Below are 135,123 nucleotides of genomic sequence, written 5' to 3'. Positions count from 1 at the left end.
AATATTCCAAAAGGAAGCGGCCTCTTCTTTCGTTTATTTTTTAATCCTAATTCTTTCTCACAGCATTGTATTTTAGTGTCCAGTTATGCAATGATCAGCGACCAAGTTCAGAGAACTGGTGTGGGAAGCTACGTGATTAGATTTCATGGTTCTGTTAAGATGAGTAACGTTGTGTAGATCGTAATGTTGAGTGTCGGCGGTGAATTCGTACCTAGCCTTGAGAAGGAAGGCCGTGAAATGTTGAGATGTCTGGAAACGGAAGAGGCATGGTGATATATGTTGGTTTTGGTGCTTGAGACCGCTTATTTGGAAAAAATAGTTTATTAAACGTTCATTGGGACTGCGTTCTAATTGACCGTGTCGAATCGATACCATAGGCGGAGTTTTCTTCAGATTAAGCCTATGTTTGGCAATGAATTGCTGCGATGAGATCCCTGCGGAAAATTGCAGAAAAGTTACCTTAGTATTTTGGTCCAACCTGCACTCTTTAGTTCAAATCTCAAGTGCTAGTCCGAAAATCGTTTGTGCGGAACTGCCTCTCAACGTTACGTGTTTTTTTTCTATAGCATTCTTGTACATCTTTCCCGGCGTAGTACTCACTGTTGTTTTTCATTCGCCATGGTCTCTTATGTACTTTGTAAAAGCCTTCGAGAACCGGTGACCTTCCATTATTAGTACATTGCGATCTTCGCCCTCAGTTTGGCTTGCGAACTAACGCATTCTATGGTAATTTCTTGTTGTAAAGTCGGTGAAACCCCTGATGAATGTAGAAACCAACCAGATAGTCTTGTGTCAATCTCTCCTCACAGTGTTTCTTCTTCATGTTCGATCGAGGTAAAGTTTTATGGTTTTGTTCTGGATGTAGTTCTCTCCGAACATCTTGTGGTTTCGATCCTTTGGTTAATGCACGATGTAAATTCATAGAAGTGAGTACTTATAAAGTTGCAGTTCTGCAACGGCTCGTATGAATCGAGTTCTTCCAATGTCCAGGGTGCCTGTTGTTGAATTACCTGATGTATCTATCATCTCTATGACCAAGAGCAGCTGCATCAGGTAATTTTTTTGGATCCTTGTAAACCTTCTCATGTGCTATTGCTGGTTTTGTGTTTTGGCTGCTGCAGTCCATTCCGACGCGAACGTTGTTGTGATGCTTGTTGGAAATAAGAGCGACCTTGCACACATACGGGAGGTGACCGCAGAGGAAGCGACAGCTCTTGCGGAGAAAAATACTATGTACTTCATGGAGACATCGGCTCTGGAGGCCGTGAATGTAGTTGAAGCTTTCCAGACTGTTCTGAAAGAGATTCACAAGATTGTTAGCAAGAAAGCTCTAACTGCAGATCCTAATAAGGGTAATACTGTTGTTGCAAGTGGTCAAAGGCTAGCGGGTTCTGATGACACGACTCCAAGGACGACTGCCTGCTGCTCGTATTAGTGCGGTGCCTGTTCTTTTTTAGTGTACAACCTTTCTTCCTTTTTCTTTTTCTTTCTCTGATTTCCATTCTCTCAGGAAGAGAGTAATGCTGAGTATATGATTTTATAGATGCCAATCTTATGCTGTAGTTGTATACGATTCCTAACAGGAGCAGGAATGAAGAAGTTCCCCTCGCACGCATTTTGTTAGATTTTCTGATTATGGACTTCGTCAGGTTCTCCATCTCGAGTATGCAGACTCAGGATGATGGTAGGAAAATGCAGGAATTGCAATCATAACACAGATAGTGGCGTGTGATTTCAGCATGTTTGTGATTCTCATAATGCGAATGGAGTCCTGGCTTACTTATGTTATCATTAAGACTACCTTCCATTTGGAGAGATAGTCGAGGACATTGGGAGTTTGTAGGCATTCTGGGAGCAAGGATACAAGTCTTGGCACTAGGCAGAAGGCAATATTTCTTTGTTTTCTATTACATTGGACTTCACCTGCCAATCGAATTCGGATTTTGGAGGACATTCCCTCATTGGTAATTATATACTTTCATTATCCTTTCAGCTCTAGATGACTACCTGTGTCGCCAGAAAAGTTCATATGAGTTTTCGACGGAAGTGAAGCTATAGTGAGGTATTTGAGAGCCGTGCCTACTGTAGGTTCAGGCTTGGCAGGCTGAAATATCTCGCCCCGGCAGCAATCCCTGGACTCTTTCTAGAAAATGAGATGTTCAACTTGTACCACGCTGTAGTGAGATATTGAGCGGAGGGTTGAATCTGTAAGTCCCATGATGGAAATTGTACAGAAACCATAAAAGAGGGCAAGGTTGTGACCAATTTGGCAGGGCATCTCCGAGCTCGTATCGGTTGAAGATGTACGAGGAAAATCCGCCTCGTATATTTACGTACACGTGCACATGTGTAAGCATTTAGAGCCACCTCTGACGTGAGTTTGATGATCAGGGATATGAAAATTGGAATTATCCCATTTCAAACAGATAGCATGAAAACTCCATAGGCTACTAATGTTTGCACGAGCGAGACGGTGTTTTCCAGGCTAGATGCGGCCAGCCCGTCTTCAGCCGTTGAGGACGCCGAGGTTTCCTCTCATGGCTGTGATTGATGGTACGACTGCTCGATGCTTTCATGTCTCGGTTCACGCAATTTGAAAAAACTTGGCAAGGCTTTTCATTGGTGAGGTTGGTGTCAGGGTTTGTGCGTTCTCAGGAAGCGTGCACAAATTCGATGAAGAATCTGATTTGTGTGCAATTGTCTGAAATAACAATTTATGTAATGCAATCTTGAAGTTACTGAAGCTAATTAGTTAGTGCGTGTTGCTTTTGTTATGTAGATAATTTTAGCCATGACTCATCTAAATTGGAATGGTGCACTCAAGTTTTTCCTCAGCTTAGAATCCTCTTTCAAAAGGTATGTTTCTAGTTTTAGAAGAAATGGGTGTTGCCCAAATCATGCTGGAGAGGAGAATTGTAATTCAATCATCCTTCATAGTTGTTTGTGTGTTTCTATGGGCATGTTGATTAGCAACATTGGTAAAGCCAGTTGGGCTGAAAGAGATCCATCCACCAAAGACACCATCCCAGCATTCAGATATTTGTCCACCTTTTCCTGGATCAGCGCCCAGCCTGCCTAAGCACGTCTTGTATGACCCACACTTTGCCCGGACGGCGGCCGGGATTTGGGCTCCTGTCCTAACTTAAGCCAACAAGGCCCGCCAATTGCAGAATAGAACACGAACCTGAATCCTCTTTTCTTTAACATTTTCTCTATATTTATACTATTACTAAGAAATTTCCATTGTCATATTTTTATAATTTGAAAACATGAATATTTATGCTTTGTACATCATTTTATTGGTTGGAAATACATAGCTTCAAAATAGTCATGACAATTGAAACATATACTATATATATAATTATTAACACATAAAATAAATTTAATTCAATCATTCATTGCAATATTACCTTTCTATTTTGAAACATATCTTATCACTTTGAAATATATCTTTTATCACGTTCTGTACTTATCACGAAGTTGACTGCTCAATGCACATTCTATATGCATCATAATATATTTATTTTAATTTATGTCACAATATTTGTGTATGTATTTGTATACACACACATACATATGTGTATACATATATATATATATATATATATAGAGAGAGAGAGAGAGAGAGACTTATTGAGACTTATTTAAAGCTGTTTTATAATTGAGAAAAAATTGGTTTAAATTATAATCGTGAAATTTAGAAATTTGTTTGATTTCTTGCGATTCTACTTAATTAATATTTACAAAAAAATATAAAATAAATAGCACTGTATACAGAATGATCACAATTTTTCAGATTCTTGACCCTGTAAAAAACCTGGTATGTGTGTGTGTGTGTTTTCTACTTACATGATGATCATTTTAATTATTGTTTTTGTAGAATTCAAATAAAACACTACCTATTGTAAGATGATTCATACTGAGATTTAACTCGCACAACATAAAAAAATCCCAATAATTCTGAATTGCAAGGATGAACATTATTAAAATTTTGAAGCTATTATCTTATTATTTTTGTTCAAAATAAAAAAAAAATGATGAATAATATTTTAAAAATTAAAATACAAACATCAATCCACCTTGAACTATAACACCATTAGTTCCAGTCTTGTTTTCTTTGTCCCCACATCTTTTTCATCCTACTACTTCCAATTCCATCATCAAGTACACAAAAACAAAGAACATTGCACACAGATTAAACAACAACAAAATGCATGAATAGGGAGCTCAGATTTGAAGGCCATCTGTTGAGAATGCTTTAGAGAAAGACACAAGAGAGCTAGAAGTAATGTGCACACATACAAAACACACAAGAGAGGAGTATATTGATATAGTTACCTCACATATACAAAGAGAATGAGAGAAGATAAATAGTTTCTCTCCACTACATTCTAAACACTCTAGCTACAATATTTACTATAAACTACAGAAAATATTATGGAGAGGGCTGGCTACATTTAATGCTCTCAATGCTCCTCCTTGCTTGTTATAATATTTATATAATATAAAATATGCATAGAATTATGATCTATACTTTTCTATAATCTTACAAGATCAATAACTACTACTTCATTAAAACCTTATCTAAGAAAACCTTATTGATTTTTAAGGGCAAAACCATAGATGAAGGAAAAAGAGCACAACATTATTTTAAAAGTTCATTAACTTTCTTGTTCAAGAAAAGTAAGTTGCCGCATGCCAATGCCATAAGTAAGTTGGCAATGGTTGCTCAAAAGAAGAGCTTTGGTATGGAAATCAGCAAGGTTATTTGCAGATTTAATTTTCTTGATCTTAAGCACTTCATTAATAACCAAATCATGAATATAATTAAAATACTTTGGATCAATATGCATTGTCTTGTTGCCTTTAATGAAACCAACTTGCATCTATACAACACAAGTGCTATTGTCTTCATACAAGACAGTTGGAGAATCATCACATGAAAGTCTATAGATTATCTGAATGAGTTTATCAATTGATCGCAACCAAATACATTCTTGAGAAGCTTCATGTAAAGCAATAATTTCATCATGGTTGAATGAAGTTACAGTTATAGTTTGTTTCATTGATTTCTATGATATTACAACTCTATGTTTTAAGAATATATAGTATGTTTGAGATTTAGTTATTGCAATATTAGATTTATTTCTCGCATCAAAATATCCAACCAATTTTGGATTTGTAGATTATAAGTAAGATAATTCTAAATCTTCAATGTCTTTTAAATAATACAATAAATGTTTGATGCTATTCCAATGTTATAATGTTGGACATACATTGTGTCTTGCAAGAACACTAATTGCAAATGTAATATCTAGTCTTGTAGATGTAGATAAATATAAAAGTGCTTCAATTGCTACAAGGTATAGATATTGATCTTCCAATATTTCCTCCTCCTCCTTGCATGGACGGATTGGATCATGACCATCATCACCACTCCCAATCATTGGTGTTGACAATAGATAATTATCAATTATATTGAATCTCCATAAGATTTGTCTAATATATGTTAGTTGGTAGAAAAAAATGCCACCATTTGTGAGATGCATAATCTGAAGACCAATGTAGAAAGTTTTTTTTCCTAACATTTTTATCTGAAGCTCATAGATAAATAGGTTAGTAGCTACAACACATGCAGATCTAGTATCTACTAGGTTAAGATCATCAACATATACAATGATGATTACAAAACTAATTTTATCTTGTTTGATAAACAAAGAAGGAATTAGTAGATTACTTATAAACTTATTTATAATTAAATAATCTCAAAGACATTGAAATCACATGTGTCTAGATTGATCTAGACTATATAAGACCTTGTGTAATTTAATACCATAATATTGTCTTAGAGTAGATGCTTTTGGAATTCTTATTTTTAAATTAAGTAAAATTTTTATATAAATATTCTGAAAATATTTAGAAAATTGCCATTGAGAAAGAATATGCTTCTTTGCATAAGAGAAAAATCTTTGGTCTAATTGTAGACATTCTTACTTCTTGACCTATGGTATATAAAATGATATTAGTACAGAAGTGAGATGCTAAAGATCAAATAATCTGCTATAATGTTCATCTCATCATCAGAGCAATGCATTGCTTCGTAGATGGTTTGATATTTATGATCCTCTTTTTAATAAGAAAGAGCTTCTACAATCTTGAATGCAAATGATTCATCTATTATAATAGATGGTCTATTCCAAATGTTATTTGTAATATAATATAGAATAAATAATTATATATTTTATTTTATTTTATTCCTTATAATTTTAAGATTTTATATTATATGAAGTGAAGGTATAATTTTTTTGGACACATTATCATTAATTGATAGTCCCATAAATTTATTAAGAACTTCCACAGAAATAATATTAGAACCACCACATGTTATAGCCTTCTTCTTTCGTGGTTGCTTATTTGGTCCACTAGTCATTTTAATTTTTGATGTTTTAACCTAAAATATATTAGTTGGTAGTATTGCAATCTGAGCATGTTCATTCTAAGCCTCATTAATTAAACTCTTGTAATATGAGGTGCATCATTGAGGCCATTAGATATTTCATCTGTGATCTATTTTATATACAAAATCTTGACAACTTCAATTTCAGCCAAAGATGTTGTAAGATCAGGATTCATTGTAAATATTTCTTATACTCCAAATATAGATATTATATTTTTTTGTTGATTAAATACTCTTCTTTGAAGAGATGGAAATATATTTTCTTCAAAATGGCAATTTCAAAAATGTGCATGTAATAATGTGTGAATTGATAGATCAACAATATGAATAATACTTGATGAATCAAAACAACATATATCCCTTCTTGTTGATGAGCTCTAATGGTACATTATTGTCACGGCCATAATCATGTAAGCTAATAATTACATATAGAAATAGGTAGAAGTAAGTAAAAGTAGATAAAAATAAGTTAATTCTATAATATTTAATATAGAAGCTTCCTAGAAACTTCCTAGACGCTGCTTTGACTTCATAGGTGTCTTTAATTGAATTTTTGGATTAGAAACGTGGTCAACAAGTTGGCCATGTGCCACACATGTTGTTAGCTTGAAGATCAAGCTAACTATGTGGCCCACACGTAGAAAAACTTGCCTTGTAAGTCAAGGCATGTGTCCTACAAAGTCAACACATATTGGAGGTCTTATAGAACGTCGCCACGTAGCCCCTAATTAGATAGTATATATAGAGACAAGAGTGAAGGCTTCTTCACTCTTGTCAACTCCTTTCTTGCTTCTAGTCCAGGTTCAAGAGTCTTTAGTTTCTTGTCTTGTGGCAATAGCCATTCCAGTTTCCTTTTAATATATCTACTTGTTTATATTTTGACTTATTATATCGAGATAGCCTTTTGATGTATATTTTTCCTCATCGAGTCTTTGTCCTTGACAGATTGACAAGAGTACACTTACAATATCAGAGCTTTGTTTTTTCTTGAGTAAGAGTGGATTACTCCTTTCTCTTGACAAGACATAAGCGTATTAGAAGTTTGCAGATTACCCACTTCTAAACTGATATTGTTCTTAGTATCTTCTTTGTTATCAAGTCTTTCTTTTCTTTTGTCTTGAGCAATATCAAACAAATTTTTCTTCTTAATGTCATTATGGCAGAGCTTGTTGAAATGAAGAGTGCAATGGCACAAATGCAAGGGCAAATGAGGGAGTTAATGCTTGCGATGCATTAACTCAATTCACCAACACATGAAAGAACAAGAATAGCAGAAAGTAGAGATATAGAGATGATCGGAGCTGCTTCAACATCTACAACAAATCACGTTCCTTCTCCAATTGTACAACACCCTATAAGCACTAGAGAACCAAGAATTGCCTTACATGAGAAATTTGATGGTACGAGATCAAAGTTTCGAGGGTTCATCAATCAAGTACAATTGGCAATTGAACTTCAACCGCAAAGCTATCCAACTCCAGGATCACAAGTCAGGTTTATTGACACTCTACTTTCTGGTTCTGCATTATCGTGGTTTTCGTCTTTTCTTGAACAACGAAATCCAATATTGGATAATTTGGAAGCTTTTTTGGCAGAGTTTCGATCTATGTATGGTGAACACGATGCAACTCGTGTTGCAACAAATAAGATCCGAATTTTGCGACAAGGAAATCGCTCAGTAACAGTATATGCTTCACAATTTTGACAACTTACAATTGACATCAAGTGGGATGATGCTGCACTCATCAGTCAATTTCTTTATGGATTGCAATACGAAGTAAAGAAATTGATGCTCAACTTACCTGATCCTCAAACTTTGAGTCAAGCAATCGATTTTGCGGTAAAATATGATAATCGACTTTTCGAATTTCGATCCGAGAATCATTCATGGGAACCTCAACGTTATTACTCAATGGCAACATCAACATCTTTGTCAAACGTACATTCGGAAGTAGAAGACATGCAAATTGACGCGGTACGTTTTAAACCCCTAACTGAGCAAGAAAAGATTCGTCGTCGTCAAGAATGATTATGTTTATATTGCGGAGAACCTAAGCACACTGCTCAACATTGTCCAAAGAAACGACGTAACTATAAAATGAGGGGTACGACGGTCAAAGAAGACAACATGTCGAAAAACGGATTCGTCCAGCTACAATAGGGACCGTGCAGCTGGAACCTTGTACAATTCCTAATGAAGGTCCTATCCTCTCCTCAGAACCCTCTTCTTGTTTTATAATAGACTTATATTTAGGACCTAAGAATTACAAAGCCTCTGCTTTATTAGATTCGGGAGCCTCAACATGTTTTTTAGATGAACAATTTGTTAAAAGTCGTAAAATACCCTTTGTACAGAAACCTAAACCAGTACATGTAGAAGTCATAGATGGTCGTCCCTTGTCTTCTGGAGATGTCACTCATGAAACTCATCCTATAAAAGTAACAATAGACGGTCATGATAGCTACATAGCTTTTAACATAATTAAATCCCCATCCAATCCAATTATTTTAGGTTTATCCTGGCTAGAAAAATATAACCCTCGAATAGATTGGAATTCGCGTAAACTTGACTTTTCCCAGAGCGTTATTAATAGTTCTACTAACCAAGTAAAAAATTATAAGTCTACTATAGTAAAACCCGTACTGATAGGTGCAAAAGCATTTATACACGCAGCAAAAAAAGGATCAACTTTTGCTATTTATGCTGCACCTATTTCTGAAAACGTAAAGACTTCAAGTGGCATTCCAAGTCAATATCAGGAGTATCAAGACGTTTTTGAGAAAAAGAATGCAGATATTCTTCCTGAGCATCGCCCATATGATTGTTCAATCGACCTCAAGGAAGGAACTCAGCCACCATTTGGACCAATTTATAGTTTATCGCAAGATGAGATGGCTGAACTCAAGACATATATTGACGAGAATTTAGCGAAGAATTTCATACGCCATTCAAAATCTCCAGCAGGAGCTCCAATTCTATTCGTAAAGAAAAAAGATGGATCTTTACGAATGTGTGTTGATTATCGAGGACTCAACAAGATCACAATCAAGAATAGGTATCCATTACCTTTGATATCAGGACTCCTTGACCAGTTGAATCAAGCTAAGATCTATACAAAAATAGATCTAAGAGGAGCATATAATCTAGTACGGATCAAAGAAGGAGATGAATGGAAGACTGCGTTTCGAACCAGGTATGGACATTTCGAATATAATGTCATGCCCTTTGGACTCACGAATGCACCAACTGCTTTTCAACATCTCATGAATGATGTATTTCGTGAATTCTTAGATAATTTTGTCGTCTGCTATCTAGACGATATCCTGATCTATTCTAAGAATGTCGAAGAACATGAAATATATGTTCGTCAAGTATTACAAAAACTTAGAGATGCAGGATTGTACGCCAAGATGGAAAAGTGTGTATTTCACACTACTCAAGTTGACTTTTTAGGATACATCATTTCAAATGATGGTCTTATGATGGATTCTAAGAAAGTCCAAACAATCATGGATTGGAAGATTCCAAGGACAATAAGAGATGTCCAATGTTTCTTGGGATTTGCCAATTACTATCGGATCTTCATCAAAGATTTCTCACGAGTTGCAGCTCCACTTACACGCTTGACTAGTAAAGATAAATTCCAATGGAATCAAGAAGCGGAAGCAGCATTTGAAGCCTTGAAGACATCGTTTGTCTCTGCACCAGTCTTATATCATGTTGACTTTTCCAAGGCATTTTTTATGGAAACAGATGCATCAGATTTTGCCTTGGGTGCAGTTTTATCACAAATGGGAACAGATGACAAACTTCATCTGATAGCTTTTCATTCAAAAAAATTCTCAGCAGCCGAGATCAATTATGAGATCCACGATAAAGAACTTCTTGCGATCGTGGATTCCTTTCAAGAATGGCATCATTATCAAGAAGGCGCTTCTAGTCCAGTCACTGTGTATACAGATCACAAGAACCTCGAGTATTTCATGTCAGCACGCGTGTTGAATTATCGTCAAGCTCGTTGGAGTATGTCTTTGTCAAGATTCGAGTTCATTATCACTTATCGGCCAGGAAAACAACAAGGTTTGTCTGATGCCCTATCTAGACGTTCTTATTTTGCACCAAAAGAAGGAGATGCAGCTTTTGAGCAACAAAGAATGGTCCTCTAGAAACCGGAGCAATTTCATCTCCGAGCAATGAAATCAACATTGACTGTTGATTCAACTTTTTTCAAGCAAATCCAGTCCAATATGTCCTCAGACCCTCTTGTTTATGATATCGAGAATAATTCTTCCAAGTCTCATGATCCTTCTAAGTTCGAGTTCAAGAATAATCTATTATATTTTGAAGGACGCCTATATGTTCCAGAAGGAGAAGCACGTTTACGTGTTCTTCAAGCACGTCATGACTTTCCAGCAGCAGGGCACTTTGGATATAATAAGACTTTGGAACTCATATCAAGAGATTTTTGGTGGCCACAAATGTGGAAGTCAGTCAAAGACTTTGTACAATCATGTGATATTTGTTCAAGATCAAAAATTCCTCGTCATCGACCTTACGGACTTCTTCAGCCATTACCTATACCAGAACAACCATGGTCTTCTGTTTCTATGGATTTCATCACAGATCTTCCAAGCTCAAGATCTTATGATTCTATATTTGTGATAGTAGATCGTTTCACCAAGATGGCACATTTTGTGCCATGTACAAAATCTATCACAGGTGAAGAAACAGCTAAGCTTTTCATTGATAATATCTATCGCTATCATGGATTACCTAAAGATATCATATCAGATAGGGGAACTCAATTTATGTCAAGATTTTGGAGGACCCTTTTCAAGATTTTAAAAGTGGACATAAAGCTATCTTCGGCTTTCCATCCTCAAACTGATGGACAAACAGAGCTCGTAAACCAAGTCTTGGAGCAATATTTAAGGTGTACTATCAACTACCAACAAGATGATTGGACAACCCTTCTGCCATTGGCAGAGTTTGCTTATAATAATACGGTACATTCTTCCACGCAACAAACACCTTTCTTTGCCAATTATGGCTATCATCCATGACTTGATACTTTTGATTTTTCAAAAGTTGATAATCCTGCAGCAGAAGATATGGCAAATCGGTTGTCGGAGTTACATGCAATAATGAAGACGCAATTGAAGGAAGCTCAAGAACGAAAAAAGATAAACGCAGATCTATATCGTAAAGAGCAACCACAAATCAACGTGGGTGATAAGGTATGGCTACTTCGTCGCAATATCAAGACTACTCGACCTTGTGACAAGTTGGACTATCGTAGGCTTGGCCCCTTTTCTGTTTCTGAACAGATCAACCCAGTTGCATATCGGTTACATCTACCGGAGTCAATGAAGATCCATCCTGTATTCCACGTGTCTCTTCTTGAACCATATAAGACAGTGGATATACAAGGAAGAAGACAAATGCCATCGCCTCCTATACAAGTAGATAATAATGAAGAATTTGAGGTGGAAGAGATATTAGACTCAAGGCGGCGCCGAAATAAGCTAGAATATCTTGTTCATTAGCGCGGATATGATATTAGTGAACGCACATGGGAGCCATCCAAGAATCTAGGAAATGCATCAGCTAAAGTCAAAGTTTTTCATCAACGACATCCATCAAAACCAAGATGAAAATCTCTCTTATAAAAGAGACAAGATTGAGGCAAGATAACATTCAATTTCCTATCCTTGTTTGTAACTTCTTTTCATTTGTGACGCTAATTAGATGGAGAGCCAACAACCAGCGGATTCAACTCAAGAACCTTCGTTTGCTGACCTGCCGGACGAGACATTACGATTGTCACAACTTTCAAGACGACGCAATCGAGATGAAGATCTTCAAGAACGACATGTTCTTCCTCGAACAGATGGTGAGATACAACGCGTTTGGTATCACGATTTGGGAAGGAACTCTCGATGTTTGGTGATTTTGCTAGAGGTAGGAACAACTCCTGATGGTGTTCCGAATATTCTATTCGAAGGAAGTTACGAAGGCCTCAACAATGATCAAATAACTGGGTGGTCTTCCCGCCCTGGTATGGGACACTACCGATGGTTGAGAGGCCCTATCAATCATCTTTGAAGAGAACAGAGATCAGAATATGTAGCGAATACAATTCGTCGCATCATAGATTTCCTCAACATATGATGACCGCTCCTCGTGGAACTCGTCTCTAGAAGGGGGGGTAATGTCACGGCCATAATCATGTAAGCTAATAATTACATATAGAAATAGGTAGAAGTAAGTAAAAGTAGATAAAAATAAGTTAATTCTATAATATTTAATATAGAAGCTTCCTAGAAACTTCCTAGACGCTGCTTTGACTTCATAGGTGTCTTTAATTGAATTTTTGGATTAGAAACGTGGTCAACAAGTTGGCCATGTGCCACACATGTTGTTAGCTTGAAGATCAAGCTAACTATGTGGCCCACACGTAGAAAAACTTGCCTTGTAAGTCAAGGCATGTGTCCTACAAAGTCAACACATATTGGAGGTCCTATAGAACGTCGCCACGTAGCCCCTAATTAGATAGTATATATAGAGACAAGAGTGAAGGCTTCTTCACTCTTGTCAACTCCTTTCTTGCTTCTAGTCCAGGTTCAAGAGTCTTTAGTTTCTTGTCTTGTGGCAATAGCCATTCCAGTTTCCTTTTAATATACCTACTTGTTTATATTTTGACTTATTATATCGAGATAGCCTTTTGATGTATATTTTTCCTCATCGAGTCTTTGTCCTTGACAACTATTGAGATTTTGGTACTGAAATCCAAATACCACAATCAAACACCCATAGGTGAGTTACATTTGAAATACGACTTAAAATGAGCTCTTGTGGTATAATAATTTCAAGAGAAGAAGGATAAAGGTATATTAATGCTGCAACATTCAAAACTAAATGACCTCACATATATGCAGGTAAATTTGCTTGAAGAAGGAGTGGTCACATAATGAATATATACGCTTTATAAATGACTTTGAAAGTCCATTTTGAGCATGTTCATATGGAATACAATATGGAAATTCAATTTATGTTGTAGTATAATAGTCTTCAAAAGTCTTTGATGCAAATTCTTTTGTATTATCCATACACAATATTTTCATAGGATAATCAAAAAAATATGCTTGAAAATAATTAAGCATAGATATAAGATTAAGAAACATCATGTTTTGGATTGATAATAATAAAACATGTGATTGTTTGCCTAATGCATCAAAAAGGTCCAAAAAATAATGAAATGGTCTAGATATTGGATGAATAGGATCACAAATATCACCACACAACCTTTTAAGCATTGGTGGTAACTTTCATAGGAGTTTCCAAATTAAAGCCAAGCAATCATCTTGCCTTACTTACATGCATGACATAATTCCATAGAATCTACATCTACATGTTTTAAATTATGCTCAACTATACATGGAATTATCTTTTGAAATAATGTAGATCATGGATGTTCTAATTATCTATGCCAAAAAGAAACGTGACTCTTTGTTATATATGATCTAAAATTAAATATAATAGGAGGTTGGATTACAACCATATATAAACCATTTGTCACAACTAAGGCTTTTTCTACAAATTTATGGTTCTATATAAAAACCAAAATCTCTTACATATTTAGAATTGCAATTGAGAGGTGATAACCATTGGTACACACATATTAGTAGTTGTTCAGACTCCAAGGTGCTAAGGGTGTAAACATTACATATTTACATTTTATCATAGAGCCTGCACACAATTTTATCATTGTTCTTTCTTTTTGGAAACAAAATACATTCGCTCCAGCCATAGTTATAAAATTCTAGTTTGCCAAGTTGAAGATTTTTTAATAAAAAAATTGTCTATTTCATAGGATAGTATGTGTTGTTACAAAATCAATGAGCTTATTATTTGTCTCATCATTAGAGTTTTGTCATTCATATAAGCCTCTAAATCATCAACACCAATTGAGTCCATGGACATATCTATGGTATGAACTTCATGAGCCTCAGTTCAAAGTTTCTTATTTTTTTGGAATATTTTAATAAAGTATTTTAAAATATAGCATGTATATGCCAATTGTCCAATCATTCCACATTTATTGCAAGAATGCATCTCTAATTTTTGTTTTCAATTGTAATTAGTTGTAGAGTGTTTATTCTTTCTATATGGATGAAAATGGTCATGACTATGACTAACTTGGTACTTAAGAGCTTTTTTTTCATGTTTGTATAATTTTATCTTACACTTTGAAATATTAAGTGCATTAGATTTTGGAACCATGGTTCCAATAGGACAAAATTTCACATTATACAAGAGTAGCTCTTTTTGTTTCTCCACAAGTAATAGATATGACATGAAATCAAGATGACTTTGAAATTTCATATTTCATATTGTTGTACAAGCATAGCAGATGCAGGAAGAAATATAGAGAGAGTTTTCTCAATCATTTCTTTTTTCAGAGATGCTTTGTTGATATAATCGTAGTTGTGAGACAATACGATACATTTCACTGTTGAAAGAATTTAAATTTAAAAAATCTAAGACATGTAAATATGTCCAATCATGATGTACACATAGAAAGAAAATGGTCTTTTGATGATCAAACCTAGATTTAAGATTCTTTTAGAACTTGGGTAGATTTTCCATTTTCAAATATTGATATTGCAATGTAGGTACAAGATGACAATAAAAGAAAAGAAGTGCTTTCAATAGATAGCAAGAGAAATTGAAGTACTTATAAGAAGAGATTCTTCAAACAAAATTACATTAGAGAGTTGTTTGCAAATAAATTTATTTTTGTCATTTTTGCCTATAATAGATAATTATTTCCATCAGCAACCAACCCTGGAAATAGAAGAGCTTGAAAATGTTGGGATGTAATGGTGATAGTTGAAAACATAGTAGAAGCAATTGAGAATGTTGAAGCAAGATGTAACATATGGCAGTATGGTGCAATAATCAGTGGTAGGATGGAATAGGCGGCAACATGGTATAGCAGACAATGGCAAGGTGCAATAGACGTTAGCAAAGTGTGGCAGACAATGTCAAGGTGCAAAAAATGATGGTAGGGTATAACACACCACAACAATAGTACAACATTAGGATATGGTGCAACGTAACAATAATACATTATAATAGCAATATAGTAGGATAGAATGAAACACAACATAGCAGCAATACAACAATACAGCAACAACACAATAGCAGCAATTAGTAATACAACATAGCACAACAACAACACAGTAGCAATACAACACAATAGCAACATCATAGTATATTTGCAACAAGTTAGGAAAAGAAAAAAAAAGATGAGAAAGTGAAGGATAAAAGTGCATATAAGTTTTTAAGAACCAAGACTAGTGCATAAGAGCAATTGTATTGATAAATTGTTGAGAATGCTTTAGAGAAAGATACAAGAAAATTAGAAGTAATGTCCAAACACATACAAAACACACAAGAGAGGAGTATATTGATATGGTTATTTCACATATACAAAGAGAAGGGGAAAATATAAACAATTTTTTCCTACTACATTCCAAACACTATAGCTACAATATTTACTGTAAACTAGAGCAAATATTATGCAGAGCACCGGCTACATTTAATGGTCTCAACTCCATCAAAGTCAATGAATAGCTAAAAAGCATTTGCAGTTATAAAAATAACTATAAATAGGGACGTATCTCTAGGTGAACCAAATGGAGGAAAAAAATGAACACGGAAAAAAATTTACTTGCCACTTTTTATTATCATATTTACCCACTGTATAAAAACGGTAGGCTGTGAAAAGAGAGGTCGGCGGTTCAAATCCCACTTCAAAAAAAATTGGTAAACAGTAACACAGTGATTTCAACTCTTTGGTATATCAGAAAAAGAAACGAATAAAAAAGGGGAAAAAACATTTATTATGAAACTGAATCAAAGATAACTTTTGGTGTCTACAGATACTTTCCATCTCTATATCTATCGATAGCAGGAGGGGCAACTTGCTGCACACACGAGGAGTAAAGCAACATGGGCTGGCTCACCGTGATTTCGACAGAATTCTGCTGCAGGTACCATTTCCCGAGGCAAATGCGGGTGGGTGCGATCACAAGGATGACGCTTGAGCAGAGATTTAGACCTTCAGGGCAGCGCCTGCTTGCCTGCGTGCCTGCCTGTGTGCGTGTGAGGCTATTGGTGCTACATCCCGGGTGTGGCTTCACTGTGGACTCAATCTGTGTCGTCGCATTGCAGTTCACAACACACGCTGCTGCGGAGCTCAGTAGAAGCACTTGTGCGGTGAGCTGCGTGGTGAGGGTGGGTGAATGGCTTCTTGGAAGCCGCGCTCGCATGAGAAAGTTCCGATCTGAGCTCCGAGATGCGGTGTGTGCGTGCTCTCAGCTGAACGGCTCCTCTCGACAGCTCATGGCGTCTAGTGGGTGTTGACCCGGTGGACCCTACCGTTTTTCTTAAGTTGCGTGGCCCCAGAATCTTCTGCAGTGTGGCTTCACCTACCCAAGTGAATCATGAAAGCGCGGCCGATGCCGACTGACACTTGTGCGAACGCGGTGGAATGTGGGGCGCAGGACTGTGGGTTGCTCTGGTGCCGCGTCTTCCCAGTAATATCTACCGGTCCCTAGGTGAAACTTCGGTTCTCTAGCCGCTACGCACTGAGTCGCCATCGCGGAACTGGGAAACGCAGAGAGATTAGGTCCATCTTGTTTCGGCATTGAGTGAGAAGCAGACCGACCAGAAGATGTTGCTGTACGCGAGTGAAGGTCTAGGATTCTAAATTTGCGCTTGTGATGTGAAGGTAAAAGTGCCTTCAGAGACACATGTACAGTTGTGAGTTGTATCCATTAGTTAACTGCTATTTGAAATAGTGGCTGAAAGTGATGGAGTAGCTGCTGCGAGGTGAATCGATCCAGGTGATACTTAAATTACCGATCCTGTCAGAGAGAACGTGAGGCGAGTAACTTCCATGGCAAATCCAATCTCATATTACGAGCTCGGGGTAGTTGCTGGCGCAAGCAGGAGTTGAGGCTGGGACACGAATGCACTGCGCCAACCCTGACACAATTCATTGTCAACTAGTTTAAGGCGGTTTCCGGAATTCGGTGAATTTTACTGGATTTGTACTGTAGAGTATGAGGAATATGCAGGACATATGGTTCCCGAGCAAAGTTTGAACCTATACGACGAGTTTCAGACATTCCTAACCCACTTATAACCCACTTCGATTGTCGCATTCTTGCTGATTTCGGTTCCGAATTGGTCAAGGTCATCCTCAAACCGCGTGCGGAGGTCACACATGCATTTGTGTCTATCCTAGGATCCAGCGGTTGACTTGTAACAAAATTACGGGCAGGTGAGCCCCGGAGATTCAAACCTACCAGGTGGTAATACGCGAAGCAGCTCAAGGCTATTCGTTGCGTTCCTGCAGGCTTGTGTAATACGATTAGTTCTTACATGAGGTCCTCAGATTTCTAAGCAGTTTACCAAGTCTAGCTGTAGATTCGCTTGATGTAACTTTTGACGCTGAAGAAAGGCTCATCAGATGAGTTACACGTACGTTCGGCTCTGAACAGTTATTTGCCGCTCAGAAAAGATAAGTGGGCAGTCGGGTAGCTTCTTCTGCATTACCATTTTGTCTAAGCGGTTCAGGGTCAACCTATTTCGGCCAGTTTTTTTGCTTTTAGATCGAAGTTGTAGTTTTCGTAGTTTCTGCTGTTCGAAAAACATTGAGTACTGTGTGTTTAGTGGCTGAATCTGTAACCTTTGGAAGAAATCTGGTGTTGCATTCTGGATCAGGAAAAACAAACCAGGACTTGTGAGTTTTACGGCGTTTTCAGAATCGGTAGTTTGTTTTGCGCCTTCTCGCTGCGGCGTGTGTTGAAGTTTCTTTTTCGGCGTGTAGTATATAGTATTCACAGCTACGGATGACGGGATCACAACAGTCTGCTTGCATTTGGCATAACATTTCCACCGTCAATCGCACTTGAAGGTAGTGAGCAACAAATATTAGAACTCCATTGCATGAGTGACAGCTAAGGGAGACTTTTGTCAATAACTCACTGCACCGACCATTGCCGACAAGTTCGTAGCTAGTACCTGGGGTTGGATTCTGTCCGAATTATACATCGTCAATCTGTAGTTAGGTTCCAGGAAGAGCAGCAATGGCGAGGGTGGCATTGCTGTCGTTGCTGGTTCTTTCGATGACGGCAAGTGCTGCAATTTGTGTTGGCGGATTAGGAGTGAACTGGGGTAATCAAGCCTTCAACCCGCTACCTCCCAAGGATGTAGTGAAGCTGCTGCAAATGAACAGTGTAACGAAGGTAAAGATTTTCGATGCGAATTACGATATACTCAAATCCTTGGTTGGCTCTGGGATCGAGGTTATGGTCGCCGCTCCAAACTACGCGCTCTACGATCTAGCCAATAACCCTAATGCTGCTACAGAGTGGGTGAAGCAGAACGTGACGCGTTTCAACTTCAAAGGCGGTGTTGATATCAAGTGAGTTTTCGTCCCTCAATATCCTCCAACGAATTCCTTGCAAGCGTTGCTATTAGATCTTTCTGCCAATTCTCGATAGAACTTTAAGTTAAAAATCACCTGACAACTCCGTGTTTTGGTTTCAGATGGGTGGCAGTGGGCAATGAACCCTTCTTGACGGCCTACAACGGTTCATACCTCAACACGACACTTCCAGCGTTCCAAAACATGCAAGCTGCTTTGGATGCAGCAGGGCACACCGGAGTGAGGGCTATCATCCCGTTCAACGCCGATGTGCTCACAAATGTGAAGCCTTCCGCAACTACGTTCAAGCCAGAGTACATAGCTCAAATAGGGCCCATGTTGGAGATTATGAATCGCACAGGAGCACCGTTCTGCATGAATTTGTACCCCTACATTAGTTTATACATGGATTCAGGATACCCAGTCGATTACGCATTCTTCAGTGGAACCACAAGCCCCAATGTCGATGGCGCAATTACTTACCAAAATGCACTTGACGCCAGCTTGGATGGGTTGGCTTCGGCGCTTTCCAAGGCAGGGTATCCATCAATGCCAATCATGCTTGGGGAGATAGGATGGCCCACTGATGGTGCTCGCTCTGCCACTGTGGATCTTGCGGGAAGATATATGCAAGACATGATCACGCATTTGCAGAGTGGTATAGGGACGCCTTTAAGGCCTAACGTTTTCGTCGAGTTTTATCTCTTCGGTCTCCTGGACGAGAACAGCAAGAGCATTGCTCCAGGACCGTTTGAGCGACATTGGGGGGTGTTTTACTACGATGGAGTTGCAAAGTATCCTCTCAATCTTGCAAGTAGGTCTCCTTTCACCAAACGAGACATCGTCTTTCTTTTCGACCATGACATTAAACACAATGATCGAATTTTGGAATGACAGTCGTGTACTAGCTTGTTTTACAAGATGCAACAACCACTCTGCTGATGTTTTCTTCTTCCCCCTTATTGCAGGCGGCACCACCAACGCAGCGACAGCGATTAAGAGCCTTGTCAACCCACCCTACATGGCGGAGCAGTTCTGCGTACTGAACACATCTGTCATCGACAGAACAAATTTAACCCAAAACGTCGATTACGCGTGCGGGATTGCGGACTGCACCGCCTTGAACAATGGATCGACGTGCGCGACTCTGGCGGAGCCCGCATCATACGCATTCAACAGTTACTTCCAAGCCATGAGCCAGGATCCCGGGGCTTGCAACTTCCAAGGCTACGCGATGATTGTCACCGAAAATCCTTCCCAAGGCGCCTGCCGGTTCCCAATCTCGTTAGTACCGACGACGGGATCCAGTTCTGGTGCACCAAGTTGGAGACTCTCATCAGCAGCATTAACCTTGGCTCTCGTTTTATCGTCACTAGGTGTGCTTTGGCCCATAACTTGATGTTAGCCTCTATCGCCAAGTTTGTTTGTTTGTTTGTATGTATGTATGATAGCAAAACCGAGAAGGAGGCTCTGCTTCTTCATCTTCCCAGCTGAATCATGCTCGGAACACTTGTTCTAAAGAGGGCAGTGCTCTCATGGGGGTGCTAGAAAAAAAGCCTAGTTTTCCTCCAAATTTGCACCCAGTGTGGGTGTGGGTGTGGGTGGGTGTGTTTTCTGTTCTGCGAGGATGGCGATTTGCGTGTTCGTGGACACGATACATATTCATCGTAACGCTGATTCTTCCTCTTTCTTTAGAGTCAGGCTCCCTTCATATCACAGTGCCTGCCTGCCTGCCTGCCTGCCTGCCTGCCTGCTCCACACGGCTTTGCATACCCCGGTCATGGATCCCCCCTAGAGGTCCCCATCCCCGGGTGTGGCCTTCTTTCGGGGGTTCTCCGTTTAGAACACCAGTGAGTGATTGTGTGTGTGTGGTGGGTATTGTTACTATTTTGAGATGCCATCTTTGGGAAGGAGAATCCTTGGGGCTCTGTTAAACTGCTCAAATAAATAAAATGACATGGAGAAATAGCTACAAGTGTATTTATACTATTTGTATGTATGTATGTATGTAGTGTGGTGCATGCTGTGGCCTGTATGTATGTTGAATGCGGACTATATTTTCTTTTGAAAGTGTCATGGTTTTATTTCTGTAACTTAAGAGTTCCAAATGGTTCTGTTGAGATAATAATGTACTCCTCTCATGAAATGCAAGGAATAACAAAAAGAAATCAATTTTTTTTTATACTTGTTGTGGGGAACATTTTCTGTGAGCATGTGACAATGTTAAAAGTTGCAATTAGAATTTTTTTTTTTGTTTAAATTGTCAAGGCACTTTTTCTATTTTATAAATTAAAAAAATAGAAAGATTTAAATTTTTTGTGGATGCTTAAGTTATAGGAAAAATAAATACAACACATTTGGATCTCTACCACCCTATTCAGGCAGTTTTACCTTTAAATTTTTCATTGTGGAGTACTTTTCAAACATGATCATTTTAAGACCTGATAGTTAGCTATGACTACTTTACTTTTTAAGAAATATTTTAGTTTTCTTTAATCCGAAACCCTAAATCATGTTCACTGTTCCAAATGAAATCTAAAAAACGTAATTTATTAAAGCATCAAGTAAATTCAAATAACTTGTATAGAAGTAAAGCTTTTCCACAATAAATCGTTTTGTATAATAGTGCACATCAAAGTGTATCTTCTCTACCTGGAATACTTTGATTATCATATTTATGTTATTGCGTAGCGGCATGGTAATTGAAAAGAAAACAAAGCGAAAGACTTCTGCTATGTTCGCCCCTCTTAATGGATCATTCGTCTTTGCAATCATATCGTACATACTTATAGGATTTAACCTACTTGAGTCGTCACAACCAGGAGTTAAATGCGCACGGATTTGGAGTCGACAAATGAAATTCTTCGATATTCCCTTCAGGTGGGAACGAGGTAGTTTGAAGGTGAAGTCACAGTCTTCGCAAGGGCCATGGCCAACGGAAGCGTGACCACTAGACATAAAGTGCCACCCAAGACGATTTCCCCGTACCAGCAGAACTTCCTCCATGTTTTGGCCAGCGACGCCCGCGGGATCACATATTGCCCAAGGTCTAAGCTGTCGAATATACTTCGTGGGTTTCTCCCTGATGATTCTAGTCTGTAACACTCTCTGCCATGAGACTCCACCGCTGTGGTACCTTCACCAACAGCTAAGAAATTGCTGTAAGGTCCAATCCTCTCGACCTTGTCATCGTGTTGTACATCCACAAGTTCGCTTGAAATATACCCAAAAGAGTCTACGTTCGAGTACTTGAAAACTGGACTACAAGATGCAAGTGTTTCGCTTGACATAATTCTCTGAGAGTCTGAATTGCATGTAAACCAATCCTCGTAAAAATTTCTGCAATAGCCTGCTTCAGTGGATGTTGACGAGGGAAAATTGCTGATGCATTGAAATGTGGAATCAGTAGTTTTCTCCTGGTGAAACCCCCCCTCTGTACAGTTGGTTGACCGGGCCTCGCGATAGACAGGAGAGAGCATGTGAATGTCTCGAGAGCCATTGCAGTCACTAGACAGGAAATTTTGGGGTTGCCGAATAACCTCGGCAGGTTGCTTTTGTCTGTCTTCATCCTCGTCTTCATCAGAAATGCCAGCTTGAAACGACTCATCAGATGCTATTGGATTGTCACGAACACTCCAACCCGCTTCACTTGAGGTTTCAACATCCATATCAACCACATCTGGAACTCCATCCTCACATTGCACTACCTCTTGATCCAAGGAGACCCTTCTAGAATCAGTATTTGAGGAATTCAAGTATAGTAATTTACGCATGAGTTGTTTCGGTGTAGCACTAGGGAGGAAGTCATTTGTGGTGATGAGCGGCTTTGACTTCTGTAGATTTCAGCAGAGAGTAGTCAGTAATGCTCGGGACAATATTCAATATTTGTTTCGATCAATAACTACAGTGGCTTTTTTCTCCAGAAGAGTCTCTCTTATGCGATCATTTGGAACCTCATATATAAAACCATCAGTTTGGAGATTCGAAATATTTCTCGTCTAACCAATTAGTCTCAGTTCAACCCTCTCAAGAAATTCCTTCGTGATTCTTTCAGCACATGCACGGTAGAAATATAAATTAAACTGAAATGAGAAAAGAAAATGTTAAATAAGGATTCCGCTATATTTCTCTTACCTCTTCGGGACTGAGGCCAAGGTGTGCTACTGCATTGTGATGCTTCGGAACACTTTCTTCGCCTAAGCCACATCCTTGAAGGAATTTCTCGTCTCTTCCTTCTAATGAAGCTGAAAAATCCTGAGTAGTGCCTGCAGCAGCTAAAACCATGTTCCTTCCTTTCACTCCATCATGCTTCACCATGCATCCGTTAGCATCTCGGATACAACCACCGGGACCTTGTTCGTGAGTCTGCATTACTGTGCTTGGAAAGTTTTTACTCGAGTTATCAGCACCGACAGCGTAGCCACTTCGTGAGTGCGCTTCAGGACAATTAAAGCATCCCAACCGCAATCTAGGGAGATTCTTCAACTCTGGTTTCAGAATACAAGACTCAATTTGGCTATCAAGTAACGCAAGCCCAGCATCATCCTCAGCTAATATGCTTGATGCAGTCTCAGCGAGTTCATCCAATATTGCTGAAACAATGGGGCTCATCATATGCCCAGAGGGCAAACAATTTGACGTCATTGCTATCTCTTTTTCATCATGTGAAGCAGATCGATCCTCAAACTTCTCGGTAGGAGTTCTTTCCTTCATTTCCGGTGTATGAATGTCAACTTCGAATTCATCTAGTTGGCTCGAGGCTAGAGAATTGTAAGAATCAGTAAAAGGGGATGACGCCCGCGTTGACTTGGCCTGAACTTGAGCATGCTCAAATCCTTCACCTTCCAGAGACGCATTCACACTCGAATTCCTCGTCAGCACATTTTCCTTCGAGTCCACTGTACAGCCCAGCACCACACCAAACCATACCATTCAATTCTGCATCCAGGAAAATCAATGGACTTCCCCCACCCTCTATGTTTATAATGAAGAGACGCAGGAGTTTTAGATAAGTCTGAGTTTTGTGATGAATGAAAAACACAAATCAAGGGTGATTGACACATTCAATTTGGCAGAATAATATGCAAATATAGAGTACCAATTTTCGTCAAACGATGATGATTCCTACAATCACATGCAGTTATGTCTAGCAGCAAACGACCTCATTGGCGCAAACAATTGATTATGCCGTGCATCATGACTCACTGCTCAGAAAAATTGTTGAAAACATCCTCTAAAGTGAGAAAATTTCAAAACATGTTGGTCTGAAATAAAATAGTGCTAAGGCGATGAGTTGTAAGAAGAAAGGGAGGAAATTGGAGGTCCCAAAGCAACAGTGAAAAGAAGGATTGTAATACCCACACTTCTGTGAGCTTTGCTCGCACTTATCAGCAGAACAAGCCGAAGGAGAAACCGCGCCTGGAGAGCAGCACCCAGGTGACCTTGAGAAGCCCATTCCTCTTGTGGGATCTAGAGGTGTCCGTTTCGACCTTCCACTGGAGTTCCGCACAGGGGTCGAAACTTGTCTAATATGCATAGAATCCATCGTTGACGTTGAAGCTGCTGGCGAAAAGGACAATTGATTTGACTCTTGAGAAGTTGGACTAATAACACACTTCAGTATCGGAGAGCTCAAAACGTCTTCCTTGGACCAAAAATTGTGGGTCTGCTCCGTGATCCCTTTAGTCCACGAGCTCCGGTTTTGCTCTTTTAGCGTGCAAATATGGCCACTTAACACACTACAGGATTGAGTAGAATCACCAGGAGCTAACATTCTAGCTGCATACAAGGCTTCACTCACAGCTGCCCTTACATGCGGCATTTTATCAAGGCGGCAGATCTCCAAGGCCTAAAGATGTAGGCAATATTCTCATTAGTGTATGGCAGATGCACGTCACCATGAAACGAGCACATTACAAACCACTCGTTCAGAGGTACTCTTGAGCGGAAGCTCCCTGCTGCAAAATAACTCAAAAGCACATACGCATCTCTAACGAGGATATATGAAATAGGAAATAAATTCGGTCATGAGGACTCACACATAGTCAGGACATCGAATTGAACTGATGGAATTAGTAGCGCAGCTAACTTTGGATTTTAAAGCCATAATTGAAAAACTTACACGAATTACTGAATCGAGCTCGATTTCTAATGTCTCCTTATCAAGTATTGTGAGTACCCCCTGCAGTAGCTTAGCAGCTGCCTTACGATGCTGCCAAGAGTCGACTGCACTTTTCAGAGTTTCCTCGCCTACCCTTAACAAGGGTGCACCATATACGCCGACTGTGTCGGGATTCATCGACGCTAATGCAGAAGCGAGGTGCAAGTGAAAGACCGTACGTGTTGATTTTTCACTTAATGCTACAGTTAAGCGCTGGTACACTTCCTGCACTGTTCCATTGCAAGCACATCTCCAATATTCTGTTTCAATGAGGGCATGGATGCAGGCAGCAGCCCCCGCTGCCACAGGCTCCAACTTTCCTGTAGAAATCATGAAGAAATCGAACCTTAATTATTGCACTGTCCAAGAGAGGTTCACATTCTTACTGCAACGCACAGCCAAGCATAAACCGATACCGATTCCATCCTACGCTGTATCGGATAGGTTTCCTGCGTATCTCTTAGTTATGTGTCTCAGGGGTTTGGTAATATGTTTGTTACTTAAGAAAAGCAATGCCAAGCCAGCGGATCACAAAATCCATTCGACAATCCTGAATGTATACTACCTGCAAGAGCTTCAGCTAGAGGATCACAAATTCCTCGGATAATCTCCTCAGCATCTTCAATGGACATTGAGGGGTCAATAGTGTAACGCGCCATGGCTACTGTAACCTTTGCACATGCTTGTTGCAGCTGGGGAGAACTCCCACTTGCCGCCAACGCTCGAATGAGGGAAGACATCACCCTAGGAAGGTATGGCTTAATAAGTCTTCCGTGTACCCGTGCAACTTCCTCGTACAGGGAGATAGCATAAGACTTTGATCCGCCAAATTCACGAGAGTCGGCAATCTACAGCAAGTAATCCAATGGGTTCACACTAGAGTCACAAAGATGTGTAGAAATCCTGTTATTAAACAGCCTTCAGGATCAATTAAAAGAATTGTACGGGCATTGGACTGTTCAACACATATATTGGTGAAACAGGTGCGTTAACTAATTATACGACAATTCTGACATCGGTAACAGTGCGCATTCAGACACACAAAGGTTCCGCATGATTGTGTTGCAACACAGAAAGTTGCAATGAATTTCCTAAATTTGACAGTTGTATATTCCAGGAAAAGGAACAAATGCGAATATCGCTCTGAGGTTTCGATTGGACCCAGAGATTTTTCGCAGTGGCTACAACACTTGGAATCAGCCTCAACTTCGGAGAAAAAAGTTTCCTGAGTTCGAACAGCGCGCAAGGGACAGAATCTAGAATACGGAGGAATTGGACGTAGAAGTGACTCACTTTCCAGATCAAAATCAACATTCCGTACCTGGCCAAGAAATTTGGGCATCGAAGTAGCATCCAGCTGCTCAATGATATGCTGGAGGGATTTCAGAGCGAATCGACGGCTATCCCCATCTAAGTACAGCTTCGCTAAATCTTGTTTCACCAGCGGACTCAGGTAACGCGCACCCGCCTCCTCTTCTCTCATTGTCGCCTTTCGACCTCGTCCTCCAGCTTTTCGTGTAAATCCAACTAGAGGGAGCCCAGGAGGAAATGTCCCGTTAACAACCGGCAGAATAGTTCAGGGTTATCAAGGCGAGGGTGGTGGCCATCTGAAGTTCAAACATTACTTAGATTTAGTTAGAGTGGAACTTGGAAAATTCTTCAGGATGCTTACATGCAAGTATTGATGTCTGGAAATTATTAAGAAGTAGAGGCTTTGGCTTGACCCGTTTCACAAGCACATCAATAATAAGAAAAACAATATTGAAGATACACGTCGGCTTTGCATTGAGTGGACATGGCAGCATTTCTTTAAAATAAGGTACATGAAAATCCCATTGGGCAGATCGCTTCGGAGCTAAGAATCATCATGTGTTATAAAACTTGTCAGAATCAGAAACATTTGGCCAAAAGATATTTCACTCAAACAAGAGACGTTGGAAAAATAATCTAACCATAACGGAAATACCAAAAGCTCTACTGATACTCTGTATCAGCTATCGCTGCAATGGGTATGTGTGGATCATTCTGCTTTCCCGAGATCTTCATGAGGGATCGTTATCTCCATGAACACGTTACAGAAAAACGCAAGATACCATAGAGAAGCCCAATATAGATAAACGGGAGTTCACATGGTAAGAACCGTCGTTTTGCGAGCCTTCAAATTCGCAAGGAAGAATAGAATAAGTATGGGTGCATAATTGAAGGATTTTTTTATAAAAAAAAAAAATTGGAGATGACACGAACAAAATCGGTCCAAAGATTCCTACGGACGTACATTGCCTTTAATGAGCTACTGTCAAGGGGCGGCTCTCCAAACAGATACCCAAAGATTTCGCTCCGTTAAATGCTCTACGTTTTGAAATCGTCGTCACCGGTTAACATGAATCACCATATGAAGCGTTGGGAAAGCAACAGACCTTGCGGTCAAAGGTCAGTCCCCCCCCACCGATAAAATCTCACTGCAACTACAGCGCCTCATGTAACTTCAACTCTCCACTCTCCAACCCTGACACTAACCTGCACTCAAGCTCCATGAAAACAACCTCGCAGTACATATCAGGATACCAGAGTTACGAAAAACATTAACAAGCCAACATGGACATGGCAAGCAGCAGCAGCAGCAGCAAAATTACCTCATGAGATCAGCAACATCGTCGTTAAGCGCTTAAGTACTCACAAAGGACCCCTTCTCGAGCTCTAAATCCATCCGCGGCCCTGCAGTTCGCATGTCGCCCAGAAGAAAATGTTACAACAATCAACGTCACACTTGTGCCTGCTGAACCAACAACTAAACAAATTGAAAAGCTCTGGACCAATTTCAAACTCATGCAATGTGCGCCATTCTTTGCAGAGCCAATTTGAAATTTGGAGGGCGGGACAAGAAACGAAAGCGCGCGCGCATGGAAGGAAGGGAGCCACCGGATTAAGATGAAGTGGAAAACAGTGAAGAGCAGTTGGCACGAGGGGGAAGAAGAAGACGAAGCAGGAGGTGTGGTTCGGCAGCACGGTTGTTGAGGAGGGAGGGTCACCGGGGCTGACGCAGGCTGTGTCATAGCCCAACGTCACCAGCCGCGTGAAACAGCGTGCGCTCTCAAGCGCGGTAACTCCGCGCCGCACCATATTATTGCATCCAATATTTGAACTGCGGATGAGTTCTGTTCCAGTTGGGGTAACGTCCTTGTCCATGATCGTCACTCTGGACCAAGTAATTATCTGTGGGCTTGATTGTTATTGGAGTTAACTCTTCCCCGACACCCATAACAAGTCATAAACTAGTTCAATTTGGCCTGTTTTTATTCTTTTTAGAAACCTATGTTTCTATCTTTGAATGAGCACATTTTCCACCGTTCGGGAAATATGTACATATATGTACATTCATACATAAATATATATATATATATATATATATATAGAGAGAGAGAGAGAGATATATCTCTTTTTAGAACTTACAATATCATTATTTTTCAATAATTCAAGCAAAAAAAAATTAATTAATTTTGTGCTTGAAATTGGTGACAGTTTCCTAATATATACATATATATATATATATATATATATATATATATACAGCCACCTTAATAATGACAGTAATACTTCACTTTTAATTTTTCCATTGTTTATGAAGTATTCTGATTAATTAGGAGAGCATTTAAGTTGACATTGAAAAGCACAAATGTTTTATTTTTAATTTAAACAGGATTTTTTTAAGTCTCTATTTCTTAAAAAAAAATTATCGGTTTTTCAAATTATGAAATGTTTTTTAAAGAATGTCATTTTAACAAAAATATCTAATTAGAAGCTGCAAAATCAAAAAAAAAAAAAAAAAAAAAAAAAAAAACCAAAGTATATCAGCAAATTTTCAAATAATACTAAAATATTACTATTCAAGTCTTGTTAACTATTAAAATAGATGATCATCAAGTATATAATACATTTTAGAACAGTACTTACACAAAATACTCATGATGATAATAAAATATTCTTTTTTATTTGATTTTTATATCATAAATTATAACATGAATAAGAATTCAAAAAGATGTATATTTTGATAGATAAATTCTGTGACATTGGTTGCATGGAGTAATGACATTATAAACTTGATACAAAACTTGATAAAGAGTTTATGTAAGAAGAGAAAAAAAACAATATACTTTGTTGTGTAGTAATACAACTATATGGTGAAAAATAAAAATATGGATGTTATTATAGAAGAGCCTAGTAGAGAGATGTAATAGAAAAACAAGGATAAATGATAGAAAGGTAGTAAAAAATTTAGTCTTAATACTATTTTTTATAGAAGGGACTTCTATTTACTTTGTAAGAACACAAAAGCCTCAAATCAAAGTAAATAAGATAAGTAAATAATATAGGCATTTTTAGGAGAGAATTAATAATAGGTTTAAGCAAAAATTACCTCAAATTACTAAAAATTGAAACTTAGAGAGGATTAGTTGTGAACCTAGGTCAAAATCAAATCCTAAGGCACAAAATTCCATATATTTAAGATTCTTTATTATGTCTCTTAAAGTTTCTATTTATAATATTTCTTTAAGGTTTATTTTTATATTTCATTCTAATTTCTTTATTATATTTCTTTGAAATCAATTTATGACTTATTTATATTTCTTTTGTAACATCTTTTAAATTTACTTGGATTGATTAAAATTTGATTAAGATTAATAAGAATTATTTAAGGTTTAGTTAAGACTCCATTAAACTGTCACGGACATACTCATGTAAGCTAGTAATTACATACATAAATAGCTGGAAGTAAGTAAAAGTAGGTAAAAATAAGTTAATTCTATAGTATTTAATATGAAAGCTTCCTAAAAGCTTCATAGACGCTGCTTTGATTCCATAGGTGTCTTTAATTGACTTTTTGGATTAGAAACGTGGTCAACAAATTGGCCATGTGCCACACATGTTGTTAGCTTGAAGATCAAGCTAACTATGTGGCCCACATATAGAAAAACTTGCCTTGTAAGTCAAGGCATGTATCTTACAAAGTCAACACATATTGGAGGTCCTGTAGAACGTCGCCACGTAGCCCTTAGTTAGATAGTATATATAGAGACAAGAGTGAAACCCTCTTCACTCTTGTCAACTCCTTTCTTGCTTCCAGTCTAGTTTCAAGGATCTCTAGTTTTCTTGTCTTTTGGCAATAGCCATTCCAGTTTGTCTTTCAATATACATACTTGTTTATTTATATTTTGTTACCTTTCTTTGAGTGAAGGCTCACTTGTCTGAATTGCTTTTTCATCCAGTTCTTGTCCTTGACAGATTGATAAGAGTACACCTACAATATAAGAGCTTTGTCTAATCTTAACTAAGAGTGGATTACCCTTTTTTCTTAATAAGATATAAGCATATTAGAAGTTATGGATTACCCTCTTCTAAACTGATATTGTCCTTAGTATTTTCTTTGTTCTCAAGTCCTCTCTTCTATTTGTCTTCAGCGATATTAGACATCTTCTCTTTTCTAAGTGTTATCATGGCAGAACTTGTTGAAATGAAGAATGCAATGGCACAAATGCAAGAGGAATTGAGGGAGTTAATGCTTGCGATGCATAAACTCAATTTACCATCATAAGAAGCAACAAGATTGACAGGAAGTGAAGATATAGAAATGGTTGGAGCTACTTCAACATCTACACCAAACCATGTCCTTTCTTCTATGGTGGAACACTCTCCTAGTATTAGAGAACCAAGAATTATCCTAGTCGAGAAGTTTGATGGCACCAGATCCAAGTTTCGAGGATTTATCAATCAAGTGCAACTTGTGATTGAACTTCAACCCCAAAGCTATCCAACTCCAAGATCGCAAGTTAGATTCATTAGTACGCTTCTTTCAGGTTTAGCACTATCATGGTTTTCATCTTTTCTTGAATGACGAGATCCAATATTGGATAATTTAGAGGCTTTTCTGATAGAGTTTCGATCCATGTATGGAGAACATGATGTAATTCATGTTGCAACCAATAAGATCCGTATTTTATGACAAGGCAATTGATCAGTAACGTTGTACGCTTCACAATTTTGACAACCTGCAACTGATATCAAGTGGGATGATGTTGCACTTATTAGCCAATTTCTCTACGAATTACAATATGAGATAAAAAAATTAATACTCAACTTACTTGATCCTCAAATATTGAGTCAAGCAATTGACTTTGTTGTAAAGTGCGATAATCGCCTTTTTGAATTTCGATCTGAGAACCGTACAAGTGGACCTCAATGTTACTATAATTCAATGGCAACACCAACACCTCTTCAATACATACATTCGGAAGTAGAGGATATGCAAATTGATGCAGTACGTTTCAAACCTCTTATTGAGCAAGAAAAGACTCATCGTCGTCAAAAAGGATTATGTTTATATTGTGGAGAATCAAAGCACACTGCTCAACATTGTCCAAAGAAATGACACAATCACAAAATGAGGAGTACGGCTGTGAAAGAAGACAATATGTTGGAAAATGAGTTTGTCCAGCTACAATAGGGACCGTGCGGTTGGAATCTTATACAACATCTAGTAAAGGTCTTATTCTCTCCTCAGAGCCCTCTCCTTGTTTTACATTAAATATTATTTTAGGACCTAAATATTACAAAGCCTTTGCCTTGTTAGATTCAAGAGCCTCGGCGTGTTTTTTAGATGAAGAATTTACTAAAAGACATAGCAAATCTTTAGTAAAGAAAACTAAACCTGTTCATGTAGAAGTCGTAGATGGTCGTCCATTATCTTCTGGAGATATTACTCATAAAATCCTTCCTATAAAAGTAATAATCAATAGTCATAATAACTTTATAGTATTTAATATCATTAGATTTCCCTCTAATCCAGTCATTTTAGGTTTATCGTGGTTAAAAAAATATAACCCTCAAATAGATTGGATTTCCCAAACTATTACTTTCTCTAAAAGTATAACTAACAGTGTAGTTATTCAAGTAGAGAGTCATAAGTCCAGTTCAATTAAACCCGTATTTATAGGTGCAAAAGCTTTCTTGCATGCTGCTATGAAAGAATCACCATATATTATTTATGCCACACCTGTTTCTACTGGTGGAAAGACTTCAAGCGACATTCCAAGCCAATATCAAGAATTTCAAGATGTATTTGAAAAAAAGAATGCGGATACACTCTTGGAACATCGTTCCTATGATTGCTCAATTGACCTTCAAGAAGGAGCACAATCGCCATTCGGACCAATCTACAGTTTATCACAAAATGAGTTGACTGAATTCAAGGAGTATATTGAAGAAAATCTAGACAAGAATTTCATACGCCATTCTAAATCTCCGGCAGGAGCTCCAATTCTATTTGTGAAGAAAAAAGATGGATCATTACGGATATATAAAATACTTTAGGTTCTTGATATTAGAAAACTCTTTTGCCATTGTGTCACGGACATACATATAATTACCTATATGAATAGATAAAAGTATGTAAAAGTAGATAAAAGTAGGTTAATTGTGTAATATCTTCTAGAGAAGCTTCTTAGAAGCTTCATAGACGCTGCTTTGACTTTATAGGAGTCTATAGTTGACTTTTAGGTTAGAAACTTGGTCAACAAGTTAGCCATGTGCCACGCATGTTGGAAGCTTAAAGAACAAGCTAACTACGTGGTCCATCCATAGAAAACTTGCCTTGCAAGCAAAGGCATGTGGCCTAGAAAGTCAACATATATTGGAGGTCTTATAGAACATCGCCACGTGGCTTCTAGTTAGATAGTATATATAGAGGCAAGAGTGAAGCCCTCTTCACTCTTGTCAACTCCTTTCTTGCTTCTAGTCTAGTTTCAAGGGTCTCTAGTTTTCTTGTATTTTGGCAATAGCCATTCCAGTTTCTTTCTTAATATACATATTTCTATTTTGTCCTATTTCTTTTTGAGAAAAGTCTCACTTACTCTTTAGCTTTCATCGAGTTCTTGTCCTTGACAGATTGACAAGAGTACACTTACAATATCAGAGCTTTGTCTTTTCTTGATTAAGAGTGGATTACCCCTTTTTCTTGATAAGACATAAGCGCATTAGAAGTTGCGGATTACCCTCTTTTAAACTGATATTGTTCTTAGTATTTTCTTTGTTATCAATTCCTCTCTTCTATTTATTTTGAGCATTATTAGACATCTTCTCTTTTCTAAGTGCTACTATGGCAGAGCTTGTTGAAATGAAGAGTGCAATGGCACAGATGCAAGAACAATTGAGGGAGTTAATGCTTGCGATGCATCAACTCAATTTACCACCACAAGGAGCAACAAGAATGGTAGGAAGTGAAGATATAGAGATGATTGGAGCTGCTTCAACATCTGCACCAAACCATGTCCCTTCTCCCAGAATGGAACACCCTTCGAGTGTTAGAGAACCGAGAGTTGCCTTGCCCGAGAAGTTTGATGGTACCAGATCCAAGTTTCGAGGATTCATCAATCAGGTCCAACTAGTGATTGAACTTCAACCCCAGAGCTATCCAACTCCAGGGTCACAAGTTAGATTCATTGGTACACTTCTTTCAGGTTCAGCATTGTCATGGTTTTCATCTTTTCTTGAACGACGAGATCCAATATTGGATAATCTGGAGGCTTTTTTGGCGGAGTTTCGATCCATGTTTGGAGAACATGATGCAATTCGTGTTGCAACCAACAAGATCCATATTTTGCGACAAGGCAATCGATCAGTAACATTATATGCTTCGCAATTTCGACAACTTGCAACTGATATCAAGTGGGATGATGCCGCACTTGTGAGTCAATTTCTCTACGGATTACAATATGAGGTAAAGAAATTGATGCTTAATTTACCTGATCCTCAAACATTGAGTCAAGCAATTGACTTTGCTGTGAAGTGCGACAATCGACTTTTTGAATTTCGATCCGAGAGTCGCACAAGTGGGCCTCAACGTTACTACAATTCAATGGCAACACCGACGTCTCCTCAACACATACCTTCGGAAGTAGAGGATATGCAAATTGATGCGGTACGTTTCAAACCTCTTACTAAGCAAGAAAAGTCTCGTCGTCGACAAGAAGGATTGTGCTTATATTGTGGAGAACCTAAACACACTGCTCAACATTGTCCAAAGAAGCAACGTAACTACAAAATGAGGAGTACGACTGTGAAAGAAGACAGTATGTCGGAAAACGAGTACGTCCAGCTACAATAGGGACCGTGCGGCTGGAATCTTGTACAACTTCTAATGAAGGTCCTATCCTCTCCTCAGAACCATCTCCTTGTTTTATAATAGATGTGCGTTTAGGACCTAATAATTACAAAGCCTCTGCCTTGATAGATTCAGGAGCCTCAGCTTGTTTTTTAGATGAAGAATTTGCTAGATGTCATAGAATATCATTAATACAAAAAACTAAACCTGTACACGTAGAAGTCATAGATGGTCGTCCGTTGTCTTCTGGAGATGTAACTCACGAAACACTTCCTGTAGATGTAATAATAAATGGTCATAGTAGTTGCGTAATTTTTAATATAATTAGATCTCCCTCTAATCCAATAATTTTAGGCTTATCATGGTTAGAAAAGTATAATCCTCGAATAGATTGGATTTCTCGTAAACTTGATTTTTCTCAGAGCATTAGTAACAGTTCTATTAATCAAGTAAAAAACCATGAGTCTAGTATAGTAAAACCCGCACTTATAGGTGCAAAAGCATTTATACACGCAGCAAAAGAAGGATCAACTTTTGCTATTTATGCTGCACCTATTTCTGAAAGCGTAAAGACTTCAAGTGGCATTCCAAGTCAATATCAGGATTATCAAGACGTTTTTGAGAAAAAGAATGCAGATATTCTTCCTGAGCATCGCCCATACGATTGTTCAATCGATCTCAAGGAAGGAACTCAGCCACCATTTGGACCAATTTACAGTTTATCGCAAGATGAGTTGGCTGAACTCAAGACATATATTGACGAGAATTTAGCGAAGAATTTCATACGTCATTCAAAATCTCCAGCAGGAGCTCCAATTTTATTCGTAAAGAAAAAAGATGGATCTTTACGAATGTGTGTTGACTATCGAGGACTCAACAAGATCACAATCAAGAACAGGTATCCATTACCTTTGATATCAGGACTCCTTGACCAGTTAAATCAAGCTAAGATCTATACAAAGATAGATCTAAGAGGAGCATATAATCTAGTACGGATCAAAGAAGGAGATGAATGGAAGACTGCGTTTCGAACCAGGTACGGACACTTTGAATACAATGTCATGCCTTTTGGACTCACGAATGCACCAGCTGCTTTTCAACATCTCATGAATGATGTATTTCGTGAATTCTTAGACAATTTTGTCGTCTGCTACCTAGACGATATCCTGATTTATTCTAAGAATGTTGAAGAACATGAAATACATGTTCGTCAAGTATTACAAAAACTTAGAGATGCAGGATTGTACGCCAAGATAGAAAAGTGTGTATTTCACACTACTCAAGTTGACTTTTTAGGATACATCATTTCAAATGATGGTCTTATGATGGATTCTAAGAAAGTCCAAACAATCATGGATTGGAAGATTCCAAAGACTGTAAGAGATGTCCAATGTTTCTTGGGATTTGCCAATTACTATCGGATCTTCATCAAAGACTTCTCACGAGTTGCAGCTCCACTTACACGCTTGACTAGTAAAGATAAATTCCAATGGAATCAAGAAGCGGAAGCAGCATTTGAAGCCTTGAAGACATCGTTTGTCTCTGCACCAGTCTTATATCGTGTTGACTTTTCCAAGGTATTTTTTATGGAAACAGACGCATCGGATTTTGCCTTGGGTGCAGTTTTATCACAAATGGGAACAGATGACAAACTTCATCCGATAGCTTTTCATTCAAGAAAATTCTCAGCAGCCGAGATCAATTATGAGATCCACGATAAAGAACTTCTTGCAATCGTGGATTCCTTTCAAGAATGGCGTCATTATCTAGAAGGTGCTTCTAGTCCAGTCACTGTGTATACAGATCACAAGAACCTCGAGTATTTCATGTCAGCACGCGTGTTGAATCGTCGTCAAGCTCGTTGGAGTATGTCTTTGTCAAGATTCGACTTCATTATCACTTATCGGCCAGGAAAACAACAAGGTTTGTCCGATGCCCTGTCTAGACGTTCTTATTTTGCACCAAAAGCAGGAGATGCAGCTTTTGAGCAACAAAGAACGGTCCTCTTGAAACCGGAGCAATTTCATCTCCGAGCAGTGAAATCAACATTGACTGTTGATTCAACTTTTCTCAAGCAAATCCAGTCCAGTATGTCCTCAGACCCTCTTGTTCATGATATCGAGAATAATTCTTCCAAGTCTCATGATTCTTCTAAGTTCGAGTTCAAGAATAATCTATTATATTTTGAAGGACGCCTATATGTTCCAGAAGGAAAAGCACGTTTGCGTGTTCTTCAAGCACGTCATGACTTTCCAGCAGCAGGGCACTTTGGATATAATAAGACTTTGGAACTCATATCAAGAGATTTTTGGTGGCCACAAATGTGGAAGTCAGTCAAAGACTTTGTACAATCATGTGATATTTGTTCAAGATCAAAAATTCCTCGACATCGACCTTACGGACTTCTTCAGCCATTACCTATACCAGAACAACCATGGTCTTCTGTTTCTATGGATTTCATCACAGATCTTCCAAACTCAAGATCTTATGATTCTATATTTGTGATAGTAGATCGTTTCACCAAGATGGCACATTTTATGCCATGTACAAAATCTATCACAGGTGAAGAAACAGCTAAGCTTTTCATTGATAATATCTATCGCTATCATGGATTACCTAAAGATATCATATCGGATAGGGGAACTCAATTTGTGTCGAGATTCTGGAGGACTCTTTTCAAGATTTTAAAAGTGGACATAAAGCTATCTTCAGCTTTCCATCCTCAAACTGATGGACAAACAGAGCGCGTAAACCAAGTCTTGGAACAGTATTTAAGGTGTACCATCAACTACCAACAAGATGATTGGACAAACCTTCTGCCATTGGCAGAGTTTGCTTATAATAATACGGTACATTCCTCCACGCAACAAACACCTTTCTTTGCCAATTATGGCTATCATCCACGACTTGATACTTTTGATTTTTCAAAAGTTGATAATCCTGCAGCAGAAGATATGGCAAATCGGTTGTCAGAGTTACATGCAATAATGAAGGCGCAATTGAAGAAAGCTCAAGAACGACAAAAGATAAATGCAGATGTATATCGTAAAGAGCAACCACAACTCAACGTGGGTGATAAGGTATGGCTACTTCGTCGCAATATCAAGACCACTCGACCTTGTGACAAATTGGACTATCGTAGGCTTGGCCCCTTTTCTGTTTCTGAACAGATCAACCCAGTTGCATATCGGTTACATCTACCGGAGTCAATGAAGATCCATCCTGTATTCCACGTGTCTCTTCTTGAACCATATAAGACAGTGGATATACCAGGAAGAAGAGAAATGCCACCGCCTCCTATAGAAGTAGATAATAATGAAGAATTTGAGGTGGAAGAGATATTAGACTCAAGGCGGCGCCGAAATAAGCTGGAATATCTTGTTCATTGGTGCGGATATGATATTAGTGAGCGCACATGGGAGCCATCCAGGAATCTAGCAAATGCATCAGCTAAAGTCAAAGTTTTTCATCAACGACATCCATCAAAACCAAGATGAAAACCTCTCTTATAAAAGAGACAAGATTGAGGCAAGATAACATTCAATTTCCTATCCTTGTTTGTAACTTCTTTGCATTTTGTGACGCTAATTAGATGGAGAGCCAACAACCAGCGGATTCAACTCAAGAACCTTCGTTTGCTGACTTACCGGATGAGACATTGCGATTGTCACAACCTTCAAGACGACGCAACCGAGATGAAGACCCTCAAGAACGACATGTTCTTCCTCGAATAGATGGTGAGATACAACGCGTTTGGTATCACGACCTTGGAAGAGATTCTCGATGTTTGGTGATATTATTGGAGATAGGAACGACTCCTGATGGTGTTTCAAATGTATTATTTGAAGGAAGTTATGAAGGCCTCAACAGTGATCAAATAACAGGGTGGTCTTCTCGCCCTGGAATGGGACACTATCGATGGCTAAGAGGACCCATCAACTATCTTCGAAGAGAACAAAGATCAGAGTATGTAGCAAATACAATTCGCCGCATATTAGATTTTCTCAATATATAATCACCGCTCCTCGTGGAACTCGTCCCTAGAAGGGGGGGTAATGTCACGGACATACATATAATTACCTATATGAATAGATAAAAGTATGTAAAAGTAGATAAAAGTAGGTTAATTGTGTAATATCTTCTAGAGAAGCTTCTTAGAAGCTTCATAGACGCTGCTTTGACTTTATAGGAGTCTATAGTTGACTTTTAGGTTAGAAACTTGGTCAACAAGTTAGCCATGTGCCACGCATGTTGGAAGCTTAAAGAACAAGCTAACTACGTGGTCCATCCATAGAAAACTTGCCTTGCAAGCAAAGGCATGTGGCCTAGAAAGTCAACATATATTGGAGGTCTTATAGAACATCGCCACGTGGCTTCTAGTTAGATAGTATATATAGAGGCAAGAGTGAAGCCCTCTTCACTCTTGTCAACTCCTTTCTTGCTTCTAGTCTAGTTTCAAGGGTCTCTAGTTTTCTTGTATTTTGGCAATAGCCATTCCAGTTTCTTTCTTAATATACATATTTCTATTTTGTCCTATTTCTTTTTGAGAAAAGTCTCACTTACTCTTTAGCTTTCATCGAGTTCTTGTCCTTGACACATTGGCAGAGTTTGCTTACAATAATACGGTACATTTTTCTACAAAACAAACACCTTTCTTTGCTAATTATGGTTATCATCTACGACTTGATACTTTTAACTTTTCAAAAGTTGATAATCCTACTGTGAAAGACTTGGCAATTCATTTATCAGAGCTACATGCAACGATGAAGGCGCAGTTAAAAGAGGCTCAAGAACAACAAAAGGTCAATACGGATGTCTATCGAAATGAACAACCACCATTCTTCTTGGGTGATAAGGTATGGCTACTTCATCATAATATCAAGACCACTCATCCTTGTAACAAGTTGGACTATCGAAGGCTTAGACCATTTTCTATTTCTACACAAATCAATCCAATTGCATATCGTTTACATCTACCGGAGTCAATGAAAATCCATCTAGTATTCTACGTGTCTCTTCTTGAACCATACAAGACAATGGACATACCAAGAAGATGACAAGCTCTACCTCCTCCTACAGAAGTGGACAAGAATGAAGAGTTTGAAGTAGAAGAAGTCTTAGATTCAAGGCGGCGCCAAAATAAATTGAAATATCTTGTCCATTGGCACGGATATGATATTAGTGAACGTACATGGGAGCCAATAAAGAATCTTGTAAATGCAGCAAAGGCAGTGGAGGCTTTTCATCGACGACATTCATCAAAATCAAGATAAAAACCTTCTTTATAAAAGAAACAACATCTAGGCAAGATAACATTCTACTTTCAATCCTTGTTCATAGCTTCTTTGTAGTTGTGATGCTCAAGAGATGGAGAACCAACAACCAATGGATTCGACTCAAGAACCTTCATTTGCTGACCTGCTGGATGAGATATTACGATTGTCACAACCTTCAAGATGACGCAATCGAGATGAAGATCTTCAAGAACGACATGTTCTTTGACAAATAAATGGCGAGATACAATACATTTGGTATCACGATTTGAGAAGGGACTCCTAATGTTTGGTGATTTTACTAGAAGTATGAACAACTCCTGATGGTGTTCCAAATATTCTATTTGAAGGAAGTTATGAAGGCCTAAACAATTATCAAATAACTAGGTGGTCTTCCCGCCTTGGTATAGGACACTATTGATGGTTGAGAGGTCCTATCAATCATCTTCAAAGAGAATAAAGATCAGAGTATGTGGCGAATACAATTCGTCACATCATAGATTTCTTCAACATATGATGATTGCTCCTTGTGGAATTCGTCCTTAGAAGGGGGGATAATGTCATGGACATACTCATATAAGCTAGTAATTATATATACGAACAGGTGGAAGTAAATAAAAGTAGATAAAAGTAAGTTAATTCTATAATATTTAATATGAAAGCTTCCTAAAAGCTTCATAGATGCTGCTTTGACTCCATAGGTGACTTTAATTGACTTTTTGGATTAGAAACATGGTCAACAAATTGGCCATGTGCCACACATGTTGTTAGCTTGAAGATCAAGCTAACTATGTGGCCCACATATAGAAAAACTTGCCTTGTAAGTCAAGGCATGTATCTTACAAAGTTAACACATATTGGAGGTCCTATAGAACGTCGCCACGTAGCCCTTAGTTAGATAGCATATATAGAGACAAGAGTGAAACCCTCTTCACTCTTGTCAACTCCTTTCTTGCTTCCAGTCTAGTTTCAAGGGTCTCTAGTTTTCTTGTCTTTTGGCAATAGCCATTCCAGTTTGTCTTTCAATATACATACTTGTTTATTTATATTTTGTTACCTTTCTTTGAGTGAAGGCTCACTTGTCTGAATTGCTTTTTCATTGAGTTCTTGTCCTTGACATAGACTTGGTAAGATTGTTGTTACATTTCTACTTACCTTCCACAGCTAGGTGCTTAATGCATTCTCAAGCAAAAATATATATAATAGAACAATACAATTAATTATTTAATTATTAATGCATAATATGTTATATTTTAGAATGATAAGAATGTATAACATTCTTTGAATAATAAGACTACTATTTGACAATATTTATATAACATATTAATCATTCTAAATTTATTGATTTTATTGATACTTACAACTATATGTTTTTATTTAAATTTGCAATAAAAATTAATTTTAAATTATACAATCCGTGATTGTATTTGGTTTAAACCTATATGGAAACAATACTTCTATCACATGTATTTATGTATACACGTACATATATTGTTAATGCCACCATAGTTTTTGCTATTACAACCACAGTTGCTTGAAAATTTCAATCAAATTTTAGTGTATTTTTTTTTGCTAATTTTACCACAATCATTTCATCATGGTTCAATATATTTATCTATATATTTTATTGGAATTAAAAAAAACCAAAGAAATATGTTGAATAGATATGACAATAGAAAAAAAATGAAGTGTCATAATAATATCTCTACTCTCACAAACACATACTCTCTTTCTCTCTATATATATTTCTCTTCAAAGTATTAATTTTTTTTTCTTTAACAGATTTTTTTATTACATATAATTATATTATTCACACTATTTTAAATTATGTTGTATATTTTTATTATTTTATTATTTTATTGTATATTATACCACATTATTTTAAAATTATGTTGTGTATTTTCAATTTTTTTTGTATGTGAAACCAAATAATCATTATTAAAAATAAAATAAATAGAGCATCGCCATTAGTTTAAAGTCCAAAATCGTACAAAAACATAAAAATATCAGTAATTTCAATGAAGGTAGAGGTTACGAAATTGAAAATGTTAAGGATGAAGCGTCACGTTTTTAGCTCAGGTAGCTTTTTCCCAGATCCACTGACCTTTTTGTAGAGGACCGTTCCCAACGTTCAATCTGTCGGAAAGAACGAAGAGAGCGTCACAGGGAACCATACTAATGTTGGATAGGGGTCGGAAATGGCGACAGGGATCTTCGAAACTTTCCCCGGTCATAGGGTAAAGCAGTAAAAGTAAAATGAACACACTTGGCCCTCTAAGAAAGTAAAAGTGAATGCAACGTCGAAGCGCCCCTTCCCGCAATGATCCCCGCCCAAGTATTCACGATGCAAGCTCGCTACCATCGGGTATTGTTGTTGGTGTGCACAATTGACCACGAGGAGTGGAGTGGGAAATTGAAAGATGGCGTGGATCTCAGATGGGAGTGTAATTCTTGCTCTGTGTGGTGGGGGGAGGGGGGGGGGGGTTGTGTGAGCGAGGCGAGGCGAGGCGAGCGTCAGTGATGACGAATGTTGCAACACTGTTGGAGGTTTGAGAAGGCGGGGCAATTGTGTGAGGAAGGTTTTTCCTCAAGCTATGGAGGGAAGCAGAGTTCCGAGGGAATTGCACGAAGGATCATGTAGTGGGTACTCTGTTTGGCTTTGAGAGTGCACCTGAGATTGGTATAGTGAGACCTTGGTAGTCCGAGGGGAAAGGAATCCTGATGCGGGTGATCAAGCTGGTGTTTCTTGCAGGTGGATTTTCTCATTCGGCTCAGTGTTACCGTCGTCCAATGCGGCTCTCAAAACCTCGCGCGTGTGAACGTCTCATCCAGCTGTAAGTACCTTAGTGGAAAATCTACTGTCCACTTCATGTATTTCTAGTATTCCAAAGAGAAAAATCCTTACATCTGTAGTGTTCCCTATACACTCATCAGAAAAGTTGTTGTAGTATGGATATTTGTTGTTAGTTTGTTCTTCATTGTAACACTGTCTCCTGTTCCACGTGTTGGCCGTACTCCAGCCAGAAGTATCAGTATGAAATGAATATCTATATTGCATATGGGAATCGATTGTGGGAAAAAACTTTGTAATTCTTAAGGAGGGTGAGAATGGAAGTAGAGAGGGCCTTGGTTCCAGACCGCGAATCGACAATGCGAACCATGTGTCGAATCATGTCTTTCAAGCAGCTGATGTTCTAGCCTCATTGGGTCTGGCAAATTCTGCATACCTGACATTTCTTACTTTTGTTCTTTCTATGGTGATGTGATGGATTTCTCAACCGGATTGAAGCTCAGTCATGCATACTTTCTCTTTGCTAAAGCTCTACCCACTGACTCGAATTTTTGCAGTGAAAGTGCTTGTGTAGGTGCGTACTTGTCTATTGAGGTAGTGTAGCAGGGGCGATGTTGTCATTATTAAATAGGAGTTCAAAATATAGCTTTTCAAGTGGAAGAAATAGAGGTGCGGCCTTGGAGGAATCGAGAGAAGAGACACCAGATCGAAAAGTGGGTACGGCTGAGAAACCTAAAAACGGTGATCAAGAGATGAACTGGGATGCGAACGACTTAGAAGCTAAAGGGGCTGTGAGGTTCAACATGTGAGCTTATTTTTTCATATTAAAGCCTCAGAATTTGACACGAGTGGTCCAAGTTGGGGTCTGTCGTTTCTTTGGAGCATCTTCATCTTTGAGATATGGAAATTCTCAAATATATATATATATATATATATATATATATATTCTGAGCGATGTTTCTGTGCTCAGCCTATCTCTTCTAGTGACATCGGTGGTCCTTTGCTGATGCGCAGGTCTACTTTTTTCAAGGATCTTGTTTACCACATCTTTTATCCTCTCTCGATTCCCCTGATGATGGGGTTGGATGGGGGGATGTATGCGCTCATCAACCGCATGTTTGTACCTGAAAAGATCTCATATTTTGCTATGGCAATTAGTCAATTTGCCATGGGGTGCTGTTGTAAGTGTTACTTATCTAACTGTCTAACCCATCCAGTGTTAAAGCATTTGGATTGCCAGTATTACTTTCGAATTTGTGTCAAGAATTTCAATCTAGCTTCACCATTTAGATTACGGTGTGGCTGAGAATACTGCAAATGTGCGGACATAATCGGCGCCTTGCTGTGTTTCCGTAAATGATTGCTCAGGGTCTCTTTTTTGTGTGATGAGATGATTTCGACCGCTTAGATAACTGCACTATATCCTCATTTTGGCTTGATAAATAACAATCATATATAAAGCCTTTACGCTAATATGCCAGGGTTACTTGGCAATGGTGTCCGCAGTCTACGCTTTCAATGGAGTGAGCTTGTTTGTCATCATCAGAGGAAAGAAATTTGATTTTCTGTACGACATAGCACTCGTGGACGTAATCTGGATCATGCGCAATGCGGTGTGTGCCTAAAACAACAGCCCTTTGCAGATTACGAAATTGGCCCCTTGTTATTAGTGTGCAGGTTACTATGTTGCATAGGGTAACGTTTTTGGTAGACACTCATGCCCTGTGCTATTTTCTTGTTCTACCACGATTCATGCCAGGTGGTAGCGACGAAGTATGCATTTATGTCAGAGGTGGATATGAAAAAAATGAGAACAGAAGTGGTAGACTATTCATTTCAACTGCACCAAACTGTAAGTTCGAAATACTGTGTAATAACAATTACTCTTGATGAAAACGGAAACTCTATGCAGAGTAAAAGCTACATTATCACTGGAATACATAGATTGCACCTCCTCGTCATTCGGGCTTGATGGTTAGGCTGTTGTGGGACGTTAAGTCCTTTTGAGTCGTAGTTTGAATGGAACATCAGTTGTCTGGATAAATTCTCCTCATCCACGGGTGGCAGTGGTACAGAGTCTGTGTCTGCGACTCCAGTCCTTTTGAACTAGTGCAAGGTTCTACTGGTAGCTCCGGGAGTTTGGCTGTCACCTTGAGGTTGTGTTCACTGGTGAACAATACTGGCCCAATTTAATCTCCATTCTGGGGTGAATAGTTGGGTTTGGGTTGGTGTGGGTTGCAGACCAATCTTCATAGGTTGCTTTTCACACTAGTATCTTTAGAAATTAGGAGTTTACGAATCAAAGCTTTCCTTGAGTGCTAAATTTTAGAACAGAAAAGGAGGTTCGGATTCTTTAAAGTTATTGTATCCGAACTTTTATGTTCTTGTGTAATGCGATCATTGTTTAACTAGAAAAATCAGATTACCTGGAAAGTTACAAGGTTATTACAAATATTTTGGTATCTTGTCATTGTGATTGACTTTTTGAACCTATCTCGGCAGTTATTGGGAGGTTGGGCAGATCCTCTACCACGGAAAGTGCTGAAGCAGGAACTCTTGTTGGCTGCAGTCCGCTCTCGAAGCTTTTTGAAGAACCACTGTTTTCAGCTTGACACCAATGTTGATTGTTTTGAGGCAATCAGGGACATGGTATTAGATCTTCACCTGGGTAAAGACCATGGAGCAATTGAGAGGGTAGGGATCTGACCTCAAACAACCTGTATATTTCAAAGATTCTGCTAGAGGTCAGCTGTAGTTTTGTTATTGCTGTGTTGCAGGAGAAGAAAATAGCAGCATACCTTTATAATCTGAGTATGAGAGTTTTGGTTTGCTACTTTGTTGCACCAACTTTTCTACAGACTATTGACACGGTTATTTCAGACATCATTGTATGTTTTATTCTTAGAACCGCTTTTACAAAGCATATGCATTTGTTCTCTCACGAGCGCACAGTGAGACTTGATTGTAAATCTGCGAATTTCGCATGGAGCAAAAGTTAAATGCTTTTGTTTATCGGAGTGCTGTTTGGTTTGAGGTGTCGATTGTGAAGTGGAAATTCCTATAACTGTTTTGCTTGTTAATTGTTTTAGACCGTGTACCAAATGAAAATCATTGGGACATGATGCGTATTAATCAAAAGGATTGAAACATCAATGTATTGTAGGATGTGAACGTCCTGGAGGAAGCCAACAGATGGTTGGAGCTGGGATGGAATGACTGTCTTGAGACGATGGTGAAGGAAAATGAGGTGGGAGAACTACGACCAGCTATGTTACCTATCCGCTTATATGCAGCCCATGTGATCCATCAATCTTCTTCTCTGAGCAGGTAAGTCATCAAGACTACTTCAAAGATTGACTCCCCTTATCTCTTCCCATGCTACATAAACTGCATATCCTTGGAGCTTATTTAAATTTGCATGAACTATGTCTTCTTGGTGTCCAACCTGACTGTTTCTGGAGATGTGTCACGTGCATGTTATGTTTTATTGAGATGCTCCGTAAATAATACGGTCTAGTGCAATTTTATTTATTTATTTATTTATTTTCCGTTGTATGGATCTGCGAACATGCATGCATTTGTAACAATCGTTGTGGGTTTTGGTAAAATCAATGTCTTGTTCTTGTTCTTGTTCTTTTGACTTTTCTTTACTTTTCTTTAAATTTTTACCAGAATGTGGTGTGTTTGTGGTAGATTGCGACGAGTAGGCCATACTCTGTTAAGCCAAAATCTGAGAAAGTCCGCATTTTTTGTGTCCTTGAGCATAACCACGCTTCCCTTTATTCTTCGAGTGCTTCTAGGTACGGACCCTTCTACATGATTTACCTTATGTGAGCCTAGTAACAATGTAGTAATACTACATGAGTTCGATGTTTTGAAGAACTATCACTTAGCGAATGAAATGTGCTCAGTGAAGATGTTGAAACGCGACTGTTTGTAAGCGCTTGAATTTGATTTAAACTTAAGGATGATATGGCTCAGGTTTCAAAGCTATACGTAGGAGATAAGTTGTAAGCGCGTGGGATTCATCTATATCATTGCATATGATTTTGTAGGCTTCTTGTACTATTGTGTTGATTCTTAGTTTTTGGTGACAGGGGGACATGCCTTGCCTGGTCCAACTTGGGCTACTTGGGTCGTTGCCAGCTCTGCTTTTGTAATTTTGTACTTCTCGTTGTATTCGAACATTGCTTTTATGATGGTTGGCGTCCTGGATCTGCGGAGACGCCACTATGTTGCTAGCAATCTGGATGAACTTCTACGCACAGGAGTTTATACTAGAAGTCTGCGTGTCAGGAGCACTACCTATCCACGCTCATTCAGAAGTCAGTCTCTTCAGTGGCTACGGAGTATTAGTAGCCACTCCCGTTCTTCATCCTCTCCGGGTAGTTCTGCAGGTACCTTAGGTAGCGATCGCAGTAATCTTGCAGGACGGGGAATTGTGATTGATTTTCGGAATGTCAAGTCTTTACAAGCTTGGTGGATTACGCGAATTCTGTTACACAACTTTGGTTTGGGCTTCTTCAAGCGAATAAAAGTATGTAATCGAGTCATCATCTATACTGGAATATTACCTTACTTTACTGTGCTTCTTAAGTTGGGGAAGTTATACATTAAGCAGGTGGAAGATTTGGGGAAAATTACGTTTGTAGAATACTTTAGTAAATGTTCAACTTTTAGTACGAGTCTTTGATTCGCCTCTATGGTTACGTTGAAGATACTATGGCAATGTTTTTGGAAATTATTTTCGTCTAAGTCATCACTTGTTTTGTTTGTAGAATAACATACTGATCCCACCGTGATTGTGCAGTACTACACTACTTACTTCGCATGCTACTGTGGAGTTTTGATCATCCTTATCGGTTTGAGACTGTTGAAGGGTATTATGAAAGAAGACATCTACATTCTGTAAGTCTTATCTTTTGTTTAGTTTGGTTTTGCTATGTTTTGTGCTATTCATATCACATTTTGTTGATGCTTAGACTGTCTGGTATGCAGAGTAAGCGTGGTAGTATGCTTGGATGTTTTCCTTACTCTTTTAGCCCTCATGGTGTGGCCTGGCGGTGATATAAATACAGTGCGTCAAGTTCAGGGTGCTACACTGACTATGAGCAAGGCAAGTTTCACATTTGATTTCAAAGTCATTTATTAGATCAAACGTTTTCCTTCTTTTTTGTCGCTATCTTGTGCTTCATGTGCTAACACAAATGTGGCCTACAGTTTATTTGTAGGTGAGACTAATATGTAAATATTTCCTCGTTTTAGATTCATGATCTTCCACGTGATTTGAATGGAAGGTGTATGCTCATGTTGTCAAGAATGTAGTACAACTATTTCAGTACTAGGATTGTCACAACGAAAAGTGTCTCCTATAAGTCAGAACTTGCGGCTTCTTCACCATGTTTTGTTTGGTGGCTGTGGGATGGACTGTTTTGGGACATTGAGCTTATAGTAGAGGTGATCACTTTCGTAGCATAGTTTCGAAGTACATGAGGGCTCTGGTCTATTCTTAAAACAGTTACTTTGTTGTTTGCATCATTTCCTTATTCGCTTACGTTGAAGACATATATTGAGATATTCATTACATCTGGAAACTCTACTGTCAAGTTGCTCCCTGGAGATGACGGTGAATACCATTTACTGGTGACTATATTAGTATGTATGGTCGTTTTAAAGACAATTCTGTTGTGAAACAGCTAAAACTGCAAAAGAAGATCAGCAAAGATAAAGATAGCATAACTCCTGAGGAGCTACAACATTACTACTCGGTGATGGACACAATTTCCTGCATATGTGAGGCTGTTAAATGGGACAACAACAAACATAAGGTGAGGGTATGAATGGCTGTGCTTTGTTGCAAGCTCACACTACACACATTACCTTATCGAGGACTTTCTTGTCATTTGCAACTGTATTTGCTTTATACTTCATTATTATTTTTAGCCAAGGCACGACAAAACTTACCGCAGAAATTTTGCGGTTGTGCAAACAGTATTCTTTAGGTGCTGGATACCACTCGAATCCACTCATCCTCTTCATACTTGTGCATCCTGTGTGAAAGCTCTTACTACTTCTGCGAACCATATATTACAGGGAAGAGGTCCTTCCCTGATGGTTGGTAAAAAGTTTTAATTGATGGGTACGTTCTGGGCTAAGAGACCTAACGGTATGTCTATGCAGATCTCTGTGTGCGGGTTTCAAGCTGGTGAGCAGCTGCTGAGTTTGATAGTGGCAATGCTAACAGCTTCCGTGGCCATCGGCGCGGGTCAAATTGTATCAAATGTGGTTAGCAGTTCATAATTTTACATAGGAGCACTGATTATCATTGTCTGCACTGAGTCATGAGTGGAGGACTTTTACATGTTGAAGAAAGGGTGATATTTTACATATTAAACGGTGAATCTCGCACTTCTGTTAGGGCCCCCTTTCCCTCCTTGATGTTCCCTCAACGGTACATAGCACGTTTCAGGTGCAATCATTGTTGCTAGTAGATGTAAGCACTAGTTGCAATTGATGAGGCACTCGATGCAGGCACAATACGCAGGCTTCCAAAGCAGGGCAACTGGTTTAGAATCAGTTGGATCAAATGCCACAACGGTACGAAATGTTTACAATGTTGCAACGAAGGTGTATGGGGAAGAAGCAGTACCTAATCTCCAACCCCGTGGGGATTTACAAGATCTATTCAAAATATGTTGATTCCAAAAGTTGAGAGGCACTGCAATACCTATCTGCACTACGGTCGCTTTCAGTGAAGGGCTCAAAGTTCTTGTTCAATAATGATTTTGCTTTCTATTGAATAGCTTGTTAACGCCTTTTATCACACGGCCTGAAACCCTTCATACCGACACTAGTGTACAAAAGTGCTTCGGCAGATGAACCCATAGCGAATCAGATATAATCCACAAGATATGGCTTGGCTTGAAGTTGCTGTTCAGAAACTCTCTCCTCATCGGCTTGATTGGCATTTCGCAAAGCTATCCATGTCATCCCAGGAAACCAATGTTATGACAATATAGCAGAGAGAATTTCATGACTGTTGCTGATGTTCGTTCAACACGGAACAGTGAGCTGCGTGGCTCCTCACTAGTAAACAAGTACCGAAATAAATCAAAATAAACAACAAAACCAGTAACTACAATCGTGACTGACACCAAACATCCGCAGATAATGACCAAGTGAAGTTTGAGATCCCTTGGTTGATCCTTAACTTAACCCTAAACCCTGTATGATATCGTCACAAAATTTGCAGACTGCGCCGAGAGATGGTACTCCTCTTGATACCTCGAGGCGTCTACTCGACCGCTGCTCGAAGGTCAAAGGTAAGAGCTACGAGCAATATATGAGAACGAGAATTGCCAAGAGGTTCCAAATTCATGGGTCTCCACTCTGGTAGATCTGTTGTGAAGTCGAAGACAAATGCAGCAACAGACCTTGTGTGAAAGATAAGAGAATTCCTATATCCAAGAACATCCCAGTTGGAGTGAACAAAGAGCTGGGATTGATCAGGAAGCTCAATCTCGCTGACTGAAATTCCCAGAACCATAGTTGTGTGAAGATTCACTTCGGAGATGGTCACGTACAGATTGTGCTCGTTTTGGTGGAAGTAAGATACGCAAAACAAACGGTCGTTGCTCACCACAAGTTTGGCTCGGGAGTTGGAAGTGCAGGGCACCACCACTCCAGTGTCCACCCACGCATCGTGATCAGTGTCGTAAGACATTAGAACAAGCTCGTGGGAACCTTCCAAATACAAGGCATAGTAGATGCCTTTGCAGAAGGCACCCGAAATGGAGTCGTGGGGGAAGCGTGTACATTTGGGGACCACCTTCCAAGAAGCAGAAACGGAGTCATACGTGTAGAGTCTCTGCTCAAACTTATTCCCCACTTTGCCGTGTTTCGTTGCAAACACTCTATAATGGCCGTAGTTCTCCACGCGGATGGACAGTCCCAGACACATTCCCCAGGTGTTACCTTCGATGAGAGGAAGCAAATTGCAAGCCCTAGTTAAAGGATTACAGACAAAAATAGCATCTTGCTCAGATTCGTGTATTCTAACGCAGACGCAGAGAAGTCCACCGTCTGAGCTTGCTCCTCTGAATTCACTACTTCCCCAAGGATCATCGTCGTTAACCCACCGCTCGAACGTAAACCGCTCAAACCTAGATTCCAGAAATCCCAGGTCTATCCAACTCAAGCTCTTCGCTATGGGATTATAAATAGGACAAGTTTGAAGTAACCCTATGGGTTGTATGCCAAGAAGGTACGAATGCTTCGACTGAGGGTGAGTGACAGATCTGCAAAACTCGGGTGACAACGGCAATGCACGCCAATGCTTGCACACAGCTCGGAATCTGTAAAGCACTTCAAGCGGGAGTCGTTGCAGAACTAGCTCACGAATATCCGCAGGCATTCTGCTCCACAAACTCTCCTCCAATTCTTCCGTCATGTCTCCCAATCCTCGCAACCACGAATACGGCCCAACAACTCTCACAATAACAATCCCAAACAGCAGCAGCAGCAACAGCTACAGCAGCAATCACAATCCCTTGATCCTTCGCGACTTGAGAGATTCTGAAAATGCTCAATGGTGATATACTGTGACCATGCTACTGCACGTCTATGGAAAATGTCGCGCACGTAGACATGCGAAGGTGCGCAGTTGCAAGACGAGACGAAGACGTAGAAGCATCTCGGCTGGGTCCGGACTGCGGTCGCCAACAGCCTCGAAGAACGCTTCGGACCTTTTAAAACACAGTGCGAGCTCTGGGGGCATTCCTCGGCGAATCCTCCACGACGACTGACTGACTGACTGACATTAGACTTGGAATAATACCCATCTAGGGTTTACCATGGGTTTCATGCTCAACGCAGAATTTTCTTCACGCCCCCCTTTGAACCCGATTTCGCACAACAATAACAACAGGTACCCAGCTCGAACTCTGACCTATCTACTTCATCCATCTTTTATTCATCCATTCGTGTCTAATCAATTAGGGTTTTAACAAAATAATAAATAATAAATAATAAAATAACACAAAATCATTCATGAACAGTGAAAAAGACTGAAGGGTCAAAAGTTTATTAAAATGTTGTGATTCAATAAGCCATTTGGATTTTCTGTTCATCCAGACCAGGTACCACTATTCCGCTATGGACCCTTCGTACGAGGGCTACAACGAACGAACGCACGAGCGAACGACTGATAAAAATGAACGAATAGTTGCGCAAAAAAATAAATGCAAGAACGAACGAGGCTGTCGCTGCATTGAATGAGTGAAACCCTTTCACATGAGAGGTCCAATGCAATGCCACGAAGAGCTCCTGACGATTAATGGGTATCGTCGTCCATGGCGTTTTTCTCAGATTGAAGAGACATTTTTGTTGCGTACATCTGGCTTGTGTTCATGAGCTCTAACGGTTTTGAACTGATGCACACTCCCTCTCAATAAGTTGGAATCACGTTCACTATGGTGTTGTGTGTAGATTGCTCATGACTGCAAACAAACCATATTCCGTGACAATTTGGGGAAGAGCATCTGAAAAAGTCATGGCTCTGTTTGATCAGTAGAGCATGTGCGTGGCCTCCATGGATCCCCAACAATGGTATGATTCTTCGTGAGTCTTCCTAGTTCCCCCTCACGGTCTTTTACACTGTGTGGACCATCCTTTAAGGATATGATAGAATGTGTTGAATGAACATGCGAATCTAGTAAGTCCCATCGAATTCCTGCACACAACGTTATGCATTAACCCAACGTCCTCAATTCGTCCCCTCTTCGGCCGTTACCAGATCGCTGAAGTTTACGGCAATACGGATTCAGAAGCGAAAGATTTCCCGCACGTTCTCATGTTGCTGCCTCACATGCGATTGACGCTTTCGTGGCTAGCATATTGATGCAGTTATTCGTGATAATTCGAGAACGAAGCAGTTCATCGCTGTGCAGAAGCTTTTGGAGCGGATTTTGGTGTTTTCCCATTGGGATTAGGCTCCAGTGTTGCAGGCACCTTTGAAATGTCTAGAAGCGGAGATGGTGAGGATCTGTAAATCTTTGAATTCTTTGGGTGGTTGAATTGGTTGCCGTACCTAAGGTTTACAATCCAGTCATCATGAGATTGGAGGCTTTCTTTGCCAACGCTTATCCAATTGGTGCTGGTGGTTGCAAGAATTTTTCAACATTTCTGCATGCAATGATTCATGGATCCTTGGGCAGATGCTGAAATCAGCGATGAAGAAGGCGATGATATTCTTTCGACGTTCAGGTCGATGCCACCGGTTAGTCCTTGCAACTCACATTCGAATTAAAAATCGTAAGAGGTGAAAGTTCGTATAGAACGATATAGGATAGGTGGCCTAGTTTGTCACGTACCCTCTGCTGAACGATTCACAAATTGGAGACGGTTTCTCCTGCACAATATTATGACGTGTCTCTCAATTTGAAGAAACGTTTTCGTTTGGACCTGGCGCATCACCTAGAATGGAGATTTAGGTTGCAGCAACGATCTTTTACAGAATTGTAATGATTGATCGCCCTGTGATAGGGTTACATTTTCTTCAGGCTTTAGGGGTTCGTAAACGTTGGGATTGCTTCAAAATGGCAATGCGAGTAAAAACATTGTATTTGTTGACAGGGGGAAGAGTTGCCCGCGGTGAATAATTGGCGAGGTCTGGCACATTATCGCACATGGAGTCGTCGCCGAGTGTTCCAGAAGAGGTAAGCTTACAATCGTAGATACCCCAGCTACCGATCTGACTCAGTTTGCATGCAGAGAATGTTATTGATGGAATGCGGAATAATCATTACACACTAAACTATTAACAACTATTCTCCTGCTCACATGGCACTCTCCGGTTAACTTTGTCAAGTCCTGACAAACGAATTCAAAGTGAGTTGTATCTTCTGGAAGAGACAATCACGGATCTGGAGCCCATTGCTTCCCTACCTCATTCAGTACGCCTCGAGGCAAGTTCAACTCCTCAACACCGTATCTCGCTTCTCAATCTTCACTTCTGTTGATTGGTTTAACAACAATTATAACTAGGGTTGGATAATCCTTTTCTTACGCCTAAAGTGATCATACTTTCTATTGCCAGATTTGCAGATGCTTGAGCTATCAAAAGTTTGAACCAAATACTATATGTACATTTCCTTCCCCCTTTGGATCAAAATTTTGCATATGTTCACTCAAATTTATTTAATTCAGTCAACAATGTTAGCTCTTGTATACTTGAATAAAACTTCGACATAGAAAGTACTCGCATATGGAGAGCCTTTGTAACTTATTGATGCTTCGGTATGACAGAAAGTTAGCTCTTTGTTCATTTATCGAATCCGCACTCAAATTTTGTTGTGAAACAGATGGATCTTTCTAAGAATCAGTTTTCAAGAGCTATAATGCATACACTTTTTCATTGAAGACAAATTCCTGCTTGAATATACCGTGATTCTGTTTGACTATGCATGTTATATAAATTAAAACCTGACAATTGGAGTTGCAGTGTGCACAGAAGGAGATGTTGCCAACACATTATTCATCGTGTTTACTGGGTCAGTCAAGGTGCATTGTTGATGCAAAAATCCAGGTCTTCAATTACACGCCAGTCATAGTATAAATTTTACAATGCTGTGATTCTCGATTTCGTTACTCCGGTCGAGCTTTTCTTTTTACTGTAATCCTTATCTTCATGGTTGCCGTGAGAAACGCAGGCCACTAAACGTATTCCAGGGCAGCAGGAGGATAATGTTGTCACGTATGCTCCAGGTCATTGGTTTGGTGAAACAGTTTTTGAGAAGAATAAAATGATATGGTAAGTTGCATTTGAAATCTGCTTAATCTGGTTGAATTCTTTGCCCTTGACGTTCTGTAATCCCCTCTTACTTTCTGCTGTGAGGATTAGCAGTCTACTGTAGATCAGATATTATTTGCACCTTCAGCTTGATATTGGCCTGTACTTTGTACTGACTTCAAGAGCCTTTTATGCAGGGAGTGGACATTCAGTACTGTAGAAAGGGTAATTAGCCCCGTATAACCTTGAACTGCTTTTGTTAAGATTCTAAACTGATCCATTTCTTAAGATTCTTAATTTTAGGAGGTCACTGCAAATCGTTGAGTCGATAGGAGATGGCATTTCACCCTGAGACTTCACTCAACAAACGGCTTAAATCAGCACTTCATGAACAGCACACTACTACATTGTGTACTGCAGAGTGAAATACTCACTTTAACGAAAAAGGAGTACGATCACATACTTAAGATTCCAGGCACGGATCAATTGAAGACTCATCTGAATTTTCTAAAGGTTTGTAAGAGCAATGGTCCCTCACTTAACTAGTCCTTCCATCTCCATCTGCTGTCGAACTATCAACTCATCCATCCTACGCTTAATTAAGTATTTTGCATTAGAACTACGTATTGCTATAGGATTGGAGTTCATGAGTTTGATACCGATGTCAGTGACCTATCCAAAACATTTCAAGAACCTTCGAGTTTGCGTAAGTACATGGTGTTTCTATATGCAAGTTCTGAACATGTTCTAAATGCTCCTAGCTGTCAGTGCATGATGCAGGAAATTCCTGCACTTAAAGAAGTTTCAAAACAAAGTTTGAGGCGCCTCGCCAACATTCTAACTGTTCGAACTTTCAGCAAGAACAGAGGTACAATAACTCGCCTCTATACTTGAATTTAATCTATTGGGACACCAACGGCGGTTTCTTTCACGTGTGGGTTCCATGTACGAAGATCCTTTTAGATATGAGCAAGCATGCAAATCATCTGAAAAGTTCGGCGTATACAAATGCCATTTCCTCCGAGTATGATACAAGTTGTGTTATGCAAATCTCCCTTTTTTACAGTAATCACATTTCAAGGTGATGACGCCGCTGAGATGTTCTTCATCAGGACTGGAGAGTGTCGAGTAAGTCTTTCAGCTTCCAAAATCTTGCTAAATATTTGGTCCCTTTTTGTGATTTAATAGCTTACTTAAAGTGCAGCATTTGTTGACAGCAAAATGGACTTTCACACCAGACTGACGATTGAGAAATTACATCTCACTGCTTAACCTGCACCACCAAAGAAATAGGCATGTGAAACTAGTCATGTTGCCTCCCAAAGAAGGTGGAGGACAAGCATGGGATTGCGCTGCTTCTTCTTTTTTATTATCTTTAACTTGCAGGTGGTTATGGAGATTCATCCAAAAAGTCGCACCCCATCACTACCCAGAGCATCATCATCTGCAACACAGTACTGGTATACCGCCTTGCATTCATCAAATTGCTGCTACACAATTGTTACAGGATGCTGGTATTAGAACTTCTTCTGGCAGTTCATTGACCTTGTCCCTGCAATTGATACTTGGTTAATCGTTGTTGTCTTCTCTCAAATTCTTTGAATGATTAGCAGAATCTTATCAGATTTTGAATTAGTTCAGATTAAGGCATGACATTTTGCGTCTGAAAGGTTTCAAAACTTGCAGGCCTAGTTGTCATGAAAGGTGCAAACAAGAGATACGTGACCGAGAGAAAGAATGGTGGCGGCCATCACCGGTGTCAAGATCATCTACACGGGGAAGTCGCGTAACAAGCCGATGTCACTCGCAACAAGCCCAGTCCGTTCTTCCTGAGTTACCCAAAGAGACATTAAGCCGTCCTGACGTAATCTACCGAATGCTGACTCACAAGAAAGCAGCACTGTCCAAGCAGGCGCTAGAACAGAGGAAAGGAAATGAAACTGAGGTGTCAGGTGCCAAGAGACCCTACACGTCACCTGCGCCTCAGAGCAACTTAAAACGTGCAATCAAAAAGAAGCCTTCGATTGTGGCTGCGGATGAGGGAGATTCCTTGACCCCATGGCGGGTATCTCCGGACGAGCAGCCTTACACAAGGTCCACCACTAGAGCCAGTAACCGCTCCTCTCAAGGGTATCATGCTTCCTTTGCTGACAGCACCCCAAAACCTGCCTCTCGGTCGGAATCTCGGTCCAAATCTGATTCCATTTCTGAGCCAGTTATTATGGCTAGCACTGCTCGGTTCAAATCCCCATCAGCAATGGAAGGTCGCAAGAGGAAGCTTTACACTTCGAAAATAAAACCATCAGTCATGAAAAAGTATACTTTCTCAACTTTTGTGAGAGATTGTGTAGAGAAAAATAAGTCACGAAACAAAGAAGATCTTGAGTTTTCAGAGAAGGAGAACAAGCTATGGCAAATGGGACTCACTACTCTTGGAACGATGCCGGCTGTGTTTATGACTAATGAGAACCTGTACTACCAGAAGAAGTTCACGAGGTGGGCTCGAAATGTGATGGATCGGGAGAGAAAACTGCTGTCTGATAATATGCTTGAAGAGACGCCCACACCCTGCTTCATGCCAGAGTTACCCCAGGCCGGAGTTCTGAAAACGGAGCAAAGTAAACTAAGTACGCCACAGTTTAAGCAAGCAACATTTGATGATGCTGCATCCAAGACAACTATGTCCGCCACTGGTTCCTCACAATCCTGTGTGTGTAATTGATGCCATACTTTCTTCCTTGCAACCTCAGAAGTTCACCATTCATTCACAATTTTAGATGTCGTACTGATATCAAGCCTTACACTAATTATTAATTTTGATCTCAGATGAGCACCATTCTTGACATCGGAGCACTTATAGATGGTCAATACTTTGGAGAGGTAACCAAGTCTTCTTACGAGCACTACTGTCTTGAAATTCGTAAAAAATTCTTCAGTAGACGATTCGTGAGACTAATTGTCCACTTCGATAAGGCCTTGCCGTTAGGAAAATGGTTAATTATCTTGGACTGGCTCAGTGAATGTTTACAGGGGAGTTTGTTGATGGAATCGAAACGAGCAGCAAGTGTTGTAGCTGTGTCACTGGTAGAGACATTGGTTCTCAATAAATGGGATTTTCATCGACATTGCGACAAAGACGTCATCAAGGCTCTCGCTAAGCACGTGCGCTTCTAAACCATGCTGCAAGTATTCTATAGTCATGTCAATGGTGAATCTCCAATTTTGGGTTCTTCCAAAGAAAGAAATAAAATAGAGAGGTACAATCATTTTCAAATATAAAAATATGAAGTTCTTAATTATCAGACTACATGTTAATAACTGGTGAACCATGGGGAGCGACGCACAGGAATACAAGAGAGAGGAGGAATTCTACAACTTTTATATGAAAACACGCAAGTGGGAGATGTTCAAGGTTCTTGTCTTTCTGTCACAGTTACAACCCCATGATAATTATTTTCAACGCTTTCCAACTTCGATTATAACTCTATAGCTTCACTTATTCGCATTAAAAACCCTATTTTTCCAGAAACAAGTGGTGGAGGATATCTGCAATGCTAAAAGTGCTCGAAAACCATCAAGGGGGAGACCTACTGGTGTGTTAACAAAACCAGATGGCCGTAGCATCGAGTTACCTCTAAAAGAGTGGGCTTACTAGAAGACAGCATTCAGGCAGAAACAATTTTGTAGGGTCATTTAGGAACAAATACAAACCGAGTGAAAGTCAATGCTAAATCAACATTGTCTTTTCTCCGGTAAATTTATTCCAATTTTTACCAGAGTTCTACAACACAAAGAGGACGATGAAGTAATAATTATTCAATTAATGATAACAATATCCTCAAAATCTTACTCTAAAGTAAATTCAATTTGACCCTTATTACATCTTCGAGTTAGAGCAAAATATTTTAGATGAGAATAAATCTGAATTAAAAAATCTACACAAACTGTAATTTTAAAATCACGTACGTGCATGTATGAGAAGTAAAGTCACTTCTCTACTAAATATAATCTCATAGATGACATGGATTGAGGAGAAGAATTGCATTTATAAGCAAACCATTCCATGTGAACATGAAACCTATCCCCTCATTAAAACGTAAGAGATTTTCATTTATTTTGAAATTGAATTGTGCTTTGAATGAATCGATAGACAAGAACAAACAGTTTCGGAACCAAACAAGCATTGTAAAATGAAAATGTAATGTTGTGACTAAGGACATTATTTAGAAAATGAAACACTCTCTCAACACATCATCGAATGATAATAACATGAGTTTTGCAAAACCCACACATGATTTCCATCTGGAAAACTCGACCCAACTTCCGTTTTCGGCATCTGAACTAAAGTTCAAGAAATATACTGTAAGAAATGATACATGTTCACAAAATAGTGAATAATTTTCTTCGCACCCGACCAAATCTTACCTTGCCGACTAATTCGGATGGAGCTGGGCAGAGCGGCAGAATCCACCTCGCACTCATATGGATTAAGGCACCAAGGTTGACCATGTTGTGAATGCAACCCAACATCCAAAAACGAGTGACAGAAAACCCTTATTCCTGTAGCAGCTCAAAACTCGGCCAAAACTCTAGTCTTTTAAAACTGAAGTTCAAATACCAACCTCAAGTGTTTCATTTTGCGAACCAGTCCTAAGCTTCAAACATCCCGTTTCCAAGCTTTGGAGGCTCCACGTCCACTCACCCCCAACTTTTAAATAAGAACAATTAATCCAAAAATTGCACCTCCATCACTGTGGTCGCATTTCACGCATTTCATGGTCAACGTTAGCTGTAAAAACCCTTGACAAGCTATCATTCAGGCTAATTACCAAGAATCGAGTGGTTTACAGCTGAATAGATAAATTTTAAAATTTGGAAGTTCCAGTAATCACGATGACCCTCAAGTTATTCGCCTTTCACAGAGCAGTTGCTTGAGTGCGCGCATGTAGAGGCCATTCCAAGTAAGTTAAACCAATCTTCCCAATGTTCTGCTCCAGCTATGCCCTGAGTTGGGGCTATATATTACGGGACCTGGCAATCATCTAATGTACACACAGGGAATTAAAAAAGATGGAGAGCATTGTGGGGAAGAGAGGGCTCTTAGTAGCAAGGCAATGAGCATAATGCGATCTTGCGCTCAAACACAGTTGGACGATGACAATCCTGTAATTTCGAAATACGAATAGAAATGACTTCTACTGCATTCCAAATTCAAGTCGAAAGTCGCCTTTCATTGCCAGCAACATAATCTACTAGAACTACATTGAACCGTAAAAAGTGAAAGGTCTTCGGAAAACCAACGAGCTCCTCCCTCAGCTCAAAACAGATCTCCTCAGAACACAAAAAAGATGTGAACTCGGACTCACCGCTTTCTCTCAATTTTCCATCGGAACACAGGCTTATCTGAAGGATTTTCCATTTCGCTAGGTCGGAGCTTTCTCTTTCTGCCTTTTCCACTCAGCTGCTTCTGTAATTCTACTTCTGCAGCCATGTTCCGCAGATTCGTCGCCCGCTCACTCCGCTGCTGAATCTCCTCGGTTACCTTCTTCCGAATCCTAGGTACATGAAAAGGCTCCGCCGGCCGATTCTCCGCTCTCTCCCGAACACCCTCGACTTCATCACCATCCTCCACATAATAAACATGCTTGTTATCATTAGCGGTTATAGGAAGATGTGAAGATCGCAATCTCTCCACCTTCTTCAGCTCACTCTGCGCCCTGCTAATTAGGTGCCCGACGTCTTGAGTCCTCAGCAACTTCAGCTCCTCTTGCGTGTACACTTTTCCGCCCGATTCATCCCTGTGAATGCCGTTCACCGTCTTGGAGTGGACCATCTTAAAGTAGAACTCATCGGGATTGCGGCTCGCTGCTTTCTCCTTCAACTTCCGGATGTGCTGCTCCTTCTTGTGAAAATCCTTGGCACGCAGCACATAGTCCTTATGCTTCTCCAGCAATCCATAACGGGCTCGGTGGCCCGGCTGCGACCGCTCCTTGTGAGCTCGCCCGCCCGCCGCAGCCTTACTCGCTTTTCGTATGGAAGACATTGTTCCTGTCGAGCAGACCAATTTCTCTAGTGCAAAATGAAAACCCCAACGACCTGCAAATAGCTTCGCAAAACCCTTGACGGTACCATAGACGGGAAGCATAAGCAGGCAAGCAAGTTAAACTGGCCGCACTCCTTGCTTACGGACTCCCAAAACCCTGGCTGGCAGATCGACGGTCAATAATCCATCAAATCCATGGTACCCGCCTAGATTAGATACCGCGTTAGAAGTTTGGACCCTTTAAGATACCCTCCGATATAAAATATCTTCTTCGATTACAATATCCGCAACAGAAGACCCCAGGAAAACAACCCTTATCGATCCATATCTTAACTTTATACCCGCCTAGGTACACGCTCCGTGACCAATTTACACCCGCCTATAACCCGGAATCGGTCTCTCGTTCCATTCGAATCCTTGGCTTGGTCCAACTAGCTGAATTTAGGTTTTTAAAAAGTCGTATTCTACAAGGGATTGAATCTTTCATATCCCTTACTTTGATAGATCTTACAAATAAAAGCCATAAATTCATGAAATTATGAGTGTTATTCTAAAACATTTGAAACAGTCAGAGTGTCTCTATAAATAGGCCTACCTTTTTCTTCTTCTTGTTTCTTTTAATTTAAATGTTTACAGAAGTAAATTTAAAACCACAACATAAATCAGAAAGCTTACAGAGATTCAATGATGTAAATTTATTTTTGAACAATGCATGTAGGATTATTTTTGCTTCTCAAGAAATATAGCTAGATGGTTCAAACACCTGCTGTTAAATAAGTAATGAAAATGGATTACTTGACTTGATACATATGCAGCCTGAGAGGACTTGAGCTTTAAATTTGAGTTACTGCAAACGACATGAGTGTGAAAAATAAGGGATATGGATTTGAAACTAATATGACATGAAAAAAAAATATCACATCAATAATTTTAAATTATCTTAAGCAAGAAAAATAAAACGAACATACATCACATTATGACACCTCAGCTTTCTTTAGACAACAAATTAATGAAACTAGTTTTAAAATACCCTGTCCTATGAAAAAACATTTACCACATTTTTTGTATTCAGATACAGACTTCATCATTACTTTTTATTTTCTACTGAATTTTATGGATTATTTAATTCAAAATCTTAAACTATGTTAATCATTCATAAAAATGATGTTCCTCTTTATTTTTCTTTTGCAAATTACAAATATACTATTAAATCACACTTCTGATATAATTCACAAATAAATCATATCAAAAATATCTACAGGATTCGTTTATCTATTCCATTAGTTCATGCAAGGGCCATTAACTTGAAGCACAAGAATTAGAATGTACCAAGTTCTAATGAAGATGCTTGAATGCAATGAGACCTCCCAGCAAATTCAGGCTGAGCAATATCATTAGAGACAGAACCCACACCAGAGCTGCTAGCTTGAAAATAGCTTTTCCTAACTGTATTGCCCAACATGAAAGCAATCACGCTTGTAAGGAGACAAGAGTCAATTGAAAGCAAGAAGACAGAAAAGCAAAGAATGGCTTATATCACACACTACGCCTCAAAGGTGAAAAATGCTTCATCCAGGATCTTCAAATCACTCAACACGCCTCTAGACCTGAATTCACTCGTTATTCCAACAGTTGCAAAGCTCATCAACAAGAAAATAAGCAATCTCAACTCCAAACCCCTAACTCTAGAATAATAATAAAAAAAAAAGAACTGCAAAATTCCACGCAAAAGGAGGTCGCACTCTAATGAAAGACGAGTAAAGGTTGGATGTAATCCACATTTACTCAGAAATAACCAAAAAAAAACGTAAAATATGTTGCAATAGGATTAAAGAACTACAAAAAAATCCAAAACTACTTAAGTTTTATTGTCAACATAAAACAAAGGAGTAAAAACTACGACTTGCACGAAAATAAGTGATCTCAAAATATATACAAGAAGTAACTATGAATTCGTAATCAATGTGAAAGAGGCAACCATCCGTGAAACGCTCCGCCGGTGCTTGTGCTACTCGATGCCCCATGCTTGATATGAAATTGGAGTTGGAGTTAAACGACACACCGTGCCGGCCATCGCGTGCATCCCTTTCGCCGCACCACCAGGCTGTGCGCTGGGCCGTGCCTCAGTCAGAGATTGCGTTCTCATCGGCACAGTCAGAGACCGGGGTCAAACGTGCACCTCGCAAAAATCCAACGCCCATCGCCCCCCTCCTCCCTCGCGCAGGGAGGAGGTAGTGGCCCGATCCGACTCGGGTGTGTGATCGCCGTTCTTCCCCCCCGTGCGGGAGCAACGCTCACTGCCACAGCAGCTGCCCCGAGTGTTCACTGGACCATCGATCGGGAGGGCGGCGCAAGACTTTTGTCCAGGCGCAGGTGCGCGTGGTGCGAATGTATGCAGCAGCCGGCAGGTAATGCCGATGTATGCAGCAGACCTCAGATAATGCGGGGGGTTTCTGGGAACTCACGACCGACACACTACTTCCAAATCATGAACGCACCCGTACCCAGTTTCCTCCGGTTTCGGCTTCCACTTTAGGCGGGGGCCGCGCGAACGCGAGCCCCCACTGCCACAAATTACGACGTGTATGCCCTCCGTAGAGAGATACTAGAGCCGCCCGCCCCGTCAGTGCAATGGGCCGGGCTCCTCTAGGCCATCCACCTTCCTGATCATGGATCGACCCCGCCCAGGTAAGTGCCCACTCCAGCGCTCCTCCGCACCCTTCTACCACCCACCCATACCTCGCCGCTCCAACCCGTGTGGGACATTCTCACCCACCCTCGCTCTCCTGCTCCCTCCGCCCCCCTCACCACGCCTTCACCTCCATTTCTCACTCCCTCTCCCTCCCTGCTACAACCAACATCTCACCTCAAAATCACTCCATTGCTCCCCGCCTCCCACAAACGCCATACCCGCACCATCGTACAACACTCGCTGGAAGCAGAAGCAGAACAAGCAGAAGAATAAAGGAACAACCCACCAAACAAACACGCAAATCAATCAATCGTTAAATAAAGAATGCTTTTTTCAAACCTTGCACTTGTTCACTCTTACAAATCCACTTTTGGAACAAAGCAAAAAGGCTCTCAATTCCAAATGCCATCCCATCCAACACATCCATGCCCCTAGACTCAAACATTTTCAACCCCCCTACCTATTTCAACGTTACATCATGTCAATTCTCATGCTATTCCACAGTTCTTGCACTGCGGCCTTCACATCTGCACTCCACAACCTACCCTTGCACTTACATTTTTTTTTAATTTTTTTTAATTTATTATATATATATATTATTTTATTTATCATTATTATAATCCATGTCTGAAAATTAAAAAAAAACATATACCAATAGGCAAATCAACAAAATAAGCAATATCTCCCATGATTGTTTTTTTTTTTTTTTTTTTTTTTTTTGTTTCGTTTAGGGTATAGGGCTGTTTTCCCTATTAATTGTATGTACGTATGTATGTATACACACTGTTATGACACTCACTCACATGAATACACCCTAGGTAACAAAATGCCACGTTTTCCCATGTTTTGGGATATTTTGTTTGACCATGAGTAGTAGCACCGGTAGAGCCCCCGTACCCTTTACAGTCTTGAAACGAAGAAAATCACGGTATTCAGCATGGTTGATTTGGTGTTGTGTGGTTGCAAAATGCAAGAGAGCCTGGGGACGATGGTGATTCGGAGGGCGGGGGCTTTGATTTGGTGGTGTGGCGAGTGTGATGATATGTCGAAGTGGCAGTGTGAATGGGTAAATGCCCCATAGTGTGTGCAGGCGGGAGGGCGGAGGTGGGGGTAGAAGAGGGGCGGGGCGGGAGGGGAGGGGCATACCTTTCTCGGCCTTTTGGCTAAGATCAAGTGTAGTATCTGTTCTTATCAGTTTAATATCTGATACGAGGCTCATCGAGCCTCACGATATTAATCTAATTTATCTCGGGTGCGGGCCCATCCGGCAGCTTGCTGCCCGGGCCAGCGCGCGTCGCCTTGGTCTTGCACTACCTCCTCGGCCGGCGCAGCCCATTTCCCTCCGTTTCCCGGAGGGCCCCCCCCCTACAATGCAAAGAGCGAAACTGGAAAGAGTGTGCGCGTGAGGGGACCCCCAACGTCGGCAGCGGGGCTGAGTGGAGGTGGCAACCAGTCGTGTCACGCTCCGCTGGTGCTGGTGCTGCTTGATGCTTGATCTGGAGGTGGAGGTGGAGGTGGAGTTGGAGTTGGAGTTGGACGCCACCTCAAAAGAAAACACAGACGGAGAAGAAGAAAAAGCAGCAGCAGAAGACGAAGAAAAACAAGAGGAATGAATAATAAACACAAAATGTCGAGAAAAATGAATATAACCAAACTTGGTTACATGTTTTTCATGTTTTTTATTTTTATTTTTATTTTTTCTTTCTGTGTTTGATTTTATTTGTTTTTGTTTTGTTTTGTTGTTCTTGTTGGGTTATTGTTGTATAATTGTCTGAAAAAACTGTGGTCTTGAGTATTGGTCGAATTCTGTTCTGTGGTTTGTGGCGTATGTTTGCTTGTTTATTTATTTAAATTTATTTTTCAGCATTGCAGTTTCCGTTTCTTATTTATGAAAACTCGATTTTGTTGTTTTGTTTATTGTTGATGTTGTTATTATTGTGTTTTTTGAAATACACGTTTTCGTTCTTTATCACAAATGTTGCGCTGCTTATTTCGATGTACCAGTGTATGCTTGTTATCGATTGATTGACTGATTGTTTTATTGTGTTTTTGTTTTTGTTTTTGTTTTGTTTTGTTTGTTTGTTTTTATTATTTTAATTTGTCTCTTTCTCTCATAGCCTGCTGTCGTCGTTATGGTCTTGATGACGATAACGATGATTAATAGTTATCTGTTTGTTTGAAAGAACATAGCTTCAAAATTCAAGATATCCCCTTCTCTCTTCACTCGCCTGTTTCTTAGAATTGTGTTCATCCATTGATTTGAGTGGATTTGAGTGGTCAATCTTAGGGGAGATGGGGTGGTTTTGTGCATCAATGTTTTGAGGCAGGAACACACATGGTTGACTCCAACAGCAACACACAGTGGTGGTGGGAAGTTGAGAGGGATGCAGGAGGATGCAGATTGCACGTTGGGTTAGTGGGCGGAGAAGCGGCAGGGCATGCGTCGGTCCCATACGGTTGGGTGGAAGAAGGAGCAGGGCATGCGTAGAAGAGCGTGGGTGAGAAGGCGGTGGAGGCATGGGGCCGGGCGCTCAGCACAGAGCGAACTATTCTTTCGCCTTTTACTAAAGAATACCGTGCGCTGGGCGCAACGACCGGCATAGCCAGAGTTTTTGGACTGCCCCGTTTGCGGGGCCCACCAATTGGAAGCGCGAAACCGGATTGTATGGAGAACAGGGACAGGGCCTCCGTATGACTTGTCTCCGTGGGTGGGTTGGAGAAGTGTGCCTCCTGCCACACCCGAGAGTGGGAGAGAAGCAGCGACTCGCGGTCCGCAGAGGGGCTGGCGCCGGGCCACACATCATCCGTCAGCACAGCATGCCGCGCGAGAGAAAAGGGGCGCGCGCGTGTGCGTGTGTTTCATCGAGTGCGTGCGTTTGCCGGGAGTCGAACCCGGGTCCATTGCTTGGAAGGCAATTATCCTAACCGTTGGACTACAAACGCCCGGCGGCCGCGAACCGAGACCACGCACCACGGGCCCACGGCCGCTTCCACTCGCACGGCTGCGCGCTCACGGCGTCGTCTACCACCTGGCTCATCTCGACGGGCCCTCCCGTTGGCGGCATCTCGTGCACCGACTCAACACCGCAAAAAGTCCACGCCTCAGCGTCAAGAGAGAGGTGCACACTTACTTACTCGCGCTGAGTTTGCGCATCCCTCCCCGTTCGGGCACCTCGCCGAACTCCGTCGGTCCTGCCGGCACCGAGTTGTGTCCCACCTGCACTCCGAGGCTCCGGGCAGTGCGCCAGCCACGGTCCCCTCCCCGACGCAACCACAAATCCGAGGCGAGAGCGACACGACACAAGGCTGGCACACTTCGAGCCATCCTGTTTGGGGTTTTGTGCGTTGTGAGGTCTCGGCCTACGCCAGACCTTCCAGAAATTCTGGGGCGCCCTTGCGGGCACCGCAGGGGGGTTGGAAATAGTTTTCAACCAGCAATTGACGCGTCTCGGGTTTGCCTCACTAACTGCGTCATTGCCCCAAGCGCAAAGATACCGTCCTCCTTCCCGCCTCCCCCCGAATGTACCTCCCTCGGGGGCTCGTCTCCTCCCATCGCTATGGGGCAATCTGCCCCGACCCACCACCAAATCGTCACCAGGCGCCGCTGCCGGGGGCGACACACCGTGCCGGCCATCGCGTGCATCCCTTTCGCCGCACCACCAGGCTGTGCGCTGGGCCGTGCCTCAGTCAGAGATTGCGTTCTCATCGGCACAGTCAGAGACCGGGGTCAAACGTGCACCTCGCAAAAATCCAACGCCCATCGCCCCCCTCCTCCCTCGCGCAGGGAGGAGGTAGTGGCCCGATCCGACTCGGGTGTGTGATCGCCGTTCTTCCCCCCCGTGCGGGAGCAACGCTCACTGCCACAGCAGCTGCCCCGAGTGTTCACTGGACCATCGATCGGGAGGGCGGCGCAAGACTTTTGTCCAGGCGCAGGTGCGCGTGGTGCGAATGTATGCAGCAGCCGGCAGGTAATGCCGATGTATGCAGCAGACCTCAGATAATGCGGGGGGTTTCTGGGAACTCACGACCGACACACTACTTCCAAATCATGAACGCACCCGTACCCAGTTTCCTCCGGTTTCGGCTTCCACTTTAGGCGGGGGCCGCGCGAACGCGAGCCCCCACTGCCACAAATTACGACGTGTATGCCCTCCGTAGAGAGATACTAGAGCCGCCCGCCCCGTCAGTGCAATGGGCCGGGCTCCTCTAGGCCATCCACCTTCCTGATCATGGATCGACCCCGCCCAGGTAAGTGCCCACTCCAGCGCTCCTCCGCACCCTTCTACCACCCACCCATACCTCGCCGCTCCAACCCGTGTGGGACATTCTCACCCACCCTCGCTCTCCTGCTCCCTCCGCCCCCCTCACCACGCCTTCACCTCCATTTCTCACTCCCTCTCCCTCCCTGCTACAACCAACATCTCACCTCAAAATCACTCCATTGCTCCCCGCCTCCCACAAACGCCATACCCGCACCATCGTACAACACTCGCTGGAAGCAGAAGCAGAACAAGCAGAAGAATAAAGGAACAACCCACCAAACAAACACGCAAATCAATCAATCGTTAAATAAAGAATGCTTTTTTCAAACCTTGCACTTGTTCACTCTTACAAATCCACTTTTGGAACAAAGCAAAAAGGCTCTCAATTCCAAATGCCATCCCATCCAACACATCCATGCCCCTAGACTCAAACATTTTCAACCCCCCTACCTATTTCAACGTTACATCATGTCAATTCTCATGCTATTCCACAGTTCTTGCACTGCGGCCTTCACATCTGCACTCCACAACCTACCCTTGCACTTACATTTTTTTTTAATTTTTTTTAATTTATTATATATATATATTATTTTATTTATCATTATTATAATCCATGTCTGAAAATTAAAAAAAAACATATACCAATAGGCAAATCAACAAAATAAGCAATATCTCCCATGATTGTTTTTTTTTTTTTTTTTTTTTTTTTTTTTTTGTTTCGTTTAGGGTATAGGGCTGTTTTCCCTATTAATTGTATGTACGTATGTATGTATACACACTGTTATGACACTCACTCACATGAATACACCCTAGGTAACAAAATGCCACGTTTTCCCATGTTTTGGGATATTTTGTTTGACCATGAGTAGTAGCACCGGTAGAGCCCCCGTACCCTTTACAGTCTTGAAACGAAGAAAATCACGGTATTCAGCATGGTTGATTTGGTGTTGTGTGGTTGCAAAATGCAAGAGAGCCTGGGGACGATGGTGATTCGGAGGGCGGGGGCTTTGATTTGGTGGTGTGGCGAGTGTGATGATATGTCGAAGTGGCAGTGTGAATGGGTAAATGCCCCATAGTGTGTGCAGGCGGGAGGGCGGAGGTGGGGGTAGAAGAGGGGCGGGGCGGGAGGGGAGGGGCATACCTTTCTCGGCCTTTTGGCTAAGATCAAGTGTAGTATCTGTTCTTATCAGTTTAATATCTGATACGAGGCTCATCGAGCCTCACGATATTAATCTAATTTATCTCGGGTGCGGGCCCATCCGGCAGCTTGCTGCCCGGGCCAGCGCGCGTCGCCTTGGTCTTGCACTACCTCCTCGGCCGGCGCAGCCCATTTCCCTCCGTTTCCCGGAGGGCCCCCCCCCCTACAATGCAAAGAGCGAAACTGGAAAGAGTGTGCGCGTGAGGGGACCCCCAACGTCGGCAGCGGGGCTGAGTGGAGGTGGCAACCAGTCGTGTCACGCTCCGCTGGTGCTGGTGCTGCTTGATGCTTGATCTGGAGGTGGAGGTGGAGGTGGAGTTGGAGTTGGAGTTGGACGCCACCTCAAAAGAAAACACAGACGGAGAAGAAGAAAAAGCAGCAGCAGAAGACGAAGAAAAACAAGAGGAATGAATAATAAACACAAAATGTCGAGAAAAATGAATATAACCAAACTTGGTTACATGTTTTTCATGTTTTTTATTTTTATTTTTATTTTTTCTTTCTGTGTTTGATTTTATTTGTTTTTGTTTTGTTTTGTTGTTCTTGTTGGGTTATTGTTGTATAATTGTCTGAAAAAACTGTGGTCTTGAGTATTGGTCGAATTCTGTTCTGTGGTTTGTGGCGTATGTTTGCTTGTTTATTTATTTAAATTTATTTTTCAGCATTGCAGTTTCCGTTTCTTATTTATGAAAACTCGATTTTGTTGTTTTGTTTATTGTTGATGTTGTTATTATTGTGTTTTTTGAAATACACGTTTTCGTTCTTTATCACAAATGTTGCGCTGCTTATTTCGATGTACCAGTGTATGCTTGTTATCGATTGATTGACTGATTGTTTTATTGTGTTTTTGTTTTTGTTTTTGTTTTGTTTTGTTTGTTTGTTTTTATTATTTTAATTTGTCTCTTTCTCTCATAGCCTGCTGTCGTCGTTATGGTCTTGATGACGATAACGATGATTAATAGTTATCTGTTTGTTTGAAAGAACATAGCTTCAAAATTCAAGATATCCCCTTCTCTCTTCACTCGCCTGTTTCTTAGAATTGTGTTCATCCATTGATTTGAGTGGATTTGAGTGGTCAATCTTAGGGGAGATGGGGTGGTTTTGTGCATCAATGTTTTGAGGCAGGAACACACATGGTTGACTCCAACAGCAACACACAGTGGTGGTGGGAAGTTGAGAGGGATGCAGGAGGATGCAGATTGCACGTTGGGTTAGTGGGCGGAGAAGCGGCAGGGCATGCGTCGGTCCCATACGGTTGGGTGGAAGAAGGAGCAGGGCATGCGTAGAAGAGCGTGGGTGAGAAGGCGGTGGAGGCATGGGGCCGGGCGCTCAGCACAGAGCGAACTATTCTTTCGCCTTTTACTAAAGAATACCGTGCGCTGGGCGCAACGACCGGCATAGCCAGAGTTTTTGGACTGCCCCGTTTGCGGGGCCCACCAATTGGAAGCGCGAAACCGGATTGTATGGAGAACAGGGACAGGGCCTCCGTATGACTTGTCTCCGTGGGTGGGTTGGAGAAGTGTGCCTCCTGCCACACCCGAGAGTGGGAGAGAAGCAGCGACTCGCGGTCCGCAGAGGGGCTGGCGCCGGGCCACACATCATCCGTCAGCACAGCATGCCGCGCGAGAGAAAAGGGGCGCGCGCGTGTGCGTGTGTTTCATCGAGTGCGTGCGTTTGCCGGGAGTCGAACCCGGGTCCATTGCTTGGAAGGCAATTATCCTAACCGTTGGACTACAAACGCCCGGCGGCCGCGAACCGAGACCACGCACCACGGGCCCACGGCCGCGAACCGAGACCACGCACCACGGGCCCACGGCCGCTTCCACTCGCACGGCTGCGCGCTCACGGCGTCGTCTACCACCTGGCTCATCTCGACGGGCCCTCCCGTTGGCGGCATCTCGTGCACCGACTCAACACCGCAAAAAGTCCACGCCTCAGCGTCAAGAGAGAGGTGCACACTTACTTACTCGCGCTGAGTTTGCGCATCCCTCCCCGTTCGGGCACCTCGCCGAACTCCGTCGGTCCTGCCGGCACCGAGTTGTGTCCCACCTGCACTCCGAGGCTCCGGGCAGTGCGCCAGCCACGGTCCCCTCCCCGACGCAACCACAAATCCGAGGCGAGAGCGACACGACACAAGGCTGGCACACTTCGAGCCATCCTGTTTGGGGTTTTGTGCGTTGTGAGGTCTCGGCCTACGCCAGACCTTCCAGAAATTCTGGGGCGCCCTTGCGGGCACCGCAGGGGGGTTGGAAATAGTTTTCAACCAGCAATTGACGCGTCTCGGGTTTGCCTCACTAACTGCGTCATTGCCCCAAGCGCAAAGATACCGTCCTCCTTCCCGCCTCCCCCCGAATGTACCTCCCTCGGGGGCTCGTCTCCTCCCATCGCTATGGGGCAATCTGCCCCGACCCACCACCAAATCGTCACCAGGCGCCGCTGCCGGGGGCGACACACCGTGCCGGCCATCGCGTGCATCCCTTTCGCCGCACCACCAGGCTGTGCGCTGGGCCGTGCCTCAGTCAGAGATTGCGTTCTCATCGGCACAGTCAGAGACCGGGGTCAAACGTGCACCTCGCAAAAATCCAACGCCCATCGCCCCCCTCCTCCCTCGCGCAGGGAGGAGGTAGTGGCCCGATCCGACTCGGGTGTGTGATCGCCGTTCTTCCCCCCCGTGCGGGAGCAACGCTCACTGCCACAGCAGCTGCCCCGAGTGTTCACTGGACCATCGATCGGGAGGGCGGCGCAAGACTTTTGTCCAGGCGCAGGTGCGCGTGGTGCGAATGTATGCAGCAGCCGGCAGGTAATGCCGATGTATGCAGCAGACCTCAGATAATGCGGGGGGTTTCTGGGAACTCACGACCGACACACTACTTCCAAATCATGAACGCACCCGTACCCAGTTTCCTCCGGTTTCGGCTTCCACTTTAGGCGGGGGCCGCGCGAACGCGAGCCCCCACTGCCACAAATTACGACGTGTATGCCCTCCGTAGAGAGATACTAGAGCCGCCCGCCCCGTCAGTGCAATGGGCCGGGCTCCTCTAGGCCATCCACCTTCCTGATCATGGATCGACCCCGCCCAGGTAAGTGCCCACTCCAGCGCTCCTCCGCACCCTTCTACCACCCACCCATACCTCGCCGCTCCAACCCGTGTGGGACATTCTCACCCACCCTCGCTCTCCTGCTCCCTCCGCCCCCCTCACCACGCCTTCACCTCCATTTCTCACTCCCTCTCCCTCCCTGCTACAACCAACATCTCACCTCAAAATCACTCCATTGCTCCCCGCCTCCCACAAACGCCATACCCGCACCATCGTACAACACTCGCTGGAAGCAGAAGCAGAACAAGCAGAAGAATAAAGGAACAACCCACCAAACAAACACGCAAATCAATCAATCGTTAAATAAAGAATGCTTTTTTCAAACCTTGCACTTGTTCACTCTTACAAATCCACTTTTGGAACAAAGCAAAAAGGCTCTCAATTCCAAATGCCATCCCATCCAACACATCCATGCCCCTAGACTCAAACATTTTCAACCCCCCTACCTATTTCAACGTTACATCATGTCAATTCTCATGCTATTCCACAGTTCTTGCACTGCGGCCTTCACATCTGCACTCCACAACCTACCCTTGCACTTACATTTTTTTTTAATTTTTTTTAATTTATTATATATATATATTATTTTATTTATCATTATTATAATCCATGTCTGAAAATTAAAAAAAAACATATACCAATAGGCAAATCAACAAAATAAGCAATATCTCCCATGATTGTTTTTTTTTTTTTTTTTTTTTTTTTTTTTTTGTTTCGTTTAGGGTATAGGGCTGTTTTCCCTATTAATTGTATGTACGTATGTATGTATACACACTGTTATGACACTCACTCACATGAATACACCCTAGGTAACAAAATGCCACGTTTTCCCATGTTTTGGGATATTTTGTTTGACCATGAGTAGTAGCACCGGTAGAGCCCCCGTACCCTTTACAGTCTTGAAACGAAGAAAATCACGGTATTCAGCATGGTTGATTTGGTGTTGTGTGGTTGCAAAATGCAAGAGAGCCTGGGGACGATGGTGATTCGGAGGGCGGGGGCTTTGATTTGGTGGTGTGGCGAGTGTGATGATATGTCGAAGTGGCAGTGTGAATGGGTAAATGCCCCATAGTGTGTGCAGGCGGGAGGGCGGAGGTGGGGGTAGAAGAGGGGCGGGGCGGGAGGGGAGGGGCATACCTTTCTCGGCCTTTTGGCTAAGATCAAGTGTAGTATCTGTTCTTATCAGTTTAATATCTGATACGAGGCTCATCGAGCCTCACGATATTAATCTAATTTATCTCGGGTGCGGGCCCATCCGGCAGCTTGCTGCCCGGGCCAGCGCGCGTCGCCTTGGTCTTGCACTACCTCCTCGGCCGGCGCAGCCCATTTCCCTCCGTTTCCCGGAGGGCCCCCCCCCTACAATGCAAAGAGCGAAACTGGAAAGAGTGTGCGCGTGAGGGGACCCCCAACGTCGGCAGCGGGGCTGAGTGGAGGTGGCAACCAGTCGTGTCACGCTCCGCTGGTGCTGGTGCTGCTTGATGCTTGATCTGGAGGTGGAGGTGGAGGTGGAGTTGGAGTTGGAGTTGGACGCCACCTCAAAAGAAAACACAGACGGAGAAGAAGAAAAAGCAGCAGCAGAAGACGAAGAAAAACAAGAGGAATGAATAATAAACACAAAATGTCGAGAAAAATGAATATAACCAAACTTGGTTACATGTTTTTCATGTTTTTTATTTTTATTTTTATTTTTTCTTTCTGTGTTTGATTTTATTTGTTTTTGTTTTGTTTTGTTGTTCTTGTTGGGTTATTGTTGTATAATTGTCTGAAAAAACTGTGGTCTTGAGTATTGGTCGAATTCTGTTCTGTGGTTTGTGGCGTATGTTTGCTTGTTTATTTATTTAAATTTATTTTTCAGCATTGCAGTTTCCGTTTCTTATTTATGAAAACTCGATTTTGTTGTTTTGTTTATTGTTGATGTTGTTATTATTGTGTTTTTTGAAATACACGTTTTCGTTCTTTATCACAAATGTTGCGCTGCTTATTTCGATGTACCAGTGTATGCTTGTTATCGATTGATTGACTGATTGTTTTATTGTGTTTTTGTTTTTGTTTTTGTTTTGTTTTGTTTGTTTGTTTTTATTATTTTAATTTGTCTCTTTCTCTCATAGCCTGCTGTCGTCGTTATGGTCTTGATGACGATAACGATGATTAATAGTTATCTGTTTGTTTGAAAGAACATAGCTTCAAAATTCAAGATATCCCCTTCTCTCTTCACTCGCCTGTTTCTTAGAATTGTGTTCATCCATTGATTTGAGTGGATTTGAGTGGTCAATCTTAGGGGAGATGGGGTGGTTTTGTGCATCAATGTTGTGAGGCAGGAACACACATGGTTGACTCCAACAGCAACACACAGTGGTGGTGGGAAGTTGAGAGGGATGCAGGAGGATGCAGATTGCACGTTGGGTTAGTGGGCGGAGAAGCGGCAGGGCATGCGTCGGTCCCATACGGTTGGGTGGAAGAAGGAGCAGGGCATGCGTAGAAGAGCGTGGGTGAGAAGGCGGTGGAGGCATGGGGCCGGGCGCTCAGCACAGAGCGAACTATTCTTTCGCCTTTTACTAAAGAATACCGTGCGCTGGGCGCAACGACCGGCATAGCCAGAGTTTTTGGACTGCCCCGTTTGCGGGGCCCACCAATTGGAAGCGCGAAACCGGATTGTATGGAGAACAGGGACAGGGCCTCCGTATGACTTGTCTCCGTGGGTGGGTTGGAGAAGTGTGCCTCCTGCCACACCCGAGAGTGGGAGAGAAGCAGCGACTCGCGGTCCGCAGAGGGGCTGGCGCCGGGCCACACATCATCCGTCAGCACAGCATGCCGCGCGAGAGAAAAGGGGCGCGCGCGTGTGCGTGTGTTTCATCGAGTGCGTGCGTTTGCCGGGAGTCGAACCCGGGTCCATTGCTTGGAAGGCAATTATCCTAACCGTTGGACTACAAACGCCCGGCGGCCGCGAACCGAGACCACGCACCACGGGCCCACGGCCGCGAACCGAGACCACGCACCACGGGCCCACGGCCGCTTCCACTCGCACGGCTGCGCGCTCACGGCGTCGTCTACCACCTGGCTCATCTCGACGGGCCCTCCCGTTGGCGGCATCTCGTGCACCGACTCAACACCGCAAAAAGTCCACGCCTCAGCGTCAAGAGAGAGGTGCACACTTACTTACTCGCGCTGAGTTTGCGCATCCCTCCCCGTTCGGGCACCTCGCCGAACTCCGTCGGTCCTGCCGGCACCGAGTTGTGTCCCACCTGCACTCCGAGGCTCCGGGCAGTGCGCCAGCCACGGTCCCCTCCCCGACGCAACCACAAATCCGAGGCGAGAGCGACACGACACAAGGCTGGCACACTTCGAGCCATCCTGTTTGGGGTTTTGTGCGTTGTGAGGTCTCGGCCTACGCCAGACCTTCCAGAAATTCTGGGGCGCCCTTGCGGGCACCGCAGGGGGGTTGGAAATAGTTTTCAACCAGCAATTGACGCGTCTCGGGTTTGCCTCACTAACTGCGTCATTGCCCCAAGCGCAAAGATACCGTCCTCCTTCCCGCCTCCCCCCGAATGTACCTCCCTCGGGGGCTCGTCTCCTCCCATCGCTATGGGGCAATCTGCCCCGACCCACCACCAAATCGTCACCAGGCGCCGCTGCCGGGGGCGACACACCGTGCCGGCCATCGCGTGCATCCCTTTCGCCGCACCACCAGGCTGTGCGCTGGGCCGTGCCTCAGTCAGAGATTGCGTTCTCATCGGCACAGTCAGAGACCGGGGTCAAACGTGCACCTCGCAAAAATCCAACGCCCATCGCCCCCCTCCTCCCTCGCGCAGGGAGGAGGTAGTGGCCCGATCCGACTCGGGTGTGTGATCGCCGTTCTTCCCCCCCGTGCGGGAGCAACGCTCACTGCCACAGCAGCTGCCCCGAGTGTTCACTGGACCATCGATCGGGAGGGCGGCGCAAGACTTTTGTCCAGGCGCAGGTGCGCGTGGTGCGAATGTATGCAGCAGCCGGCAGGTAATGCCGATGTATGCAGCAGACCTCAGATAATGCGGGGGGTTTCTGGGAACTCACGACCGACACACTACTTCCAAATCATGAACGCACCCGTACCCAGTTTCCTCCGGTTTCGGCTTCCACTTTAGGCGGGGGCCGCGCGAACGCGAGCCCCCACTGCCACAAATTACGACGTGTATGCCCTCCGTAGAGAGATACTAGAGCCGCCCGCCCCGTCAGTGCAATGGGCCGGGCTCCTCTAGGCCATCCACCTTCCTGATCATGGATCGACCCCGCCCAGGTAAGTGCCCACTCCAGCGCTCCTCCGCACCCTTCTACCACCCACCCATACCTCGCCGCTCCAACCCGTGTGGGACATTCTCACCCACCCTCGCTCTCCTGCTCCCTCCGCCCCCCTCACCACGCCTTCACCTCCATTTCTCACTCCCTCTCCCTCCCTGCTACAACCAACATCTCACCTCAAAATCACTCCATTGCTCCCCGCCTCCCACAAACGCCATACCCGCACCATCGTACAACACTCGCTGGAAGCAGAAGCAGAACAAGCAGAAGAATAAAGGAACAACCCACCAAACAAACACGCAAATCAATCAATCGTTAAATAAAGAATGCTTTTTTCAAACCTTGCACTTGTTCACTCTTACAAATCCACTTTTGGAACAAAGCAAAAAGGCTCTCAATTCCAAATGCCATCCCATCCAACACATCCATGCCCCTAGACTCAAACATTTTCAACCCCCCTACCTATTTCAACGTTACATCATGTCAATTCTCATGCTATTCCACAGTTCTTGCACTGCGGCCTTCACATCTGCACTCCACAACCTACCCTTGCACTTACATTTTTTTTTAATTTTTTTTAATTTATTATATATATATATTATTTTATTTATCATTATTATAATCCATGTCTGAAAATTAAAAAAAAACATATACCAATAGGCAAATCAACAAAATAAGCAATATCTCCCATGATTGTTTTTTTTTTTTTTTTTTTTTTTTTTTGTTTCGTTTAGGGTATAGGGCTGTTTTCCCTATTAATTGTATGTACGTATGTATGTATACACACTGTTATGACACTCACTCACATGAATACACCCTAGGTAACAAAATGCCACGTTTTCCCATGTTTTGGGATATTTTGTTTGACCATGAGTAGTAGCACCGGTAGAGCCCCCGTACCCTTTACAGTCTTGAAACGAAGAAAATCACGGTATTCAGCATGGTTGATTTGGTGTTGTGTGGTTGCAAAATGCAAGAGAGCCTGGGGACGATGGTGATTCGGAGGGCGGGGGCTTTGATTTGGTGGTGTGGCGAGTGTGATGATATGTCGAAGTGGCAGTGTGAATGGGTAAATGCCCCATAGTGTGTGCAGGCGGGAGGGCGGAGGTGGGGGTAGAAGAGGGGCGGGGCGGGAGGGGAGGGGCATACCTTTCTCGGCCTTTTGGCTAAGATCAAGTGTAGTATCTGTTCTTATCAGTTTAATATCTGATACGAGGCTCATCGAGCCTCACGATATTAATCTAATTTATCTCGGGTGCGGGCCCATCCGGCAGCTTGCTGCCCGGGCCAGCGCGCGTCGCCTTGGTCTTGCACTACCTCCTCGGCCGGCGCAGCCCATTTCCCTCCGTTTCCCGGAGGGCCCCCCCCCTACAATGCAAAGAGCGAAACTGGAAAGAGTGTGCGCGTGAGGGGACCCCCAACGTCGGCAGCGGGGCTGAGTGGAGGTGGCAACCAGTCGTGTCACGCTCCGCTGGTGCTGGTGCTGCTTGATGCTTGATCTGGAGGTGGAGGTGGAGGTGGAGTTGGAGTTGGAGTTGGACGCCACCTCAAAAGAAAACACAGACGGAGAAGAAGAAAAAGCAGCAGCAGAAGACGAAGAAAAACAAGAGGAATGAATAATAAACACAAAATGTCGAGAAAAATGAATATAACCAAACTTGGTTACATGTTTTTCATGTTTTTTATTTTTATTTTTATTTTTTCTTTCTGTGTTTGATTTTATTTGTTTTTGTTTTGTTTTGTTGTTCTTGTTGGGTTATTGTTGTATAATTGTCTGAAAAAACTGTGGTCTTGAGTATTGGTCGAATTCTGTTCTGTGGTTTGTGGCGTATGTTTGCTTGTTTATTTATTTAAATTTATTTTTCAGCATTGCAGTTTCCGTTTCTTATTTATGAAAACTCGATTTTGTTGTTTTGTTTATTGTTGATGTTGTTATTATTGTGTTTTTTGAAATACACGTTTTCGTTCTTTATCACAAATGTTGCGCTGCTTATTTCGATGTACCAGTGTATGCTTGTTATCGATTGATTGACTGATTGTTTTATTGTGTTTTTGTTTTTGTTTTTGTTTTGTTTTGTTTGTTTGTTTTTATTATTTTAATTTGTCTCTTTCTCTCATAGCCTGCTGTCGTCGTTATGGTCTTGATGACGATAACGATGATTAATAGTTATCTGTTTGTTTGAAAGAACATAGCTTCAAAATTCAAGATATCCCCTTCTCTCTTCACTCGCCTGTTTCTTAGAATTGTGTTCATCCATTGATTTGAGTGGATTTGAGTGGTCAATCTTAGGGGAGATGGGGTGGTTTTGTGCATCAATGTTTTTGAGGCAGGAACACACATGGTTGACTCCAACAGCAACACACAGTGGTGGTGGGAAGTTGAGAGGGATGCAGGAGGATGCAGATTGCACGTTGGGTTAGTGGGCGGAGAAGCGGCAGGGCATGCGTCGGTCCCATACGGTTGGGTGGAAGAAGGAGCAGGGCATGCGTAGAAGAGCGTGGGTGAGAAGGCGGTGGAGGCATGGGGCCGGGCGCTCAGCACAGAGCGAACTATTCTTTCGCCTTTTACTAAAGAATACCGTGCGCTGGGCGCAACGACCGGCATAGCCAGAGTTTTTGGACTGCCCCGTTTGCGGGGCCCACCAATTGGAAGCGCGAAACCGGATTGTATGGAGAACAGGGACAGGGCCTCCGTATGACTTGTCTCCGTGGGTGGGTTGGAGAAGTGTGCCTCCTGCCACACCCGAGAGTGGGAGAGAAGCAGCGACTCGCGGTCCGCAGAGGGGCTGGCGCCGGGCCACACATCATCCGTCAGCACAGCATGCCGCGCGAGAGAAAAGGGGCGCGCGCGTGTGCGTGTGTTTCATCGAGTGCGTGCGTTTGCCGGGAGTCGAACCCGGGTCCATTGCTTGGAAGGCAATTATCCTAACCGTTGGACTACAAACGCCCGGCGGCCGCGAACCGAGACCACGCACCACGGGCCCACGGCCGCGAACCGAGACCACGCACCACGGGCCCACGGCCGCTTCCACTCGCACGGCTGCGCGCTCACGGCGTCGTCTACCACCTGGCTCATCTCGACGGGCCCTCCCGTTGGCGGCATCTCGTGCACCGACTCAACACCGCAAAAAGTCCACGCCTCAGCGTCAAGAGAGAGGTGCACACTTACTTACTCGCGCTGAGTTTGCGCATCCCTCCCCGTTCGGGCACCTCGCCGAACTCCGTCGGTCCTGCCGGCACCGAGTTGTGTCCCACCTGCACTCCGAGGCTCCGGGCAGTGCGCCAGCCACGGTCCCCTCCCCGACGCAACCACAAATCCGAGGCGAGAGCGACACGACACAAGGCTGGCACACTTCGAGCCATCCTGTTTGGGGTTTTGTGCGTTGTGAGGTCTCGGCCTACGCCAGACCTTCCAGAAATTCTGGGGCGCCCTTGCGGGCACCGCAGGGGGGTTGGAAATAGTTTTCAACCAGCAATTGACGCGTCTCGGGTTTGCCTCACTAACTGCGTCATTGCCCCAAGCGCAAAGATACCGTCCTCCTTCCCGCCTCCCCCCGAATGTACCTCCCTCGGGGGCTCGTCTCCTCCCATCGCTATGGGGCAATCTGCCCCGACCCACCACCAAATCGTCACCAGGCGCCGCTGCCGGGGCGACACACCGTGCCGGCCATCGCGTGCATCCCTTTCGCCGCACCACCAGGCTGTGCGCTGGGCCGTGCCTCAGTCAGAGATTGCGTTCTCATCGGCACAGTCAGAGACCGGGGTCAAACGTGCACCTCGCAAAAATCCAACGCCCATCGCCCCCCTCCTCCCTCGCGCAGGGAGGAGGTAGTGGCCCGATCCGACTCGGGTGTGTGGTCGCCGTTCTTCCCCCCCGTGCGGGAGCAACGCTCACTGCCACAGCAGCTGCCCCGAGTGTTCACTGGACCATCGATCGGGAGGGCGGCGCAAGACTTTTGTCCAGGCGCAGGTGCGCGTGGTGCGAATGTATGCAGCAGCCGGCAGGTAATGCCGATGTATGCAGCAGACCTCAGATAATGCGGGGGGTTTCTGGGAACTCACGACCGACACACTACTTCCAAATCATGAACGCACCCGTACCCAGTTTCCTCCGGTTTCGGCTTCCACTTTAGGCGGGGGCCGCGCGAACGCGAGCCCCCACTGCCACAAATTACGACGTGTATGCCCTCCGTAGAGAGATACTAGAGCCGCCCGCCCCGTCAGTGCAATGGGCCGGGCTCCTCTAGGCCATCCACCTTCCTGATCATGGATCGACCCCGCCCAGGTAAGTGCCCACTCCAGCGCTCCTCCGCACCCTTCTACCACCCACCCATACCTCGCCGCTCCAACCCGTGTGGGACATTCTCACCCACCCTCGCTCTCCTGCTCCCTCCGCCCCCCTCACCACGCCTTCACCTCCATTTCTCACTCCCTCTCCCTCCCTGCTACAACCAACATCTCACCTCAAAATCACTCCATTGCTCCCCGCCTCCCACAAACGCCATACCCGCACCATCGTACAACACTCGCTGGAAGCAGAAGCAGAACAAGCAGAAGAATAAAGGAACAACCCACCAAACAAACACGCAAATCAATCAATCGTTAAATAAAGAATGCTTTTTCAAACCTTGCACTTGTTCACTCTTACAAATCCACTTTTGGAACAAAGCAAAAAGGCTCTCAATTCCAAATGCCATCCCATCCAACACATCCATGCCCCTAGACTCAAACATTTTCAACCCCCCTACCTATTTCAACGTTACATCATGTCAATTCTCATGCTATTCCACAGTTCTTGCACTGCGGCCTTCACATCTGCACTCCACAACCTACCCTTGCACTTACATTTTTTTTTAATTTTTTTTAATTTATTATATATATATATTATTTTATTTATCATTATTATAATCCATGTCTGAAAATTAAAAAAACATATACCAATAGGCAAATCAACAAAATAAGCAATATCTCCCATGATTGTTTTTTTTTTTTTTTTTTTTTTTTTTTTTGTTTCGTTTAGGGTATAGGGCTGTTTTCCCTATTAATTGTATGTACGTATGTATGTATACACACTGTTATGACACTCACTCACATGAATACACCCTAGGTAACAAAATGCCACGTTTTCCCATGTTTTGGGATATTTTGTTTGACCATGAGTAGTAGCACCGGTAGAGCCCCCGTACCCTTTACAGTCTTGAAACGAAGAAAATCACGGTATTCAGCATGGTTGATTTGGTGTTGTGTGGTTGCAAAATGCAAGAGAGCCTGGGGACGATGGTGATTCGGAGGGCGGGGGCTTTGATTTGGTGGTGTGGCGAGTGTGATGATATGTCGAAGTGGCAGTGTGAATGGGTAAATGCCCCATAGTGTGTGCAGGCGGGAGGGCGGAGGTGGGGGTAGAAGAGGGGCGGGGCGGGAGGGAGGGCATACCTTTCTCGGCCTTTTGGCTAAGATCAAGTGTAGTATCTGTTCTTATCAGTTTAATATCTGATACGAGGCTCATCGAGCCTCACGATATTAATCTAATTTATCTCGGGTGCGGGCCCATCCGGCAGCTTGCTGCCCGGGCCAGCGCGCGTCGCCTTGGTCTTGCACTACCTCCTCGGCCGGCGCAGCCCATTTCCCTCCGTTTCCCGGAGGGCCCCCTACAATGCAAAGAGCGAAACTGGAAAGAGTGTGCGCGTGAGGGGACCCCAACGTCGGCAGCGGGGCTGAGTGGAGGTGGCAACCAGTCGTGTCACGCTCCGCTGGTGCTGGTGCTGCTTGATGCTTGATCTGGAGGTGGAGGTGGAGGTGGAGTTGGAGTTGGAGTTGGACGCCACCTCAAAAGAAAACACAGACGGAGAAGAAGAAAAAGCAGCAGCAGAAGACGAAGAAAAACAAGAGGAATGAATAATAAACACAAAATGTCGAGAAAAATGAATATAACCAAACTTGGTTACATGTTTTTCATGTTTTTATTTTTATTTTTATTTTTTCTTTCTGTGTTTGATTTTATTTGTTTTTGTTTTGTTTTGTTGTTCTTGTTGGGTTATTGTTGTATAATTGTCTGAAAAAACTGTGGTCTTGAGTATTGGTCGAATTCTGTTCTGTGGTTTGTGGCGTATGTTTGCTTGTTTATTTATTTAAATTTATTTTTCAGCATTGCAGTTTCCGTTTCTTATTTATGAAAACTCGATTTTGTTGTTTTGTTTATTGTTGATGTTGTTATTATTGTGTTTTTTGAAATACACGTTTTCGTTCTTTATCACAAATGTTGCGCTGCTTATTTCGATGTACCAGTGTATGCTTGTTATCGATTGATTGACTGATTGTTTTATTGTGTTTTTGTTTTTGTTTTTGTTTTGTTTTGTTTGTTTGTTTTTATTATTTTAATTTGTCTCTTTCTCTCATAGCCTGCTGTCGTCGTTATGGTCTTGATGACGATAACGATGATTAATAGTTATCTGTTTGTTTGAAAGAACATAGCTTCAAAATTCAAGATATCCCCTTCTCTCTTCACTCGCCTGTTTCTTAGAATTGTGTTCATCCATTGATTTGAGTGGATTTGAGTGGTCAATCTTAGGGGAGATGGGGTGGTTTTGTGCATCAATGTTTTGAGGCAGGAACACACATGGTTGACTCCAACAGCAACACACAGTGGTGGTGGGAAGTTGAGAGGGATGCAGGAGGATGCAGATTGCACGTTGGGTTAGTGGGCGGAGAAGCGGCAGGGCATGCGTCGGTCCCATACGGTTGGGTGGAAGAAGGAGCAGGGCATGCGTAGAAGAGCGTGGGTGAGAAGGCGGTGGAGGCATGGGGCCGGGCGCTCAGCACAGAGCGAACTATTCTTTCGCCTTTTACTAAAGAATACCGTGCGCTGGGCGCAACGACCGGCATAGCCAGAGTTTTTGGACTGCCCCGTTTGCGGGGCCCACCAATGGAAGCGCGAAACCGGATTGTATGGAGAACAGGGACAGGGCCTCCGTATGACTTGTCTCCGTGGGTGGGTTGGAGAAGTGTGCCTCCTGCCACACCCGAGAGTGGGAGAGAAGCAGCGACTCGCGGTCCGCAGAGGGGCTGGCGCCGGGCCACACATCATCCGTCAGCACAGCATGCCGCGCGAGAGAAAAGGGGCGCGCGCGTGTGCGTGTGTTTCATCGAGTGCGTGCGTTTGCCGGGAGTCGAACCCGGGTCCATTGCTTGGAAGGCAATTATCCTAACCGTTGGACTACAAACGCCCGGCGGCCGCGAACCGAGACCACGCACCACGGGCCCACGGCCGCGAACCGAGACCACGCACCACGGGCCCACGGCCGCTTCCACTCGCACGGCTGCGCGCTCACGGCGTCGTCTACCACCTGGCTCATCTCGACGGGCCCTCCCGTTGGCGGCATCTCGTGCACCGACTCAACACCGCAAAAAGTCCACGCCTCAGCGTCAAGAGAGAGGTGCACACTTACTTACTCGCGCTGAGTTTGCGCATCCCTCCCCGTTCGGGCACCTCGCCGAACTCCGTCGGTCCTGCCGGCACCGAGTTGTGTCCCACCTGCACTCCGAGGCTCCGGGCAGTGCGCCAGCCACGGTCCCCTCCCCGACGCAACCACAAATCCGAGGCGAGAGCGACACGACACAAGGCTGGCACACTTCGAGCCATCCTGTTTGGGGTTTTGTGCGTTGTGAGGTCTCGGCCTACGCCAGACCTTCCAGAAATTCTGGGGCGCCCTTGCGGGCACCGCAGGGGTTGGAAATAGTTTTCAACCAGCAATTGACGCGTCTCGGGTTTGCCTCACTAACTGCGTCATTGCCCCAAGCGCAAAGATACCGTCCTCCTTCCCGCCTCCCCCGAATGTACCTCCCTCGGGGCTCGTCTCCTCCCATCGCTATGGGGCAATCTGCCCCGACCCACCACCAAATCGTCACCAGGCGCCGCTGCCGGGGGCGACACACCGTGCCGGCCATCGCGTGCATCCCTTTCGCCGCACCACCAGGCTGTGCGCTGGGCCGTGCCTCAGTCAGAGATTGCGTTCTCATCGGCACAGTCAGAGACCGGGGTCAAACGTGCACCTCGCAAAAATCCAACGCCCATCGCCCCCCTCCTCCCTCGCGCAGGGAGGAGGTAGTGGCCCGATCCGACTCGGGTGTGTGATCGCCGTTCTTCCCCCCCGTGCGGGAGCAACGCTCACTGCCACAGCAGCTGCCCCGAGTGTTCACTGGACCATCGATCGGGAGGGCGGCGCAAGACTTTTGTCCAGGCGCAGGTGCGCGTGGTGCGAATGTATGCAGCAGCCGGCAGGTAATGCCGATGTATGCAGCAGACCTCAGATAATGCGGGGGGGTTTCTGGGAACTCACGACCGACACACTACCTCCAAATCATGAACGCACCCGTACCCAGTTTCCTCCAGGTTTCGGCTTCCACTTTAGGCGGGGGCCGCGCGAACGCGAGCCCCCACTGCCACAAATTACGACGTGTATGCCCTCCGTAGAGAGATACTAGAGCCGCCCGCCCCGTCAGTGCAATGGGCCGGGCTCCTCTAGGCCATCCACCTTCCTGATCATGGATCGACCCCGCCCAGGTAAGTGCCCACTCCAGCGCTCCTCCGCACCCTTCTACCACCCACCCATACCTCGCCGCTCCAACCCGTGTGGGACATTCTCACCCACCCTCGCTCTCCTGCTCCCTCCGCCCCCTCACCACGCCTTCACCTCCATTTCTCACTCCCTCTCCCTCCCTGCTACAACCAACATCTCACCTCAAAATCACTCCATTGCTCCCCGCCTCCCACAAACGCCATACCCGCACCATCGTACAACACTCGCTGGAAGCAGAAGCAGAACAAGCAGAAGAATAAAGGAACAACCCACCAAACAAACACGCAAATCAATCAATCGTTAAATAAAGAATGCTTTTTTCAAACCTTGCACTTGTTCACTCTTACAAATCCACTTTTGGAACAAAGCAAAAAGGCTCTCAATTCCAAATGCCATCCCATCCAACACATCCATGCCCCTAGACTCAAACATTTTCAACCCCCCTACCTATTTCAACGTTACATCATGTCAATTCTCATGCTATTCCACAGTTCTTGCACTGCGGCCTTCACATCTGCACTCCACAACCTACCCTTGCACTTACATTTTTTTTTAATTTTTTTTAATTTATTATATATATATATTATTTTATTTATCATTATTATAATCCATGTCTGAAAATTAAAAAAAACATATACCAATAGGCAAATCAACAAAATAAGCAATATCTCCCATGATTGTTTTTTTTTTTTTTTTTTTTTTTTTTTGTTTCGTTTAGGGTATAGGGCTGTTTTCCCTATTAATTGTATGTACGTATGTATGTATACACACTGTTATGACACTCACTCACATGAATACACCCTAGGTAACAAAATGCCACGTTTTCCCATGTTTTGGGATATTTTGTTTGACCATGAGTAGTAGCACCGGTAGAGCCCCCGTACCCTTTACAGTCTTGAAACGAAGAAAATCACGGTATTCAGCATGGTTGATTTGGTGTTGTGTGGTTGCAAAATGCAAGAGAGCCTGGGGACGATGGTGATTCGGAGGGCGGGGGCTTTGATTTGGTGGTGTGGCGAGTGTGATGATATGTCGAAGTGGCAGTGTGAATGGGTAAATGCCCCATAGTGTGTGCAGGCGGGAGGGCGGAGGTGGGGGTAGAAGAGGGGCGGGGCGGGAGGGGAGGGGCATACCTTTCTCGGCCTTTTGGCTAAGATCAAGTGTAGTATCTGTTCTTATCAGTTTAATATCTGATACGAGGCTCATCGAGCCTCACGATATTAATCTAATTTATCTCGGGTGCGGGCCCATCCGGCAGCTTGCTGCCCGGGCCAGCGCGCGTCGCCTTGGTCTTGCACTACCTCCTCGGCCGGCGCAGCCCATTTCCCTCCGTTTCCCGGAGGGCCCCCCCCCTACAATGCAAAGAGCGAAACTGGAAAGAGTGTGCGCGTGAGGGGACCCCCAACGTCGGCAGCGGGGCTGAGTGGAGGTGGCAACCAGTCGTGTCACGCTCCGCTGGTGCTGGTGCTGCTTGATGCTTGATCTGGAGGTGGAGGTGGAGGTGGAGTTGGAGTTGGAGTTGGACGCCACCTCAAAAGAAAACACAGACGGAGAAGAAGAAAAAGCAGCAGCAGAAGACGAAGAAAAACAAGAGGAATGAATAATAAACACAAAATGTCGAGAAAAATGAATATAACCAAACTTGGTTACATGTTTTTCATGTTTTTTATTTTTATTTTTATTTTTTCTTTCTGTGTTTGATTTTATTTGTTTTTGTTTTGTTTTGTTGTTCTTGTTGGGTTATTGTTGTATAATTGTCTGAAAAAACTGTGGTCTTGAGTATTGGTCGAATTCTGTTCTGTGGTTTGTGGCGTATGTTTGCTTGTTTATTTATTTAAATTTATTTTTCAGCATTGCAGTTTCCGTTTCTTATTTATGAAAACTCGATTTTGTTGTTTTGTTTATTGTTGATGTTGTTATTATTGTGTTTTTTGAAATACACGTTTTCGTTCTTTATCACAAATGTTGCGCTGCTTATTTCGATGTACCAGTGTATGCTTGTTATCGATTGATTGACTGATTGTTTTATTGTGTTTTTGTTTTTGTTTTTGTTTTGTTTTGTTTGTTTGTTTTTATTATTTTAATTTGTCTCTTTCTCTCATAGCCTGCTGTCGTCGTTATGGTCTTGATGACGATAACGATGATTAATAGTTATCTGTTTGTTTGAAAGAACATAGCTTCAAAATTCAAGATATCCCCTTCTCTCTTCACTCGCCTGTTTCTTAGAATTGTGTTCATCCATTGATTTGAGTGGATTTGAGTGGTCAATCTTAGGGGAGATGGGGTGGTTTTGTGCATCAATGTTTTGAGGCAGGAACACACATGGTTGACTCCAACAGCAACACACAGTGGTGGTGGGAAGTTGAGAGGGATGCAGGAGGATGCAGATTGCACGTTGGGTTAGTGGGCGGAGAAGCGGCAGGGCATGCGTCGGTCCCATACGGTTGGGTGGAAGAAGGAGCAGGGCATGCGTAGAAGAGCGTGGGTGAGAAGGCGGTGGAGGCATGGGGCCGGGCGCTCAGCACAGAGCGAACTATTCTTTCGCCTTTTACTAAAGAATACCGTGCGCTGGGCGCAACGACCGGCATAGCCAGAGTTTTTGGACTGCCCCGTTTGCGGGGCCCACCAATTGGAAGCGCGAAACCGGATTGTATGGAGAACAGGGACAGGGCCTCCGTATGACTTGTCTCCGTGGGTGGGTTGGAGAAGTGTGCCTCCTGCCACACCCGAGAGTGGGAGAGAAGCAGCGACTCGCGGTCCGCAGAGGGGCTGGCGCCGGGCCACACATCATCCGTCAGCACAGCATGCCGCGCGAGAGAAAAGGGGCGCGCGCGTGTGCGTGTGTTTCATCGAGTGCGTGCGTTTGCCGGGAGTCGAACCCGGGTCCATTGCTTGGAAGGCAATTATCCTAACCGTTGGACTACAAACGCCCGGCGGCCGCGAACCGAGACCACGCACCACGGGCCCACGGCCGCGAACCGAGACCACGCACCACGGGCCCACGGCCGCTTCCACTCGCACGGCTGCGCGCTCACGGCGTCGTCTACCACCTGGCTCATCTCGACGGGCCCTCCCGTTGGCGGCATCTCGTGCACCGACTCAACACCGCAAAAAGTCCACGCCTCAGCGTCAAGAGAGAGGTGCACACTTACTTACTCGCGCTGAGTTTGCGCATCCCTCCCCGTTCGGGCACCTCGCCGAACTCCGTCGGTCCTGCCGGCACCGAGTTGTGTCCCACCTGCACTCCGAGGCTCCGGGCAGTGCGCCAGCCACGGTCCCCTCCCCGACGCAACCACAAATCCGAGGCGAGAGCGACACGACACAAGGCTGGCACACTTCGAGCCATCCTGTTTGGGGTTTTGTGCGTTGTGAGGTCTCGGCCTACGCCAGACCTTCCAGAAATTCTGGGGCGCCCTTGCGGGCACCGCAGGGGGGTTGGAAATAGTTTTCAACCAGCAATTGACGCGTCTCGGGTTTGCCTCACTAACTGCGTCATTGCCCCAAGCGCAAAGATACCGTCCTCCTTCCCGCCTCCCCCCGAATGTACCTCCCTCGGGGGCTCGTCTCCTCCCATCGCTATGGGGCAATCTGCCCCGACCCACCACCAAATCGTCACCAGGCGCCGCTGCCGGGGGCGACACACCGTGCCGGCCATCGCGTGCATCCCTTTCGCCGCACCACCAGGCTGTGCGCTGGGCCGTGCCTCAGTCAGAGATTGCGTTCTCATCGGCACAGTCAGAGACCGGGGTCAAACGTGCACCTCGCAAAAATCCAACGCCCATCGCCCCCCTCCTCCCTCGCGCAGGGAGGAGGTAGTGGCCCGATCCGACTCGGGTGTGTGATCGCCGTTCTTCCCCCCCGTGCGGGAGCGACGCTCACTGCCACAGCAGCTGCCCCGAGTGTTCACTGGACCATCGATCGGGAGGGCGGCGCAAGACTTTTGTCCAGGCGCAGGTGCGCGTGGTGCGAATGTATGCAGCAGCCGGCAGGTAATGCCGATGTATGCAGCAGACCTCAGATAATGCGGGGGGTTTCTGGGAACTCACGACCGACACACTACTTCCAAATCATGAACGCACCCGTACCCAGTTTCCTCCGGTTTCGGCTTCCACTTTAGGCGGGGGCCGCGCGAACGCGAGCCCCCACTGCCACAAATTACGACGTGTATGCCCTCCGTAGAGAGATACTAGAGCCGCCCGCCCCGTCAGTGCAATGGGCCGGGCTCCTCTAGGCCATCCACCTTCCTGATCATGGATCGACCCCGCCCAGGTAAGTGCCCACTCCAGCGCTCCTCCGCACCCTTCTACCACCCACCCATACCTCGCCGCTCCAACCCGTGTGGGACATTCTCACCCACCCTCGCTCTCCTGCTCCCTCCGCCCCCCTCACCACGCCTTCACCTCCATTTCTCACTCCCTCTCCCTCCCTGCTACAACCAACATCTCACCTCAAAATCACTCCATTGCTCCCCGCCTCCCACAAACGCCATACCCGCACCATCGTACAACACTCGCTGGAAGCAGAAGCAGAACAAGCAGAAGAATAAAGGAACAACCCACCAAACAAACACGCAAATCAATCAATCGTTAAATAAAGAATGCTTTTTTCAAACCTTGCACTTGTTCACTCTTACAAATCCACTTTTGGAACAAAGCAAAAAGGCTCTCAATTCCAAATGCCATCCCATCCAACACATCCATGCCCCTAGACTCAAACATTTTCAACCCCCCTACCTATTTCAACGTTACATCATGTCAATTCTCATGCTATTCCACAGTTCTTGCACTGCGGCCTTCACATCTGCACTCCACAACCTACCCTTGCACTTACATTTTTTTTTAATTTTTTTTAATTTATTATATATATATATTATTTTATTTATCATTATTATAATCCATGTCTGAAAATTAAAAAAAAACATATACCAATAGGCAAATCAACAAAATAAGCAATATCTCCCATGATTGTTTTTTTTTTTTTTTTTTTTTTTTTTGTTTCGTTTAGGGTATAGGGCTGTTTTCCCTATTAATTGTATGTACGTATGTATGTATACACACTGTTATGACACTCACTCACATGAATACACCCTAGGTAACAAAATGCCACGTTTTCCCATGTTTTGGGATATTTTGTTTGACCATGAGTAGTAGCACCGGTAGAGCCCCCGTACCCTTTACAGTCTTGAAACGAAGAAAATCACGGTATTCAGCATGGTTGATTTGGTGTTGTGTGGTTGCAAAATGCAAGAGAGCCTGGGGACGATGGTGATTCGGAGGGCGGGGGCTTTGATTTGGTGGTGTGGCGAGTGTGATGATATGTCGAAGTGGCAGTGTGAATGGGTAAATGCCCCATAGTGTGTGCAGGCGGGAGGGCGGAGGTGGGGGTAGAAGAGGGGCGGGGCGGGAGGGGAGGGGCATACCTTTCTCGGCCTTTTGGCTAAGATCAAGTGTAGTATCTGTTCTTATCAGTTTAATATCTGATACGAGGCTCATCGAGCCTCACGATATTAATCTAATTTATCTCGGGTGCGGGCCCATCCGGCAGCTTGCTGCCCGGGCCAGCGCGCGTCGCCTTGGTCTTGCACTACCTCCTCGGCCGGCGCAGCCCATTTCCCTCCGTTTCCCGGAGGGCCCCCCCCCTACAATGCAAAGAGCGAAACTGGAAAGAGTGTGCGCGTGAGGGGACCCCCAACGTCGGCAGCGGGGCTGAGTGGAGGTGGCAACCAGTCGTGTCACGCTCCGCTGGTGCTGGTGCTGCTTGATGCTTGATCTGGAGGTGGAGGTGGAGGTGGAGTTGGAGTTGGAGTTGGACGCCACCTCAAAAGAAAACACAGACGGAGAAGAAGAAAAAGCAGCAGCAGAAGACGAAGAAAAACAAGAGGAATGAATAATAAACACAAAATGTCGAGAAAAATGAATATAACCAAACTTGGTTACATGTTTTTCATGTTTTTTATTTTTATTTTTATTTTTTCTTTCTGTGTTTGATTTTATTTGTTTTTGTTTTGTTTTGTTGTTCTTGTTGGGTTATTGTTGTATAATTGTCTGAAAAAACTGTGGTCTTGAGTATTGGTCGAATTCTGTTCTGTGGTTTGTGGCGTATGTTTGCTTGTTTATTTATTTAAATTTATTTTTCAGCATTGCAGTTTCCGTTTCTTATTTATGAAAACTCGATTTTGTTGTTTTGTTTATTGTTGATGTTGTTATTATTGTGTTTTTTGAAATACACGTTTTCGTTCTTTATCACAAATGTTGCGCTGCTTATTTCGATGTACCAGTGTATGCTTGTTATCGATTGATTGACTGATTGTTTTATTGTGTTTTTGTTTTTGTTTTTGTTTTGTTTTGTTTGTTTGTTTTTATTATTTTAATTTGTCTCTTTCTCTCATAGCCTGCTGTCGTCGTTATGGTCTTGATGACGATAACGATGATTAATAGTTATCTGTTTGTTTGAAAGAACATAGCTTCAAAATTCAAGATATCCCCTTCTCTCTTCACTCGCCTGTTTCTTAGAATTGTGTTCATCCATTGATTTGAGTGGATTTGAGTGGTCAATCTTAGGGGAGATGGGGTGGTTTTGTGCATCAATGTTTTGAGGCAGGAACACACATGGTTGACTCCAACAGCAACACACAGTGGTGGTGGGAAGTTGAGAGGGATGCAGGAGGATGCAGATTGCACGTTGGGTTAGTGGGCGGAGAAGCGGCAGGGCATGCGTCGGTCCCATACGGTTGGGTGGAAGAAGGAGCAGGGCATGCGTAGAAGAGCGTGGGTGAGAAGGCGGTGGAGGCATGGGGCCGGGCGCTCAGCACAGAGCGAACTATTCTTTCGCCTTTTACTAAAGAATACCGTGCGCTGGGCGCAACGACCGGCATAGCCAGAGTTTTTGGACTGCCCCGTTTGCGGGGCCCACCAATTGGAAGCGCGAAACCGGATTGTATGGAGAACAGGGACAGGGCCTCCGTATGACTTGTCTCCGTGGGTGGGTTGGAGAAGTGTGCCTCCTGCCACACCCGAGAGTGGGAGAGAAGCAGCGACTCGCGGTCCGCAGAGGGGCTGGCGCCGGGCCACACATCATCCGTCAGCACAGCATGCCGCGCGAGAGAAAAGGGGCGCGCGCGTGTGCGTGTGTTTCATCGAGTGCGTGCGTTTGCCGGGAGTCGAACCCGGGTCCATTGCTTGGAAGGCAATTATCCTAACCGTTGGACTACAAACGCCCGGCGGCCGCGAACCGAGACCACGCACCACGGGCCCACGGCCGCGAACCGAGACCACGCACCACGGGCCCACGGCCGCTTCCACTCGCACGGCTGCGCGCTCACGGCGTCGTCTACCACCTGGCTCATCTCGACGGGCCCTCCCGTTGGCGGCATCTCGTGCACCGACTCAACACCGCAAAAAGTCCACGCCTCAGCGTCAAGAGAGAGGTGCACACTTACTTACTCGCGCTGAGTTTGCGCATCCCTCCCCGTTCGGGCACCTCGCCGAACTCCGTCGGTCCTGCCGGCACCGAGTTGTGTCCCACCTGCACTCCGAGGCTCCGGGCAGTGCGCCAGCCACGGTCCCCTCCCCGACGCAACCACAAATCCGAGGCGAGAGCGACACGACACAAGGCTGGCACACTTCGAGCCATCCTGTTTGGGGTTTTGTGCGTTGTGAGGTCTCGGCCTACGCCAGACCTTCCAGAAATTCTGGGGCGCCCTTGCGGGCACCGCAGGGGGGTTGGAAATAGTTTTCAACCAGCAATTGACGCGTCTCGGGTTTGCCTCACTAACTGCGTCATTGCCCCAAGCGCAAAGATACCGTCCTCCTTCCCGCCTCCCCCCGAATGTACCTCCCTCGGGGGCTCGTCTCCTCCCATCGCTATGGGGCAATCTGCCCCGACCCACCACCAAATCGTCACCAGGCGCCGCTGCCGGGGGCGACACACCGTGCCGGCCATCGCGTGCATCCCTTTCGCCGCACCACCAGGCTGTGCGCTGGGCCGTGCCTCAGTCAGAGATTGCGTTCTCATCGGCACAGTCAGAGACCGGGGTCAAACGTGCACCTCGCAAAAATCCAACGCCCATCGCCCCCCTCCTCCCTCGCGCAGGGAGGAGGTAGTGGCCCGATCCGACTCGGGTGTGTGATCGCCGTTCTTCCCCCCCGTGCGGGAGCAACGCTCACTGCCACAGCAGCTGCCCCGAGTGTTCACTGGACCATCGATCGGGAGGGCGGCGCAAGACTTTTGTCCAGGCGCAGGTGCGCGTGGTGCGAATGTATGCAGCAGCCGGCAGGTAATGCCGATGTATGCAGCAGACCTCAGATAATGCGGGGGGTTTCTGGGAACTCACGACCGACACACTACTTCCAAATCATGAACGCACCCGTACCCAGTTTCCTCCGGTTTCGGCTTCCACTTTAGGCGGGGGCCGCGCGAACGCGAGCCCCCACTGCCACAAATTACGACGTGTATGCCCTCCGTAGAGAGATACTAGAGCCGCCCGCCCCGTCAGTGCAATGGGCCGGGCTCCTCTAGGCCATCCACCTTCCTGATCATGGATCGACCCCGCCCAGGTAAGTGCCCACTCCAGCGCTCCTCCGCACCCTTCTACCACCCACCCATACCTCGCCGCTCCAACCCGTGTGGGACATTCTCACCCACCCTCGCTCTCCTGCTCCCTCCGCCCCCCTCACCACGCCTTCACCTCCATTTCTCACTCCCTCTCCCTCCCTGCTACAACCAACATCTCACCTCAAAATCACTCCATTGCTCCCCGCCTCCCACAAACGCCATACCCGCACCATCGTACAACACTCGCTGGAAGCAGAAGCAGAACAAGCAGAAGAATAAAGGAACAACCCACCAAACAAACACGCAAATCAATCAATCGTTAAATAAAGAATGCTTTTTTCAAACCTTGCACTTGTTCACTCTTACAAATCCACTTTTGGAACAAAGCAAAAAGGCTCTCAATTCCAAATGCCATCCCATCCAACACATCCATGCCCCTAGACTCAAACATTTTCAACCCCCCTACCTATTTCAACGTTACATCATGTCAATTCTCATGCTATTCCACAGTTCTTGCACTGCGGCCTTCACATCTGCACTCCACAACCTACCCTTGCACTTACATTTTTTTTTAATTTTTTTTAATTTATTATATATATATATTATTTTATTTATCATTATTATAATCCATGTCTGAAAATTAAAAAAAAACATATACCAATAGGCAAATCAACAAAATAAGCAATATCTCCCATGATTGTTTTTTTTTTTTTTTTTTTTTTTTTTTTTTTTGTTTCGTTTAGGGTATAGGGCTGTTTTCCCTATTAATTGTATGTACGTATGTATGTATACACACTGTTATGACACTCACTCACATGAATACACCCTAGGTAACAAAATGCCACGTTTTCCCATGTTTTGGGATATTTTGTTTGACCATGAGTAGTAGCACCGGTAGAGCCCCCGTACCCTTTACAGTCTTGAAACGAAGAAAATCACGGTATTCAGCATGGTTGATTTGGTGTTGTGTGGTTGCAAAATGCAAGAGAGCCTGGGGACGATGGTGATTCGGAGGGCGGGGGCTTTGATTTGGTGGTGTGGCGAGTGTGATGATATGTCGAAGTGGCAGTGTGAATGGGTAAATGCCCCATAGTGTGTGCAGGCGGGAGGGCGGAGGTGGGGGTAGAAGAGGGGCGGGGCGGGAGGGGAGGGGCATACCTTTCTCGGCCTTTTGGCTAAGATCAAGTGTAGTATCTGTTCTTATCAGTTTAATATCTGATACGAGGCTCATCGAGCCTCACGATATTAATCTAATTTATCTCGGGTGCGGGCCCATCCGGCAGCTTGCTGCCCGGGCCAGCGCGCGTCGCCTTGGTCTTGCACTACCTCCTCGGCCGGCGCAGCCCATTTCCCTCCGTTTCCCGGAGGGCCCCCCCCCTACAATGCAAAGAGCGAAACTGGAAAGAGTGTGCGCGTGAGGGGACCCCCAACGTCGGCAGCGGGGCTGAGTGGAGGTGGCAACCAGTCGTGTCACGCTCCGCTGGTGCTGGTGCTGCTTGATGCTTGATCTGGAGGTGGAGGTGGAGGTGGAGTTGGAGTTGGAGTTGGACGCCACCTCAAAAGAAAACACAGACGGAGAAGAAGAAAAAGCAGCAGCAGAAGACGAAGAAAAACAAGAGGAATGAATAATAAACACAAAATGTCGAGAAAAATGAATATAACCAAACTTGGTTACATGTTTTTCATGTTTTTTATTTTTATTTTTATTTTTTCTTTCTGTGTTTGATTTTATTTGTTTTTGTTTTGTTTTGTTGTTCTTGTTGGGTTATTGTTGTATAATTGTCTGAAAAAACTGTGGTCTTGAGTATTGGTCGAATTCTGTTCTGTGGTTTGTGGCGTATGTTTGCTTGTTTATTTATTTAAATTTATTTTTCAGCATTGCAGTTTCCGTTTCTTATTTATGAAAACTCGATTTTGTTGTTTTGTTTATTGTTGATGTTGTTATTATTGTGTTTTTTGAAATACACGTTTTCGTTCTTTATCACAAATGTTGCGCTGCTTATTTCGATGTACCAGTGTATGCTTGTTATCGATTGATTGACTGATTGTTTTATTGTGTTTTTGTTTTTGTTTTTGTTTTGTTTTGTTTGTTTGTTTTTATTATTTTAATTTGTCTCTTTCTCTCATAGCCTGCTGTCGTCGTTATGGTCTTGATGACGATAACGATGATTAATAGTTATCTGTTTGTTTGAAAGAACATAGCTTCAAAATTCAAGATATCCCCTTCTCTCTTCACTCGCCTGTTTCTTAGAATTGTGTTCATCCATTGATTTGAGTGGATTTGAGTGGTCAATCTTAGGGGAGATGGGGTGGTTTTGTGCATCAATGTTTTGAGGCAGGAACACACATGGTTGACTCCAACAGCAACACACAGTGGTGGTGGGAAGTTGAGAGGGATGCAGGAGGATGCAGATTGCACGTTGGGTTAGTGGGCGGAGAAGCGGCAGGGCATGCGTCGGTCCCATACGGTTGGGTGGAAGAAGGAGCAGGGCATGCGTAGAAGAGCGTGGGTGAGAAGGCGGTGGAGGCATGGGGCCGGGCGCTCAGCACAGAGCGAACTATTCTTTCGCCTTTTACTAAAGAATACCGTGCGCTGGGCGCAACGACCGGCATAGCCAGAGTTTTTGGACTGCCCCGTTTGCGGGGCCCACCAATTGGAAGCGCGAAACCGGATTGTATGGAGAACAGGGACAGGGCCTCCGTATGACTTGTCTCCGTGGGTGGGTTGGAGAAGTGTGCCTCCTGCCACACCCGAGAGTGGGAGAGAAGCAGCGACTCGCGGTCCGCAGAGGGGCTGGCGCCGGGCCACACATCATCCGTCAGCACAGCATGCCGCGCGAGAGAAAAGGGGCGCGCGCGTGTGCGTGTGTTTCATCGAGTGCGTGCGTTTGCCGGGAGTCGAACCCGGGTCCATTGCTTGGAAGGCAATTATCCTAACCGTTGGACTACAAACGCCCGGCGGCCGCGAACCGAGACCACGCACCACGGGCCCACGGCCGCGAACCGAGACCACGCACCACGGGCCCACGGCCGCTTCCACTCGCACGGCTGCGCGCTCACGGCGTCGTCTACCACCTGGCTCATCTCGACGGGCCCTCCCGTTGGCGGCATCTCGTGCACCGACTCAACACCGCAAAAAGTCCACGCCTCAGCGTCAAGAGAGAGGTGCACACTTACTTACTCGCGCTGAGTTTGCGCATCCCTCCCCGTTCGGGCACCTCGCCGAACTCCGTCGGTCCTGCCGGCACCGAGTTGTGTCCCACCTGCACTCCGAGGCTCCGGGCAGTGCGCCAGCCACGGTCCCCTCCCCGACGCAACCACAAATCCGAGGCGAGAGCGACACGACACAAGGCTGGCACACTTCGAGCCATCCTGTTTGGGGTTTTGTGCGTTGTGAGGTCTCGGCCTACGCCAGACCTTCCAGAAATTCTGGGGCGCCCTTGCGGGCACCGCAGGGGGGTTGGAAATAGTTTTCAACCAGCAATTGACGCGTCTCGGGTTTGCCTCACTAACTGCGTCATTGCCCCAAGCGCAAAGATACCGTCCTCCTTCCCGCCTCCCCCCGAATGTACCTCCCTCGGGGGCTCGTCTCCTCCCATCGCTATGGGGCAATCTGCCCCGACCCACCACCAAATCGTCACCAGGCGCCGCTGCCGGGGGCGACACACCGTGCCGGCCATCGCGTGCATCCCTTTCGCCGCACCACCAGGCTGTGCGCTGGGCCGTGCCTCAGTCAGAGATTGCGTTCTCATCGGCACAGTCAGAGACCGGGGTCAAACGTGCACCTCGCAAAAATCCAACGCCCATCGCCCCCCTCCTCCCTCGCGCAGGGAGGAGGTAGTGGCCCGATCCGACTCGGGTGTGTGATCGCCGTTCTTCCCCCCCGTGCGGGAGCAACGCTCACTGCCACAGCAGCTGCCCCGAGTGTTCACTGGACCATCGATCGGGAGGGCGGCGCAAGACTTTTGTCCAGGCGCAGGTGCGCGTGGTGCGAATGTATGCAGCAGCCGGCAGGTAATGCCGATGTATGCAGCAGACCTCAGATAATGCGGGGGGTTTCTGGGAACTCACGACCGACACACTACTTCCAAATCATGAACGCACCCGTACCCAGTTTCCTCCGGTTTCGGCTTCCACTTTAGGCGGGGGCCGCGCGAACGCGAGCCCCCACTGCCACAAATTACGACGTGTATGCCCTCCGTAGAGAGATACTAGAGCCGCCCGCCCCGTCAGTGCAATGGGCCGGGCTCCTCTAGGCCATCCACCTTCCTGATCATGGATCGACCCCGCCCAGGTAAGTGCCCACTCCAGCGCTCCTCCGCACCCTTCTACCACCCACCCATACCTCGCCGCTCCAACCCGTGTGGGACATTCTCACCCACCCTCGCTCTCCTGCTCCCTCCGCCCCCCTCACCACGCCTTCACCTCCATTTCTCACTCCCTCTCCCTCCCTGCTACAACCAACATCTCACCTCAAAATCACTCCATTGCTCCCCGCCTCCCACAAACGCCATACCCGCACCATCGTACAACACTCGCTGGAAGCAGAAGCAGAACAAGCAGAAGAATAAAGGAACAACCCACCAAACAAACACGCAAATCAATCAATCGTTAAATAAAGAATGCTTTTTTCAAACCTTGCACTTGTTCACTCTTACAAATCCACTTTTGGAACAAAGCAAAAAGGCTCTCAATTCCAAATGCCATCCCATCCAACACATCCATGCCCCTAGACTCAAACATTTTCAACCCCCCTACCTATTTCAACGTTACATCATGTCAATTCTCATGCTATTCCACAGTTCTTGCACTGCGGCCTTCACATCTGCACTCCACAACCTACCCTTGCACTTACATTTTTTTTTAATTTTTTTTAATTTATTATATATATATATTATTTTATTTATCATTATTATAATCCATGTCTGAAAATTAAAAAAAAACATATACCAATAGGCAAATCAACAAAATAAGCAATATCTCCCATGATTGTTTTTTTTTTTTTTTTTTTTTTTTTTTTGTTTCGTTTAGGGTATAGGGCTGTTTTCCCTATTAATTGTATGTACGTATGTATGTATACACACTGTTATGACACTCACTCACATGAATACACCCTAGGTAACAAAATGCCACGTTTTCCCATGTTTTGGGATATTTTGTTTGACCATGAGTAGTAGCACCGGTAGAGCCCCCGTACCCTTTACAGTCTTGAAACGAAGAAAATCACGGTATTCAGCATGGTTGATTTGGTGTTGTGTGGTTGCAAAATGCAAGAGAGCCTGGGGACGATGGTGATTCGGAGGGCGGGGGCTTTGATTTGGTGGTGTGGCGAGTGTGATGATATGTCGAAGTGGCAGTGTGAATGGGTAAATGCCCCATAGTGTGTGCAGGCGGGAGGGCGGAGGTGGGGGTAGAAGAGGGGCGGGGCGGGAGGGGAGGGGCATACCTTTCTCGGCCTTTTGGCTAAGATCAAGTGTAGTATCTGTTCTTATCAGTTTAATATCTGATACGAGGCTCATCGAGCCTCACGATATTAATCTAATTTATCTCGGGTGCGGGCCCATCCGGCAGCTTGCTGCCCGGGCCAGCGCGCGTCGCCTTGGTCTTGCACTACCTCCTCGGCCGGCGCAGCCCATTTCCCTCCGTTTCCCGGAGGGCCCCCCCCCTACAATGCAAAGAGCGAAACTGGAAAGAGTGTGCGCGTGAGGGGACCCCCAACGTCGGCAGCGGGGCTGAGTGGAGGTGGCAACCAGTCGTGTCACGCTCCGCTGGTGCTGGTGCTGCTTGATGCTTGATCTGGAGGTGGAGGTGGAGGTGGAGTTGGAGTTGGAGTTGGACGCCACCTCAAAAGAAAACACAGACGGAGAAGAAGAAAAAGCAGCAGCAGAAGACGAAGAAAAACAAGAGGAATGAATAATAAACACAAAATGTCGAGAAAAATGAATATAACCAAACTTGGTTACATGTTTTTCATGTTTTTTATTTTTATTTTTATTTTTTCTTTCTGTGTTTGATTTTATTTGTTTTTGTTTTGTTTTGTTGTTCTTGTTGGGTTATTGTTGTATAATTGTCTGAAAAAACTGTGGTCTTGAGTATTGGTCGAATTCTGTTCTGTGGTTTGTGGCGTATGTTTGCTTGTTTATTTATTTAAATTTATTTTTCAGCATTGCAGTTTCCGTTTCTTATTTATGAAAACTCGATTTTGTTGTTTTGTTTATTGTTGATGTTGTTATTATTGTGTTTTTTGAAATACACGTTTTCGTTCTTTATCACAAATGTTGCGCTGCTTATTTCGATGTACCAGTGTATGCTTGTTATCGATTGATTGACTGATTGTTTCATTGTGTTTTTGTTTTTGTTTTTGTTTTGTTTTGTTTGTTTGTTTTTATTATTTTAATTTGTCTCTTTCTCTCATAGCCTGCTGTCGTCGTTATGGTCTTGATGACGATAACGATGATTAATAGTTATCTGTTTGTTTGAAAGAACATAGCTTCAAAATTCAAGATATCCCCTTCTCTCTTCACTCGCCTGTTTCTTAGAATTGTGTTCATCCATTGATTTGAGTGGATTTGAGTGGTCAATCTTAGGGGAGATGGGGTGGTTTTGTGCATCAATGTTTTGAGGCAGGAACACACATGGTTGACTCCAACAGCAACACACAGTGGTGGTGGGAAGTTGAGAGGGATGCAGGAGGATGCAGATTGCACGTTGGGTTAGTGGGCGGAGAAGCGGCAGGGCATGCGTCGGTCCCATACGGTTGGGTGGAAGAAGGAGCAGGGCATGCGTAGAAGAGCGTGGGTGAGAAGGCGGTGGAGGCATGGGGCCGGGCGCTCAGCACAGAGCGAACTATTCTTTCGCCTTTTACTAAAGAATACCGTGCGCTGGGCGCAACGACCGGCATAGCCAGAGTTTTTGGACTGCCCCGTTTGCGGGGCCCACCAATTGGAAGCGCGAAACCGGATTGTATGGAGAACAGGGACAGGGCCTCCGTATGACTTGTCTCCGTGGGTGGGTTGGAGAAGTGTGCCTCCTGCCACACCCGAGAGTGGGAGAGAAGCAGCGACTCGCGGTCCGCAGAGGGGCTGGCGCCGGGCCACACATCATCCGTCAGCACAGCATGCCGCGCGAGAGAAAAGGGGCGCGCGCGTGTGCGTGTGTTTCATCGAGTGCGTGCGTTTGCCGGGAGTCGAACCCGGGTCCATTGCTTGGAAGGCAATTATCCTAACCGTTGGACTACAAACGCCCGGCGGCCGCGAACCGAGACCACGCACCACGGGCCCACGGCCGCTTCCACTCGCACGGCTGCGCGCTCACGGCGTCGTCTACCACCTGGCTCATCTCGACGGGCCCTCCCGTTGGCGGCATCTCGTGCACCGACTCAACACCGCAAAAAGTCCACGCCTCAGCGTCAAGAGAGAGGTGCACACTTACTTACTCGCGCTGAGTTTGCGCATCCCTCCCCGTTCGGGCACCTCGCCGAACTCCGTCGGTCCTGCCGGCACCGAGTTGTGTCCCACCTGCACTCCGAGGCTCCGGGCAGTGCGCCAGCCACGGTCCCCTCCCCGACGCAACCACAAATCCGAGGCGAGAGCGACACGACACAAGGCTGGCACACTTCGAGCCATCCTGTTTGGGGTTTTGTGCGTTGTGAGGTCTCGGCCTACGCCAGACCTTCCAGAAATTCTGGGGCGCCCTTGCGGGCACCGCAGGGGGGTTGGAAATAGTTTTCAACCAGCAATTGACGCGTCTCGGGTTTGCCTCACTAACTGCGTCATTGCCCCAAGCGCAAAGATACCGTCCTCCTTCCCGCCTCCCCCCGAATGTACCTCCCTCGGGGGCTCGTCTCCTCCCATCGCTATGGGGCAATCTGCCCCGACCCACCACCAAATCGTCACCAGGCGCCGCTGCCGGGGGCGACACACCGTGCCGGCCATCGCGTGCATCCCTTTCGCCGCACCACCAGGCTGTGCGCTGGGCCGTGCCTCAGTCAGAGATTGCGTTCTCATCGGCACAGTCAGAGACCGGGGTCAAACGTGCACCTCGCAAAAATCCAACGCCCATCGCCCCCCTCCTCCCTCGCGCAGGGAGGAGGTAGTGGCCCGATCCGACTCGGGTGTGTGATCGCCGTTCTTCCCCCCCGTGCGGGAGCAACGCTCACTGCCACAGCAGCTGCCCCGAGTGTTCACTGGACCATCGATCGGGAGGGCGGCGCAAGACTTTTGTCCAGGCGCAGGTGCGCGTGGTGCGAATGTATGCAGCAGCCGGCAGGTAATGCCGATGTATGCAGCAGACCTCAGATAATGCGGGGGGTTTCTGGGAACTCACGACCGACACACTACTTCCAAATCATGAACGCACCCGTACCCAGTTTCCTCCGGTTTCGGCTTCCACTTTAGGCGGGGGCCGCGCGAACGCGAGCCCCCACTGCCACAAATTACGACGTGTATGCCCTCCGTAGAGAGATACTAGAGCCGCCCGCCCCGTCAGTGCAATGGGCCGGGCTCCTCTAGGCCATCCACCTTCCTGATCATGGATCGACCCCGCCCAGGTAAGTGCCCACTCCAGCGCTCCTCCGCACCCTTCTACCACCCACCCATACCTCGCCGCTCCAACCCGTGTGGGACATTCTCACCCACCCTCGCTCTCCTGCTCCCTCCGCCCCCCTCACCACGCCTTCACCTCCATTTCTCACTCCCTCTCCCTCCCTGCTACAACCAACATCTCACCTCAAAATCACTCCATTGCTCCCCGCCTCCCACAAACGCCATACCCGCACCATCGTACAACACTCGCTGGAAGCAGAAGCAGAACAAGCAGAAGAATAAAGGAACAACCCACCAAACAAACACGCAAATCAATCAATCGTTAAATAAAGAATGCTTTTTTCAAACCTTGCACTTGTTCACTCTTACAAATCCACTTTTGGAACAAAGCAAAAAGGCTCTCAATTCCAAATGCCATCCCATCCAACACATCCATGCCCCTAGACTCAAACATTTTCAACCCCCCTACCTATTTCAACGTTACATCATGTCAATTCTCATGCTATTCCACAGTTCTTGCACTGCGGCCTTCACATCTGCACTCCACAACCTACCCTTGCACTTACATTTTTTTTTAATTTTTTTTAATTTATTATATATATATATTATTTTATTTATCATTATTATAATCCATGTCTGAAAATTAAAAAAAAACATATACCAATAGGCAAATCAACAAAATAAGCAATATCTCCCATGATTGTTTTTTTTTTTTTTTTTTTTTTTTTTTTTTGTTTCGTTTAGGGTATAGGGCTGTTTTCCCTATTAATTGTATGTACGTATGTATGTATACACACTGTTATGACACTCACTCACATGAATACACCCTAGGTAACAAAATGCCACGTTTTCCCATGTTTTGGGATATTTTGTTTGACCATGAGTTTTCTGGGCTTTGATTAGACCTTATTTTTTACCGGATGGCAAAGGATTTTCTTTACCCGATTTATGGCATTGCCGAATTGAAGAATGTCTCGCAATGGACAACTGTGCAAGAATCGCTTCGGTGGAAAAGGTTCCATAGATTGTAGTTTGCGGAATGGAAGTGTGGGTTTGGTTTTTGAGATTTTTAGTTTTCGGTTATTTCTAAGTGTCCGTTTATTTTTTGGCTTTGGATATTTGAGTACAAGACGGATTGGCCACCATCCTCCGAGATCCCGTACTTGAGCTGGTGCCTGTGGTTTGTGTTTCATGGTTATATGTGAAACCAGAATTTTTTTTTCGTTGACTTAAACCTTATTTGAAGCTGCACCTGGGTTGCAGCCTATTTGAACTTATTGGGTACTTGTGGTTTGGATGCGCAAACTTCTGAATGCAGCGTGCTTCGGATCCACACCAGTGCCACTTGCTTAGTCTGTGGCATCCATGAATGTCATTCGGATTTACTGTGTCAGCATGTATACTGTGTAGTGTTTTTTGAAGGATCCACGATTTGATGCACGTCACGAATTGGGAGGTATGTAATTGTTCGTGCAGCACGGAATGTGTTTCACCGAATGAGTAATCTATTCTCTTTCTTCTCGTGTTGGGGTGGGACCAGTTTCTACTGTAAGATGCCTCCAGAACGTGTGCTCTTATTTTTGTATTATTCAGCTATTGATGGCCAACGTGGTTTCCTCTCTTGATGTGCTTGATTCTCTTGTTCCCCTCGCCTTGATTTATCACTTTTGAAGGTGTTTCCTATCGATGCGTCTGAATTGTGTATAGTGGATTCACTTAGCATGTGTTGATGCTGGTTGAATAATAGAGATATGTTTCAGCATTCAAACTGAGATACTTGACCTTTCTTCCTACAAGGCTGCATGTTCTAATTCCTGGATTATACTTGATCCATAATCTGATATGACCTGAACGGGCGTTGCAGTTGCATGCAGTTCTGCAACAAGGATCACATCCAGGTTTTTCTTACAACTCAGTCTGGAGAAAGCTGTCTGCACTTGGAAGCTGTTCAAAAAAGAGATGGATAGACGTGACCTAATAACCGAAGAAAATGAAGAGCCACTTCATACAGTGATTTGACAAACAAATTGTTGATTCTTTTTCTTTTTCTTTTCTTTTCCCATCTAAAGTCGATGGGTTAAATCTACGAGGTCAACGACGATACGATGTAGTTCCCTAGCTGCAAGAAATGATGGGGTAAGCTTCGCAGCATGTTCATTTACTTTTCGGAGATTTTACTTTGCTTCGATATCAGAGAATAAACTTTAAGATATGGCAAACCGTTCAACTAATGAACATCCTCGCCGATTCTGCAGACGAAACTATCATGGACATTGTGGGCGCCAGAACTGAGTTTTCTCGTGAACATAGTACTTTTTATATCGAAGTTGATTTGTAAATTATCAAGAATTTTGTATTTTAGTAATGCAAGCCAAGAGTGCATAAACAATATAAAGAACGACTTCTACTAGGCTTGAGTCTTAAAAAATCGATTTTCTATTCTGACACATGTAAAATCAAATGATTTGTTTCATACAGTAAAATGCAAGTGGCATATATTTCGCTATCAAATTACTACACCAGACACTTTCATTCTTTATCCAGCTGCTTTCGTATTTATTATTTTTATTGTGAATATTTTGTTGTGGTGCACTTTTACTTCTCGTTTTAACCTTTCTAGAAATCCAACACGCAACACGTGTGCCAAATAGTCAATTCAAGAAAAAATAAACAACCTTTTATCTTCCTTTCACATGATATCTGTGCTAAACTTCTAAAAAGTTTAATAAATATCCAAGCATGTCATTAAAAGTCAACTCCAAGCACACTTGCGGCGAACATGGAAAATGAAACATTATATATATATATAAATATATATAAATATATAAATAAATATATATGATGGATCTTTTACCTCATTATTCTGTGAATTTCATGAAGTGGCCCTGCGTCCCGCGTCAAAAATAGAAAAAATCTAAACAACTACCAACTTTCTAAGGAAAGCTGGCATGTTCGATCCTATCCGTCTGGTGGGTAAGAGGATATACTGCGAAGCAGAGGGTGTGGCAGAAACAACCCACGAATCCATTTCAAAACAGCTGAGATAACCTTGAAAGTTAATAAGAGAACAATGGATAAGAAGGAATTATAAAAAAATAAAAAATAAAAAATAAACACACATGAAACATCATAATCGTATATCGAACTTGATTTTTCTTTTCTTCTCCTTTTTTTTTTTTTTTTTTTTTTTTTTTTTTTCTCCCTCTTCTTTTCTTTTCTTCTCCAGTCGTTTTCATTTACTCTAACTAGGAGGCCTCCTGCTTGTGGAGACAAAGACAACATTCTACATGACCATCATCTATCCGTCTAAAAATAAAAATATACAGTGCCTATGTTTCAGGGCAGAAAAGTGTGTGGGTAACTTTGAAGTTTTTTGTATAGTCGAAATACAGTATACACTAAGACTGTTGTGGACGAAAGTCGGCAAAAACATACTCTCTTCTGTACACACGTATACCCATTGCTAGCCAAGGTTATTGTCCCGAATGCAAGGAGAAAGATCTCCTCCTCAAAGAGGAACCCATTGAGCCATTGCTTCCTGTGAAGAAGTCACCAATGGCCGCCTCAAGCTCCTCCACCGTGTACTTAATATACTTGTCCGGATGCCTTCCTGTCTCGATGTGGTGCCCGTAACGACCCAGGAAGGCACGGTAAGCCGGCAGTAACTTGTCAGCAATGAAGATGCGTAACTCGTCCCGAAGGCCGGGATCCACTACCACCCACTGCGACTGCGCTTTGTGAGCCTCATCGAATATGTTGTTGAAATTCTTGAACCTGTCTTTAAGAGTCTGACGAGAAATGGACACCGATGAGACACCTTTGTTGCCTTGGTCCTTATGCAACCCTTCGTCCCTCAGGCAAGCCAAAACTTTGCCCCATGCAGCCCTTTGATAGCTGGCTGCATATTGCCTCACCATACCGACATGCCTCCTCACCCAAATGTCTCCGAGCAGCGCTCTGACCTCTGAACCTTTCACTTTTTGCACTACGTAGTGAATGTTGTTCATGAGGAATAGGTGCGTCAAAGCAAGGTCCTTGTACATCTTGGCTTTCCCGTCCAAGTTGTTCTGAAGGGCCCGAGCCAGGCGGCCTATCAAGCTTGCTAACGTTGAGCATTCATCCCTGCTGAATCTATCATCCCTCTTGTCCGGTGATAGAACAGATCTTTCTGAAGCCTCTGAATTATCCCTTTCAACATAGACCTGCTTCAACGTATCACTATACTCACACGCCAATTTGATATAGTTCATTACGTAGCGAGTAAGTGGATGGACTGCACCTCCCGTCACTGGCACCTTGGAACTGTGTCGTTGAATGGCATTCTCAAACTCTGAAATTGTCCCTCTTATCGCCTCTCCGAGGCGGAAAAGGATTCCACTCGCTTCAGACCTAACACTTAAACCAGATTTCCCAGAAAAAATAACCTCCAGTTCTGGAATAAGTTCTCGCAGTGTTTCATACATGTCGAGTACCTTGAACAGCTTCTCGGGTGACCTCCGGCCTATGGCGATGGCTTCCCCGAAACTGAGGAGGTGCATCATAGCAGATTTAGCAAAATCGTTGAAGCAGATGTCGTTCAGAGGAGGCGCAAAAACCTAAATCATATAGCAGCAGAATGAGAATATGAAACGATTTTTCACGTTAAATGCACATCAAGATAAAAAGAAGAAGAAAGAAGAAAGAAAAAACAAAAAAAACAAAAAAAACAAAAAAAACTAGCGTTTGAAATTGCACATAAACGTCAGCATGTAAGTTCTGTAAAAGACAGATGAATAGCAACTAAGCTGCAATTACGGCCTCAAAAGATGTACAATACTTTGTTCAACTAGCATGTGTAGAAAATTAAACTGCTGAAGAATTAGGACGGGCTTCAAAGTACGTCTGTACTATCTTACCACATTTTTTTAACCTAAGGGTTTTAAATGAATGAGATTTATTGGACAAGGTTATAGTTTGAGCTCGATAGAAATCCCTGTACTACGAAGGCAACGCTGTACGAAGCGTGACAAAGACTTAAGTCAGGAACTAGGTTACTAATGGTATGGATATCCAACAATCTACTGCCGAAAAGAAAAGAAAAGGGACGTGAGACAATCTGTCAGGATGCTCTTCAAACGAAAACGTAAATCTTGAGAACCCAACCAATCAGAATCACGCAGGCAATGAGAGGATACATCCGTTAGTAAAGGTCGAGGTTACACGAAAACTATCAAGACCAAAGTTATTAGATACTACCCGGACTAAACTGTCCACTCGAAGCAGTGAAGGAGATGGCACGAAATACAATCCACCGAAATCGCTCAGTGGACAGACTCACTGAAATGACAAGGTTCTACAGTGGGCATGCATTACAGGCCGAGACCTATCTATGACCTGTTCTAAAAAACGAGAAAAATCCAAGAGATGGACATCAGCTTGACAACGGACCCCTTATTTCTCTCGCCATACCCGAAGAAAAATAGATTCACAGACACAAGTAATTACTGTTCAATACTACCGATAAAAGGAATAGAAGCCATTAGAAGAAGGCCTGTAAAAGAACAATCAGTGTACCTGATCACACAGTTGCTTTTCGCTCGCAAACAGCATCGTCACTCCAATCTTCATAGCTTGATTCCAATTTTTGATCTTCTCCTCCTGCAGTTCCCAAGGCATCTTCTGCACCTCATCTATGCTCACCCTCTCCACCCCCAAGGCTAACAAATTGTTCTCCAGCACGACCTTCCGGGAGCTAATATAGACCTGCACACACTCCTTCTTAAACCCGCCGGCGATTAAGCGGGTAACAATGGCAATAACGTCTTCTGCCGCTTGATCCGGCATCAAAGCAACTGCCCTACTTTGGGATCTCTCCAACTGACCACCTCGAGGAGTGGCAATGTCCGGCTCCTCTTCATCATCGTCTTCTTCTGGAGGCACCCTCAACGAGGCTGCGGAAAAAGAACCCAGCAGTTCGTCAGAGTCCACGAACCCGGTGTACATTTCCAAAACATGACGCAGTTCTTCCTCCAATCTCTCCATGGCCAGCTGGAGCAGATACTGAGCTTCTTCAAGCAGCTTCGGATCACGGTTATGAATTTTCATATTCTCGAGTTCAGTCAAAACCGTATCAACGGCATTGAGATACTCCTGTATCTCTTTAACGTTACTCTCAAAAATCCACCTGTAACCTTCCCCCTCACATGCCCCATGTCCCATGTCCCAGTGATTAATGACCTGCCACACAGAATCCAACACAGAATTGGTCCCCTTCCTGGCCCTGAATCTTTCCCGAGGCCCTTGTGGCGAATCATAAAAATCCGGGTCCGAATCCTCCCCTTTTGGAGACTTCCCGGAAGTGGAAGCATCCGACCTCCGATCCAAATTCTTATCATTCATGTCCCTAAACCTGTGATCGAACTTGGTAAGCACAGATATCATATCATCCGTCATGGCATCCGACGTGCCTAGGGCTTTTATAATGTGCTGCGCTGTCAACAGCACACGAGCTTCCCCGTCGAGGACAGCCATTTCCTCTCCTTTCTTCTTCACCGTGTCCACTTCCTTCCCCAACAAGTCCCGTATCACATTCTCGCAAGAAACGACCAAAAGGTCATTCACTGCAATCGTCCCCCCACACAATATACCGCCTAAGGTCACAAGCTCCCTCTCTTCCCTAAATTCTAACCTCCACACTCATCCTTCACTTTCTCTCCTTCAAAACGCATTGGCTTACAAACAGCACTTCCTCCCCGCAATCCGCTTTTCTACGAACAACAACACAAGATCTCGGTCTGCGCAGCACGAACGCCCACAAAAACCTGGGCATCCTTGCCGACTGGATCCCTCGCTGGCTCTCAACCTCAGCACAAACCAACCAACCAATCCCCTGCTCCTACCTCTATCCCTCCACAAGATCTCTATCCAAACTCCACCCTCCGAAACCCCAAACCTCAACCACAATTGGCAAACCGCTCTCTGCAACTACGAGACCACTGACATCAGTGAAACACGTCACGCTCAACAAACAAAACCCAATCTCGCCATGCGGCGAAGAAGGCTCAAGTTCAGGACAAGTGGGTATGTCAGTTGCAGGGGCAGAGAGACGTGGTACAAAGGGATGGTGGGTGCTGCTAGAGCTGAGTGCAGCAGGAAGAAGATGAAGAGGCGGTGGTGGGAATGCCCAAGGTGAGTGAGAAGAAGAAGAAGAAGACGGCGAAGGACGAGGCGTATCGAAAAGCCTGAGCAGCAGGCCTTTCCATAGCGAGGGAGGGATAGGGCGAGGTGCAAAACAAGCAGCCAACACAACCCAACCCAACACACCACACTACACCACACTACACCACACCACACAACATAACAGCAGCTGTGGCGAACCCAAATGTGCAGTGGGAAAAGCAAGCAAGCACGCAAGCGCGCAGGTGGCAACGACGTCGCAAGCAGGGAAAGGCACGCAGGCACGCAGAAAAAGAAGAACCCAACAAAATTAATAATAATAATAATAAAAGAAGAAGAAGAAACAGCAACGGCGCTCCTCCTCCTCCTCCCCCTCCTTGCTGCACCACCACCACAGCTGGGCCTGGGCTGGACTGGGCTTAGCCGGGCCGGATGGGCTGGGCAGGTGGGGCAGAGGGGGCAGGGGGGTGTGTGTGCCCGAGTGGGTCCGAATATTTCCGGTTGACCGAGTTGTAAGTAACAACGTGGGCGGGGGGCACTTCTTCCTTCCCTCCACGTCACCCGAAGACTTACCCTCCCTCGCCATTCTAGGTTTCGCTCCGTCAACTCTCTCTCTCTCTCTGCTTTCCTTTACTTCTACTTTTCCCTCTATGGCGGGGGGGGGGGAGAATGAATGGGAGCTGGGTATGGAATGGAAGAATGGGGGTTTGTGTTGCTAGAAGGTGAAGGGAAGGAAGGAAGCATGGCTGTGTTGTTGTTAATGTTGTTGTTGTTGTTACTACAATGTGAAGTGAATTTTCCAATCTGGGGAATTGGGTGGTGGTAGTATTGTAGTAGAATTGTAGTAGTGGTATTGTCATATTCATAAATTTGATTGTTTCTTACTTACTGCATTCAGGAGTGCCAATCCTGTGAATAATGCCTTTTTTCTAGCATCCTCTGTGCCATGTTCATTCCTCTCTTATTTTATTGAATTTGAATTCGAAATGCAAAATGCAGAAGATTGATTGAATAAGACCATCATTATTGTATGTTGTTTTCATGGTTATCTAAGTTTTTCGTTGTTCATGTAGAAGGAGTTCAAACACATGACACTCCTTTAAGAACTATGTAGGAAAAATAAATAAAAAGGAAATATCCCAGTGCAGGAGGTAGCTATCTTTTAGTACGAAATTGAGTGCAATCATGCTTGAGAACGCTGTACATCATTAATTGGTTTTTAAACAAATCCTGACAATATGTTAGTGAGTGAAAGTGTACCACCATGTTTGTAGTTTTTACAATTTTACTTATATCATATACTATTTACACCTATTCAATCATTATGTTCTGTTGAAAAAATATTTTTTATATATAATTTATTGATTAAGGTCAATACATGTACATACAGCATTATTAATTTATGTTAATTTTTTGGACTATTATTATAACCGCAAAATACTGATATCAAATGTTACTTTCAGAAAATAAATACACAAATAAATAACTTCAAAAGTAATATATATATATTATATATATGACTTTGAAATGATCACAAACAGTCTTTGCGACACCCATTGCTCAAAGAAGGAAACTATGTTGAAATAAAATATATATTATGTAATGTCAATAAATAATAATAATAATAATAATAGTAATAATAATACTGATAATTGCAATAATAATGCGTCATCACTTTGAAATTTCACAAAAAATAAAAACAAACAAACAACTATTTATATAGAAAATTTTAGGATTCAAAAATGAATCTTGATAGTACGATTTTAAATGAACAAATAACATATCAAAATTTTCAGTTAGAATAGTTGTAGAAGACGTTCTCTAAAATGTAGATATTAGTGTTAAGTAATTCAATGTAATACACTACTGATAACAAATAATATTTTTTACACGTCAATATATTACAAGAAGAGGTATTGCATTATCTACGACATAAACATGGACGTTCTGCCATTTTTCAACTGTTGTCCGTCAAGAGCTGCTAGATTTTTAAAAAATTCAGTTCTTTATTGCAAAAGATACAGATGTTCTCAAATACTATTGCGCTCCACTCCAGAATTGCTGAAGTTATTAAGGATGGCAAAAAAAAAAAAAAAAAAAAAAAAAAAAATGCGATCACAAAAATTTCATGCTGCATAGTGATTGTGGACTAATAATACTTAAAGTTTTTCCAAAATGGTAAATTTCCGGACATTATTCAGGAAGATTTAGATAAAACCTAGCTTGTGACTTTGAGAATTTCAACTATAGTAATGGAACCAGTTTAAATTTCACATAAGTTTGTGTAAAAATCTTTGTTAAAGGAATGATGTGTGTACAAAAAAGAAAAAAAAAAGAAAAAAAAGAAATAGAAAAGAAAAAACCTTCCTTAAAGTTAAATACATGATTTTTGTAATTTAAAAGAGTTTTTGATATGTTATATTTTAGAATGCAATGATTTATTATAATTTTTACCATGATATTAAATGACATTCTTTTTTTAAAGATAGATTGAATACTCTTGTAAGTAATAATAATTTTAAGAATAATAGAAGAGAAAAAAAAGTGAAACATAAAACTGAATTATTTGTATGTTTGTATATTTTTTACTTCAAAAGGAAACAATATTATATCAACCATGAAGGGGTTAGATTATATTTTTCCTTAAGCATGTAAAAGGAGTTGGCATTGGCTTCAAGAAAAAGAATTCATACCCACACTTATTTTTCAAAGTATTCGAAGGCCATCCATTACTAACTATCTCAACCACCACAAGAAATCTGTTTTTATGTGCATTACAACATAATTTATTGAATAGTCCACAAGAAGCTGTCCAAAATATCTATATATATATATATCAAAAACCATATTTGATATCAATTTAGAGAATAATAACACGTCTATAACTATCCACTTGAAAGCAAGTCATTTTTGTCAAGTCAAAGAGGACTGCACTGAAACCATAGCCTTCAACCAAGTTTGTGCAACCTAATGTAGATCCAAAATAAATCATATGTAATTTAATTATTGAGTGACAACAATGAGATTTTTAAACACTACAAGTGTTTGTGAAATTTTCCAGAGGATATATATATATATATATATATGTATATATATGTGCAAAGCTTAAGTAGATCAAGTAATTGAAAGCAGTACGTAGCAAGACAGAAGATACATATTAATACGAACATGATAATGGGTAAAAGAAAGAAAAAAATAACAAAACAAAAGATACATTTATCAAATTCGAACTTGTAAATTTAACCCATGTTACCCATGTAGATATATATGCAATGGTGAATCATATAACAAATCTCAACCTCTACGTATAACACATATATACAAATATACAAATATACATATATTTGACTACTTTAAAATAAAGAGAGCCACTTCAGATCTATCCCACCTCAAGCTATATCAACTGGGTAGCTTTCTAAAAGTGGGTTCAATCACACCTCCGGATGCCATTCATTTACTCACTGTAATGCTTTTCACCCATTTTGGGGCAGCCAGTTGTATCCAACAAAATCATGACACGTGGCAGAAATGACAGCAAAGGATAGGAACTCTGGGATCACAGAGTTCCCAACATTGGGAACACGGAGTCAAAGCACCATTGATGGAAGGGGGGATGTGGAATATGATACCGGGAGTCATGAATGAGAGTAGTAGTAGTAGTAGTACCTTCCTGGCCACGGTGGTGAGTGCCGGCGGTGACAGGGGGTCATCAATATCCTGCTGCCACACCGTCCGGGCATTCGGTGCCGAATATTAACCGCTTTCACACCCGCAGGGAGGGAGAGCATCGGTGTCCCAATATTTGCCCTGGAAAGGAAAAGGAAAATGAAGGGAAAGGAAAAGGAAAGACACGTTCCTTTTCTTTTTCTTTCCCGTCCCTCTGGTAGTTGAGGAATCTCGCGTAGGGATGCTTTTTGTTGCTCACTCTTCTTCTTCTTCTTCTTCGTTTATTTGTTTGTTTGTTTGTTGTTGTTGTTGGTGCTCCTGGGGAGCGCCATCACCTCGCCGAAGTCTTCTTCGCGTGCTCATTGTAAGTTCTTTGCTGGTGTCTTGTTGTTGAATTTCGGACAAGAGTTTTTTTTGTTGGTTTCGATTTGTGGGGCTGTCCGATGATGATGGTGCAGAAATTGCGGATCGCGATCATGGATCGGTGGATCTTGGAATTGTGTATTCGGTGAATGTTTGGCTGAGAGGTTGCTTGTTTCCGTAAGCTGGGTTGGTGCTTCAAACTCTTCTTTTACATCTTCAGTGTGGTGGAGTCTTGGTGAAACATGCGGTTTTTCTTTTGTTTGTTTGTTTGTTCTTTTTTATTGAAGTGGTGTGTTGGGGATTGGAGCTTGGCGATTTTGAATTTTTTGGTGGGACGCGCTTCGGTGACAATGGTGCTGCATTCCTTTAATTTGGGGTGAATTTTGTTGTTTTGAATCATTGTCTCCATAGGGGATTTCAGTCAGTAGGTTTTTGATGTGCACGTGCATGGAATTCCCTTAGAAGGAATTCCAGAGAGACAATCTTGTAATTGGGTTTGGGACTCTGTAATGAGGGTTAGCTCAATCTTTCTGAGGGATGGGGAATCGCGTCTTCTCGGATTTGTACTTGACTTTCCCTTCTGTTCAATTATGTACTTTGCTCAAATTATTGTTCTTAAAGAACACGTTTCCGACGAGAAGGATGCTGAAAGCGTGTTGCCAACGCAGTATCCTTCTTTTCCGTTTAGAAGCATTGTTGGTTCTTTTTATTAAAGCAGGGTGAACGCCACCGTTTACATTTGCCTACTCCGTGTGGTTCGACTCGTCCGCACCAGTGCAGTTTATTGCGATTTTAGGAGTTTGGCACTTCCCTTAGCAAATTGCAAGTAGGGTTTTAAAGCGTGGGTTTTTCACTTAGGGAGTACTTTAGTATTTTACCTTTCTTTTTCAACTTGATTCGATCTTGACGTTTCAGCGTCTGGACATGTGTGGGAGAATGTTTGTCTGATAGATTGCCTGAAGTGATATTTTCATTGTTTATAGATTGCAAGCACAAGCTTACGTTCTTGATGTGGTTTTCGTTGCGCATTATCTTGTCTGGCATCGTTGTTGATACGCGGTCGATGGTCACTGAGGTTTTATTTCTCCTAGATGGGTTTTATCGACATGAAGGTTAACCTTGGCTCATGTTTTTAATATGTCGCGGTTTATTTACTTATTTATTTTAACCTTCCCAATTTTATTATGTTTTCATTTATTTCGTTGTGTTCTATGTAACATACCACTGCATACTTAATGGGCTGTAAATTTTATATCTCATATCGCAAAATGGCCCATGTCTTTTTTTTTTGTTGATCAAGGTGCAGAAAAATCATTGTACCGGTATTTTCGGATTCCAGGCGATGATTGCAAGGAGACAGCAGCTGAGAATTACAAACCGTGGATGGTGAACAACGTTTCAGAAGATCCCTTTAGGATACCCTTCACCATCTGGACCATTATATGTGATTCCGTCATTCTATGAGTGGCCTGCCGCTGTGAAACTGCAATGCATATGGCTTTCCTTTCAGATAATCTGGTGCTGATCGCATCAGTGTGCTTGTTTACCGCCGTGTATTTTATTGGCTACCTCTTTGTAGTCCACAAGCTCTATAAGGGGCAGCTCCGTTACGATGCAGCTAGTTGTGGAATTTCTTTGATACATGGATCAGCAGTGGCGGTGCTGTCCTGCCATCAAATCTTTTCCCAGAAATGGGTGTTGGATGCCCCCAACACCCACATGCAGGACAAAATAATGGAGTATTCAATGGCATACTTCATTGTGGACTTGGTGAATTATGTTATCACTAATCCGGGTGATTATCTCTTTATCGGTCACCATGTCGCTACATTGACTTACATGATATCTTGTCGGTACTTCATAGAGCATGGGGCAATGTCTGTGATGTGCTTGATAGCAGCTGGCGAGATCACAAGTCCAATCCAAAACATCTGGACGCTATCTCGGATGGCGCGGGAGGATTCTCCAACAGCTAAGAAGATCTACACAAATCTGTCTCCCTTTTTCACACTGTTCTTCACTGTCGTCAGGGGAGGCTTCGGTCCTTACTTGACGTGGGTTCTTGGAAAGTTCTATTTGGGAGGCCATGCAGACAAGATCATGCCAAGATGGCTTGCCTGCTGTTGGATGTTCAAGATCGCATTTGCAATTTTCGGGAGCATGGTGTGGGTTTACAAGCTCTGGGTCGGTTTGATAAAGTTCTACTCCAAGAGAAGTACTTCGGACAGGAGAAAGTCTGAAGTCACTCTCCAGCAAAAGCAGGAATAAATGGTCTTTCTCAACTGGCTATACATCTAATCTGGATTGCTTTCCGGAGTTGTCGTCTCCTAGAGTCAAGGAAGATTCTTGGATACTTTAGAATTGTTAGTGGTGCTCGGTAGCATCTATTTAAAATGGCTCATGTAATGCATGCATTCTTGCAACATAGTCATTGGACTTGATTGTATTCTTGTATCTCTCTGCTCGGCCAGGTCTAGTCAGAGTTGTGTGTCACAATACTCTTCTTAGACCATGCAGTTGGTCACCTTGTCAATACTCACGGATGGGATTCAAACTCTCAGTCCTAGAGTAGGAGTATGTGTACCAGATTTGTAACGACTTTCCCTTGATCTCTTGATTAGGGTTTGCAACAATTTCCAAAATCCAATGCGGACTGCTTAGCACGCGTAGTGTAGAATTAAGTGGGGAAGTTGTACATTGAGTCAGGGTAGCAGGCTGGGGACACAGGCCATGCTCCAAGGTAGCTGCACCTGAAGTGGACTCTGAATCTTAACACGTTTGAATATACTCCAATCTTCCCGTTCAGATGCTGGTTTGAGAGAACTCACATTTCAAGTTTTTCATTTTAAGAAAATCCACTTAACATTGGAGTTTCCAATGTGTCTATTAAAAAACGCATGCCCTCTGCAGGGTGAAGCTCATGTCAGTTCAAAATTCCATTGGGTTGCAGCTTTGCCGCTCTTTTCATCGGGGACTTCGCCCACAATTAGAGGAATAGACAGACACTTTCGGCCCTTATTCCGTCCACCACCTTATTATTATACCATTTGTGACCGAGTAAGTTTACACGATTGGAAGAGACCATTTCGAAATCATGCATATAACAAGTCTCGATTTGCAGCAAAGGAGGCCGTTGCGGGCACGTAAGTCTGTTGCAGTGCAGAATTAACTAAGTCAGTCAACACAGTTTAGGATTCTATCAGATGTGCACTCTGAGTCATTGGTGAGCCTTGTGTTGCTTTCCTGTCTGGGTAGCGCCAACAATGAGCTCAAATCTTATAGGCTACAGGTAATTTGAATGGAGCCTCCTGTGCCTTTGTGCAACTTGGTCACCACTTTTCACCACTTGCTGAAGGTTGCTGCCATCTGTGGCGTTGAACTGTGTGTAATTGTGATATTATCGGATGCAATAATACTTTCTTTCATCTTCTGTATGTTGCTTTGTTCATCCAAAAGAACCATGATCTTTTCGAGATGCTCTGATTTACTTTTATATACATACATAGATACATACATTTATACAGATATCTCCGATTTTATATGTAGGATTTTCACTCTCACAAGTTGAAAAAGTAGTGGGTGGTCCTTTTGTATCATGCTGCTTAATGTCAAAAGGATGCAAGTGAACTTATTACATGAAAGATGCTATAACTTGCTTAAGAAGAACCCATGAGTTATCAAATTGATTGATGTTCCTTCGTGCAAAGTGAAGATGGAGTGTTCGAGTGCATTTTGTAATAGGTCTTTTGATTTGCTTTATTTTACCCCAACAAAAAAGAACTAAAATTTGTAAAAGAGAAGTGATAATAGTCCAGTAAATGTAATTGACGTTTCGTGCTTTTGGATTTTGATATTAGATAGATTTTTTTGTGTTATCTGAATAAATCAAAATCCACTATTTCAGAAAAAAGAAAAGAAAAAAGAAGAGAATAAAAAGAATTTTTTATTAAAGAAGTGGGTATTGGATATTGGTTTATGAAACATAAATGCTATAGTGATCCAAAGATAATTTTACCCAAAATAATTATTTTCATTCTGATATGGTGAAATAAATAACATAAAATGGATAGATTAGTCTGTACAGTTCAAATAATTTGCATGATTACATCGTACAACTATCCCAGTAAAATTAACAGTACTTTTTTTGCTTTAGATGACAAAATCGAAATTCACATGGTCCCTTTTCATACATTGTTCGTACATAGTAACTATATATTTAGAAATTATATATATATATATATATATATATATATGTAATGCCTAAATTGTATCATGAACTGTTTCATGTCTATGAAACACCACATTTACACCTCAGGGAACTGATTCAGCAGGTGTGATCTACCCATGACATTCCATTTTCACACGCCTTGTTTTTCTCACTATATCCCTGACAGATCAACTCTGGAGCTTTTCATCGATCTTTGTTAATTTCGGTGCAAAAGTCAGCGTAGAATTCTCACATTAGATGTGTGGGGGTTTCATTAATCGCAAAAACAATGCATTGCAAGCTCCTCTTACTCACCATTGTTGTGTAGATGCCGTGTCTTTGACTTGATCCAGACCTTTTGCTGCAATTTTTTTGAATATATATGGATGTGAGACTATGAACTTTTTTTACATGATGAGACTAACTTTTTAGAGTGTGAGCATGCAGCGACACCCAGAGTAAGTAAATGAGCATGATGTAATGTCACCGCCCTGGATAATAATTCTTTTCTGGTCAGATTCAACAGCATTAGAGACGGTGGAAGGAGACTCCATTCGTCTTGCTGAAATCTGTTTGTCTTAAGCCTACCGTAATCGAGCAGCTCTTGTAAGTAGAACCTTTCCATGTTGACAAAGGGCCAAACAGCGGGCCCATTCTGGCAGCCACTGCATGATATGCTACCGAGAGATATGTAAAATTATCAACAAACACTTAGTTTAGTCGGTGTGTAAACAGTAGCTTTCAGCGTTCGACCACAAACTGCTGAAACTGCGTTTCCTGTCCACAGCTTTAGACTCACTCGATTTTCCAGGACTCTGACTCAAACGATACTCTTGCCGTAGGAGCCCAAGTATTGATTGGGACACCATCTGTAGCTTCATATGCACCAAGGGGGCGAATTTCACACAAACGGACCATCTATAACAGCCACCAGTTTGTTATAATTTCCCTCTCATGTTCAAAAGCACGCACGACGCACATCAGTAGAAAGCTGGCAGATTGAAGAGGAGGGGCAGAAGGAACGTGATCAGAACCATCACCTTCATGTAGAAGTTTTGTTTGTCTGATAAAGCAAGGTGGATATCACCGTCAGTGGTAAGCAAGGTCCATTGGAATTTGGATTGTTTCTTAACATCAAATTGGTACGAATTCCCAATGCGCTTTACGCTGAGACGTGAGAAAAGCTGTGCAGAACCTAAAACAACGGCTTGTATTACTGCTCAATAGCATTAGGATTCAGCATGAGTCAGAGCTTAGACTTGAATAGTTGAACGCTTCGTAACATTCAAAAGTTGTAAAGTAAAACTTCGGAAAGTAGTGTGCCAGAGGATTAGAGGGCTACTCGTGATTGTATACTGAATTTCACTCTCGAAGGAAACAATATTTTCTGCCAGTTTTACGACATCAACTCATCAACGAGAGTAACATAATATAAAATCCTTGAGAATACTTTCGACTCGAATTGCCTGTTTTATATTGAAAAAAACAAAAACAAAAACAAGTCGATGTGTATGGATTCATGCAATATGAAGGAGCTCCATCCACTGGGCAAGGTTGCTAACTAAGAGGGTTCAGCACCTTCAGCACCCTTCACAGTGACTTCCAGGCATATAGTGTTGCTAGAATGTAGAAAAACGCGACATATATATATATATATATATATATATATACATACATGCATACACACACACACACACACACATGTGTGTGTAAGTCTTGTGTTTTAGAATTCCAAGGAAGCAACTCCTTCGTAATCCAGGAGCATCTACTCTCCTGATATTTGATCTCAGAAGCATTCTGCATCCTAGGGAAGGTTAGGTTCCGAAACCAGACGCACATTTAGTAAGCAACTTAGTGGCTCTTCGCATCATCTGCCAAACACTCAGATGGTTGCACCGAAACCATTGATGCCATGTGTCGAGAATGTGTGATCTAGATGTGCAACCTTACTGTTGAACCGAGCTCCTCTTCTACGTGGCATTGAGGAGATACACGAATGGCCGTTGGGCCCAGTTCCAGCTTTCTTTGACTTGAATTCTACGAAATTTTGGGCTCCTATAAAATAAGGTCTTGCATCACGCGGCGGAATGGGCAGTGTACAAATGAAGTACAATGCAGACGTCCACGGTGCAGTCGTTGTCACCATCACCGAAGACACGAGAAGTTTGAACAACCCAGGTCGTAGAAAAGGGAAAGCACATCACTATAAGCTCTCTTTGTGTGTACAGACTGCCCCAGATACTGCACTGGGGAGGCCATCAGCAAGTCCCCGACCAGCGACGTGGCGCTACACTCACATGCGACGCAGCAGCAATCGCGTGTAGAAGCATATCGAGGTCAACATCAAAACTAAAAAAGTTTCTACGCGATCAACTCAACTTCAAAGTGCACCAATCTATTCAATATCGAAGTACCGAATCAGATCGCGGGCGACTAACTCACATGCGCCGATCATCCCTGTTCTGACTACGACGCTGGTTGTCCTCGAGGACCTCGTTCTTCAGTAATGGATGGAGAGAAAGCCAGAGGCGACGACGGTGATGCTGTGCTGCGGTGACGCAGAGAAGGTGTTGCAGGACACACACACATACCCACGTCAATCGAATGCTTTCCGTGTTGTTGTGCACCTCACACCCACGCCGCCCTAGCCATTTTACCGCAGCACTCTGGCATTGTCTGTGTGTGTCTAATAATACATATACACACACAAGCACGTGTATATATATATATATATATATATATAATTCATGTCACTACAATTTTTGGAGTTGTGACTCTCCAAAATACCTTCTCATAATTAATAATTGCAATTGTGTAAGTGGTACTTTTATAAATCTTATTGCTTGTATTTCTCATTGATTGTTTAATATTAACAAAACTATTCTATATTTCAAAATAATAATTATAAAAGTACATAAAATATAAATATATATATATATATATATATATATAAAGTATAACACAACAAGAAATTACATAAAGTAGAGTTGAATATATATATATATATATATATATTTTCAATGAGAGTGCAAAGTAGGTTTGGTCTTGCTAGAGTACAATAAGATGGCTCTATGGATGTGCATCCAAACTTTCATTAATAAAGAAATGGTAGTTTAATTGGTTTTAATAGAATATTTCTGTAAAAATCCATATTTGCAGCAAAAAAGTCTTGTACCATAGATGAACAAGATTGAAAAATTAAAAATTAATTTTACAACTAAAAAAATATACATAATATTAGTGAATTGTAGTCCTAGCATTCATGAATGCTTTTTAAGATTTTGAATGTAACTCATGTTATGTTGTCTTGTATCTATAGTTTAGCCTTCGTGACAAGATAACGTTCTTCAAGAGACAATTCCTTATTAAGAGTCAATTCCATACTTCCACCTAATTCATCCATCACAACTTCAATTCTACTAAATGATAGATGTGAAAGAAATGACACCAATTTCATACCTCCAAAAAATTATTCTGAAGTGCCCATCAGGGAGACAACATTATTGTTAATGTACTTTATTATTTTGATGTTAGAACAAAAACCTTGAAAAAAAAGTTACAAGATTTCAAATACAATATTATATATATATATATATATATATATTTCCCTTCTTCTTCTTCTTCTTCTCCTGTTCTGAAGAACAAACAGTGTTTGGCAACAAGGTTAACTTTCATCAGTTTTGTTTCAACAATCTTGCACTCATAGGTTAACTCTCCTCAACGAGTCCTTGGAACTTGACAAACTAAATGTCATGTTTCAAAGTCACCTTCAAGAAAGCTCAAACTTAGTTTGGGGCACCATTCTGAAGCATGCCAGTTTAGGCCGGTACAAGGGACTCCTCCACTGTTAGAATATGATCTGTGGAACGCAGCTTTCAGTGAACATGCATTCCTGGCAGAGTTGGCTCACTTGTTTCGACAATTAGGTGAATCAGTTCTACATTCCACAACTGGGTGCTTAATAAACTGGAGTTAATCTGAATGGTGAAGAAACTCACACTTGGGTTTTCCTCATACTTTCTGTGATCATTCTTGAAGAGAAGCAGTCAAATAAGTTCTACAGAAGCAATCTGATACGGGTGAACCATAACCACTTGTCACATGATGCCTATGCTTCTTCCAAATGAGCTTGGAGATCTCTTGTTCTGACATCCCCTGCCCATATGCTTCAGCAAACATGTGCCTGTCCAGGACCAGATTGCGATGCTTTCCTGCTAACACCCTGTCTGACACTACCATCTTGTCCATATTCCCTACAAATGTTGCAATGTACGCATAAGCATGGAGTGAAACATACCAGTCAATAGCAGCTCTTCTGCTCCCTTTCAATGCCTTTAGACGATCGGCATGTAAGAAATCTGACTTCTGAAATAACTGGGTGTAGGTGGAGGCGAGCTTGTGAAGCTCAAGTAACCCTGATCCAGCAGCCAAGTAGATAGGTGTGGAAGCAGGGATGTTCAGAGCCTGGAGAATGAATGCTGTCTCTTGCGGAGTTAACGGGCACTTTCCTTTCTTTCTCCAAGACTTCTCATCTGCTACTCCAAATACCTGCCGAAACCCTCGGACCCTGTTTATGGAAGCCATGGATGCACTTGAGAGGTTGTAACGACAGCGGCTGTACGCAATCATGTCTGGCTCGAACCGGAGGTGGAGCACCACGAAAGGGTGGGGAAGTCTTTCAAGAAGAGTGTCTGCAGTTTCTTGCAAACGCCTCACAAGCCGGAGTGATCGAAAGCAAGCATGACATCGCGCTCTCTTTGCAGAATCAGGGTAACGGTCAGACCTCTGGCTGGCAGATGGCCGAAGAACAATGACTGTGTGCTGCAACAGCTTTGGCAGTAGCGATTCAACATAATCAAACGGGCTTGCCACTTTGTGACAATTGATGGCTACTGGTTGCCGCATAGACAAATTTGTGGGCAACTCCCGTAAAACATCCACCCAGCTATGGACACTTTCCAAAAAGAAATCAGCGTCAAATATGTCACCAAACCCGCTCGTATCATTCCAGTATGGAGAAGTTTCGAACCTCGGAAGTACGATAGTGGCGTTAAGCAACCGCGCAATTCCAATACCATTACATAAGTCTCGTCGCATTTGGTTCAAGCCCCCAGAGCATTCGATTATGATGTAACCATTCATCTTCCCCGCTTCAGCCATTCTAGGCTCTGCACTCTGCGTCCACCACAGGCACGGTTTCCATGACGTTTGTGGCACGTTCCTCCAGAGATTCAGACCTGAAAGGTGATGACGAGATGGCGAATCAAAGAAGTGGTTGTTCTGGGGCATGAGTTTCGTATAAACCTCCCACACCAAAATCGCCGCCATGCAAACTGATCCCAGTATTGCCTTCCCATGCTTGAGCTCTCGCATTCTTTAGAGCACTACAATTCAAAATCATTCTGGCTCAAGGGTTCGCTGTTGAAATAGTGCAACCCAAATGAAAGTCAGCTTGTACATGTTCACTGAACCCAGACCCCACCACCACTGAGGTATGCGTGCCTTGGGCAACAAAGAGACTGCCTATTGATCCGACGGGCTTTGTATCAATCCGTAATTTCAGGGACATGTAAGCCTTACATATTAACCTTGAGACAGACTGTCACTAATAATTCACGAATCGTGTAACGTAATGTTCTCATGATTGGTAGCTAAGATCTCCGAATCAACAAACACCACTTGCCAAGAATGTGAGAAAGAAAGTAAAATGGACTAGATCCTCGGTGTTTACAAACAAACCATGTTCCGTTCTACATCACGATAAAACCACTACGCATGAGGATTTTCAAACCAGCCCTACAAAGTGATCTAAACATGCAGCAAGGCAGGAAGACCATTAACAGCGCCATAAAATAAGAGAAAATGACACACGAAGGTGCTGGGCCTCGGCTTCGCTACATGCTGCAAAGCTTCTCGTATTACCTTCATTTAACTCGAAGGATCATATCCACAAGATAATTATGCAACATAAATGCTCACTACAGGCCTAATTCTTGTACAGCTGCAAACAAATTTGCTAGCTGAATCAACTAAATAAATTTAGGGTACTTTCACGCAAGACCTGCAGCTGTAGCAATAGCATGAGCCTGAACAAGTGTCAACGTTTGCTCTGCTATAGCACGGCATCGTACATTCCTTGCCCAATCTGAAATAAAACCTTCGGCTCTTGATCCTTTGACCCCTTGCTCGAGAATGTTGGCAGCTTGTGACAGCTCACCATTGGCAAGGCTCTCTTCTACTGCAGCAATAACAGATTCCACTCCTTCACGTCCACTACCTTCCTGAACCTGAAAATCCACATGTTGGCATTACATCCTGAGGGTTTGTATTACAAGAACCAGATACAAAATGATTGTCACAAAGATATAAGTAATAATCACCTTCATGGCTGCAGCGACAGATGCTACAGCAAGAGTCAAAAGTCCACCCTGACCATCAGGAATCAGAGACAATTGCCTCAAGGGACCTTGCAAGTTGGAAAACTGCAGTGAATATGACAAGGATAAAAAACGTCAGGTAACGGCATCAGCTCAAATTGACATGAGACTCAGGTGAGAGACTTCACATAAAATCAAGAGAACTGAAACACCACAATAGAAACTAGGACAACAAGGCTCTCTTATCGTCCTGACCCACTAAACTAACTCTATCAACCATAGAACTCAGCTACATGCTTAATCCTTATCTAAACATAGCGCTAAGTGCTTCGAATAACCCGTCCTACTGTTAGAATAATATTACAAGATCGTAAAATACCACATTCAACCCCATTCAAATATAACAAGTTTACCTCGCGTTCTAACTGGAGCAGGGTCTTTGTCCCTTTAGTAAGTGCATCCTCCGGTAAAGATTGGAGTGCAATGTTGATGAGCTCATCATATCCACCAGCTGCTTGCTTAATCAACGCTACCTCTTCTTCTAACGGTGCTCCCCTTGTCATTGCATCTTTAAAAGCAAATGCCCCCTGCATAAAATTAACATATAAATCAGTAATATGCCCCATGCATTCAAGAGGTTATTCAAGGATGAATCACTTCAAGTTGTGGTATTAGATTGTAAAAAACATAAGAAACCGTACCATTGCAAGCTTATGTGTGGTGTGGCTGACCCTCGCCCCTTCTGATTGTGCATTGTATGCCTTATGCAAAGCCTCAATCTGCCAATATGATCGAAAAATGTGAGAAACAACAAAAATTTACAACAGAAAATACTCAAATGCCCACTAAAAAACAAGCACACCTTTAACAACAATCCCAACCCCATATCCCCAAAAAAGAAAAAAGAAAAAAAGAACAGAAAAGAAAAGAAAAGAAAAACAACAATAACACAAAACAAAATAAAACAGAACTGATCAAGAGTCAATCCTCCAATATCCTATAATTGAATATTTATACGTTGATAATAAGATATTTCAGCGCAGGAATCATACAAGTTGACACAAATTTCACAACCTGTAAGTTCATACGTTCGACCTGGCCTATTACATGACATTCGGAAGATATAGGTGGGAGTAATCAATAAACAAGGACCTGAAGCTGCAGCTCCTTTGTGTCTTTCAACTGCATCGCCTTCTCCGATGCAACAGCAGCATTAACCCTAGCCTGCGTAATAAGTTCCAACGTTTCCAACTCTCTTTTTACTTCTTCGTCCTGCACATAAATATGACATCTATTACGAATTGTGTTGTGCTCAAACATCAGTGCTGAAAGTATATGCCTATATCGTTCAAAACCAAGATCCAGACTGTCAGGATTTTCAAAAACTAAAGAATTCAACAGTACACCTAAATCCTTAAAACAGGGTACATCTTAAGGAATCCAATTGTAGATTTTACCATGTCAACAAAAGAGAATATGATGTTTGAATTTGTATATGTGGCATATTAAATTCTACCAGAGCATGAAAAAAAAGTAACACGTTGAAACATCCGATCCACCAAATATAGATATCGATGGAAGCCTAACTGGTAACAGTGAAATCCAAGCTCGATCTACGGTTACCTACAATATTCTTAAAGTAAAAGGATACCTTGCGCTTTAGTTCATTTCGTAGCCTTTCTTCAGCAGCTTGCAACTGTTTTCTAGCTTCCTGTTCCCACCTCACTTTTTCTACGCTCAAGTCCTGTTGACGTTAACACAAGTGATCATGAGGAACACAAACAAATGAGTTTACTAACTTTTACGTAAATATTCTCAGACTTGGGATGTCCCACTTCGAATACTATTCGATGTTACGAAACAAGATTATATTTCTACAAAAGTCTCTGAAACTTCCAAAATATGTTGAAAAATCGAAACTATGTTACGGTGAACACGGAACATACCTTCTTAAGCTTGTTAGCATACTCAGCCTGCAATTCTTGCTGTTTGCGAGCCTCCCTAAGCTCTTGCTGATATTCTTCCTGCAAAAACATTGTCCACATTTCACTCATAAACGACATAGTTTATGCCTCCATGCAAATGGTGACGTACACTTTGTTACAAACGCATGAAGGTATAACATATGCTTAAGAAAATTTGCTAGAGTAAAACCAATTTGTAACCCTCTTATCAGCTTGAATTCAATTAACTCCATCACACCTACGAAAATCCAACGGTTCGATTGCTACGTTTAACGCATATATAATCAGAACCATCTCTCTCTCTCTAGGCGTGTTAAAGAATCTTAACTTACATCCAATCTTAACAACATCTCTCTAAACTGGGCATCAGCTTCAGCCTGCCTCCTTTCTGCTTCCTCAATTGCTCCTGCATAAGTAAAGGATTTATCTGATCCATATTCCTCACCATTTGGTTCTTCACTCTGCATACAAAAAAAATCGAAACAAAGAAGTATTGAAATCCGGATAAATTACTCCACAACAGCTCCATATATTCTGCGCCTAACTTTCCAACCACTTGTCAACTTCATCAACAAAGGAAACAACCCAGAAAAAAGGGGAAAGCTCTACAAAGCAACCTCTAACTTCTAGGTGAATCTTGCACAACACTACAGAACACCGAGTAGGGTTCTCCTGGAGTTCATCCTGCAATGTAGCCCATGAAGGTTAGCTCCAAGAACATACGCCATCTCCTTGATCTGGGATGTTGCCACTCGTTGCAACTAGCTATGTATGAGTAGGGAACCATCAAAAGTAGCACCTGCATACCTTGTCGTCATCTACTTTGATGAGTAACTGACGTACCTCTTTTACTTTCTCATCTGCTAGAGAGTATGCTTCAAGAAGCCCTGGAATAACTAGAACGTCAGGGACATCGGATATATCAGGCTGAAGTGATTTAATCGTAACATCTTGATTGGCTTCCAATCCCACCTGACATACACATTGTGAAACAACCAATCAAAGAAACGAAAGCATAGCAATAAAATTCACCCATCGCTTTCGTGACGTCATAACAATCCCAAAAACCTCCTCACCCCTAGCATTTCATGAGGAAATTTGCCACAACTCCAAGCAATTCATAATCGGGAAGCATGAAGACTCAAGTGGACATTAACTTGAAATCCCACTTTCAATTTACACAATACTTCACATTTACTTGTTCGAACACTTACCAGAATATTCTAAGGGAGCTCCTAATAACAAAATTAAAACAATACCTGAGCGCGCCCAGTCACAGCCTCAACAGTCTCTGCAACAACATTCCGAACATCATTCGCAGAAGCCACAGCATCTGCAGAGGAGATTGCCTCTTTTTCATTTTTATCGTCGCTTGTTTGGTTGTACAGCATCTTTTCAGAAAATTCCTTCAAATCTTCTCCCTTAGCCGTTTCCTGCATCTCTTTCCTGAAGGCATCAGGATCTAGGTCTTCTATGTTAGTATTAGCAAAAAGCTGCCCACTCGTATCAACCGGAATATCTGGCTGACCAGAAGATTCGTCAGGACGGGCAGTTTCAAGGTTTATATCGGCAGCAGTGTCATGAAGATGATGCCCGACCTCTTCCTTTACGTCAGTAACGACGTCGATTGAGAAGGCAGAGGGAAGAGGCAGTAACACATCTTCGCTAACCTCAATGGTAGAGTTACGAGGATGAGACTGCTCAACACCTTCCTTTAACTCGTGAGTAGCTATGTTTATAGAATTATCATCCCCAATATCAGCATTTGAACTCTCTTCAGTGGACTGTTGGGACCCTTGTGAGCCGTCATTCTCAAGAGACGTTTGAGGACTAGAATCAACATCCTCAATTTCCTTAATTTGAAACTCAGAGTCCACAATTCCATGGTTTTGGCGCTCAAGTTCCTCATTGACCTTTGGCAAATTAAGAGGTAACCCCTTGATCACCTGAAGCACATATTGTTGTAAGCACGAAGAAGACTACACATATGGTTTTCCCGCCCCTACCGCTCTCTTTGGTTCAAAAAAAAGAGAGAAAAAAAAAAAAAAAAAAAAAAAAAAAGAAAAGAAGAAGAAGAAGGAAAACAGAGACAATCAAGAGGCCGGTCAATCAAAGGAAGTCGAAAGAGTAATCACCTGAAGCATAGCGTTAGATTCCTCAGGCACTTCAGACCTCACATTAGACTCTTCAGGCTTTATCTTTGTAGATGGCATCACCTCCGAATCTTTAACATCTGATTGATGATCAACAACAGGAGATTGTGGTGCCTGACTTTCTTTGGCAACTGATTCAAATGACGCTCCCTGCTTCTCCTCTTTGGTTGGCTGGGGCACGTACTTCGGCAGCTGCTCGGGATTCACGTCCAAAGTATAATGTGTAGCTGCCCATGTCAAAGCTGCTACGGTGATTGCCACTGCGGTGACCTTCACCCCAGTCCCGACTATCAAGTCACAGAAATATGTTAAAATCTCAGGACAATGCATTGGGAGTGGTGTAAAAGTCAAGAAACCTCGAAAGACATGAGTGTTTCGAAGTCATTTGAAAACACACTTCTCAAACTTCATCAAATTATTTTGTATATAGAACGGAAGAAGATTCATGTTCAACCTCAGTAATCTCACTCAGACTCAAGACGAAGACAGTATGAGCATGTCCAGCCCTGGAATTCTTCAGACTCTTAATTCTATAAGCATTTGCTCTACGCATTGAAAAGTAACAGAGCCTCTCAATTGAAAACATCCTCTCGGAAGGAAATATTACATACATCTTGATGCTTGTGGAGGAATGGGAGCATTATCGGTGTCAGTTGCAAATGTCCTGTGAGCAAAACTTGCTCCACGAGGTTTTCGATCCTGGAGCAAGCAAAACGAGAGTAAGATAACAGCTTCGAAACAAGTCTATTCGATTGAACGGCAGCTCGCTTTCGAAAGCAAATTTTTGACGCTCATAGAAACACTCTTCAAAAAGAATCAAATAAGTTTCTAAAATTACTCTCTCGAGTGATATTATTTATGGTGTTTAAAGGATGCCGGACTAAACGCAAAGCATCGATACTACATGTTAACTACCCTTTAAATGTGCGAGAAAGAAACAAAACAAAGGGGGGGGAATATTCCAGCATGTGGAAACCCCATCATCTGTCTCCAGATATAATTACAAATACAGTGGTCGATACATTTCTGCGCAGCACTTTTTCTTTTCAAGTCTCAAATATCGTTAACAAGGTACCTACAAGGTCGCTGTAATGTGCTCTAAATCCTGCTATACTGTCAAATACTTTAAAAAGAAATAGATTCCCAACTGTTGACAATGAGACGTCTGTTTGAAAATCATAGACAAAATCTAACTGCCCGCTTTTATCGAACGGCATGAACCATTAAAATACGCACCAGGATATGAGCACGAGGAAAACGTGGTGATGTGAAGTGCTCGCTAGTTCCAAAGTCGCGAAGACCATGATGACTTCCACAAGCCTGATACTTAAATTCCCTTTGACGATGCTTCAACCCAGAAGTCAAAGCTCGCAAGCCTCTCCGCCTGAGAAGGTTACTTGCAGCACTCATGACTACTCCCTCTTGCTAACCCACCCTTCGCATTACCTGCTCCCTTTAGTGAGCAAAACCTATGTTCTACTACCTCTGGAACTGCTACCAAGCCAAACAAGCTCAATGTTTAGATGTCGAGTAACCCCAGCAACTACCAATCCCTCACACCATGAGATGGTAACCTCGGTTCACAGCTTGAAATGCGTAATGCACCATCTCATCTCATTCCCTGTAGCTCTTGAATACTCGAAGACTTCACCGCTCAGATAATTCTGTGAGGGTCACGTGAAATCAGCGGAAGCATGTAAAGTAATGAAACAACAATACGAACAACCAAATCCAAAAACAGAAATGGTCGTTGCATCTATACAAGACTTAGAGAATAATTCAGTCCTCTCACTAATGATAAATAAGATAGCTTGTAAGAAAGTCAGAGACAGATCAGTTCGTCGAATTCATGATTTCTGAATATCCTTATTTCGATACGATTACGGCATTGACAAAACGGACATGTCAAATTTTCGCTGAACACATCGGTCGCCCTCAAATATCAGTGTCAAACTTCTGTTAAAGAAACACACTGGATCCCTGCCTAAAAGACTCATAGAAGAGTGCATCAAAGTTTAAGTAATTACCTATCTACACATTTCACCTAGACATTGAGCAGTCACGAAGCTAATTCTTCCCCATTCCAACTGATGAACAAACCCCAGATCCAACTCACCCCCCAAGACTCTTCTAGGTTAAACTGCAACGAATGTCTCTGTAATAGGCACGAAAATACCCCAGGGCACATTTCACAATAAGCAACTACTCAAACCCCGGAATCAAACACCAAGTCCCGATCGGTCGCGCCTGAGCATTGAAACATACACAAGCTGGCAAATTCAACATGAACTCCAGCAAGCAATTCCACTAACGAAAAAGATAAAGCTAATGAAAATTCGATGAATTGAATTTCCAGCCATCAGGAACTACACAACAAAAAAACCGATCGCTAACGCAAAGTCCCTGGCAACCCTTTTCCCGCGAACTAGCTTCTCCTGGCCGCTGTGTTTGCACGAACTTCACGAGGCACGAGTAAAGAAAAATTAGGAACTGAGGATCGAAACGTACCTGAGAAAGTGAGCGAGCGAGGGTAAGGTAGAGAAGAAGTTGGGAATTGCCTTCATGAGAGCAGGAGAAGGCCTGCGAAATCGCAAAAGCGAAGAACGACGAGAGCATATGCGAGGGAAGAGAGAGAGAGCTGTGGACCCCCGAACGAGGCAGAGCAACGACGACGAGTTGCCCTACCCCCAGCCCTAATTCTGGTCCACGTGTCACCCCTCGTCGGTGCTGGTCCCTCCCTCCCCTCCCTGGCACATTCGAGACTGTGAGTCCCTCTTTGGTTGGTTAAATGTACCCAACCAATTTTACCAACGCTTTGGAGGATGATTGCACAACACATCGCTACCTCCTACAAATAATGTCAACAACTAATACTACGAAATTAGAAACCAAAACTAAAAACTCACCAAGATAAGTTTAAGTTTCTTTTATTCATAAGATATTCTCTCAACATTATTTATATTTATTTCTATATATATATATATATATATTTATAACATTTGTATTTTATTGGACATTTATTTATTTTTATTTTTTTACTTTTATCCTGCTCAATAGTTTATGTGATACATGTCAAAGACATGAATCACAAAAAGCAAAGGATTAATATACTCTTGTGTTACTACAAAAGAATAAATAATTACTCAAAGATGGTATGATATTAAAAGTAGAATGACTATTATCAAAAATAAGAAGACTAGAGACTCTTGAAACAAGACTAAGAACAAAAAATGTATTAACAAGAAAAAGAAAAAGAAAAAACTTTATTTTTGTCTCCATATATACTATCTAATGAAGAAATAGGTTATGACGTTTTATAGAACCTTTGACATATGTCAAATTTGCAAAGCATTTGTCTAACTTTAAAGACAAGTTTCCTACATGTATGCTACTTGGCCAATTTGTACCACAAGTCACTAATATGTGCAATGAGTGGCCAAAATTTTAAACTATCAATTACTTGCAGAAAAGCATAAAGTCAAATCATGTCTATTAAGCTTTTAAAAAGCTTGTTCACAAGATATAATTTATTTACTTCTACTTACTTCCATTTACATCCTTTAATTTAGGCAAATATAAGTATCCATTATGTTTGTAACATTATCCCCCTTTCCCTCTTCTTTTCTCTATTTAAGGAAGAAATTCCACAAAAATCAATGATCATATTTTGATTCGTCATTTTGATTTTGATAGATGTCTTCAATAAAAAAGTATCAACCTCACTTGCTGTATTTGTAATATTCTTTGCTGGCTCTTATATACATTTATTTATATTATATTTGCACCAATATACAAGATATTGTAACATATTTCAATATTATCTTCAATCTAAAACTTCTTTTATTTCAAATTCTTGATTATTATCTACTTTTATATAAGGAAGTGGCATTTGTCTTCTTTTTAATATATCTACTATCTTATATGGCTTAAAAAGAGACATATAGTATATTACATGAATCTTTATAGATTTTGGTAGGTATAATTGATAAATAATAGAATCAATCCACTTACAAATAGAAAATGGTCCAAATCTACAATAAATCAATTTATCATAAATGTGACTAGTATTGATATTATAACAAAATAATCATACCTTATTGTTAATATAAAATTTAGATTGTTTATTGCAATAGATATTTGCATAGATTTTTTTTTTATCTTTATTTAATTATGTCTTTATTATTATATATAGCTCTAATAAAAAAAATTCCAAATCTCTTGAAACTTAATTATCAACTATTAAAAAGTCCAAAGTATCAAATTATAGATAATAACTATAATTAACAAAAAAGCTATTGAATAAAAAAATATATCAAATTATTATATGATAATTTTGCTAATGGCAAATGAATTGTTCAATCATCTTGATTTTAGTTGATAATATCTCTTAATAATCTATGACAGTTATAAATATTATTTTAAAAAAATTAAATTATTTCTTTACTTACGATAATTTTTGTATATAGTTGAAAATGTGCCAACTTGGTGATTCAATCTACTATTGTGAATATAAAATTATATAAATTTGAAATTATTAGATCCATGATAAAATCCATAAAAACAAAAGACCATAGTTATTCTAATATAATTAGTGGTTGAAAAAGCCCATAGGGCTAATGATGAAGAATTTTTGATCTAGAATAGATATTATATGATTTTACAAAGTCTTTAATTGTCTTTCACATAAGGCCATGGAAATTCTTTTAATATTAGTTCCAAGGTCTTGTTATATTGAAAATATCTTGCAGTTGAGAAGTTATAACAAACTTGAAAAGCATATAGTTGTGCTTTATCTTCTAGAATAATTAAATATCCCTAAAAATAGAAAAAAATTTCTTGAATTTAAACTTAGAAGTATTATAAAATTTTAAAAGTTTTTTTTTTTAATATCATGAATAAGAAGATGTATAAATATGTTTGATTAAACTTTCTTAAAAAATATTGAATCAAAAATCGATGCTGATTTTATAGCTTATAGATGAAATTATTTTAGTTTAAAAAGAATTATTTTTTGTTAAATAAAAATTATATATTTTTTCTTTTGGTATAAAATAAGATCTTTTAAAAAAAGCATTTGATAAACTTTATTGTTTTTATAATCAATAAGTGATCTTGAATTCAAATCTTGACAAAAATATATTCTAATCGATTTTGAAACAATTTAAAATACATGTTGATAGAAAATACTGAAGGTTCTTGTGATCCATATAAAGATACATTAGATTAGAAGCTTTTTTAAAACAATGATGTCATTCTTGAAATGAATCTTTAATTGCAAAAAAAACTTTAATGTGAATCTTATAATTGACGTTGGCCACTCAAAAATATTTTTAAATAAAATCTATTAAATGAAGTTTGACATCTACTTCCATTTGTGATAATATTGTAGCTAAAATAAAATCCAATATCTTAAAAAAGTCAACATGATAAAAAAATTGATGCATAAATAAATTTTTTCTTTAAAGCTTTAAATGCCACTTCAAATTCTTTTTTCTACTCAAGTTTATTTTTACAAGTTAAATGTATAAGTGGAATTGTAATTTAAAAAACAATCTAAATAAAAATATAATATTAAGTAAAAAATCTAAAAAACCATTGAATATTTTTTATTATTCTTGAATTTTTTAATTTATGATAGTTTGAACTTTCTAAAGATCCATCATAATATCATTATTTGAAATGATATATCCTAAGAAGTCAACTTGAATTGTATAAAATACACACTTTTTCATCTAGATATATAATATTGTATAATTAAGGTTTTATAATAAACAATGAACACGAACTTCATATTTTTTTGTATTTTTAGAATAAATTCATATTTTGTTTTATGTCATCAAAAAGAACTCTTTAAAAATATTATTCATCTAATGTTGAAAAGAAATTAGTGCATTTGTGAGTCAAAAAAAATGATATTATGTTTAAGTTATCCACACCTTGTCTAAAATGTAATCTTTTATTCATTACTTTCTTTGATATGTATCAAATTATAGGCTCCTTGTAGATTTATTTTTATATAAATCTTTGCTTGATGCAATTGATCAAAAAGTATTAAAATAAAAATTAGTGAATAATTATTTTTAAAAATGATGTTGTTGAATCTTTAATAATGTACTTACATTGGCAATGATCTATTATTTTTCTTTACAAATAAGATAGAAGATCCTACTACAAATTTTGAATGACATATAGAATTTTTGGCCAAGTTTTTATTTATATACTCCTTGAGTGCAACTAATTTTTTTTTGTAATAAATTATAGACTGGTTTATATAGTAGTTGGATTTTTACTTAAAAATCAAGTGAATAATCATAAAAATAATACTTTGAAAGAACATTTGTATTTTTCTTGTCAAAGATGTCTTCATAAGCTTTATACAGACTTGAGATGTTGCTTTAAGTCTTTGTACCATTAAAAATAAATGTAATATAAATAATAAAAAAATAATCTTTCTTTTATAGCATACATAACAACTCTTATAACTACTAATAAGGCCTTGGATGTATTAGACTTATAACTTTCTATGTCATTAATATAAATTTGGATTATACTATTGAAAAAATTAAGATTACCAAGGATTTGATTTATTTAAAGATTATATCTTTTTAGCCATAATAAACTTAAAATAATTAAAATAAAAATATTTAACTATATTAATTAATATTAAGCTATTGTGACCATTAGTTGCTATATTTAAATTAATAGATTCATGGATAACATCTCTTGAAGACAATAAATGACTATCTATGATTTCTACATGCATAAAATTAATTTACTTAAGTAAAGTTTTTTTTTTTTTTTTTTTTTTTTTTTTTAATTTTTTAATAAAATATATGTCTATAAAATAAGTTGAAGCTCTTAAATCTAACATATTTTTTTTTTTGTAATATTTGGTCCTAAACGAAAAATTGTTGTAAATCAAAGTAAAGGATTTGAAGAAAAAATAAGACTTTTATTAAATATTGCATAATATTTTAGCTCCATAATTCTTATTATAAATAAACAAATTTTTTTTTCAATAAGTCATCTTTTTAAGCAATCGTGCTGCTTATTTTATAATTGCATTATTTTTTTTGAATAATATTAAATAGGATATTTAGATTCTTTATAATATGAGCACAATCTTTTTTAACAATGTTAATTTTTTTTTTCTTTGAGAAAGATTTTAAATATATTACATCAATTTGTATAGGTTCAAGTCTTGATGAATAAGTATATAAAAACTTATGAGTTGTTATCATGACTTGACTTGTTCTTTTTCAATCAAATTTTTGTTTTTAGCATATTTAAAAAAATCAATTATTGCATACAATGGCTTAAGCTATAAATTGTTCAAATGAATTTTTTTTTGGTATTTTCAATAATAAGTCTTTAAATCTATCTTTAATTTATATCAAAAATTAATGATGAGTACTTTATCATTTCAATCGACGTTCCAATTATGATTTTAAAATATTGCAACATATTTGGTATTTAAAGAAGAGTAATCGACAACCTCTGAGATCAAATAAAAAAATTCTACTACAAAATGTAGTCTATTTTTTTCATTTTTAAATCAAAGTTAAATATATATATATATATATATATATATATATATTAGTTTAAATATAGGAAGTTTTTAATATTTAAAGCATAACAAAAGAAGTGGAATAATCTACTCACTTCCATAAAATATATATATATATATATATATATATAATGAATTATTATACTTTTCAAACTATTAAAGATATAAATCAAAAATACTAAAAATCTCAATATACCATTGAGTTACTAAAAAAGAGTAGATATTCATTCAAAGATGGTATAATATTAGAAGTAAAATGACTATTGTCAAAAACATAAAGACTAAAGACTCTTTAAATAAGACTA

The 135,123-nt window shown here is 42.6% G+C and overlaps 12 protein-coding genes and 42 non-coding genes across 79 annotated transcripts in view; 24 read left to right on the top strand and 30 right to left on the bottom strand.

Annotated features, from left to right (window-relative positions):
• LOC112280704 (ras-related protein RABA5c) overlaps positions 1 to 1,795 on the top strand; it is a 2,483-nt gene extending 688 nt beyond the window's left edge. Inside the window, exon 2 of the mRNA XM_024516522.3 lies at positions 1,122 to 1,795. Within this exon, the coding sequence (XP_024372290.1) occupies positions 1,122 to 1,435 (314 nt within the window). The 3' untranslated portion in view covers positions 1,436 to 1,795. The remainder of the gene's footprint in view (positions 1 to 1,121) is intronic.
• Positions 1,796 to 18,094: 16,299 nt separating this feature from the next.
• Positions 18,095 to 20,928, top strand: LOC112279904 (glucan endo-1,3-beta-glucosidase 8). The gene is made up of 3 exons (XM_024514649.3): positions 18,095 to 18,957; positions 19,083 to 19,774; positions 19,929 to 20,928. The coding sequence occupies exons 1-3, from the start codon at positions 18,620 to 18,622 to the stop codon at positions 20,357 to 20,359; spliced, it is 1,461 nt and encodes a 486-aa protein (XP_024370417.1). The 5' UTR covers positions 18,095 to 18,619; the 3' UTR covers positions 20,360 to 20,928.
• A 561-nt stretch (positions 20,929 to 21,489) lies between these two features.
• On the bottom strand, positions 21,490 to 28,109 carry LOC112279902 (uncharacterized). 6 transcript variants are annotated; one of them, XM_090249132.1, is made up of 9 exons: positions 28,040 to 28,104; positions 27,754 to 27,835; positions 27,073 to 27,637; positions 26,442 to 26,727; positions 25,686 to 25,968; positions 25,082 to 25,440; positions 24,322 to 24,808; positions 23,095 to 23,858; positions 21,490 to 22,793 (listed from the first exon to the last, which is right to left on the bottom strand). In XM_090249132.1, the coding sequence occupies exons 4-9, from the start codon at positions 26,601 to 26,603 to the stop codon at positions 21,837 to 21,839; spliced, it is 3,012 nt and encodes a 1,003-aa protein (XP_090105258.1). In that variant the 5' UTR covers positions 26,604 to 26,727; positions 27,073 to 27,637; positions 27,754 to 27,835; positions 28,040 to 28,104; the 3' UTR covers positions 21,490 to 21,836. The 6 variants fall into 6 exon arrangements, with proteins under 6 accessions (XP_090105258.1, XP_024370413.1, XP_090105256.1 ...); XM_024514645.3 differs by lacking the exon at positions 27,073 to 27,637 and having other exon boundaries at positions 28,040 to 28,109; XM_090249130.1 differs by having other exon boundaries at positions 27,073 to 27,835.
• A 13,763-nt stretch (positions 28,110 to 41,872) lies between these two features.
• On the top strand, positions 41,873 to 48,668 carry LOC112279417 (uncharacterized). Of its 2 annotated transcripts, none has more exons than XM_024513830.3 (13): positions 41,873 to 42,381; positions 42,896 to 43,143; positions 43,353 to 43,519; positions 43,845 to 43,951; positions 44,098 to 44,190; positions 44,841 to 45,032; positions 45,502 to 45,665; positions 46,032 to 46,138; positions 46,436 to 46,875; positions 47,149 to 47,246; positions 47,337 to 47,454; positions 48,035 to 48,166; positions 48,519 to 48,668. In XM_024513830.3, exons 2-13 carry the CDS (start codon positions 42,950 to 42,952, stop codon positions 48,636 to 48,638), a joined length of 1,932 nt encoding a protein of 643 aa, XP_024369598.1. In that variant the 5' UTR covers positions 41,873 to 42,381; positions 42,896 to 42,949; the 3' UTR covers positions 48,639 to 48,668. The 2 variants fall into 2 exon arrangements, 1 of the variants encoding a protein (XP_024369598.1); XR_002969014.3 differs by having other exon boundaries at positions 41,926 to 42,381; positions 47,321 to 47,454.
• A 964-nt stretch (positions 48,669 to 49,632) lies between these two features.
• LOC112279863 (F-box/kelch-repeat protein At5g15710) lies at positions 49,633 to 50,787 on the bottom strand. Its single transcript, XM_024514598.1, has one exon. It carries the CDS (start codon positions 50,785 to 50,787, stop codon positions 49,633 to 49,635), a length of 1,155 nt encoding a protein of 384 aa, XP_024370366.1.
• Positions 50,788 to 51,531: 744 nt separating this feature from the next.
• Positions 51,532 to 58,248, top strand: LOC112279414 (uncharacterized). 13 transcript variants are annotated; one of them, XM_024513824.3, is made up of 19 exons: positions 51,532 to 51,676; positions 51,825 to 51,944; positions 52,242 to 52,372; positions 52,553 to 52,614; positions 52,971 to 53,053; positions 53,206 to 53,302; positions 53,434 to 53,479; positions 53,839 to 53,897; positions 54,047 to 54,147; positions 54,324 to 54,351; positions 54,547 to 54,639; positions 54,895 to 54,994; positions 55,193 to 55,254; positions 55,513 to 55,586; positions 55,813 to 56,836; positions 56,953 to 57,006; positions 57,157 to 57,288; positions 57,473 to 57,538; positions 57,653 to 58,248. In XM_024513824.3, the coding sequence occupies exons 3-19, from the start codon at positions 52,354 to 52,356 to the stop codon at positions 57,779 to 57,781; spliced, it is 2,229 nt and encodes a 742-aa protein (XP_024369592.1). In that variant the 5' UTR covers positions 51,532 to 51,676; positions 51,825 to 51,944; positions 52,242 to 52,353; the 3' UTR covers positions 57,782 to 58,248. The 13 variants fall into 13 exon arrangements, 11 of the variants coding, with proteins under 11 accessions (XP_024369592.1, XP_024369591.1, XP_073388966.1 ...); XM_024513823.3 differs by having other exon boundaries at positions 52,132 to 52,372; XM_073532865.2 differs by lacking the exon at positions 51,532 to 51,676 and having other exon boundaries at positions 51,688 to 51,944; positions 52,229 to 52,372.
• A 61-nt stretch (positions 58,249 to 58,309) lies between these two features.
• LOC112279418 (putative U3 small nucleolar RNA-associated protein 11) lies at positions 58,310 to 60,269 on the bottom strand. Of its 2 annotated transcripts, XM_024513832.3 has the most exons (2): positions 59,493 to 60,269; positions 58,310 to 59,168 (listed from the first exon to the last, which is right to left on the bottom strand). In XM_024513832.3, the coding sequence occupies exons 1-2, from the start codon at positions 60,167 to 60,169 to the stop codon at positions 59,165 to 59,167; spliced, it is 681 nt and encodes a 226-aa protein (XP_024369600.2). In that variant the 5' UTR covers positions 60,170 to 60,269; the 3' UTR covers positions 58,310 to 59,164. The 2 variants fall into 2 exon arrangements, with proteins under 2 accessions (XP_024369600.2, XP_090105254.1); XM_090249128.1 differs by lacking the exon at positions 58,310 to 59,168 and having other exon boundaries at positions 59,207 to 60,269.
• A 2,436-nt stretch (positions 60,270 to 62,705) lies between these two features.
• Positions 62,706 to 62,865, bottom strand: LOC112280731 (U1 spliceosomal RNA). Its single transcript, XR_002969394.1, has one exon. It is a non-coding gene; the product is annotated as a U1 spliceosomal RNA (small nuclear RNA).
• A 1,138-nt stretch (positions 62,866 to 64,003) lies between these two features.
• LOC112278602 (U2 spliceosomal RNA) lies at positions 64,004 to 64,197 on the top strand. The gene has a single exon (XR_002968752.1). It is a non-coding gene; the product is annotated as a U2 spliceosomal RNA (small nuclear RNA).
• A 1,185-nt stretch (positions 64,198 to 65,382) lies between these two features.
• On the top strand, positions 65,383 to 65,497 carry LOC149989576 (U5 spliceosomal RNA). The gene has a single exon (XR_016502414.1). It is a non-coding gene; the product is annotated as a U5 spliceosomal RNA (small nuclear RNA).
• A 235-nt stretch (positions 65,498 to 65,732) lies between these two features.
• TRNAG-UCC (transfer RNA glycine (anticodon UCC)) lies at positions 65,733 to 65,804 on the bottom strand. The gene has a single exon. It is a non-coding gene; the product is annotated as a tRNA-Gly (tRNA).
• Positions 65,805 to 66,213: 409 nt separating this feature from the next.
• LOC149989575 (U4 spliceosomal RNA) lies at positions 66,214 to 66,354 on the bottom strand. Its single transcript, XR_016502427.1, has one exon. It is a non-coding gene; the product is annotated as a U4 spliceosomal RNA (small nuclear RNA).
• Positions 66,355 to 66,957: 603 nt separating this feature from the next.
• On the bottom strand, positions 66,958 to 67,117 carry LOC149989574 (U1 spliceosomal RNA). The gene has a single exon (XR_016502405.1). It is a non-coding gene; the product is annotated as a U1 spliceosomal RNA (small nuclear RNA).
• Positions 67,118 to 68,260: 1,143 nt separating this feature from the next.
• LOC149989573 (U2 spliceosomal RNA) lies at positions 68,261 to 68,454 on the top strand. The gene has a single exon (XR_016502421.1). It is a non-coding gene; the product is annotated as a U2 spliceosomal RNA (small nuclear RNA).
• Positions 68,455 to 69,640: 1,186 nt separating this feature from the next.
• LOC149989572 (U5 spliceosomal RNA) lies at positions 69,641 to 69,755 on the top strand. The gene has a single exon (XR_016502413.1). It is a non-coding gene; the product is annotated as a U5 spliceosomal RNA (small nuclear RNA).
• A 235-nt stretch (positions 69,756 to 69,990) lies between these two features.
• On the bottom strand, positions 69,991 to 70,062 carry TRNAG-UCC (transfer RNA glycine (anticodon UCC)). Its single transcript has one exon. It is a non-coding gene; the product is annotated as a tRNA-Gly (tRNA).
• A 443-nt stretch (positions 70,063 to 70,505) lies between these two features.
• On the bottom strand, positions 70,506 to 70,646 carry LOC149989570 (U4 spliceosomal RNA). Its single transcript, XR_016502426.1, has one exon. It is a non-coding gene; the product is annotated as a U4 spliceosomal RNA (small nuclear RNA).
• A 603-nt stretch (positions 70,647 to 71,249) lies between these two features.
• Positions 71,250 to 71,409, bottom strand: LOC149989569 (U1 spliceosomal RNA). Its single transcript, XR_016502404.1, has one exon. It is a non-coding gene; the product is annotated as a U1 spliceosomal RNA (small nuclear RNA).
• A 1,143-nt stretch (positions 71,410 to 72,552) lies between these two features.
• Positions 72,553 to 72,746, top strand: LOC112278603 (U2 spliceosomal RNA). The gene has a single exon (XR_002968753.1). It is a non-coding gene; the product is annotated as a U2 spliceosomal RNA (small nuclear RNA).
• Positions 72,747 to 73,931: 1,185 nt separating this feature from the next.
• Positions 73,932 to 74,046, top strand: LOC149989568 (U5 spliceosomal RNA). The gene has a single exon (XR_016502412.1). It is a non-coding gene; the product is annotated as a U5 spliceosomal RNA (small nuclear RNA).
• Positions 74,047 to 74,281: 235 nt separating this feature from the next.
• Positions 74,282 to 74,353, bottom strand: TRNAG-UCC (transfer RNA glycine (anticodon UCC)). The gene has a single exon. It is a non-coding gene; the product is annotated as a tRNA-Gly (tRNA).
• A 443-nt stretch (positions 74,354 to 74,796) lies between these two features.
• LOC149989566 (U4 spliceosomal RNA) lies at positions 74,797 to 74,937 on the bottom strand. Its single transcript, XR_016502425.1, has one exon. It is a non-coding gene; the product is annotated as a U4 spliceosomal RNA (small nuclear RNA).
• Positions 74,938 to 75,540: 603 nt separating this feature from the next.
• LOC149989565 (U1 spliceosomal RNA) lies at positions 75,541 to 75,700 on the bottom strand. Its single transcript, XR_016502403.1, has one exon. It is a non-coding gene; the product is annotated as a U1 spliceosomal RNA (small nuclear RNA).
• A 1,139-nt stretch (positions 75,701 to 76,839) lies between these two features.
• On the top strand, positions 76,840 to 77,033 carry LOC149989564 (U2 spliceosomal RNA). Its single transcript, XR_016502420.1, has one exon. It is a non-coding gene; the product is annotated as a U2 spliceosomal RNA (small nuclear RNA).
• Positions 77,034 to 78,219: 1,186 nt separating this feature from the next.
• LOC149989563 (U5 spliceosomal RNA) lies at positions 78,220 to 78,334 on the top strand. Its single transcript, XR_016502411.1, has one exon. It is a non-coding gene; the product is annotated as a U5 spliceosomal RNA (small nuclear RNA).
• A 235-nt stretch (positions 78,335 to 78,569) lies between these two features.
• On the bottom strand, positions 78,570 to 78,641 carry TRNAG-UCC (transfer RNA glycine (anticodon UCC)). The gene has a single exon. It is a non-coding gene; the product is annotated as a tRNA-Gly (tRNA).
• Positions 78,642 to 79,084: 443 nt separating this feature from the next.
• On the bottom strand, positions 79,085 to 79,225 carry LOC149989562 (U4 spliceosomal RNA). Its single transcript, XR_016502424.1, has one exon. It is a non-coding gene; the product is annotated as a U4 spliceosomal RNA (small nuclear RNA).
• A 602-nt stretch (positions 79,226 to 79,827) lies between these two features.
• LOC149989561 (U1 spliceosomal RNA) lies at positions 79,828 to 79,987 on the bottom strand. The gene has a single exon (XR_016502402.1). It is a non-coding gene; the product is annotated as a U1 spliceosomal RNA (small nuclear RNA).
• Positions 79,988 to 81,123: 1,136 nt separating this feature from the next.
• LOC149989560 (U2 spliceosomal RNA) lies at positions 81,124 to 81,317 on the top strand. Its single transcript, XR_016502419.1, has one exon. It is a non-coding gene; the product is annotated as a U2 spliceosomal RNA (small nuclear RNA).
• Positions 81,318 to 82,496: 1,179 nt separating this feature from the next.
• On the top strand, positions 82,497 to 82,611 carry LOC149989559 (U5 spliceosomal RNA). Its single transcript, XR_016502410.1, has one exon. It is a non-coding gene; the product is annotated as a U5 spliceosomal RNA (small nuclear RNA).
• Positions 82,612 to 82,845: 234 nt separating this feature from the next.
• Positions 82,846 to 82,917, bottom strand: TRNAG-UCC (transfer RNA glycine (anticodon UCC)). The gene has a single exon. It is a non-coding gene; the product is annotated as a tRNA-Gly (tRNA).
• Positions 82,918 to 83,360: 443 nt separating this feature from the next.
• On the bottom strand, positions 83,361 to 83,499 carry LOC149989557 (U4 spliceosomal RNA). Its single transcript, XR_016502399.1, has one exon. It is a non-coding gene; the product is annotated as a U4 spliceosomal RNA (small nuclear RNA).
• A 603-nt stretch (positions 83,500 to 84,102) lies between these two features.
• On the bottom strand, positions 84,103 to 84,262 carry LOC149989556 (U1 spliceosomal RNA). The gene has a single exon (XR_016502401.1). It is a non-coding gene; the product is annotated as a U1 spliceosomal RNA (small nuclear RNA).
• Positions 84,263 to 85,399: 1,137 nt separating this feature from the next.
• LOC149989555 (U2 spliceosomal RNA) lies at positions 85,400 to 85,593 on the top strand. Its single transcript, XR_016502418.1, has one exon. It is a non-coding gene; the product is annotated as a U2 spliceosomal RNA (small nuclear RNA).
• A 1,185-nt stretch (positions 85,594 to 86,778) lies between these two features.
• LOC149989554 (U5 spliceosomal RNA) lies at positions 86,779 to 86,893 on the top strand. Its single transcript, XR_016502409.1, has one exon. It is a non-coding gene; the product is annotated as a U5 spliceosomal RNA (small nuclear RNA).
• Positions 86,894 to 87,643: 750 nt separating this feature from the next.
• On the bottom strand, positions 87,644 to 87,784 carry LOC149989553 (U4 spliceosomal RNA). The gene has a single exon (XR_016502423.1). It is a non-coding gene; the product is annotated as a U4 spliceosomal RNA (small nuclear RNA).
• Positions 87,785 to 88,387: 603 nt separating this feature from the next.
• LOC112278595 (U1 spliceosomal RNA) lies at positions 88,388 to 88,547 on the bottom strand. The gene has a single exon (XR_002968745.1). It is a non-coding gene; the product is annotated as a U1 spliceosomal RNA (small nuclear RNA).
• A 1,138-nt stretch (positions 88,548 to 89,685) lies between these two features.
• LOC149989552 (U2 spliceosomal RNA) lies at positions 89,686 to 89,879 on the top strand. The gene has a single exon (XR_016502417.1). It is a non-coding gene; the product is annotated as a U2 spliceosomal RNA (small nuclear RNA).
• Positions 89,880 to 91,064: 1,185 nt separating this feature from the next.
• On the top strand, positions 91,065 to 91,179 carry LOC149989551 (U5 spliceosomal RNA). The gene has a single exon (XR_016502408.1). It is a non-coding gene; the product is annotated as a U5 spliceosomal RNA (small nuclear RNA).
• A 750-nt stretch (positions 91,180 to 91,929) lies between these two features.
• LOC149989550 (U4 spliceosomal RNA) lies at positions 91,930 to 92,070 on the bottom strand. Its single transcript, XR_016502422.1, has one exon. It is a non-coding gene; the product is annotated as a U4 spliceosomal RNA (small nuclear RNA).
• A 603-nt stretch (positions 92,071 to 92,673) lies between these two features.
• LOC149989549 (U1 spliceosomal RNA) lies at positions 92,674 to 92,833 on the bottom strand. The gene has a single exon (XR_016502400.1). It is a non-coding gene; the product is annotated as a U1 spliceosomal RNA (small nuclear RNA).
• Positions 92,834 to 93,977: 1,144 nt separating this feature from the next.
• Positions 93,978 to 94,171, top strand: LOC149989548 (U2 spliceosomal RNA). The gene has a single exon (XR_016502416.1). It is a non-coding gene; the product is annotated as a U2 spliceosomal RNA (small nuclear RNA).
• A 1,185-nt stretch (positions 94,172 to 95,356) lies between these two features.
• Positions 95,357 to 95,471, top strand: LOC112278598 (U5 spliceosomal RNA). Its single transcript, XR_002968748.2, has one exon. It is a non-coding gene; the product is annotated as a U5 spliceosomal RNA (small nuclear RNA).
• A 750-nt stretch (positions 95,472 to 96,221) lies between these two features.
• On the bottom strand, positions 96,222 to 96,362 carry LOC112278596 (U4 spliceosomal RNA). The gene has a single exon (XR_002968746.1). It is a non-coding gene; the product is annotated as a U4 spliceosomal RNA (small nuclear RNA).
• A 603-nt stretch (positions 96,363 to 96,965) lies between these two features.
• LOC112278600 (U1 spliceosomal RNA) lies at positions 96,966 to 97,125 on the bottom strand. Its single transcript, XR_002968750.1, has one exon. It is a non-coding gene; the product is annotated as a U1 spliceosomal RNA (small nuclear RNA).
• A 1,140-nt stretch (positions 97,126 to 98,265) lies between these two features.
• Positions 98,266 to 98,459, top strand: LOC149989547 (U2 spliceosomal RNA). Its single transcript, XR_016502415.1, has one exon. It is a non-coding gene; the product is annotated as a U2 spliceosomal RNA (small nuclear RNA).
• Positions 98,460 to 99,458: 999 nt separating this feature from the next.
• LOC149989546 (uncharacterized) lies at positions 99,459 to 103,872 on the top strand. Its single transcript, XM_090248623.1, has 3 exons — positions 99,459 to 99,584; positions 99,727 to 103,502; positions 103,622 to 103,872. Exons 1-2 carry the CDS (start codon positions 99,459 to 99,461, stop codon positions 100,942 to 100,944), a joined length of 1,344 nt encoding a protein of 447 aa, XP_090104749.1. The 3' UTR covers positions 100,945 to 103,502; positions 103,622 to 103,872.
• On the top strand, positions 99,645 to 99,759 carry LOC112278599 (U5 spliceosomal RNA). The gene has a single exon (XR_002968749.2). It is a non-coding gene; the product is annotated as a U5 spliceosomal RNA (small nuclear RNA).
• Positions 100,476 to 100,616, bottom strand: LOC112278597 (U4 spliceosomal RNA). Its single transcript, XR_002968747.1, has one exon. It is a non-coding gene; the product is annotated as a U4 spliceosomal RNA (small nuclear RNA).
• LOC112278601 (U1 spliceosomal RNA) lies at positions 101,220 to 101,379 on the bottom strand. Its single transcript, XR_002968751.1, has one exon. It is a non-coding gene; the product is annotated as a U1 spliceosomal RNA (small nuclear RNA).
• Positions 103,873 to 104,441: 569 nt separating the features above from the next.
• Positions 104,442 to 108,792, bottom strand: LOC112279416 (exocyst complex component EXO70A1). Its single transcript, XM_024513829.3, has 2 exons — positions 106,920 to 108,792; positions 104,442 to 105,961 (listed from the first exon to the last, which is right to left on the bottom strand). Exons 1-2 carry the CDS (start codon positions 107,874 to 107,876, stop codon positions 104,840 to 104,842), a joined length of 2,079 nt encoding a protein of 692 aa, XP_024369597.1. The 5' UTR covers positions 107,877 to 108,792; the 3' UTR covers positions 104,442 to 104,839.
• A 3,697-nt stretch (positions 108,793 to 112,489) lies between these two features.
• Positions 112,490 to 115,355, top strand: LOC112280494 (TLC domain-containing protein At5g14285). 3 transcript variants are annotated; one of them, XM_024516041.3, is made up of 2 exons: positions 112,490 to 112,551; positions 113,857 to 115,355. In XM_024516041.3, the coding sequence occupies exon 2, from the start codon at positions 114,039 to 114,041 to the stop codon at positions 114,816 to 114,818; it is 780 nt and encodes a 259-aa protein (XP_024371809.1). In that variant the 5' UTR covers positions 112,490 to 112,551; positions 113,857 to 114,038; the 3' UTR covers positions 114,819 to 115,355. The 3 variants fall into 3 exon arrangements, with proteins under 3 accessions (XP_024371809.1, XP_024371808.1, XP_024371810.1); XM_024516040.3 differs by having other exon boundaries at positions 113,851 to 115,355; XM_024516042.3 differs by having other exon boundaries at positions 112,490 to 112,736.
• A 4,592-nt stretch (positions 115,356 to 119,947) lies between these two features.
• LOC112280181 (O-fucosyltransferase 13) lies at positions 119,948 to 122,271 on the bottom strand. Of its 4 annotated transcripts, none has more exons than XM_073532864.2 (2): positions 121,055 to 122,271; positions 119,948 to 120,147 (listed from the first exon to the last, which is right to left on the bottom strand). In XM_073532864.2, exons 1-2 carry the CDS (start codon positions 122,128 to 122,130, stop codon positions 120,123 to 120,125), a joined length of 1,101 nt encoding a protein of 366 aa, XP_073388965.1. In that variant the 5' UTR covers positions 122,131 to 122,271; the 3' UTR covers positions 119,948 to 120,122. The 4 variants fall into 4 exon arrangements, with proteins under 4 accessions (XP_073388965.1, XP_024371120.1, XP_024371121.1 ...); XM_024515353.2 differs by lacking the exon at positions 119,948 to 120,147 and adding an exon at positions 120,705 to 120,912; XM_024515354.2 differs by lacking the exon at positions 119,948 to 120,147 and adding an exon at positions 120,762 to 120,902.
• A 339-nt stretch (positions 122,272 to 122,610) lies between these two features.
• On the bottom strand, positions 122,611 to 129,900 carry LOC112280180 (MICOS complex subunit MIC60, mitochondrial). 2 transcript variants are annotated; one of them, XM_024515351.2, is made up of 14 exons: positions 129,760 to 129,900; positions 128,488 to 128,915; positions 127,863 to 127,950; positions 127,234 to 127,538; positions 126,358 to 127,044; positions 125,942 to 126,070; positions 125,431 to 125,559; positions 125,081 to 125,158; positions 124,786 to 124,878; positions 124,287 to 124,406; positions 123,836 to 123,913; positions 123,548 to 123,721; positions 123,138 to 123,239; positions 122,611 to 123,044 (listed from the first exon to the last, which is right to left on the bottom strand). In XM_024515351.2, the coding sequence occupies exons 2-14, from the start codon at positions 128,659 to 128,661 to the stop codon at positions 122,808 to 122,810; spliced, it is 2,394 nt and encodes a 797-aa protein (XP_024371119.1). In that variant the 5' UTR covers positions 128,662 to 128,915; positions 129,760 to 129,900; the 3' UTR covers positions 122,611 to 122,807. The 2 variants fall into 2 exon arrangements, with proteins under 2 accessions (XP_024371119.1, XP_073388963.1); XM_073532862.1 differs by having other exon boundaries at positions 126,358 to 126,531.
• Positions 129,901 to 135,123: the final 5,223 nt, after the last annotated feature.

This window comes from Physcomitrium patens, chromosome 3 (assembly GCF_059467195.1).
Source record: "Physcomitrium patens ecotype Gransden chromosome 3, ASM5946719v1, whole genome shotgun sequence".
Taxonomy (NCBI): domain Eukaryota; kingdom Viridiplantae; phylum Streptophyta; class Bryopsida; order Funariales; family Funariaceae; genus Physcomitrium; species Physcomitrium patens.
Note: the sequence above shows the minus strand (reverse complement) of the source record. Positions and strands in the feature narration are given on the sequence as shown.

Coding starts and splice junctions, on each gene's coding strand:
- LOC112279414 (XM_024513824.3), top strand. Junction 54,995..55,192: donor AACTTTCAGCAAGAACAGAG/GTACAATAACTC, acceptor CCTTTTTTACAG/TAATCACATTTCAAGGTGAT. Junction 56,837..56,952: donor CTGGTTCCTCACAATCCTGT/GTGTGTAATTGA, acceptor TTTTGATCTCAG/ATGAGCACCATTCTTGACAT.
- LOC112279416 (XM_024513829.3), bottom strand. CDS start 107,876: ATGGCTGTCCTCGACGGGGAAGCTCGTGTGCTGTTGACAGCGCAGCAC. Junction 105,962..106,919: donor AAAAGCAACTGTGTGATCAG/GTACACTGATTG, acceptor TATATGATTTAG/GTTTTTGCGCCTCCTCTGAA.
- LOC149989546 (XM_090248623.1), top strand. CDS start 99,459: ATGGTTGACTCCAACAGCAACACACAGTGGTGGTGGGAAGTTGAGAGG. Junction 99,585..99,726: donor CGTCGGTCCCATACGGTTGG/GTGGAAGAAGGA, acceptor CGACCGGCATAG/CCAGAGTTTTTGGACTGCCC.
- LOC112280181 (XM_024515352.3), bottom strand. CDS start 122,130: ATGCGAGAGCTCAAGCATGGGAAGGCAATACTGGGATCAGTTTGCATG.
- LOC112279863 (XM_024514598.1), bottom strand. CDS start 50,787: ATGACGGAAGAATTGGAGGAGAGTTTGTGGAGCAGAATGCCTGCGGAT.
- LOC112279904 (XM_024514649.3), top strand. CDS start 18,620: ATGGCGAGGGTGGCATTGCTGTCGTTGCTGGTTCTTTCGATGACGGCA. Junction 18,958..19,082: donor AAAGGCGGTGTTGATATCAA/GTGAGTTTTCGT, acceptor TTTTGGTTTCAG/ATGGGTGGCAGTGGGCAATG. Junction 19,775..19,928: donor GTATCCTCTCAATCTTGCAA/GTAGGTCTCCTT, acceptor CCCTTATTGCAG/GCGGCACCACCAACGCAGCG.
- LOC112279417 (XM_024513830.3), top strand. CDS start 42,950: ATGTTGTCATTATTAAATAGGAGTTCAAAATATAGCTTTTCAAGTGGA. Junction 45,033..45,501: donor ACCATGGAGCAATTGAGAGG/GTAGGGATCTGA, acceptor AATGTATTGTAG/GATGTGAACGTCCTGGAGGA. Junction 46,876..47,148: donor GCTTCTTCAAGCGAATAAAA/GTATGTAATCGA, acceptor GTGATTGTGCAG/TACTACACTACTTACTTCGC.
- LOC112279902 (XM_024514645.3), bottom strand. CDS start 26,603: ATGAGAGAAGAGGAGGCGGGTGCGCGTTACCTGAGTCCGCTGGTGAAA. Junction 25,969..26,441: donor TGCCCAAATTTCTTGGCCAG/GTACGGAATGTT, acceptor TACTTGCTGTAG/ATTGCCGACTCTCGTGAATT. Junction 25,441..25,685: donor TCTAGCTGAAGCTCTTGCAG/GTAGTATACATT, acceptor TGATTTCTACAG/GAAAGTTGGAGCCTGTGGCA.
- LOC112280494 (XM_024516041.3), top strand. CDS start 114,039: ATGCATATGGCTTTCCTTTCAGATAATCTGGTGCTGATCGCATCAGTG.
- LOC112280180 (XM_024515351.2), bottom strand. CDS start 128,661: ATGAGTGCTGCAAGTAACCTTCTCAGGCGGAGAGGCTTGCGAGCTTTG. Junction 127,951..128,487: donor TTCCTCGTGCTCATATCCTG/GTGCGTATTTTA, acceptor TGCTTGCTCCAG/GATCGAAAACCTCGTGGAGC. Junction 125,159..125,430: donor AGATGTTGTTAAGATTGGAT/GTAAGTTAAGAT, acceptor ATGTTTTTGCAG/GAAGAATATCAGCAAGAGCT.
- LOC112279418 (XM_024513832.3), bottom strand. CDS start 60,169: ATGTCTTCCATACGAAAAGCGAGTAAGGCTGCGGCGGGCGGGCGAGCT.